The sequence below is a fragment of the Festucalex cinctus genome, chromosome 8 (genome assembly GCF_051991245.1).
Source record: "Festucalex cinctus isolate MCC-2025b chromosome 8, RoL_Fcin_1.0, whole genome shotgun sequence".
Taxonomy (NCBI): domain Eukaryota; kingdom Metazoa; phylum Chordata; class Actinopteri; order Syngnathiformes; family Syngnathidae; genus Festucalex; species Festucalex cinctus.
Window position 1 is genome coordinate 30365384 of NC_135418.1, and position 142556 is coordinate 30507939.

General features: G+C 42.1%; 7 protein-coding genes and 1 long non-coding RNA gene across 43 annotated transcripts in view; 4 read left to right on the top strand and 4 right to left on the bottom strand.

Annotated features, from left to right (window-relative positions):
- The first annotated feature begins 712 nt into the window (after window positions 1-712).
- Window positions 713-53111, top strand: grip2b (glutamate receptor interacting protein 2b). 25 transcript variants are annotated; one of them, XM_077528539.1, is made up of 26 exons: window positions 720-838; window positions 7836-7929; window positions 36366-36443; window positions 37730-37865; window positions 37932-38077; window positions 38918-39004; window positions 39168-39243; window positions 41090-41235; window positions 41921-42328; window positions 42594-42764; window positions 42831-42986; window positions 43566-43752; window positions 44599-44744; window positions 44820-44900; window positions 45697-45760; window positions 46163-46308; window positions 46893-47037; window positions 47102-47241; window positions 47306-47521; window positions 47902-48070; window positions 48145-48259; window positions 48375-48525; window positions 49319-49521; window positions 50445-50591; window positions 50734-50906; window positions 50990-53111. In XM_077528539.1, exons 4-26 carry the CDS (start codon window positions 37750-37752, stop codon window positions 50997-50999), a joined length of 3399 nt encoding a protein of 1132 aa, XP_077384665.1. In that variant the 5' UTR covers window positions 720-838; window positions 7836-7929; window positions 36366-36443; window positions 37730-37749; the 3' UTR covers window positions 51000-53111. The 25 variants fall into 25 exon arrangements, with proteins under 25 accessions (XP_077384655.1, XP_077384658.1, XP_077384665.1 ...); XM_077528542.1 differs by having other exon boundaries at window positions 7836-7908; XM_077528544.1 differs by lacking the exon at window positions 720-838 and adding an exon at window positions 1618-1846 and having other exon boundaries at window positions 37733-37865.
- Window positions 53112-55861: 2750 nt separating this feature from the next.
- Window positions 55862-73500, bottom strand: LOC144024556 (sodium- and chloride-dependent taurine transporter-like). Of its 2 annotated transcripts, none has more exons than XM_077530947.1 (15): window positions 73251-73500; window positions 68615-68874; window positions 68357-68491; window positions 65486-65574; window positions 64963-65108; window positions 64271-64403; window positions 64056-64190; window positions 63756-63859; window positions 63542-63666; window positions 63009-63121; window positions 62716-62853; window positions 61361-61463; window positions 60377-60477; window positions 59710-59880; window positions 55862-59398 (listed from the first exon to the last, which is right to left on the bottom strand). In XM_077530947.1, exons 2-15 carry the CDS (start codon window positions 68871-68873, stop codon window positions 59237-59239), a joined length of 1914 nt encoding a protein of 637 aa, XP_077387073.1. In that variant the 5' UTR covers window position 68874; window positions 73251-73500; the 3' UTR covers window positions 55862-59236. The 2 variants fall into 2 exon arrangements, with proteins under 2 accessions (XP_077387073.1, XP_077387074.1); XM_077530948.1 differs by having other exon boundaries at window positions 68645-68874; window positions 73251-73499.
- Window positions 73501-90257: 16757 nt separating this feature from the next.
- lsm3 (LSM3 homolog, U6 small nuclear RNA and mRNA degradation associated) lies at window positions 90258-91968 on the bottom strand. The gene is made up of 4 exons (XM_077530008.1): window positions 91865-91968; window positions 90881-90991; window positions 90665-90760; window positions 90258-90387 (listed from the first exon to the last, which is right to left on the bottom strand). Exons 1-4 carry the CDS (start codon window positions 91883-91885, stop codon window positions 90307-90309), a joined length of 309 nt encoding a protein of 102 aa, XP_077386134.1. The 5' UTR covers window positions 91886-91968; the 3' UTR covers window positions 90258-90306.
- A 395-nt stretch (window positions 91969-92363) lies between these two features.
- LOC144023768 (uncharacterized) lies at window positions 92364-93476 on the top strand. The gene is made up of 2 exons (XR_013284603.1): window positions 92364-92452; window positions 93374-93476. It is a non-coding gene; the product is annotated as an uncharacterized LOC144023768 (long non-coding RNA).
- A 2628-nt stretch (window positions 93477-96104) lies between these two features.
- Window positions 96105-100627, top strand: abraa (actin binding Rho activating protein a). Its single transcript, XM_077529592.1, has 2 exons — window positions 96105-96823; window positions 98750-100627. The coding sequence occupies exons 1-2, from the start codon at window positions 96251-96253 to the stop codon at window positions 99185-99187; spliced, it is 1011 nt and encodes a 336-aa protein (XP_077385718.1). The 5' UTR covers window positions 96105-96250; the 3' UTR covers window positions 99188-100627.
- A 576-nt stretch (window positions 100628-101203) lies between these two features.
- rims4 (regulating synaptic membrane exocytosis 4) lies at window positions 101204-117498 on the bottom strand. 4 transcript variants are annotated; one of them, XM_077529597.1, is made up of 8 exons: window positions 115532-115698; window positions 114051-114186; window positions 113017-113764; window positions 110338-110482; window positions 106696-106808; window positions 106001-106102; window positions 105356-105495; window positions 101204-104934 (listed from the first exon to the last, which is right to left on the bottom strand). In XM_077529597.1, the coding sequence occupies exons 3-8, from the start codon at window positions 113111-113113 to the stop codon at window positions 104725-104727; spliced, it is 807 nt and encodes a 268-aa protein (XP_077385723.1). In that variant the 5' UTR covers window positions 113114-113764; window positions 114051-114186; window positions 115532-115698; the 3' UTR covers window positions 101204-104724. The 4 variants fall into 4 exon arrangements, with proteins under 4 accessions (XP_077385723.1, XP_077385720.1, XP_077385721.1 ...); XM_077529594.1 differs by lacking the exons at window positions 113017-113764; window positions 115532-115698 and adding an exon at window positions 117192-117498; XM_077529595.1 differs by lacking the exon at window positions 113017-113764 and having other exon boundaries at window positions 115532-115716.
- A 269-nt stretch (window positions 117499-117767) lies between these two features.
- Window positions 117768-138078, bottom strand: LOC144023762 (copine-1-like). 3 transcript variants are annotated; one of them, XM_077529585.1, is made up of 15 exons: window positions 137906-138068; window positions 124588-124716; window positions 123654-123833; window positions 123522-123596; window positions 123391-123462; window positions 122483-122566; window positions 122217-122405; window positions 122044-122130; window positions 121254-121313; window positions 121042-121175; window positions 120821-120875; window positions 120690-120744; window positions 119914-120047; window positions 119599-119835; window positions 117768-119241 (listed from the first exon to the last, which is right to left on the bottom strand). In XM_077529585.1, the coding sequence occupies exons 2-15, from the start codon at window positions 124714-124716 to the stop codon at window positions 119131-119133; spliced, it is 1602 nt and encodes a 533-aa protein (XP_077385711.1). In that variant the 5' UTR covers window positions 137906-138068; the 3' UTR covers window positions 117768-119130. The 3 variants fall into 3 exon arrangements, with proteins under 3 accessions (XP_077385711.1, XP_077385710.1, XP_077385709.1); XM_077529584.1 differs by lacking the exon at window positions 137906-138068 and adding an exon at window positions 125390-125552; XM_077529583.1 differs by lacking the exons at window positions 117768-119241; window positions 119599-119835; window positions 119914-120047; ... (9 more) ...; window positions 123654-123833; window positions 124588-124716 and adding an exon at window positions 127630-132355 and having other exon boundaries at window positions 137906-138078.
- Window positions 138079-138250: 172 nt separating this feature from the next.
- hgh1 (HGH1 cochaperone) overlaps window positions 138251-142556 on the top strand; it is a 6266-nt gene continuing 1960 nt past the window's right edge. The window contains exons 1-9 of one of the 6 annotated variants that reach the window (XM_077529588.1): window positions 138262-138473; window positions 138675-138928; window positions 139195-139304; window positions 139388-139526; window positions 139842-139979; window positions 140441-140592; window positions 141136-141236; window positions 141307-141405; window positions 142332-142423. In XM_077529588.1, the coding sequence (XP_077385714.1) occupies window positions 139195-139304; window positions 139388-139526; window positions 139842-139979; window positions 140441-140592; window positions 141136-141236; window positions 141307-141405; window positions 142332-142423 (831 nt within the window). In that variant the 5' untranslated portion in view covers window positions 138262-138473; window positions 138675-138928. Of the gene's footprint in view, window positions 138474-138674; window positions 138929-139194; window positions 139305-139387; window positions 139527-139841; window positions 139980-140440; window positions 140593-141135; window positions 141237-141306; window positions 141406-142331; window positions 142424-142556 lie in introns of all 6 variants that reach the window. The other 5 variants (XM_077529589.1, XM_077529590.1, XM_077529591.1 and 2 more) reach the window with 5 other exon arrangements.

The following is a 142556-nucleotide window of genomic DNA, read 5'->3' on the forward strand; positions in this document are numbered from 1 at the left end:
TGTGAATTGCGACGTAATTGTGTCGATTGTAAAACAGCCTGTTGTGCTAGCAGACGTGAATTATAATTGTTCCTATTTCTTGCCATTCACAAAATCCTTGTGCGCTCTCCGCCATGTTGAAAGTTGAAAAGTTCTCTCAACTCGGAAAATTCGACACGAGGGGGCGTTCACGTGCAATTTTCTCCATATGTGCTATTTACCATCATTACGATACCACATGAAGGCAGCAGGAGGAGTCGGAGAAAAAAAAAAGAAAAAAAAAGTCCAATTGACCACATTTGTTGGTGACATGCTTGTTTGCCATTCTGCCGACGTGCCCTTGAGCAAGGCGCCGTCAAGTGTTTTGGGCAATCAGTGCACAATCACCCGAAGCGGATACGGCAAAAGCTAGCAAAAAAAAAAAGAAGTTACGAGTCGATCACCTGACCTGAATCCAATTGCGCCTGCACGTGCTAAAGTAATGTTTCCAATATTGATCGACCTGACATACTTGGAGAGAGAGAGAGTGAATGTGTGTGTGTGTGTGTGTGTGTGTGTGTGTGTGTGTCTGTGTGTGTCTGTGTGGGGGGGGTGCGAGGTGCCGCAGCCGTCCAGTGCGTCTCGACGGCGACCGTCGTCGCTTGTCCGTCCTCGTCATCCTGACACAACAGAGAGACAGAAAAATGGGGAGGGAGGGGGCGTGTGAGGTTGTGCGGGGGGTCGTTTGATTTGTCAACCTTTGCGGACAGGACCTCATCTTCCTCCTCCGCCATCATCATCATCATCATCATCATCATCATCATCATGCCGGCGTGGCGGAGGAACCTCATCTTCTGCCTGCAGCGGCTGCACGAGGACGGTAGGAAGCGGCTTGACTACGTTTTGCGTGCGCGTGCGTACACGCGACTTTTCCGCATGCCGCAAGTGTGCGCACGCACATGTTCGCCGAGCGCGTGCGTTTGGAGTGCGCGCGCAACCGTGCGTGCGCTCCTCCACGTTTGCCGTCACGCAACTTGCGCATGCGTGGGTTGTCGGCGGTCTGCTTCACACTTGGGAGGTTCTTGGTTTGAATCCCTTTCACGTGTGGAATTTGACGTTAGCTAGCTTCTTTCAAGAGAAATTTGTTGGTAGCTTTGAACGCGTTTTTGTCTCGAGCGGCTGAACAGCCCATTGTGCTTCAAAATGAAAATAAATGAATAAATACATGAAGTTGAAGTTTGTTGTGATTCAGTTCCGCTGTTGTCTTTCATATGCCCCCCACTGGCCAGGTATGGCTACTGCACTTTGAACTGTGTCCTCCTCGCAAGGGTCAAAGTTGAACAGTAAGATGGCCGCCTCATGTCACGATGTTGTCATTTGTTGTGTTTGGTTTTCGGATTCAAAGGACAGAAAATGGCGTCCGCTGCGCTCCCCTCAAAAGGTCGTTAGGAAAGTAAAAGTCAGTTTGTTCCAAAACTGGCCACATGAGGCTGTGGCGCATTCTTGTCTCAAACATACATTTAGTAGACTCGAGCAGGATAAAACGTGCGTCACGGTGGCAGCCATGTTGGTCGTGGCGAGTATGTTTCCATTAGAGGGATGGAAAGAAAGCATATTCGTTAGCATCGGCAGCTCAAAGGAGCATGTCGAATCTGCGGATTGATATCTTATGGCTTTTTTTTTTTTTTAATGAACTTGTCACACGGGTTACACGTCCCTAACCCTACACGTCTCTTCAGTGTGATATTTTTGGCACCGTACAGTTGTGTTTTGTTGTTTGTGTGGCATCTCATAATAGCAGAAGTGAAAGATTGCTAAGAATGCTAAGTTGTTTTTTTTTTTTTTTTTTGCTAACGTTGTTGTTAACCTCCCCGCAAGCACCAACAAGGTGAGTGTTTGATAAACTTGAACGTATTTGTGTTCAACAATAAGATATTTGCAAACATTTGCCTTTACTTTGAAAAACTTTTTGGATGATTTTCTGACATTTAATGGAACAAACCGGTAACTGAGTCAGAATCGATTTCTGTTGTTGTGCATTTCCCGCACTGTCAATTAGAAATAAGGTCATGATATTAAGGAATGAAAATAAGGAGAACTTTTTTTTTTTTTTTTTTTTTTTAAATCTAATCAATCAATTAATTGAAAAAATAATGGAAAATTTATTATTAAATTAATAGTTGTATCCCTAATTATCTTAGTGAATTGGTCAGTTGTTTTGTCAATTAATTGATAAATCAGACCAATAAAACAGTTTAATTTCCATCCTTTGATACAACATCCAGACCTTATTTCAAATTGATATTGCAGAAAAGGCATAAACACAAATGAATTATAATTCAGGTACTGGTTTGACAAACATTTTGATCATTGTTTTTCAAAGCAAATCTTCAATATTCATTCATTGCAAAGATAATCATTCCAATTTAATGAAGAACGACACAAAATTGGAGAATATTTACTACCGAGAAGCTGAAATTCTCTTAAATGAAGTAATTAGGTAAACAAACAAAAAATAATTATAGATTAATTCAATAAGCAGTTATTAATTGTTGCACCTCTATGAATTCTTTTCTTTGTTCTTTATATAATACAATATGAAGTGCTCTTATTAAAGAACACATTACAGACCTTTTCAATGTTTTTTTTTTGTGTGTGCATAAGATAAGTGTTGTTTGTTTGCTTGGACTGCCTCCATGTACAACATCGTAACACATTCGCCACTCAATTTTTATGCCCGTGATGAAATGAAGCGCTCGGAGCAGTTTGGAGCCCCTCGAAATCCAAAAGTCATATTTTGGTCTGCGGGATGCTGTTCAGCATATTATTATTTTTTTCTTCCCGTTCCCCAACACACAACATCAGCGTGCGCGTTTTGTTTTGGGGTTTTTTCTTCTTTTTTTTGTGCTCACTGGCCAGCCGTGCTGCCATCCGCTGATTACTGCCTTATGGCCGCCTGAATTGCCCATAAACTGGACCGAGCTGCTTTTTAATAGCTGACTGCCAGACACGATGAAAGAGAGAGAGAGAGAGAGAAAAAAAAAAAAACTCTGCAAGTCATTATCATGTTGATCATGAAAATGGCGACTCGCTTTAATGAAGTTCCCTTGGCTGCCCTTCAGCAAGGCAGCCATCGACCTCCCCCGCCCGCTTGCCAGTCGCCGCCGCTGTCGGAATCGGCGTGTGAAAAGCTTGTTTTGAGCTGGGATGCGCAATGTGGTCAAAGGAAGGAGAAAAAAGAAAAAAAAAATCAGTCACAAAATGAGGACTTTTTGGAAAAAGGAATGAAAGAAAAATAGCTTCAAAAAGTTGACTTAGTGAAATCACAGGTTATGATTATAAAAATAAGCAAAACTAACTAGAAATATGGCGAAACGCTAAAATCCAAAGTGTTCTGCTATTTAAGTGAGCAAATTTATTGGAATTTGTGGAGCCATTTAGGCCTTATCTCTAATTATTTCCCTGGTTGCGCTAGCTAACAGGTAAACGAGCACCAAGGGAGCTAGCTAGCTAGCTAGCTAGCTGTTTAGCTAGCCAGCTAGCACCAGGGGCTGAAGCCTTTATATATATGACTGGATAGCCGATAGCCCATACGAGCCAGTGCAAGCCGTTGAAGTCACAAGGCGGCCATCTTGTTACTCTCATCTTGCGAGCAAACTACTGTTGAAACTGTATAACTATTGTGCCGGGGTGCTCGCTATTTTTTAACAAGCAGTAAATACCAAAGCGCGTGACCTGGACGCCATTTGTGCATGTGTGCACTTGCACAAGCCATGTAAGCGTTTGATCCCAACATTTCATTGCCATGTGGCTCCGTTATGTGTGCGTGCGCGTCAGGAAGCGCGCGTGTCCCCGAGGCCTTCAATCAGCGCCGAGACGACGACGGCGGCGACAGCGGCAGCGGCGACGATGGGATAATTTCAGGGCGCTAACAATAATGTCGCTGGTGTGAAGTGCAAGGAGAGGAAAAAGCAGTGATGAGGAAACACGGCACAATTCCATTGTCGTCGTTTTCAGCAGTTGCACGAGGATGAGACCAAATCACGACAGGACATCTTGTAACCGTCACACGGATTTTTCGCAAGGATTAGCCCTCATCGCTAATTGTGCGCGCGCGCGTTCCACAAATGACTGTTGTGTTCAAGTGAACGGGAGCGGTACAGTGGAGGCCCTGTTTTTCAGAATTTTTTTTTTGGACAGAAAAAAATAGTAAAACAGAAAAAAAAAAAGTTAGATAAACAGAAAAATGAAAAAAAATTACAAAAACTGTCAGATAAACAGAAAAATGAAAAAAAAATTACAAAAATTGTCAGATAAACAGAAAAATGAAAAAAATTACCAAAAAAATCCCTAAAAAAATAGACAGAAAAATGGGATATTTTTTTTTCAAGAGAATGCAATACTTAACAAATTTTTGTTTTGTCCCAAACTTTTCTTGTATTTCTCAATGGCTTGCCTACTGGGAGTTGAGTAGCTCGACAAAATTTGGCACTCAGCATCAGTCGAGACTGACGTATATTTTGAGTGATTAACCCCCCCCCCGAAAATGTTTCATTTAAGATGCGACAAGAATTTCCAGATTTGAGGAGTGAACAATCTTCAATAAAAACGAAATGAAAAAAGAAAAAAAGAAAACCAAACCTGTCACGTGTTTCTGGAGCCGCAGCTAACCAAAGTGTGCTAGCTTCATGCTAGCATATAATGCCAAATGCTACAGACAGAAATGAGCATCCAGATTTGACGGCCATGTTAAAACTTGAATCAATTTTGTTTTTAAGATGCCACAACAATAAAGATTGTTGGGAAACTTTCACGCAAGCGGAGCAGCAACGCATATGCTGCATTCGAGGATTGTGAGTTGATGAAAATGAAAGGTGCAAAAGCTTTGCTGAGTGCATATTCAGAGTTTAATGTCTTTGCAGACCTCTAACCTGATTCAAATAGGGATTTTTTTTCTCTTTTTCTTTCTTTTCTCTTTCTTTTTTTGGGTACCTCTATAATAGTATGCTGTTATTAACGTGCCTTTTTGTTGTATAATTGTTATTGTATAAATTTGCACTCCTGTACTTTTACTTTGATTTGGATGTATATTACTGATTGTGCACGTTGTTCAATAAAGCAAAAAAAAAAAAAAAAAAAGCATTGGAGGATTGTGGGACTTTCCAGTTCAAACCAGGAAGTGTGTACGGGAACGCCCCCTTGAACTGGGAAATTCCACTTGCGATGCACAAGCGACTCCTTCGGGAACACAAACCGTGAGTGGCGAAACACAATTTACTCGAGTATAAAACAAGATAGCTTTCTTCATTCATAAATATTGGACAGAACTTGACGTAACGCAACGTACGTGACAGTACGCCGCCATCTCCCGCCATGAAATTATACGCTCAACTAACTGTATGGAATGATTATGAAATAAGATCAAAACAATAAATGAAGCAAAATTCGGAGAAGGTAAGTTTGCTGGAGGTCAAAATGAGTTTTCAGAACCAAAATAAAGAACAATTTATCACTATCCGCCATTTTGATTGTGTACTTTGGCCTCGAACGCTTTCAGATGCGACTTCCGGCCGACCTCCAATGCAGCAATACAAACAGGGCGTGCCGCAACTCGCGTAGGCGTGCGCGTGCGCGTGCGTGTGCATGATGCGTGACGAAGGCATGTAGCCGTGAGTTAGCGGTGGGAGAACGCAGCTTCACTCGTAATTGGATCTGACCAGGCGTCATGCGGCGGAAACAACAAACTCCTCTTTTTCATTTCACCGCACGCGCATGCGCACATCCGCGTGTGTGTGTGCGTGGGTATGGTGGTGTGTCAAAGTTGCCGTGGCGAGCTGATTGCTTTTCCCCGTTGAAGTTGGAGCGAGTGAGTGGGATGCCACTAAATCTCCTCCTCCTCCACTCAACGGGTTTTTGCGGCCCCCAACTCAGATTAGGCAGGCGGCAGATTTACGAGCGCCGGGATGAAATTTGGGTTGGGGCGTTTATTTCATGGGGCCAACGCGGCGGAAGGGCGCTTGACACTCGTGCAGAGGGGGGAGGGGGGGGGGGGGGGGTTATGGGTTCAAATCTGACCCAACAAAACACAAAAAATGGTTGCTTCAAATTAAGGGACTTGCAATTGGCTGGCATTGGCTCAATTTTGTTTTCCAAGCAAAAGTTTGTCCATCCATCCATTTTCTTAGCCGCTTATTCCTCACAAGGCTCACGGGGTGCTGGAGCCTATCCCAGCCGGCTTTGGGCAGTAGGTGGGGGACACCCTGAACTGGTTGCCAGCCAATCGCAGGGCACACAGAGACCAACAACATCCACAATCACAAGCACACCAAAGGGACAATTCAATTCAATTCAATTCAAGTGTCAGTGTTGTTGGTCTTCCAACGTCAGCACATTGATGATGCACACGTTGGCCTGGAGTTGCAAAATTATTGACGCTGGCTCCATGAACGCGACTGATTGCTGTGAAGGTTTCGTTGAGTTGCTCCACCTGACGCGATTTCCTACGGGACAACACAAAATGTTGTCAAATCCAAACAAGTCTCGTGCGTTCTTCGGCGTCTTCGCCGTTTGTGTTTGTTGACATGGACGCAGATGTGCGTGCGCGCATTCTGTGTGTTCCTTGCCATTTGTGTACTCATGCGAGAGCGCAATGGAATATTCCGCCGGCTGCTCCGACACGATTTGCACTCCGGCAGCCGCAGTAAATACAAACGCACGCACACGCACGCCTCTTCAGGCGTGATGAATGACTTGTAGCGCTCTCGTCAATGAGATGCTACACTCGCCGTCTGCACTCACTTGCGTATACGAAACCTCATCGGCAACAGAATCGGAGAGCAACGATTTAGAAATGGATTTAGGAAATGAAAGACTCGATGTTTTGCGTTATCTACTAAAAGCTGCTGTGACATCATTGGAGAGAATCGTACAGTTTCAAAATCGTAGCGCGTGAGAGCATCCAGTAGTGGGAGTATTTAAATGCAGGAATGTGCATGAGAGCATTTCATCAAGAGTGTTTCAGTAGAGACTGAGAGCCTCAATACTCATGTGAGAGCATTTCAATACCTTTGTGAGATCATTTCAGACATGAGTATGAGAGTGTTTAGTATTGTTGTGAAAACATTTTGTGAGATTGTTTCAATTGCATGTGAGAGTGCTTCGCTACTATGTATGAGAGCATTTTCATTCTAGTGTGAGAGTGTTTCAGTAGAGTGCCCGAGAATAATAATCCATGTTTGTTGTCGTGGTTGCGCCTGCGGTGCGACGCCGAGAAAGCCGCAATAATCCAATCAAAGTCCAATTGACACACTAATTAGCGGCAAACAAATGGAAGTAAAAGAGCGTGAAGGTGCGTTTGTGAGCGTGTGCGCATTTCCGCGCGTTACATCACGGACGGAGTCCCGCTGGGGGGGAGCAATTAGCATCATCATGAAACCGGAGCCGTTTGTTCCTCTTTAGCGCGACGCTGTCAACAGTTTCTTTCGCCATCGCTCGTTTCAATTCTGTGCGTGTGCGTGTGTGACTTTGCTCGTTAAAGTCAAGTGACTGACGGGCAGTTGTTGCAGAAATTTCATTCCAATCAAATTTGCAATCTGACCTTCTTAAAAATGTCACTCACCCAAGAGGAGAAAACACGGTTAAGCGAATCATCATTGGACTCAATTTTTTTTTTTAATTCTAATTGGAGTGAATCAAATATGTCAAAATCAATAATGTGGCTACGTTTCACGTTGTTTGTGTGATTTACTGCATTGTAAAACGTTATTGTTTTCATCCACGAGAGTGCGCTAACGCACCTTGGTAAATATTTAGCACCGCTATTGCTCAAGATTGTGTTTTACTAAGAATCTGCATATTTTTTTTGCTTTTGTTCTAAGGTATTTACAAAGGCGAAGATGAAATGTTTATCTACAATGTCAATTGTATTGAAAGAAGTCTGACAGCGAGCAGGTGAGCAGCAAACAAAGAAAGGTGAGAGCCGCTTGACTCGGGTATGTGTGAGTGACGTATGTAGAGTGAGTGATGACATAAATCTGCCGTTGACCAATTTCCCCATCAGAATTGCGAACACTTCTGATGTTGCGACATCATGTAAACGCTTCCTTCACGCGGTGAAAACAAACGATGTGTTGTTTTGCTTTTTCTTGTGACTACAGCGTACAAAGCAGGCAGATTTCATCACATTTTCAATTTTATAATCTTCACAAATCAAATGCTTTTTAATGAGCGGACAGCTTCCTTTCACATAGTAAGACGGCCATTTGGACTTGTGACGTAACACTTCTTCATTTTCATCGTTAAAAATGAGCACTAGTAATAATAATGCAACTGATCTGAACTTTTACTCTTAATATTATTGCACAAATATGACATCATGATGCAATGATATTTTCTAGAAAGACGAAGGCAGGAATGAGAAGACGTTTTGGTCTTTTTCTGTCAATGGATATTCACGTCATCGTCTGGAATTTTGTGTATGCGTGCGTGCGCGCGTCTGCGTGTGTTAGTGTGAACCAAGTAAAGCAGAACAAGATGGCGGCCAGTCGCTCTGCGTTAGCATCTGTACTGGCTTCGTGCCTCGAGCCAAACAACACGCGCACGCACAAAGCATTTATTTGGAAGGCCAAGATGTTCTAATCGATCATTTTCTTGCTTGCTGTTGGGGTTCGATTAGTAACGTCCTTTAGTGGCTTTGTGCAGATTTGTCAGCGTGTTCCTGCTACGCATGCAATTAAAAAAAATAAATGTAAAAAAAAATCCCCTCACTACTTTTTGCTTGGGACATATTTTTCTGCCTTGTCATTTTTTTGTGACTGTCGTGAAAGACATAAAAAAAGAAAAGAAAAAGAGGTTCCAGACGTCAAGTAGTACAAGGTGTCCCAAAAATATTTATAAATATTCATAACTAACTAACTAACTAACCTGTTTACCTGACTCAACTCGCTCTCTGAAAGTCTGACAAACATGAAAATAACAATGTGTGACTGATTAACCAACTAAGTAACTGACTGACTGACCGACAAACCAAACAGAAGAAGTCACAAACTTGTGAGTGAGTGAGTGAGTGAGTAAACGCTTACCTAACGATCTAACAAAGTGAGACTGACTAACTAAATGTGTAAGGTACTAACTGATAGACAGATTGATGAACTAACTGAGTGAATAACTGAACGTGTGAACAAACAACTAATTGAACTGACCAACTGCTTACCGATCAACCGACTAAGTTAGTTAGGTAGTTGGTGTGTTGGTCTGGTCACATGGTTGGTTAATACGTCAGACAGTTGGTTAGTTGGGTAGATAGATCGTTAATTGATTAGTTAGTCAGTTAATTGTGTTTTTGGTTGGTCATCAGTCAGTTAATTTAGTTAGAAAGCCATTCCGTGACTCAGTTAATTAGTGGGTCATTTGGTTGTTCAGACAATTGGTTAGTTGGTTAATTATTCCGTCAGTCACTTGGTTGGTTATCAGACAGTTTTGTTGGTTGGCTGCTTGCTTGGTTCTTGCTCAGTCAGTCATCAAGTTGACTTTTATCTTGTTTGCTTTAATGCTGGATTGTCTTGCACTCATCTACCTCCAACAACTCATCCATTCATTTAGTGGACTAACAAGTGAGTCTTCTTGTGCGGGTGAGTCATCTCGTGCGAGTTCACGCAAACGTCCACTAGAGGGCGCCGCAGGCTTAGCGCATGTCATCGCGCGCTTCACTTTCAATAAATCCTCTTGTTTGGGACGTGCAGCCTCCGAGCATCAGTAGCAAAAAACACAAAGAACAAAAGACAAACAAATGAGGAAGTCCCTCCTGTTAGCTGTCACAGCTGCTTTCCCCACTGCGAGGCGTCACACGATGGCTGTTGTGCAACAAACATTCTCCTCCGACACACCTTTGGCTCACTGTGTTGATGAACGAGCAGCATGTGGCTAATAGAAAGCCGCTCGCATGTCGGCAGCGTCCTCAGGCCACGTTACAAAGAGACACAAACGGCTATGCAAGCTCAAGAAAAAGCTAAATGTGTGTGCGTGTATGTGACCCATTTAACTTGTGCCGGTACGCCACCAACGCAGTCCGTCATTTGCTCTGTTACCATGGCAACACATGCTTCAAACATGCATATTGTGTGCGTGTGCGTGCCTGGGTCACATTTCGAAGGCGTTTGTGCTTGTGATAGACTGATACTATTTATTTATTTATTTTTTAAGGCCGATCCCAATCAAGGAGCCCGATATCCGATATTTCAAGCCAATATTCATTTACACTAAAAGAGAAAATAGTAGCGTCAAAATAAATTTTTTTTTTTTTAAACATATAACGAATTGACAGCTTTGTTTAAAAATTTGAACAAAAATTGCAGGGCGTTTCCAGTTTGGACCCTAACCCTAAGTAAGACGTTTTGTTGAAAATTTTCCATCAAAAAGAAATGGTTCAAAATCGATTCAGTCGCCTATTGAGGAATTGCGCGTTGTAATATCACTCCCACAGCGACTCGGCTCTTTCTACCGCAGATCCGCCACACCGCACTCACCTGCGAGATTACCAGCATTTGTTCTAACCTGCCTCTGCATAGAGATTGGTCACGTGCCGCCGAGGATTCCCGACAAATGTTTTTTCCCAGCAAACAATTGTATGTTTGTGATGGAAAGGTGACAGCGGCTGCCGTGTTTCGACATGCGCTTGTGTCCAAATCTTTGAGTAATCGGTCATCTCTGGAGCCCCAAGCAACAGAAACGTTTTCATGACAGCAACCAGTCACTTGAATGGAAGCTAAACTGAACAGTTGGAGGACACAAACAAAAGCTTTCTTTTTTTCTTTTTTCTTTTTTGTGTGTGCTTTCAACGGCAATGACGGCGTCCCGCCTCGCCTGTCCGTCATCCTGGCGTTCACTTTTGTTTTGCCGTCAAGTGAGCTCAAGCAGACGCGAGACTTGAAATAATGACGGGATCGACCACGCTGCAAATTTTCATCTTTGTTGCGTCATCCGCTTTGTCTTTGAAGGACAACTGAAAATAGTCCAACCATTATAATTTCAGACAAAATTGCTCACTTCCTGTATCTTGCCAGGTACGTCACACTTTTTTGGTGGCTCCACTCATGAAAGATATGTCTACCAAATGATAAGTGGTTTGTTTGAGTTCAAATCTTAAAATGGCCACTTCAAACCAAATGGCAGATCATTTCTTTGAAATCTTTTGTATACCAAATTTCGTGTTGTTAAGTGAATCTTTTTTTTAAAACTCATTAGCTCCCATTATTTATTTATTTATTTTTCCCTGTATAAATAATGGATTAGTGTGGTCCCTGTATCCACAACCAAAATGACACGGATAGCAAGTTTCTGTATGAGAATAATGTGGGTTTGGTGAGATTTCTTTGTGGGTCTCATGTCTACCAAATTCTATGTTGCTCCCGGAAACTGCCTTCAGGGGCTGAATTTTATGTCTTTATTTTTTTTTTTAAATGTGGTTCAGCTCACCAAGGCCAACTGAGCCAAAAATGGCCTCTTCGGACCAAAATGGCATACTTCCTGTTTGTGTTTAGTTTTTAAGGCGGGGCTTCTCAAAACATTTTTGTAGACGTACTAAAAGGGAGGCAAAACAAACAAATCAATCAATCTAGGAGTCGCCAGGAACTCCAGGAGACATTTTCCACATTTTGTCACCACTCCCATTTACAAGCACGCTCGAAACAACATGACTTGACTTTTTTTTTTTTTTTTTTTTTATGCGGGAATGCTGAGAGTTGAGGATGCGGGGGTGGAGGTACACGCACGCACAGATAGGGAGGAGGGGAAGAGATGTGAAGCATCTCCCATCATCAAACCCTCCAAAAAGCTCGAGTCTAAGCGTCTCTCCTCATTCCACTCGGCGAGCTCCCACGACGAGGAAGGAAGGAAGGAAGGAAGGAAGGAAGGAAGCCGGCTGGGAAGGCGGCGTGCTGACGAGGACGAGAAAGTTCCTCCTGGAAGATAACGAAAGGGGGGGAGGGAGGAGTGGAAGTTGCGGCGTGTTTTGGGCTGAGTCAGGATGGACAAAGTGGAGCGCGCCATGAAGATGGTGACGAGGAAGAAGAGGAGAGAGGGCGGGAAAACGGCGGCGGCGGCGGCGGCGGCGGCCGGCCAGATGCTGCGCAGCCCCGACACCTTCTGTGACGAACTCTGTCGCTTCGGCCTCTGCGTCCGTGGTGAGTTTGTACGACGACTACTTCCATGACCAATCGGCACGGAAAACTAATTCAGTCAAAGTTGAAATTTGGTAGACTTGTCCAACATAACAACAAACAAACAAACTAAATCTCAAGGACCCCTGACCTAAATTCAACAGGGAGTCTACGACAGCATATTAGGGCCATGTATAAATATATAGAGAGATTTTTTTTTTTTAGAGGGTGGGGGCAATATGCCAAGAAAAAAAGTTGCAAATTTGCCACTTTCTGATGTGGCAAATTACCCAAAAAAAAAAAAAAAAAAAAGTTTACAAAGTGGAAAATTTGCGACTTTCTAAAGTTGCAAATTTGCGAGTTTATAAAGTGGCAAATTTGCTATTTTCTTAAGTAGCAAATTTGCAAGTTTATAAAGTGGCAAATTTGCGAGTTTATGAAGTGGCAAATTAGTGAGAAAAAGAACTCGTAAATTTGTAAGTTTGAAAGTTTGAAGTTTGAGAGGGGCAAATTCGCCACTTTGCGAGTTTACAAAGTGGCAAATTTGCCACTAAAATTATGGTAAATTATCAAAAAAAAAAAAGCTTGCAAGTTAAGTTAAAAGAATAAACTTGCGAGTTTAGAAAGCGGCAAATTAGCAAGTTTATGAAGTGGCAAATTAGTGAGGGAAAAAAAGTTTGAAGTCTGAAAGTGGCAAATTCGCGACTTTCTAAACTCGCAAATTTGACACTTTCTAAAGTGGTAAATTATCGAGGAAAAAAAACTCAGTTTTTTTTCCTCGATAATTTGTCATTTTAGAAACGACTTTTTTTTCTCGGCATATTGATCCCATCCTCTTTAAAATATATATATATATATATATATATATATATATATATATATATACATAGCTCAAATACGCCGTTGTAGGAGTCAACCATTTTGGTTTAAATAGATTTTTTACACTCAGATGAGCAAAAAAACAGTCTCACCAATCATCATGAAATGATGAGCATCATGTTTAAAACGCACAAGACCCATGCAATAAATTTAACAGGAAGTCGGCCATTTTGATTCGAAGCAACTGTTTTAAACTTTGTTGGACCTCTTGCAAAGTTAAGAGAAAAAAAAAGAAAGAAAGAAAGACACCAGTTTCAGCGATTTAACATGAAATTGGGGTGGACATGTCAAACACAGCAAGACGCATTTAAAAAACAAAAAACAAAATAGTCCGAAGGAGAAGTCATTTTGCTTTGAAGCAGCCATTTCTCCTTCCAGGGAATTTGTCCAAATATGAATCCGGGATCCTCGACGGACGAATGGCGCGAAATTGCCTGAGATTGATGATCGTTTGTCAAAAGTTTGACAAACGATCATTTGAAGGATGCGCCGTGAAACGAAAGAATTTGCCTTTATCGCTTGCTCGCAGCTTTTTTTTTTTTCTTCTGTCGGCAACCTGGTTGAGGCCGCTGCTGTGTCGCATTCCTCGTCTTTGCATCTGTCATGTTGTTGTTGTTGTCATGATGCCGTTTGAAGTCCGCTTTGGTTTTGTGCTGACTTGCTGCACTTTTGTACACACGCGCGCACACGCGCACACACGCGCTGGGCGGGCGTCGCTGACCTCCTTTGTTTGGATCAAAGTGATTTAAATCAACGTCGTGCGATTGCTTTTGTCTTTGAAGAAGATGAGGAGTCGCCCATACGCAAACGCGGACTGCAGCGAGCTAATGAAGCGAACCAATTAATTGCAAAATCCACAGAACTGTTTGGGCGAAAATGGAGATTGGTTGGAGGTGAAAGCAAAATTGATCGGATCCGATGCGAGCGTTGCAATGCACCGCGCGCTTCACTGCTCAAAATCAGTCATCAATAACTTTCTTGGCGACACTCCATTTCAAGTCAAATGAGTGCGTCAGAACAGAAAACTGTCCAGATGTTGACCAGAAAATTGCTAGCCCGGAAAGCAAAGACTCGTCGTCGTGACCAGCGAGCGAGTCCGGACGCGGTCGTCATCGAGCGCGTTTCTGAGGCGGGGCAAACCAAATCAAACGGACAAGCGGAAAGAACCAATCAGCAAAAAGCAGAAGTTACGACTTAGCTTTTACGTTATCGTAAGAGAAAAATACTGTATGTCGTACAAAAACAAAAAGTGACGGCTAATGTCCGTTTGGATGTTTTTAAGTGACAAATTCCAGCCACATGCTGCAGCTGAAAAATCTGACAATCGGTTGGGAATGAGAAAAGGAAGGAAGCGAGAAGGGCGCAAGCGGTGCAGAGGTTGCAAGATGAGCGAGGGGGGCAAAAAGAAACCAGATTGAGGAGCTAAATTTAGAGTCTCACTTCCAAGCGTCAACCCTGACTGAAGCTTTTTCTGCTTTTTTTTTCTTATTGGCTTGTGCTAAGCCAGATAATAGACGAGAATTAGAATTGGATTTATTTTGATTGTGTTCTTATTGCTCAGCCTTATTATAGCGCCGCAGTCTCGTTTTGAAGTGACACTTTCCAACATCCGTTGCCTTTGAGTATTTCGTTGCGCGTCACGTCACGATCGTCGCGTTCGCTCGCCGGCGTGATTGCGACGATTCCGTCCAGTCGCCGCAAATTGTCAATTTCCTTTCTCGTCCTCGTGAAGAAGTGGAAGTGGGAAGGTGGGCGTCGCGTCAGTCAAGCTGCAGCCGCATCAAACGGTTGAGGGGAAAAGTGCACATTTCACCTACAATTCGCGTTACGTTCACATTCTGAATTCCAACTTTCAGGAATGAAAGATTTTCATACACTACGCAAATCACACAATGGTCGCCGGTCCGTTGGCCAAACATCACATCCATTATTTGAATTGCCCAAAAGTTAGGACGCATCAAAAATCAAATGCTTCAGAAGTCAAACACCTAAAAAAAAGATCCACTTGCTCAAAAGTCAAATGCACCAAATATCAAATTCCCCAAATTCAAACATCCCGAAAGTCAAACAGTCCAAAAGTCAAGCCTCAAAATTCAAACACGTCAAACGCTCTAAAGGCCAATTGCCACAAAAGTCAAATGGCTCCAAAATTCAAACACCACAAAAGCCAAAACCCCCAAAAGTCAATCGCCCCAAAAGTCAGACATCGCAAAAGTCAAAGTCAAATGACCTGAAAGTCAAATGTCGCAAATTTTCAACAGCTTAAAAATGTAAACACCTCAAAGTTCAAACACCCCAAAGGTCGTCAAATGCCTCCAAAGTCAAACGACCCCCCCAGAAAAAAAAATCGGATGCCTCAAAATTCCAACACCTCAAAAACTTAAACGCCTCAAAGTTGCAACACCTCCAAAGTCAAACAAGCCAAAAGTCAAACAAGACGTAAGCAAAGCCCACAGCGTGCTGCACCCGCGTTGCTGCGCCGTTCGGCCATGTTGGCGAATCTCAGCGGAGCTCTGATGATTTATGAACGTTCTCCTCTCATACTCGCCTCTCCCACTTTTACTTTTTGCTCACATTTATCGCGGCTTCATTCCCAACGGACTTTTTCTTTTTTTTTTCCCTCCAGTCGCCGCACTGCGAGTTTTTCATTTCATTGCTCGTGTAGCATCACCAGCTAGCCGCAAAAAACAAACACAAACCATCACCTCGTTTTCGCTCGATTGCAAAGAACTCGAGTGACGTTCACAACTTGGAAGAGGGAAGCTGTTGCTAGCAAAACAGTCAGCACCTATAGAGGAACGTAAACAGGCTCTCAGCTGAATTCCGACCTCGTGACCTTTTGCCTTGCATTTACTCGGTAAAATTTGTTCCCTTCTTTTACGTCGCCAGGCGCGGAAGTCGCCTTCATTTTGTCTGCTATTTTGAAATTTGGTCTCAGTTTTAGACCAGTTTCAGTTACGCTTGTTACTTTGGATCATATAATTAGTCAGCCTCATCCCATTTTTATTTGGTCCATTTTTTATTTTTTTTTACGTCGACCCCAGTCTTCTGACTTTTATCCATAATTGCTTTTTACATATGCAAAACATTTTTTTGCACTTGAAAGATTTATTTTTTGTAATTGAAGATAATATGCTTCTTTGTGTTTAGATCATGTTTTGTGTACGTAAATCAGGTTTCGTGTAGGTAGATCAGGTTTTTTTGTGTTTACGGGGTTTTGGCATGATTTTAACTCCGCTTTCAGGTCGGAAGTGTGAAAAACCAACTGGGATTTATCCGACTTCCGACCGTCCTCGAATGCAGCATATCAATAGCAGGCAGAAAGTTTGCTTGTTTGTCGGCGTTGTTGCCATGGTTACCACACGCTAGCGTAACTAACCCGGCCGCTCGTCGCTTGCTTCCCTGGGGGAGGTCACGCGTGACGACACGAAGAAGTCGAGGGTGTAGTTGGAGGTGAGGAGGCGGCGGCTTCATTTCACGCCGTTTCCACTCACGCCAGCCAGCGAGCGAGTGAGCGAGCGAGAGAGAGAAGGGAGTGATGGAGGGAGGAGGAAAGCGTTGGAAGGATGCTGGAATCTCCGCCGGGCTCCTTTTGGCCATGTGACTTCTCCGGTGAGCTGCTCGCAACATGTCGCGCTGAGGAAAGCAAAAGCGGTTTTGGCGGCGGCATGTTCTCCGTGTCACTCAAGTGCCGCTTGGGGGTCATCAGGCGCCAAATCAAGGGTACGTGCGTGCGCGTGCGCAGTCATTTTGTGCGTTTTGTGCGAAGCATCAGGTGTGCTTGATGCAAACTTTGCATCCTTGAATGCTCGCGTGCGTGCGTGACTTAGTTTGCGTTCGTTCGTGTTGTCCTGTCAACGCATCAGGTGTGTTTTCATGCACTTTGCATCTTCATTAAACCTGCCCGAGCCTTCAAGTGTGTGCGTGTTTTTGCACAGTGCTAGTATGTGTGTGCGTGGGTGTGCAGCTTGAGGCTTGATGTGCTGACCTCACGGGGTGTGTGCGTGCGTGCGTGCGTGCGTGCGTGTCTCACAATTCTGTAGTTGCTCTTCTGCTTTTTTATGTAGTCAACCGCCTCCACCTGCTCGTGTAGTCAAATTGTTTTGTGTCTTTCTCACACAGACAAAAAAAAGAGGAATATTTTGAAAATGAAATGATTTTCAGCAAAAAAAAGTTGCAAAAAGATACAAGTAGTCGACCGCTTTGTGCATTTTACCAACAATTGTATTCGTTGTTGTTGACAATTGATTGCACCGAGTTGATTTGGGGGCAAAAAAATGCAGCCCATATAGTCATTTGAATTGAACAAAATGACAGTAGGTAGACATGCCTATCATGACCCACAAAAATATATAATAATAAAAATCAATCATGCCTAAAAAAAACTTCCAGGAAGTCAGCCATTTTGGTTTGACCAAGGCAGATTTAAAGAAATAATAATAATAATAATAATAATAATAATAATACAGCCCCATTAGCCTGTTTATCTTCGACGCTTGAAATTTGGTAGACATGCCTATCACGAGAAGATCCCACCAAAAAAATTCTCAAGAAGCCACGCCCACAAAGAGACAGGAAGTCTTCCATTTTGATTAGAAATGTTCATTTCTGAGTGCACCCAGATTTTGCCCAATTGCAACGATTCAAAATTCATGTTCCAGCCAAATAAATCTCCTGTAATGGAATGCAGGCATAATTCATCAAACACTTTTTTTTCATTCTTATCTTTCATTCATGTTGATCTTTCTTGTTAAATGCACCAAACTTGATCACTTTTGAGCAAAGAAGCAATCAACAGCATTTAATATTCATGACAATTAAAAGTTGTTGTCATATTTTTTTCATGGCTAAGCGGCTTTAAATTATGGAGGGGCACATTTTCTTATTTATGTTTTTTGCAATCTACTGAGAAATGTTAACACGTTTTCATCAGTCCATAAATCGTTCATGTTGCTAATAAGTTTGGAAAGGATGCAAAATTGTCTCACCGTTAGCTTTCTGAAGCTAACATTCGCTAACCTGCAAACGTCTGTGAAATCGGGACATGTCCGATGAAAGATTTGGTGCAGCAAATAACTTAACTTAAGTTAACAACCACTACATGCTTATGTGAGAGCTTTCCAACTGGGGTTCTTGTGGGTTTTTTTTTTTTTCCCTCGCGTGTTCCTTCATTTTTCTTGTTCCGCCCAATTTGCACCGACTTCATGAAGCCGAAGAAATGACACGAGCCGGTCCGGAAGTCGCGCGTCTCGCATCAAGATCAATCCGGTGTCGCTGTCAGATGTGATCGGGGTCGCCTGCAGATGACGTCACGCCACAGGATTACAGTTGTTCAAAATAACAACATTTAGGGACTAAAATTGTACAAATGTAAATAAACCTAACAATATAAAAGCATGATACTTTAAGTGTGGGGAAAAAAAATGAGATTGAAGCGCCTGGCGGTGACGTCAGTACAACAGCGCTAACAAAGTTAGCTTCGATTTGGTGTCTTTTTTTAGCTGTTCACAAATCAATCAATTAATGATAATAAGAACACATTAACAATGGAAACTGACGATATTTGTCACATCTGAGACAATTATTTTGTGTATATCATTTATAGTCGTATATAGTCTTACTTTTATTTACGTTTTTACAATTTCAGTCCGTACATTTTGTTATTTAAATTCCATTTTTAATATTTTCCTTCCAATGTTTGACGTCAACCGGGTCATTTCCAGCCAATCCTGTCGCGGGACGTGTTCGTTGGGTGACCCCGATACGATCTTGCAACATCTTACACCGACACCGCTATATTTCAAAATAAAACCGTTTGCGGTCCGTGCGGAAGCCTTACGGAAAACCGTTCCGCAGTCCGTGTGAATCGGCCGTTCGCTGGACAAGACTTCATGTGGAAGTGCGACCGGATTCCAAAGTTTTGCTCATGAATTATTGCCAGCACGGAGCGCCATACATAATAATAACAATCCAAAACGTTGGAACAGCGGACTTGACTTGCCTCCTGCCCGCCGGCACTTGCGCACTCGTAGCTGACCTTTTCGCCGCACGGCTTGTAATTGACTTTGCGCCGCAGCATCCCGCATAAAAAGCGGCGACCGCTGTGAGGCCGGCGTGCCGTTCACGCTGACTTAATCGTTTTGAAATGACTTTGAGCGACCATACGAGCTCAAGTGCTCACACGCGCTCAATACTTGAAGTCGTCAAAGAAATGTCAAGAAAATATTGAACTGAAATAATATGTTGACAGCTGATTAATTGATGTAAGTCATTGTTACTTACGAGTTGTTTGGTTTCCAGTTGTTTGGTGGAGGTTGAGTAGCTTTTCTGAGTCGTCGGCAACTTTTGCCTACTAAAGTGCAGCGGCAGCATTAACGAGCTCCCAGGTGGTTTTCAGGTGGAAGCAGTCCTCGGGTCATCGGCGCGTCACTCACCTTAATGAGGCGACCATTCGTCGACTCCACACTCGCTCCACCGGCAATTAACGCCTGACGCGCGTGGACAGTCAGCGGGACGACTTTTACAAGCTGACAGCTGAAAATTTTGCAAAAAAAATAAATATATATATCACTTTCATCACAGCCACTTTTTTTTTTTTTTTACTGTCACTAATCTTTGTGAAGGCAGGCGAGTGACACGCATGGAAGGGTTGGCGTCGACTGGTGACCAGTCCATTTTTTTTTTGTCTGTGTATCCCTTGATTTTGACTGGCGTCCAGACCATTTTTTTTGCCAGATAAACCCTGACATAGGTTAGCTAGTAACCAATTCATTATTTGTCTAGTTGTGTGACCACTCAGTTGTTTAGCTAGCTGTACTCTGATATTGGCTAGAGTGACCAGTCTATATTATATGTGCTGTGACATTGGTTAGCGACCAGTCATTTGTTCAGACAGATCTAGCCTAGCATTGGCTAGCTTGCGGCCATTCCATTGTTTGTTTATGGGTCGTAACGTTGACTGGTGACCAGTCAGTTGTTTAGCTAGATGTACTCTGATATTAGCTAGCTAACAACTTGTCTATTGCTTGTTTACATGTGCTATGACATTGGTGAGCAACCAGTCAATTGCTTGGCTAGATATAACTTAGCATTGGCTAGCTTGCAGCCATTCCATTCTTTATGTGTCGTAACATTGGCTGGCGACCAATCTATTTTTTAGCTAGATGTAGTCTGGTATTAGCTAGCTAACAACTCGTCTATTGCTTGTTTACATGTGCTATGACATTGGCTATCAACCAGTTATTTGCTTAGCTAGATGTAGCCTAGCATTGGCTAGCTAGTGACCAGTCTGTTGTTTGTCTGACATTGGCTGGCGGCCAATCCATTGTGCATCTATCTATGCATCCGCTGTCATTATCTGGCAACCATTCCAGTGGATTGGCGCCATCTTGTGGTGACTTGCTCAGGAACACTGCTAAAGTGAGGGGAGGAGCTTATTTTGTCAGACCGTAGCCCTCTCGAATTGGGGAAAAGTGTTTTGCTGCCATCTTCTGGCACCTAAAGGCAATTGTAAACCTTTTTTTTAGATCTGTGGCATTAGCAGTCAATACAGGAAAAACCATAAATCAAATCAAAATAAGACTTAAAAAAAATAATCAAAACATTCTTGTCTAAACCACATGCTGCTTCACCAAGACATTATTATCTCTGTAAGCTCTGGTAAATTCCATTTTCACAAGTTTCCATTTGCAGGGAGGAAGTGAAATTTCTTCTCATCAGTTGAGCGTGTGCGTGTGCGCGTCTTTGATGAATGTTTTATCCCGTCAAGGCAGATTTGTGACACATTGGGAGCACACGGCGCTCGTTAGGGGCGCAAGGTGAGCCGCGCTTGACGAGACAGACACATTTTCATAATAAATGATGACAAAAAACACACAAACGAAGGAAGGAGGAGCAAAGACGACGACGACGACGAGTGCGCTTGCTTCAAGATTTGTATTTGTCGCTCCAAGTTGAAGTGAAAAACGGACTCCTAAAAGCAACATTGTACATTTGAAACGGCAAAAATGTTCATCATTTCCGCGATGCATCAAGTCCACTAGCTTAATGCTAACATAATGCCAAATGCAGGAGACAAGCTAACGGAAATTAGCATCGCTAATTCGAAATTTTCAAAGTGCCACTTTAACACACAGGAAGCAGCAACACATATGAAGCATACAACAAATAAGCAATATTCAAAGAGTTATGCATTTTCCAATTATAGGTGTGAAATAGATACAATTTAGATTATAGCACCCAAATAGTTAATTGATTGAAAAATATACTTCAATGAATTATTGTATTTGTTTTAAGATGTTATTTTTTGACGCAAGCGACTTTTGATGTCGACGTGCATTTAGCTGTAGAAGTGAACAGAAAATTGACAATTGTGACGATTATGTGTCATTTTCTGCTTTAAAGCCATCAGTGAATTCATATGAAATACATTTCCGAGACAATAATAATGTAATTCAAGTAATGACACCAACTGCTAATGTGATTCCATTTTTTTTTTTGTGCAGTAATAATAATATTATTCAACTCATGATTATGATGTTTCTATAATTAAAGATCTGTCTCCAGAATAATTATGCAAATTGTGAAATTTACGAGCACGGCGTGGGAGTCATTGAAGCTCCCCGTTAAAGACGAACGACAGGATTTTTTCTTTTTTTTGGGTCACGTGTTAAGCCGCCGACGCCGTCTTTTGTGCGCGGCGTCGATGGAAAACGACTTCAAAGGGAGCCGATTCGCCCGCGCGGTCGCTTCCGTCGGGAAAGCCGGCGCGCTTACCGCGCCCTCGCTAAGAGCCGCTTCGGCGTCGACGCGACCTCATTCACACGTCAAATCTCTTGACAAAGCCGCCGCCATGTGAAAAGCGCTCGGCGGAGCTTCGCAGGACTATTGTGATGGCTAAATGGCTAAAAAGTCAACAATGAAAGATGTGCTGCATGCATGTGCACGCACTTTTGTGTGTGTGTGTGTGTGTGTGGGGGGGGGGGGGGGGGGGGGGGTCGGGGGTCAGGTGCTTAAACCAAAGGGGGAAAAAAGAGAGAAAATTACAATAAAAAAACAAAACAATATGTATTTAAATAAACTCAGTGCAATTTGTGGTGAAATTGCGTGGGAATGCTGAAAGCTGAATGCTATCATTTGAATGCATGTGGAATGATTTTGAAGCACCAATTGCCGAGCAAGTTGAACAAACTTCGTGATTCTTCATTTGTGTATGTGTATTATATATATATATATATATATATATATATATATATATATATATATATATATATATATATATATATATATATATATATATATATATATATATATATATTATTTATTTATTTATTTCCACCAACTAGTTCTACCAATTTTTGTTATTTTTGATAATTTCCACAAATTCTTCAGGGTAAAAAAAACCCCCAACAACTTTTAGGTATTTTTAACGAACTTTCAACGATTGTCAGTAACACTTTGGTATTTGCACCCCAAAAATTGAACCGTTTTCACCAAGTTTGGAACATTATCTTCAAAAAATTGGAGACATTTTTTCACCAACTGTTGGGCAACTATTGGATCTTTCCACAAACTTTCTCACCAAACTTTTTTCTTTCTTTTTTTTTAAACCACCCGTTTTTTTTTTGTTGTTGTTTTTTTTTTAAGTCATTTCTGTTGGTACGTTTCCAGCAGCATTTTTTGCTGACTTTCCAGGCCAGTAAGTTTTTTTTTTCTTCCCGACGAGCCACGAAAGCAAGCGTGAGATGAAAAAGTTTGAGTGATGATCTGTGCGCCTGAGAGGAACGTCATCTGACACCAACATTTTCCTCCCCATCACACTGTGTCACATTTCCACTTCGGTCTCAGATGCATGCAAACATTTTTTTTCCCCATTTTTATTCCTGACTTGGAAACTTCTTCTTTCTGGGACTTTTTTTTTTTTTGGTGTCTGGCTTCAGATGTGGAAGGAGCGAAGAAGCCTGGTGACTGCACTTTTATTTTCACCTCCACGTCACCCGCACCACCACAAACAAACGCTTGCTTTTTTTTTTTTTGTAGTGCTTTAAAAGTGTCGCCCGCCCGCTTTGACAGCGTGGAGGAGGAAGAAGACGAGTTGGATTTTCTCATTCGCCGTCGTCCCCCTCGCCGCACTCCACCTAAAATTACATCTTGTGATGCTAGCAGGGATCACAGGAAACGTGTACATCGCTACAAGACACTAAACAAAGAAATCCGCCCGTGTTTGTGTTGTAGCTCATCGGGACATTTATTTTTTTAAACTCAACCCTCCACATGCTGTTTATAGATGAACCGATTGAATATGCCACATTCCAAGTAACACTAAACAATTGTATGTTTGTGATCACAAGGTGGCTCATGGTTTTGTATAACGGTTACAACTTTTAGTTGAAAGAACTGCAAACAATTGTATGTTTGTAAGAATGAGTAGCACAATTATCAAAGGTTATTTTCATATGCTCAGGATAACGGTGAACAATTGTATGTTTGTGATTATGAGGAGGCTCTGTGTTGTGTCAAAATGTTGTGGTTCTTGATTCAAGTGCCTGCAAACAATTGTATGTTTGTGACCACAAGATGGCTAAATGTTCAACACAAGCATTGTGGTTCATTACCTGAATGACAGCAAACAAATTGTATGTTTGTGATCATGAGTTTTGTAAACTGTACACAGTGTACGGGTTGGTTCGGCGCCATCATTCATAACGTTCTGAGTTCTGTTTTACATGAGTGTTATGGTGCATCTCCCAAAGCTATTCTCGTCTGCTGTGTCCCAATTAGCGGTAAACAATTGTATGTTTATGACCACAAGGCAGCTCTACGTTTGTAAGCATTAGCGACTCAGGAGCAGCGATTGGCGAGTATCGATCCAATCTAGTGTGACTACTCGTATTGGTATCGGTTTGAAAAAGTTGTATTGAACATCCCCAGTCACAACTTTTAGATTTGGTGGGCCCCAAATGTATCGCCAGCGCTGATTGCGCAATGCTACGGCCCAGGTTGCTACTTGTGCCGCATGCTAACCGGCAGCGGTCGGCTTTTGTGGAATAGCGAGTGACGAGCGAGCTGTGATTTTTTTTTTTTTTGCCAGTCCGGTCACTTCACCACAAAGAGACGTCACTCGCAGCGTGGGCCCGCTTTCATCTTTTGGCGCACTTTCATCACCTGCCGCTCCCCATGTGGGCCCAACCAGAAACGGGGAATCTGCCGCAAAAAAAGAAAAAAAAAAAAAACTGGGGCATCAAAAGTCCCGCAGGCTTTAAGCTGCAACTTTTTTTCTTTTTTTTTCTTTTTTTGTGCATAATCAGAAACGAGGAAGATGGTGCAATGACAAAGAAAAGTCGTCACGGAGACGGAGAACAAACCGGAATAATAAATGTGACTGTGCCGCCGATAAAATAATAATAAAATGAAGTTGATTGCGCAGCTGAGCAGTCAGCGTTTAAGGGGCGAGCGAGTGAGCGAGCGAGCGAGCGAGCGAGTGAGCGCAGACAGAAGTTGAGCTTCCCTCCTTCGCTCCACATTCGGCAAATCTGGTCTGGAAGCGGCGAGGCGAGGCGGCGACATGCTTTTTCTTCAGGCCATCTTGAAGAGACGGCTCCTCCTGCAGAAAGGTGAAACTCCTCACTTCATCCTCACCTCATCAAACTTTTTCTTTGCTTTTTGCTTTTTGGGTTTTGCATCCGTCCTCGGTGACGCACGTTTTCCCCAAGATCAAAACTTGAGACAAAATTCGTCATTTCTCCTCTCCGGAAGTGTTTTTTTTTTTTAAATTTTTTTTACATATTGAATTTCAGCTTCTGTTGAGTCTTTTGGAGGTTTTGACTGACCTGGGTTTCCATGGCGACGTGCCGTCACGTGTTTCTTCTTCTGAAAGGTTTTGTCTCCAACGTGACTTCTCATGTTTTATAAAAGCTGTTGTGCAATTTTCTTGTTATTTTTACATCATCAATTTCCTTTGTGGTCGTAACGGATCGCGCGACCCGTTGCGTCGGCGTTTGTCGTTTTGGTTTTTTTCTGGGGCTGCCGTCGGCCCCTTCTGATGATTTATTTATGGGTTTGGGGATCTCCGGCTTTGAAGTCGAGCTCGGAGACGGCGAGCAAAGGGAGCGAAACGGGGACAAAGCGCCGCCTTTTGAGACCGCTCGTCATTACCGCTCGTTGCTTCTGTCATTTGTATCGATCAGCTGATTGACGGCTGTCGGTTTGATACTCAAGATGGTGGCCTCATGCTAAACCAAAAAAAAAATATATATATCTCCAAAAACAAACCGATCGCATCTCATCAGAGGTTGCGATGGGACAAAATCTCTCGGTGGTCCGCTTCAAATCAAAATGGCCGACTTCTTGTGTCCTTTCAGCCATGGCGTCTTGAGACTTTTTTGTGGGTCTACTCATGATAAACCTGCTTACCAAATTTCATCTTTCTGAGTGAAACTGGCTGAATATTTTGTCAAATCCCATCAGGCACGGCTGAACCAAAATGACTACTTTTTTTTTTTTTCAAAGCCAAGTATGGCATAACTGAGCCAATTCAATTTAAAATGGCTGCTTCGGACCGCCTGAGTCATTTCAGCTGTGGCTTGTTGAAATTATTTTGTGGGTCTATTCATGATAGACACGTCTACCAAATTGCATATTGCTAACGGAAACTGGCTTGTGTGGACTAAATCCACTCGGCCGCTTGAACCAAAATGGCTGACTTGCTGTGTTTTTTCAGACGTGGCTTCTTGAGACTTTTTTTTGTGGGTTTACTCGCGTCTGACGTGTTTACCAACTTTCATGATGTTTCACCAAACTGAGTTTGGCGTGTGAATTTTTCCCACAATTCGGCTATTTATTTGTTGAGATGACTGATACATTTGCTTGACCAATTGTGTTTTTTTTTTTTTTTTTTTTTTTTTTGGGGGGGGGGAATAACTTTATATGTTTATCATGTTTGCTAGCTTTGAGATGTTTATTGGCTAATTTCAGATTTTTTGGGGGACAAATTTCACACTTATTTCTCATGATTGCAGGCTTATTTTTGGGCTAGCTTTTACTGTCAAAATTCTCAGTTTTGCTTATTTCCTTTCTAAATTTACATTTATTCATCATGCATGATGGTTAAGTTTTCCTTCCAAATGTAATATTTGCTGGCAGAGTTGATGTTTTTTGACTATTTTGTTCATTTCTGATGCTTACTGTATTATTTGTCGAGTTTTTTGACTACTTTAACATTTTGCTAAATTCACGTTTTCTTACTGATTTCACAATGACGATTCATCAAATTTGCTGTCTAAATGCACAAATTTTGGCACACTTTTTGTTGGCAAAATTCTCATGTTTTTTTTTTTTTTTTTGCTAACTTGACTGTTAACTCATTCAAACCCAAAAACGTATAAATGTGTTTTTTAATTCCTTTCCTTCATTCCCAAAAACTTATTTATACGTTGTTGTTGTTGTTGTTTTTTTTCTAATGTTTTTTTATATGCTAGAGTATGCACAGTAAGGGTCGCTTCCGTCAAAATGGCTGCTGGGAGTGAACGAGTTAACCAATTTTGCGTGTTTGCTGTCTTATTGCTCATGCTTATTGTCGAATGGCACGTTTGCTAGCTAATCCAAGAGTACATTTTTTATTTCACGTGAAAGCAAGAATGGTGTTGATTTGTAAATACTTGTGACGGATTCCGTTCCACTGATCCGACCTTTTGTTGTTTCCCGTCTCCTTCCTGAGCTTTCGCCGCCTTCCTCTCACTCATGCAGATGCACCTCCTTTGATTTTTTTGTCACCAGAGATTAATTAGCGCGTTAGGAGGGAGGCCTATTTATACCGGTGGCCACCAGAGGGAAACAAGATGGAGGCCGAGGCAGACAGCAGTTAAAAGAGAGATAAACAAAAAATGAAATATGCAGAATATCATTATTGAATGAATGACTCGTTAAGTAAAAAGACCACAAAGCTCGTTACGAGGTCACTTCTGCTCGTTGTCAACTTCTTTTGAAACAGAAAGCGATTTTGTTTTCTTGACCGACCTATCCCTGCTTCGCTACGTTTTATATTGTTGGCAAAATCACATTTAAAAGCCAAATAATGTCGCTATTGAAATATGTTTTCTGGCTCATGGAAGATTCTTGCTAGTTTTTCTGGCTCATTTCTTATGTTTGTTGTCTAAATCCACACTAAGCATATTTGCGGGCTAATTTGACGTGTTTACTGCCTCCTTGCTCATTTGCTAGTTTGTCATTTCTAATGTCCGCAGGCTAATTTGACGTGTTTGCTCGCTACTGTACTTTCAAATGTTTGCTGGCAATTTTTTACGTTTACTGCTAAAGTCACATGGTTGTTGTCTGGTGTCACGTTTTTGTTGGCTAATGTCAGCTTTGCTAGCGGATTATTTATTGGCTAATTTCACGTTTGTTTTTGCTGATTACACGTTTTCTGGTTAAAGTCAAGTTTGTTGTCTCGTGTCACATATTGACAATCTAATTTCTCATATTTTTCTGGCTTTGTTATCATGGTAGCTAAGTCATTTATCATATTAGCCAATTTTTTGTTCTTATTTGCTGTCTGCTTTGGTGGCGAGTAATGTGATGTTTGCTAGCTAATGTCAAAAGTTTGTTTTGCTAATTCCACGTTTGCTGGCTAACTTAATGTGTTCATCTTGCTAATTTGATGTTTGCTAGCTAAAGTTTAGTTTGTGTCACATTTGTTGGCAAAAGTATAACGTCCTCATCTTCATGTGCCCCCAACAGGAGGGGAGGGGAAGTTATTTTGTCATTTGCCACTTCAAAGTTCTTCGACGTAATCCTCCGAGTGCGGATTCATTTGCACTCGAATCCTTCAGAAGGAGGAAGACGGAGATAAGACCACCACCACCACCACCTCGGACCACCACGCGTGCGTGTGCGTACATGTGTGGTGTGCGTATGTGTGTGTTTGTGCGAGTGCGCTGACATGAGTCATTCTCAAGAGCGCTTCATTTTCACTCCGTCCTCCTCCGCTTCCCTCGAGGCTTTCATGCTTACACGCGCACATACGTACGGGAAGCAAATAATCCCACAAAGGACAAATTTGCCACTTTTTTTCTCGTCATATTGCCCCCGCCCTCTAAAAAAAATATATACTTCTATGTGGCCGTAGTACGGCGTCGTACGTACGCGCTACATGTATACAGAGGTGGTGGTCTTATCTCCTAATCGTGTTTATTATAATCAAGCTTTGCTAATTGCACATTTTTCTGACCAATTTCTCATGTTTGATGGCTAATGTCACATTTGTTGGCTAATTTGTCATTTCTGCTGGCAAATCGTGATTGCCTGCTAATTTCACATTTGGGTGTTATTGTCAGATGTTTGCTAGCTATTAGCGAATGCTACATGTTTTCTAGTTCAACTTTCGTTGGATAATTTGATGTTTTCTGGCTCATTTCTCAAGTTTATCTGACAATTATGTTACTTGACAAATTTCACGTGTTCCGGCTAATTTTTTTAAAAGTTTGCTGGGAAATTTCACATTTGTTGGCTAATTAATCCTGCTAATGGCTAAATCCAATGTTTTCTGACTGTTTGCTGGCTGATATCCGACATCTTGTTGGCTAACTTTTCAAGTTAGCTGGCTAACTTGACACATTTGCTGGCTTAATTATTTCACGTGTGATGGCTAATTTTGACATTTTTTGAAGGCTAATGTCGCATGTTTTGCTGGTTAATTTCATGTGTCTTGCTTGGCCGTTGCGGCACGTATGAAGGAAGCGGTGAAAAGCAGCTGCGGGCGCGTTTGTGTGAGTCAGACGGGATGCCGGCCAAGTGATGCTGATGCAAAGATGCAGAATGAACTTTTTATTTTTTATTTCATTTTTTTTTTATTTTTTTTTAGGAAGACAAAAAAGTAGGTCAGGCAGAGGCGGGCGAGTAAGCTCTAAAAACAACTGACCAAAACAGAGCGAGAGAGCGCGAGACAGAGCGTAAATAAGAAGCAGGCTGATTACTGACAACACGCACACGCATATCACTCACAGTGTTTGTACATGCTTTCAAATATGGCTGTTTACGTGTGTGCAGACTATATTGACGCTACTACTGGAAATAATTCAAGCTACAGTTGTCACTTCCCTTGCACACGAATGCTGAACGATGATCTCGCTCATCTGAAATGTCAAAAGTTAACTGAGGCCTGCGTCCTTGCTTCCTTCTCGTACATCCTCGAATCCGAATTCCGATATTCTCGCATCCTTGCATCCTTTCGTCCTTGCCTCTTTGCTTCCTCACATCCTCTTTCCATCCTTGCATTCTCACCTCCTTATATCTTTTCCATCCTTACCTCCTGGAATCCTTGAAGCCATCCTTGCACACGAGCACCTCAACTCCTTGAATCGTCCTCTTGCATCCTCGTGTACTAGCACCCTCTCATCTCCTCTTCCTCAATTCCTCTCATGCACCCTTGCATCCTCATGTCCTAGCTGGCAGACATCCTCAATTTGTTGCACCCAAGCATCCTCTCAACCTTGCATCTTGACCTCCTCACGTCCTTGTATCCTTACATTTTCACCTCCTTACATCCTTAGATACAAGAATCCTCTCATGCTTGCATCCTCACATTTTGACATCCTGGCATCCTTGCCTCAATGCTTTCCTCACGTACTTGTCTCCTCTTTCTGTGAAGTGCATGCATCCTTGCGCCCGTACATCCTAGTGTCATGTCCTTGTGTCACCATTTCCTGACATTCTTGCATCTTCGCATCCTCTCAACCTTGCATCCTGACTTCTTTCCATCCTCACCTCTTAGCCTCTTTACATCCTCGCATCCTTTTATCGTCACAAGTTCACAACCTTGCATCCTCGCATCCTGATATCCTGACATCTCTCTCTCTCGCACTCTCTCTCTGTCTCTCGGGGGTTTAGAGCGGTAGTAACGTAAGCGCCAGTCATCTTTGATCATCAGCACTTGGCTCCCCGAGCGCTCGACGGTCCACATCTCTCCCTCCCTCTCTCTCTCCCTCTCTCTCTCTCTCTCTCTCTCTCGCTCTCTCTCTGCGCTCTTCCTCTTGGCTCTCCCAGCAGTGCGCGAGTGCGTGTGTGCGGCTGCGGACACGGCAGTTGATCTCCTCCATGTCTGCGGTCATGTTTTGTGGTTTGCGGAGGGACGTCGGGGCCAGCGTTGGCGGTGAGTGCGATGACTGTTGAAGGAAGGAAGGAAGGAAGGAAGGAAGGAAGTGTAGTTTTTGTGGTGCTGGCTTAGCGAGCTGCAGGTGGCGCCATTGAGCTCAGGTTGCTACAATGTGAAAAGATGTCAGTGGTGAATTTATTTTCAGTACTCCCCGCCTGAAGGGGGCAGTCTAGCTTTGATGTCGTCGGGCTCGGACCAAACCATTGATGACAGGAAGGGTGCCAAAAAGTCAAGAACCACTAGAGGGAGATACTAATAAGCGATCGCGCCGTTTGTTTCAAGTTGCGCTATTTCGGACGTTTTCTGGCTAATTTCTGGTGTTTGTTGGCTAATTTCAAATATTTATGAGTTAAAGCTAAATGTGTGTTGGCTTCTTTGTCATGTTTTCCAGGCTAATGCCTGTTCTACTTTATCCTGACATGCTTTTTAGCTAATTCCACTAGGAAGCTAATTTCCCACGTTTGCTGAATCATTTCTCATGTTTTATTTGCACCACGTTTTCACATTTGCTGATTTCAAATTCAGACCGACTTATTTTTTCATGTTTGCAAACTTATATCTCATGTGTGCTGGCTAATTTGTCAGATTTTCTGGCTAATTCCACAGTTTTTGTATGAGTTCCTCTTTATGTTGGCTAACGTCATGTTTGCTGTCTAATTCCACATTTTATGACTATACTACTGCATATTTTAAAGTAAATGCTTACACGTATTTCAGGCAAAGGACACTTGCTGTCTGGCTCATTTTCTATTTGCTGTCTAATTTCTGCTCTCATTAACAACAACAGATTTAGCACTTTTCATGACACAAATGCACCACATGGTCTTTTTTTTTTATTTTTTATTTTTATTTCATCTAAGCAATCTCATTGAAACGGGAGCGACCGACGTGACTGGTCAAGTTTGCAACAGGTGTGACATGTGGCGCGAATATTACATTTCCGCTTTGTGTCGGTCAAACGTCTGTGCGACGCCTTGCGAGTGTTGAAAAACGGATGTTTGCTGCTTCTCTTGCCTTCACTGTGTCAAATGTCAGCAGTGAAGCTGAGTCAGTTTTTTTTTAATTTATTTTTTTATTCTTATTATTTGTGATTATTGTGAATATGCCAAACTGAAACTGCATGTGGACATAAATTGTGTTTGTGGGGAGCTAACTTGAGCATTGAAAGTGCTCCAAGTTGTCCTCTATGGACCAACTTCAATTTTGTCATCGTTGGGCCACATGCGGAAAAAAATAGTTCAACTCCAGTCAGCTCAATTTGATTTGGATAGCCGCAGCTGCAGACACAACAAATTCTGCATTCACGCCAACCTCCTTGACCAGACAAAAAAGCTGTTAAACTTGACAAAAGTAAACAACTGGAGTTGCATCATCTTCCCAAGCTCAAAGAGCCACGAGTGATGAAATAAATTAGAAAGAATACGCTAATGAAGCTATGGAACAAGCAAAACAGACTTACTGAACTGAATCTAACTTATTTTCACTTGTTCTTGTCTTGAAAAAAACTTTCAGTCTTGAGGCACCATAATGCTGCACATGTCCCGCAGAGTGAGAGAAGTGGCAAAGTTTTACATTTCAACACACTAGAATTATTCTTGAGCCATTTTCAAAATGTTTAACTTAATAGTGTAAATAACAGAAGAAAGTGCGGACATACAAATAGTATCAGTTTGTGGACAGAATATGAAATTGACCATATTTGGACAGGTGAGCTTTCCGCCCAACAGTGACGGTTTGATAAATCGCATGCAATCAGCCTGCACAGTGTGCTTGACAAGCTCAGCAATCTTTCGCAACGCCGACTTGTCACTTACAGCGCTTGCCAACTCGGTTTTGAACTACATTCTCCATTCAAAAGTAGCAATACTTTTTAGCTGTACGTAACTAGAAAGTGACACGATTTTAACTATTACACTATTATAACTTTTAACTATTACAGTGTGTCCGTACAAAATAAAACATTTCAACATGGAGTTTGCTGTGTTAAAATTACTAGCAAGAATTGTTGGCACAGAGGACAAAATATTCAGCTTCAACAAAACAGCAGTTATGCTAGCAATACTAAGCTAGCATTAACACTGTCAACAAGCCGACGTTAGCCACGGTTGTTAGCATGACTTGCTAGCATGACTTATTTGAAATAGAGTGTTACTATAACACTAAAGAAGAAAATATTCAGCTTGAACAAAACAGCATTGCTACGCTAGCAATACTAAGCTAGCATTAAAACCAACGTTAGCCACGGCTAAATAAGCATGACTTATTTGAAATAGTGTTACTATAACGCTAAACGTTATCAGTTTGACGTTTTATTTTTGAGGACGTACAATCAACGGAAATCAAAAAGAAGTGACGAACGTGCTTTGCGTACCGGACGATACGCAAGCAACAAACATTCCGTAGCGGCATCTATGTGCATCTTGAACCCCGTGTGCCTTTTTGTTGTACATTTTTTGTTGGTTTCTTGTTGAAAGAAGGGCAAGAGCGGCAGCGTGTAACATGGTCTCAACTCGTGCTCGTCCTTTAGCGCAATTCCCGTCCGACAACACGTTTGCCGTTCCGCTCTCTGGCGCGAAGCCTCCCGAGTAACGTCGTAGCTGAACATTTACCAACACGGCGCATATCAGCGTGAGCAGCTGCTCTCGGTGATGAATATTAAAACATCACAGATGATGAACACCTGCACGCCGTCCTGACTATCAAACCAAAGATGGCAAGTGTGCCATTATTTGACTGTTTGAACTGAAACGTCACATTATTCGTCATATTTACAGGCCGGATCCTTCCCAGCATGTTCATGTTTTGAATTTGTGTCTAAAATGTTTATTTTTTCATTTTTTTTCATTCAATTTTGTTGTATCTTTATGAAAAACATTTCTTTAGTCCGTTGAATAGATATATCCTGTGTGGGTGACCTGCTCTATATTTCATCATATTACAATGCAAATTGAGTTTCAAAGTTTCATGTATTATTAGATTTTTACAAAGGGAAAAAAAAACAAGCCTGACAGAATACATTTAAAAGTATAATACATATAATACATTTTTTTCTTCTACATTTCCAAACGGACGCATTTGACCCGAGATGTAACAGGAGGATGAAACAAATCTGAAAAATTCTTGACACAAATGCAAAAGAATGAACAGTGCAAAGAAACAAATTTGAGTTAGTTAGGAAGGTAGAAAATCAAAATGCACACACTAAAAAAAACAATACACATTTAATTTGGAAAAAGTTTCAAACGTAAATAAATGACGGCGACAATGTCAGCGAGTTGTTTTTGCTCGTATCTTCAAGTTAAGCTTGAATAAAAGGTTGTGTGAAATATTATTTCTTTGGTATGAAAATGGACTTACCCGAATTTCACAGGTAGTTAAATTGACCAGCTTCAAATATCCAAGTTTGTTGCCTCGATTTTATTTTATTTTTTTCAATGTATGTAGGCAGGTTGTTGTCGGGTCGGTACAGTAGGGAAGTTAGTCAGGTTTGGGGTTAGTCTTCAGTCACTTGGTAGGTAAGTAGGTGGGTAAATAGGTAGCTCATCAGGTGGGTATACTTGGGTACGTAAGTGGGTCGCTAGGTCAGGATTTAGGAAGGTAAGTAGGCGGGTAGTTAAGTGAGTATACTGAACTGTAGATATTTGGTAGGTACTGTAGTTAGTTGGTTTGTTCAATGGGTGGATTATAGTGATCAATTAGGTTGGTTGGCCTATTTTTAGGTGGCTACGAGTTCGGGAGGTAGGTGGGTGGGAAGCTCAGCTTCTTTGAATGTGTTTCGTTGGGCGCTGATGGAGCCGCGCCAGCGACTCGGACTGGAGTGAGCGTCAGCGAGGTTATTAACCAAACGAGCGCCATCCTATTTCGTGCACCGGCGAGCATAGCGGGAGCAAACGAGACAAACGGGCCGATGGCTCCTTTTGCTCGCACTTTGACGTCGCCACGCGCACACAAACGCTCGCTCGGCCTCGGGGGAAATCCGGCCCGATCGATTGGATAGCGCGCCGGCGGCCGCTAATGTGCTCGTTTGACGGCGTGACGCGTGCAGTCGTTTGGCCTCAAACTGAGCGGCAAAGTCGCGCTCGATGCGACGCGAGGAAAGTGTCGCCGATTGCTGCTGCCTTGCTTCCTAACATCCTCGCATCCTTCAAAACTTCCTTCCTGCTAGTATCCTTGCATCCTCATGTGCTTACCTCATTTCATCCTCATGTCTTTGCATCCTTACATTCTCAAATCCTTGCACCCTCACCTGATCACATCCTGGCATCCATGTCATTGTCACCTCCTCACTTTCTTCCATCCTTTCATCCTTCCATCCTTCCAAACTTACATCCGTCCTTCTATACTTGCATCCTCCTCACATACTTGACATCCTTCCATTGTTACATTTTCACATCCTCGTCTTCTCGCATCCTTCTGTCCTTTCCATCCTCCCATTCTCTCATCCGTTTTCACCCCATCCTTCCATCCTTCCATCTTTGCATCCTCAGCTCCTTCGGATGTGTTGATGTTTTTTCTTGAATGGCGTTGCTGTGCCGTGAAGTCTTTCAGATGTTTCTCCCTCGTCCCGGCAAGGAGAAGGAAAAAGAAAAAGTGGAGAAAGCGAGCGTGTCGACTGGTGCGTTTGTTTGTTTGTGGTGACGGTTGGCGAATCGAGCGACGCTTTGAAGCTTTTCTTTCTTCTTGCGAACTTTCAAGCTTGCGCGTGTTGACGCGCCGACGTCGTCGTTTCCGGATGTCGCGCGCGCACACTCAAATAACAACATGTGATCAGCATCGATGATGCCGCTTGCTACATCCCGAACTCAAAGACCCCCCCTCAATTGCCCAACCCCCATTCTGACACATCAGGCTGCAATTAAGCACAACACAAAAGCCATTAAGCTTCTTAATTACTGCTTGTTCTTTCCATTGGCCTGCTTACGTGGGCGGCGCACATCTGACAGGCGCGTGCGCGCGTGCGTGCGTGCGTCAGCACGAGTTAACCACGGTGCCGCTTTGTGTGGACGCTGGCTAATTACATGTCGCTTTCGCCACTTTCAGCAACATAATGACGGCAATCAGGCGCCTTCGCATTCAGGTAGCGCTTTTATCTGAAGCTCTTCAAGTGTCTTTTCAATCCTTTCACAAGTATTTCATGAAACTAAAGTACGTTTACTTCAAGCTTTTGTGTTATTTCCTTGCACATAAGATGGAGAATTCATTGTTAGGGCTTGAGGGCCAAAACTAATTTGACTTTGGGGATCGGGGAAGCATGCAAGGATTTTCAGATGTGAACTTATGAGGAGCTAAGGTGGCTATTATGTAAGGTTACGAGGAGACCTGGAGGGGAGGATTTGAGGAGGCAAATGCGAGGATGTTAAGATGCAAGGTTGTAAGGATGTGACGATGCCAGGTATGTTTCAAGAATGTGAGGAAGCTGGAATGTAAGCTTATAAGGATGGCGATGAGGATTTGATGGGGCGGTAGGGATGTTGATGAGGTTGCGAGGATGCATGGATTTGTTGGCGGTTAGAATACAAGGAAGCAAGGTTGCAAGGATGTAAAGATGTGATCATGCAAGTGTGCGAGAAGGTAACATTTCAAGCAAGAATGGCAAGTTGCAAGGATGCGAGGTTATGAGAATGCGAGGACGCAAGGTTGCAAGGATGCACGGAGGGTGAGAATTTTCCCTTAGAAGGATTCTAGGATGCGACGATGATGTGATAATGAAAGTCCAAGAATGGAAGTTTTGAAAGTGCAAAGGTCGTCAGGATGCAAGAATTTTCCGCCGGGTGATTTGAGGACACGAGAAAGGAGGATGTGAGGACGGCTTGTGTCTCGTTAGCATGCAAGTGCACTTAATGAAGTGGTCAGTGGCGGCCCAAATTCCAGTCGGAGATACATTTCATAACGATTTGAAGCCAGAACATTAGAGACAATTTGCGAGCTTTTGTGCTCCTTGCTGCCGTTAATCCTCTCACGTGATGACGTACGCGTAAGCCGCTTTGAATTTCAAGGCTTCCCGTGCTGAGAAGTGCTAAAAAAAAGATTGAAAAAAATGAAAAAGTCCAAGTCAAAAGAACCATTTGAGCGTTTGGCCTTTGCAAGCAGACCGCAGCTCACGCGATCACGTAGCGAGTAAACGAGGACACGGAACGTCATCGGCATGACGACGCATCATTGGGGCGATGGTGTAGTATGTAAGGAAGGAAGTAAAGCTGGTTCCACCTTGTTGTGTTTGTGTGCAGATGACGGACCGTACGGGAAGAGCAAGGACGTGTCTGGACCGGAACGCAACACCGCCTCAAGGAGACACAGTATACCAGGCAGGCAACTTGCGGCACTCCACTCAATGCAACGTCGCTCACGAAATTCTACGCAACACACTCGATGTCGTACATTCATACTCAAGAGAATATAACACTGTTTATTAGTTACATGAACATCTTGATGCACCATATCATAATTATCATAACACATTTTAATATAATCCACAGGATGGCACAACCACTTCTACTGTTTATAATGTCACATGATATGATACACATCGTGAAATACTACATTATATCATGACATGCTATATATATCATAGTACTCCATATTATTCAGTGTTCCCTGGTTTATCGCGCCTCGCTCTTTTTTTACAGCGTGCTTTTTGGTTTGTTTACTTCTTTATTTTTTGGGTATATTTCTCCAGCCCGACGTCCGACCGGGGACGGATTTGACCTTTCCAACGGTGTCTGTCCTGTCGCTCCATCAGATTGCATTACGGAGATAGAAAATATATGCTGTGCTGGATTACATGTACATGAAAGAAAAACATACTTCTAATGGGGACAAAATGACTGTAAATAAAAAAAAACACATAAATGATGAAGTATACTGTAATAAGTACATTTAAAAAAAATTTAAATGGAAAAAGAAAAAAAGAACATACAGTATATGATGAATGAAAAAGTATTTATAATAAAGTAAAAGTCATACCAAAACGAAAAAACATATATAATTAATGTCAAAATATATCTAATGAGTGGGAATTTGTTATTATTATTATTTTTTTATTAACGCAGATTACCATTATTGCGGGTAGTTTTTGGAATGTAACACTGAGGGAACACCGTATTTCATACTGGCATGTAGTACTGGCATATTATGTATAATGTCACACTATATTAAATATCATGGTCACGTTAACATCAGATGCAGTGCACAAGGCATGTAGCAAAACTATACTGTACTATCATGAATCGAATAGACACATTTGGCATACTAGATGAAATATCACATCATGACACGCTATAATACATGTGAATGTATTAATTACACTTGACGACACGCTGGGAGACGCACATGCATTGTGTGCGCGTGTGTAGGATGTGGAGAAGAATGATTAATCTGTGCACTCCAGTTTTATGCAAATATGACAGCCAGCGTGATTCATTCTTCTGCAGCGTGCATGTTTTTTTTTTGTTTTGATCCCGAGTGTCGCCTCGGTGATGGAAGCTCATCTTGCTAATCTATCGCGGCAACGCTCCATCTCACCTGTTGTCTTTTTAGCCGCATGCGGACGCGTATGTTCATGTCCGTGTGTGCGCGCGCGCGTTTTGCTTAGAAGCCCTGCGGGGGGTGACCATGGTGGAGCTGGTGAAGAAGGAAGGCAGCACGCTGGGCCTGACCATCTCGGGCGGGACCGACAAGGACGGCAAGCCGCGGGTGTCCAACCTGAGGCCCGGCGGGCTGGCCGCTCGGTACGTCCGCTCGCGCGTCCGTAGCGTCGGTAGCGGCGGGCTGACGTCCGCCGACGACTCTTGCAGGAGCGACCAGCTGAACGTGGGCGACTACATCAAGTCGGTCAACGGCATCAACTTGACCAAACTGCGGCACGAGGAGATCATCAGCCTGCTCAAGAACGTCGGCGAGCGAGTCCTGCTGGAGGTGGAGTACGAGCTGCCGCCTACAGGTGGTGCTACGCGCGCGTTTGGCCAACAGGCGGGCGGGGGCGGGGCATGACAATCCTTCGAGTCAAGAGAAAAAAAAGAAAGACAACTTTATTTCTAAAGCGCTTTAAGAACAGGCATCGCTGTATACAAAGTGCTGTACATAAACATAAATATCAGTTTTGCAGTAAGCAAGAACAAAGCAAACATGATGATATACTGCCATATTGATATATTGGTCAGGTCATAAATCCACGATCATCTACGATAAAACTAATCATAAAATAATAATATCAATAAGTAATAAATAAATAAGAAATAATCAGATTTCAAAAATAATTCATATAATAATAAAATAATATATCAACAATAAAACTGATCAGTAAATAATAAAAATAACAATAATAATAAATAAATAGAAAAAAAATAAATATATATATATAAAAAAAATCAATAATAAACAGTAGTCAGGGGAAAGAAATGCAAAAGTAAAATGAATCTGATTAGTTGATTAATCGATTGAATAATCACTAGATTAATCGATTCTAAAAAATATTGTATTCGATAGTGACAGCATTAATTCAATGCGCATCCACGAATCTAAAGTGAAGTAAAGTGAATATTGTGTTTGTGTAATATGAGTTGAGCAGCAAAATTCAGCCGTTTTGATCCATCTCATGTTTGTTTATCTTCCTATGTGAGCTCTTAACTGCTTGCAAGAAAGGACAAAAATGTAACAAAAGCGCGTCATAATGGACTCGTACTTATTGATTCTATGACAGTAACATTCCATTTTTATCAGTCGGCCTTTGATGGCCTGAAATGTGTTTTTATTTTGATTCTTTGAAATTCTATTTTCATAGCACCAGACAGCACGTCAGGCGTGATCTCCAAGACAATCGACATCTGCTTGCACAAAGAAGGGAGCAGTTTTGGCTTCGTGGTGAGAGGTAAAACCAACGACAGGCCCGACAAAGAAGGACGACCAATCGCACTTTCAGCACAGATAAAAAAAGAAAAACAAAATGATGCTAAGCTCGCAGCCAGCTACATGTCGTAAGCTACGTTAGCTTAGCATCTGGATTACTGGTTTGTGCTTTCTCTTCGAACCAGGCGGCATCCACGAGGACTGGCACAAGTCTCGCCCCCTGGTGGTCACGTACGTGCGGCCCGGAGGCCCCGCGGACAGGTAAGGAACGGTCGCATACAAACGCCAATGAACCAACGTGATGTCATTGGTAAGAAGAAGACGAATGCACGAGTATCGCCACCATCTTCGTGTTCTTCTCCGGATTGCGACAGGATGACACTGCGAGCTATTTTTACTCTGCCGTGCCTTTGAAAGAAAAGCTTAAGTGGGACAGCAGTCGCAAAAAAACAAAAAACAAGATGAAAATAGGATTCTTTAAAATGTGAATCAGTGCTTCTTATTTTCATGTGTTCGTGGATAAAAACGTCTTCTTCTTTTTTTTCCCATGTTCTTCATGTGTCTTTGATGTTTAATTATCTGTTGTTGGCATTTCCATGTGTGTCTTTGATTCTTTGTTCTTCGTGTCTTTGATGTTCATTTTTTGTCAGTCATTGCTCATTTTCTGTCTTTGATGTCACTCTTTGATGCGTCTTGTACATGTTTGCTCTTCTTTGATATTTATTTCCCTGCTGTTGACACTATTCATGTGTGTCTTTGACGCTTTGTCTTCATGTGTCTTTGATGTTCATTTTCTGACGTCTAGTACGTTTGTCTTTGCTGCCCGCTTTTATTTGTGTCTTTGATGTGTGTCCTCGATCCTTGTCTTTAAATGGTCTTTTTTTTTTATATAATTTTTTTTCCATGTGTCCTTTGATGCCTGTTTCATGTTTCTTTCATGTTTTCACATTTCTTTGGGTTTTCTCGTGTAGTTGACACGTTTTACATCATTTTTTTTCCATGTGTCTTATTTCCCTTGTGAGTTTGATGTCAGTCTGTTTTGTGTGTCGTTAATGACCGTTTACCCGCCTTTATATATATTTTTTTCACAACGCCTTTGATATCTGTTTTCTGTTTCTGTTCAGCTTTGCCTGTTGTCTGTGCGTGTTTTTGAACACCTCATTGTGGTCCTCGCCAAAGCGCAGGTTGTGTTTTTGTAAACATCAAAGACAATGGCATCCTTAACAACGCCGACATCCATCTTTTTTTTTTAAATACACATTGAAGACGGTTTACAAAGGCAAGCGTCCTCAACGGAGCGTTTCCGTCCACCTTTCCTTCAAGAAAGACCCGAGCATCAAAGACACGGCTTTGGCCACGGCCTCGTCAGAGTCGTCGGCGCAGCCCGAGGCTCAGTTAAGCAAGGAAAATTGCCTGGGAAAAATGTGGGTCAGCCTGGAGGAAATGAGGCGTTCACGCTGCTTTCCATCCCATTTATGTGCCAGTCGCAGGCAAGTTAATCCCCACTTTCACACAGCGCAGCCTTTAAGAGTTCTTCCGGCGTTGATGAGAAAAAGGCTTAAAAATCCGGAGCGAGGGAACAAGTCAAATATTTTGCCAGCAGCAAGTCAAGTGGGAGCGCTCGTCACCTTCATCTGCTGACTGCACCGAGGATGCCAATTGTCACAAACTTGTTTTTTTTTTTAAATCAGCCCCCTGAAGCCGGTTTGACTCAGCAACATCGAATTTGGTAGGCGTGTCTATCTTGAGTAGACCCAACAAAAAAAAAACAAGAAATCTGCCATTTTGTTTGGAAGCTGCTATTTGAGAGTCACGTTAGCCGTGACCAGGAATCTTTGATAATTCACAGCCGGAAACCAGTTTGACTCTGCATCATGAAATTTGGGAGACTTGTTTAACCAAGAGCAGACCCACAAAAAAGGCTGAAAAGCCACATGACGACTTCCTTGGCGTTTTTGTTGCAGTCATCCTTCAGTCTGCTTTCTGCTCCTTTTCATTCAACAAGGAAGAACATCGTTGCTGTTTTTCTTTTGCAAGTGAATGAAATAAACGAAAGACTGAACTGTGCAAAATGTTGCGCGTGTTTTGTTTGTTTTGTTTTGTCCAGGGAGGGCACGCTGCGTCCCGGCGACCGCCTCCTGACGGTGGACGGCGTGCCGCTGCACAACGCCAGCCACGGCGACGCCCTCAGCGTGTTGGCTCAGTGCGGACAGGAAGCTCTCGTCCACATCGAGTATGATGTCACCATCGTGGGTGCGTCACAGGCTTATTATATTGTACAGTTTGGGAATTCTTCATTTTAGTTGGTTTTGATTTCGTTTTGTTTGTAATTTAGTTTTAATTACTTTTCAGGGTGGTTCTGTTAGTTTTTTATTAGTTTTGGTTATTTGATAAATGTGTATTACTTGTGCGCAGTATTTAAAAAAATAACAAAAAAAAACGGCATGGGAGCGACGCCATCTTTTGGTGCTCTTCTATTGGCTGTTGCAAGATGACGTTCTGTGTGACACACTTTTCAAACGTCCTTATTCCGGTTCATATCAAATGAAATCGACCGTACTTAAAATCACATTTCAAATCAGCCCCGATGGTTCATGCGTTAAATTAATTACCAAAGACTAAAATGAAGGACATTTTTGCTCTAATTAGTTTTAGTTTTGTAAACATAAAACGTAGTTTCAGTTATCATTTTTTTTAAAAACATTTTTGTTTTGATTTTATTTTGTTAACGAAATAGTTTTTTGAATTTTAGTTTGAGTTTTTTTGTAGTTTTCATTGGTGCGTGCGCACACACCATCAAAGACAAATGTTGTCATATTGCCCAAAACAAATTCTGGAGGCACATCTTCCTCTCACTGCGTGGAAAGTGAAGCGCGGCTGCCGGCACCCGCCACGATTTCAGCATTCTGAAATATCGGATTGTTTCCCCATCAATCAGACACGCTGACCAACGCGTCCGGTCCGCTCCTGGTGGAGATTGCCAAACCGCCGGGGGCCACGCTGGGCATCTCGCTGACGTCGGCCGGCCATGGCAACAAGCGGGTCATCGTCATCCAGCGGGTCAAGCCCGGAAGTGTGGTGGACAGGTACGGAAACCCCCGCCCACAAACAAGCGACAAACCCGGTTTGGTTTGGTTTTGGTTTGTTTGTTTTCATCTGCCGGCCGGCGTCAGATGCGGAGCGCTGCACGCCGGCGACCGCCTGCTGTCCATCGACGGGACGTCGACGGAGCACTGCAGCGTCCTGGAGGCCACGCAGCTGCTGGCCAGCACCAGCGAGCTGGTCCGGCTGGAGATGATCCCCGCCCACCAGACCAGGATGGCGGGAAACAAGCAGCATGACACTGGTGACTGACTTGCAGTCCAATAAGTTTTCAGTTCCTCAACAACAACAAAAATCATTTCGTCAACAAAGAAACATGAAAAAACAAAAACAGAACGTGTTTCTACGTTTTTTGGGAGCAAATCTGTTAATATCGTGACATGACGACAGTTTTAATATCACAATATTGCTGTTATCGTTCCCTTTCCTACCTGCTCACTAGAGATGTTGGTTCCGATAAAAAATGGCGTGGCAGTTAGCAAAACATTTTGCGTTTGTGTGCGCTCCAGTGAAGGTTCAGAAGTCGGACCACCCTCACCCTCATGCGTGGGACCCCTGCGTCAACTTGTGTCCGCCGTCGGCCAACTCCGCCCACTGTAACGCCAGCTCCACCCTGCACAAGTCGTGGACCGCCTCCAACAACAACGCCGTCAACAACAACAACCTGGACTACTGCAAATGTGAGCGGCGGCGTCGTCGTCTACGTCCATTTGTGTCCTTTTGTCAATATTTAGGTTTGTCCGCAGCGTTGGTGTCGGCCAATTTCTCTCCGGGCTCCAGCGCCACGTCGGGCCCCGGCGGCCAGTCGGGTTCCAACACGCTCCCCAGGCCCTCGGCCCCCGTCAGCCCCCGCAACTCGCTGCTCAAACGCCGACAGCGGAAGAAAGACCACAAAAGCTCCCGTGAGATTCACGCTGCGTTCGCTCTCCCGCGTCGTTCCTTTCATCTTGCTTCTTCTCAAGGCCTTCGTTCGACGCTTGCGCTGGAACACGGCGGAGGAGACGGACGGCTGTGGAAAATGTCACTTTGCATGCCTCAAATGTGTTATTTCATTTTACTGGTTGGGCTAATTCGGGGAAAGGTTTGGATTGGTGTTAGTACTTGCTGGGTTACGATTGCGAGAGTTAAGGGAACATTTGGATTAGGCTTGCACGATATTGAAATATGCAAATATAGTTGCTGAACATAGCGATATTGATATTATTGCGATATTTAACATGTGCCCAAGGAAATGACATTTTGTGATCTAATGAAATATTTTTTGGTGTTTGTTTAATTTAAATTATTTGTATTTTATATTTTATTATTTATTTATTTCTTTCATTTTTATATTTTTATTTTATTTTATATTAGTTTTATTGTAGTTTATTTTTATATTTATTTTATTTGTGCCGATTAGGATTTGATTTGTATTATTTAGTGCACCTCCTGAAGACATTGTTGTTTTTCCAGAAGTGATTTGTTTGTTTGCTTGCGTTCAGTGTCGCTGTCGTCCAGTTCTGTGGGTCCGGGCGGTCAGGTGGTCCACGTGGAGACCAGCGAGGTGGTCCTGACGGGGGACCCCCTCAACGGCTTTGGCGTCCAGCTGCAAGGGGGAATCTTCGCCACCGAAACGCTTTCGGCGCCGCCGCTCATTCGATTCATCGAGCCCGACAGCTCGGCCGAGAGGTGAGAGTCCCACGTGCGTCCACGTGGGTCCACGTCGCGTCACATGACTTCCAACTTTCACCTTCCTAAGTCAGTGCAACGAGTCGGCTGTGCTTTGCGAGCGTGATCTCAATTCATCAATTTTGGTCGGTTGTTTCATCAGTTGCTTGGTTAATTGTTCTTTGGCTGCTTTCTTAGCTAGTCAGTTGGTATGTCAGTTAATTGGTCAAGATCTTAATTGGTCAGTCAAGGAGGTCGTTTTTGTTTTTCGGTTGGATATTTAGTCAATCCATCATTTGATGGATTAGTTTGCCAAATTGCTAAGATGCTTGGGTCATTCAATCAGAGTCTGTCGTTTGCTTGATCTGCTGATAGCTCGGTTAGTTGGTTAGTTATCTAGTAATATGGCTGGTCAGTTAGTTGGTTGCTTGGCTAGTTGGCTCATCATTTAAATAGCTGACTAGTTGTTGACCAGTTGCTTAGTTGTTTTCGGTTTGGTTGTTTCTCTAGTTATTTCGTTTGCGAGTCAATTGGTTAGTCGCTTTTTTTTCTTTTTTTTTTGAATCAGTTGGTTGGTTTTGTCATCTTGGTGGGTCGGTGGTTGGTTTGTCAGTTACTGAATCAGCCAGTCTATCAGTTGGTTCATCTGTCCATCAATTGGTTAGTCAATAAGTTGAGTCTGTTAGTTGCTCAGTTCCCCATCAGTCTTTTTGTCTGGGTGCTGCTTTTATGACGCAGTTCGCTGGTTGTTGTGGTGGTGAGTGAGTTGGTCAGTTGCTCCTCATTTGGTGCCGGCCGGCGCGTCATGGAAAAGGAAAGCAAGTGGGCATGCGAGCGCAGTCAAGGCGTCTCTCCTCACCTGGGCAGGTGCGGCCTCCTGCAGGTGGGCGACCGCCTGCTGTCCATCAACGGCATCGCCACGGAGGACGGCACCCTGGAGGAAGCCAACCAGCTGCTCCGCGACGCCGCGCTCACCAACAAGGTGGTCCTGGAGATCGAGTTTGACGTGGCCGGTGCGTCAGCCGCCAGCAACTGCGTTCAAACTCCGACAGGAAAACAAGTTGAACTCTTTGTTTTTCCCTCTGCAGAATCTGTGGTTCCAAGTAGCGGAACGTTTCATGTCAAACTCCCCAAGAAAAGAGGCGTCGAGCTTGGACTCACCATCAGTGGTAAGATGAACAACATTTTCCTGCTCCTCAAAACATTTTTTTGTTTCAAAAGGTATCAGCGCTCACGTGTCACGTAGTTGCTCAGTTGGACATTTTCTGGTTCAGTCGGTCGGACAGTCACGAAGTTCGTCACTCACTCGATTGTTTCGGAATTGCAGTCATTGAGTTAGTCGGGCAGTCACATACTTGATCAATTACTTGTCAGTAACTTCATCTCTCATTAGTTAGTTGATCAGTTCGTGCAGTAAGATCAATTTCTGCTTCTCATCACATTCATTTCTCTTGTCTGTCACTCAAATCAAAAGACAAAAAACATCCCAAACTTACGGAAGCATATTGCATTCACTTGAGAAAAAAAATTCAAAATAGATGAAATATGAAGATTTTTTTTCTCCTGTTTTTCTGAGCAGTTTTTCCTCCTAATATTCAGTAAAACAGAAACAAATGTAAAAAAAAATATACTCAAAAAAATAAAGCTCCCTTAAAATAATTTTCAGAAAAACAGGATTTTTTTTATTTTTTTAAATTTTATTAAGCCCCGCCCAAGTGAATGCAATACGCTTCCGTACGAACTGAAGTCTTTGGAGATGTGATGTTTTCAAGTCCACAATTGATTCAATTTGATTTTTGAAGGCCCTCGTTTTTTTTGTCCCACGTTCACAACACACAGATAATGCAATGGCGCCCACTTGTGGAGAAATAGAGCAGCTGCTTAGGAAGCTTGTAGATGTTTGTTTTGTTTTTTCAAATCATGTGGTTTATTCATTTAAGAATTTTTTTCTTTCTTCATCTGCAGCCAATAAAAAGGCAGGAGAGCCTCTCATCATCTCCGACATCAAGAAGGGCAGCGTGGCACACAGGTCGGTCGTCCATCATCATCGTCATCATCAAAAATCATTTGACTGAATCGTAAATGCCACGGGAATTAAAAGTCGCCCGTTTTTGAGAAAATGAGTTTTCATGTGACAACAAATTGATATTTTTTAAAGAGGAAAAAAAAAATTCCATCATGAGAAATTTTTTTCCCAAGAAAAAAAAAGTACAAACTCATGTTTACAAGATAGTAAAATTGATGTCTTGTTACGATTTTTTTCGGCAAAAAGTTTGAATTTATAAAAATATATAATATCCGTTTTCCCCCTTTAAAATGTTTGTAATATTTACAAGAAGATTTTGTCAGGGTAAAAAGTCCTAATCTTGTGATATCAAATACTTGTGATATTGAAATGTAGTTGTGAATGGACCTTTGTTGTTCCTTTGAGGACGGGAACTCTGGAGCCAGGTGACAAACTCTTGTCCATCGACAACGTGCGTCTGGAGGCGTGCTCGCGGGAGGAGGCGGAGCAAATCCTGCAGCAGTGCCAGGAGCTGGTCAAGCTGAAAATCCGCAAGGACGAGGACAACTCGGGTGAGGCCTCCCAACCGGGACGCCGTCTCGTCACATTACATTTACAAAAAATGTTCAATTTCCACGCACGTTATTGGAAGGCTGCAATCACATAGTCGACCACACGGTGGTGCTGTTGGCCACAAGTCAGCTTGTGAAGCCGTTTAGTCAAGAGAAAGAAAAATGGACGAATAATTGAACTATGAACAAATATGACTGCGTCTGTGGAAATGACATCATGAATATTTCACATGTTTTAATATGTCAAATGTTTTAACAGTCAAGCAAAAAAAAAAAAAAAAAAGGCATGACAGAACATTAAGAGGACAGCTTGATGTATTGAACACATAATCGAGCCGAACGATGACGAAGGAAACACTTTTAACTCATCGTCACCGTTATTATACTTTTGGAATGTTTCATTTTCGTTAATTTTAGTTTGAGTATTTTTGTGACTTTTCCTTTTTTTAAAAGCATTTTCATTTTTATTTTATTTCAACTAATGAAATGATTTTTTTGGGTTCATTTTGGTCGACTAAAATAAGGTTGCTGATCACTATTGTACATGAAAGCACACGTGCGTGCGTGCGTGCGTATGTTACCAGACGAGCAGGAGACGTCCGGCAGCATCATCTACACGGTGGAGCTGAAGCGCTACGGCGGCCCGCTGGGCATCACCATCTCGGGCACGGAGGAACCCTTTGACCCCATCACCATCTCCGGACTCACCAAGCGAGGCTTGGCCGAGAGGTGCGTGTGCGTGCGCGCGCGGATGGATGGAAAATGATTTGATTTGATTTTTTTGCGCGATGAGGACGGGCGCGATCCACGTGGGCGACCGCATCCTGGCCATCAACAGCGTGAGCCTGAAGGGCAAACCGCTGAGCGAGGCCATTCACCTCCTGCAGATGGCCGGCGAGACCGTCACGCTCAAGATCAAGAAGATGATCGACAGTAAGCCACCGGCGACGTCCGTCCGTCCGTTTGCTTTTTCTCCTTCTCGTTTTTCTTTCTGCCGGCTCAGACGCGGACGAGAGGAAAGCGAGCGAGGCGGCGGACGACGTCACGGAGAACGAGCTGAGCGACGGCGACGGCGACGACGACTTGACCGACCTGACGGACGGCCAGCAGAACAACAAACTGGCGGAACTTTACGCCACCGCCGTCCCCAGCGTCGACTCGGCCGTCGACTCCTGGGACGGATCCGGACTCGATGCCGGATACTGGAGCCAGGGTACTCGCTTTCCAGAAAAACTTGTTTTGTTTGAATAGTTCAAAAACAAGGCGTCACATTTTGACGGAAAATGTTGCAAATTTTCAGGAAGAAAGAAAAAAAAAAAAAAAAAAAAAAAGTCAGATTTTTTAAAAGTCTGTATATTTAAAAAAAAAAAGTAATACATAAAATATAAAAGTACATCCATGAAGAATTTTACACTTTCAAGAAAAGCTCAAATATATTTGAAAATCAGCTCCTTATAAAATCTAAAAAAGTCTTAAGTATTTTTTTCCAGAAAAAAAATGTTTGAATTCTGAATTAAAACCCAAAACAAAACCCATCACAAAATATTTCAAAGTGTTGTAATCATTTTTTCCGCTGTACGTTTGATGACGCAGGCACGTACAGCCACCAGGCCTCCACCGGGTTGGCGCTTCACCCTCACGAGTGGCGCAGCGCCAAGCAGCAGCAGCAGCAGCGCACCACCACGCCCCCTCCTGGCTGCCGGAAGAACTACCCCTTCAGCGACGGCGGCTTCAGCGAAGACGAGTGGGAAAAACCGTTGGGGTGAGACTGCAAAAATGTCAACTTCGTTTTGGAAAAACAAAACAAAACAAAGAACATAACCCCGCCCCCATCAGTTTCCTTGGCCAATCGGCGGACGGAATTCTGCTGGACTCCGACGACAGTTTCTGGTGTCAGGCCCTGGAAGACCTGGAGACCTGCGGCCAGTCGGAACTGCTCAGAGAGATCGAGGTTTGCGAGCATTTAGCGCAAAACTTGGAACATGTCATGTAAAAAGCTAACAGAAATGAGCAATCGTCATCCAATAATCGAAGTTGTGTATCGATCACGAGTTTGTCTCCCGCAGGCGTCCATCATGACGGGCACGGCCATCAGTTTGGGCGTGGAAGGCGTCAACAAGCCGGCCAGCGATTCCATCCGGATGAGTTCGTTGCAGCGCCCGCGTCTCCACCAGGGGGCGCACCTGCACCAGGAGCTGCACCTGCATGACGATGAAGGTGAGCGGGTGCAAACCGCCGCTTCCGATTAACAAGCTTTCACAGCCAAAAAAAAACACAAACAAATATATCGGCTCTATAGTCTTGTCTCAAATTACAAAAAAAAATAAAAATAAATCACAAGAAAGTCAGATTTGTATGAGAAAAGTCAAATTTGCCGTCAGATTAATTGTCTAATATAATAACGTAACAATAATTTTCGTTCTTTTTTTTTTTGCATTTCTTGAACGTTGTAAATTTACGAGAAGCAAGTCTGAATTTTATGAGAAAAAATATTCAAAATTTATTCGGAAAAATCATTGACTTTATGATTTATAGGGACAAATCTGAATTTTATAAGAGAAAAAACACCGAATTTATCAATGTAAAAGTTAATTTTAAGATGTAAGATTCAGAATTTCGAAGAGAAAAAGTCCTCATTTTACAACGTAAATGTCCAATTTTTACATTGAGAACATTTTACAAAGCAAAAATGTCAAGTCAGTATTTGACAAGGAAAATGTGGTAAAGTGAAATTTTATAAGAAAAAAAAAATTGCATTTTATTGGACACTGTAAAGTTGATTTGACAGCGGTAAGTGGACATTTTGCAGTGGAAATATTATCATCAGCACAGAACTACAGAAGTGAAAAAATTGTAACTTTATGAGGAAATTTTACATAATTTTATGGGAAAGAAGTCGGAACTGCACAATGAGAATTTTGAGCCGAAATTGAAGCAAGAAAGATTTTTGTCTCCTAATTCCGTAACGCTTGCGAATGTGTTTTTGTTTGTTTTTTTGCCCACCTGTCAGACGGCCACCTGGAGGCGCACTTGCACCTGGACGAGCTCGTCCACGCGGGGACGCGCCTGCACCAGGACAGCACGTCGCCGCCGGCGCACCACGAGCTCAAGTCCAAGAACTCGTTGAGGGTTTCCGAAAGGACGTGGGAGTCGCGGCGCATCAAGGAGGAGATGCAAGGCCTGCTGTCGCCAACGCCGCTCGAGCTGCACAAAGTACGGACGCTCGATTACGACACTTTCATTTCACTTGAAATTTGATCACTTTTCGCTTTTCATTCGTTTTACTTTCAAAAAGTATTTGATTTGTTTTTCATGTGTATTATGTACTACTATATTGCTTAGGTAATAAATCCACGATAATCTACAATAAAACTAACCATAAAATAATAATAATAACAATATCAATAATGAATAAAAATTCAATAAATAATCAATAAATAATTCATACACAAATAATAATAATAAATACATAATAAAATAAAATTCATATTATAATAATACTAAAAATAATACATATATATATATATATTAGGGGTGTCAGGCGATTAAAATTTTTCATCGTAATTAATCACATCACTTCAATAATTAACTCACGATTAATCGCAACTTTTATTTCTGTTCTAAATGAACAAGAAAACATTTTTTAAGTTATTATACTCAATAAAATTTTTAAAAAAACTAATAAGAATATGGCTGCATCTTTTAGCCATTGATACATCAATTTCATTCATTCATAAAATTGAGTTAATATTAAAAAGATGTACTGAAAAAAAAAAAAAAAAGTGTGATATTGATTTGTGTTGGTCATTTTCTGCCACTAGATTGCATAATTGCATTTTTTAAGATAATGACAGTTCAGTGAATTTTTCTTTTCATAATAAGAGCATTCTAATCTTTAACATTAGTAATTTATGAAATTCTGCCCATTTTTTACAACTCCACAAATACATGCATTATTAATTAATAAATGCATTAGTGCAAAATTTTGACTGGATATGTTTGCTGCGTTGCAAGTGGAATTGTTACTTTCCAAGTAAAAAAAAAAAAAAAAAAAGGAAAGAAAGTGCTTTTTGAAAAAAGTGTTTTTTGCCTCCAAAAATTTTGCTGACGTGCATTTTTGCTTTGGCGTCCGGCAGGTGACGGTGATGAAAGATCCCGAAAGCGACGACTTTGGCTTCAGCGTGTCGGACGGCTTCCTGGAAAAGGGCGTCTACGTCAACATGGTGCGAGCGGACGGGCCGGCCCACCGCTCGGGCCTGCGACCCTACGACAGGATCCTGCAGGTACCGACCGACCGACCGACCGACCGACCGACCGACCGGCCGACCGACCGACCGACCGACCGGCCGGCCGACCGACCGGCCGGCCGACCGACCGGCCGACCGCTGGAGTCACGTGACTTGAGTGGGGTCGTCCCCGTTTCAGGTGAACCACGTGAGGACTCGGGACTTCGACTGCTGCCTGGCGGTGCCGCTGATCACGGAAGCCGGCGACCGCTTGGAGCTGGTCATCAGCCGCAACCCGCTGGACGCCGTCCAAGACGACGACGATGACGACGACGACGACGACGACGCGCTGGACCGCCACCCGCTCGATCTGTAGCGCCACAAACGGTTCTGAAAAATTCCACTTTTGTTGTCAACAGGGGTCGTCAATCTCTTTGCTTTTCCTTTTTTTGCAGCACTTGGTGAAAAGTGGTCCAGGATTCGCCTGCCGGTTCTTCACTTGAGCCACCAGACCGCCAACGTGAGGACGGATGACGTCATCGTGGAGACGTTCGCAATCGCTGCTAAAAGAAATACAAACAAAAAACAAAAAACGCCGCAATTCCACCGGAGAACTTTTGTTACGTGCGCTGCAGCGCAACAAGAGCACGCCACCGAATTATGATGTCATCACAACTTTCACTTTATTTTTTATTTTTTTAATGTGCAGTCGGTCAGTTTTTCCCGCTTCCTGTTGGTGTCCCAATACTTTTGTCCAACAACATTTTGACCTCCATGTTGTGTCCCAATCGTTATGTTCAGATTCATATTTATATATATTTTTTTTTATTTTTCCCTGTGGCTGTCCCAATACTTTTGCTCCAAATCCACACGGTTACCATGGCAACATGGCTTCTTGTGCGACTGAAGTGCTTCCCGCCTTTCCAGGCTTTGCTTGCCGGAGTGGAAATTTCTGGAATCATGAGGTCGCCCTCGAGTGGTTCAAACCACGCCCCCTCTTGCCCCCTCTTGTCCCGCCCCCCCACCATATTTTTGGTCCCACACATTCCATGCTGAAGTTTTCCATCGTGGTCACCTGCTGCAGTTTTCTTGCTCTCGGAGCGGAGGCAATTATTTGTGGATTAGCGGCGCTAAGAGGAACCCGCACGCCCGTCACATGAATTCGCCCACCCGAGAACACCCACCGAGGAGAGGAGCGCACCCCCCCCCCCACCTCACCTCGCAAAGTCAACCGGAACATTCTCAGCTTCCACTCGTTCTCAATTTGACACACTTTGTCTCTCGTCAATTCATCACAGATCGCCTTGGCGCACCCCCTTAGATTAACACCTTCTTTTTTTTTTATTGATAACACGTCAAGGCCAGAATAAAATGAAATATCAGCTTTTTGCAAACTTTTTAAGCCATGCATCCCTTTCAATATGCAAAGACAGTTGGCGCACTCCCGCTTCCTTCAACACGCATTAGGATCAAAACAAATCTATGAATCTCTTGTAGTCTTTTCTAAACATTTCAAATGAAGTGAACCCATCAACATCGTGACATATTTGGTGCACCTCCTCTCTCCCACAAACAGCTGCATAAAATGGGAACCAATCAAACTGACAAATAGCCAAATTTCCTGCAGTCTTTCCCAAAGCCTTTGAAGCCGTGCGCACCATTTAACCTTTGCTCAAAGTTGGCGCACCCCCTTTCCTGCGCACACACCCGGAAACAACACGTCCAAACGTTTTATTAATTGTCCCAAAAACAAATGTGATTTTTTGTTGTCAAACTTTTCTAAGCAGCGTACGTACCCTCTAATAACATCCGCACACAATTGGCGCCCGCCTGCACGCATCTGCAATTGAGTTCAACAAAACGTGATCAGAATCTTGTTGGTTTACATGTAAATAATGACAAACGTGTCCCAAATGACGGCTGTGCGTGTGTCGAAAAGGAATTTTAAAAAAAAAAGCACAAATGAACGTGTCGTGTAAATATTGTTGTGACTTTTTACATTTTGTAAAAGAACAAAAACCTTCCAAAGTGTTGTGTTGAATTTCATGTATTCATAACGCGTGCGTGTGCGCGCGTCTTCCTATGCATCGCAATAATTTTGAAGTTGTGTTTGAAGCCCAATCTGGAAGCAAAAAAAAAAAAGACCAAAAAGATGATGATTGGAAAAGCTTTTTATCTGATGAGTTTTTCTTTCAAATGAATAATGAAATACAGTCTGCATATTTGGATTTCAGCATTTGCAAAACAAAAATAGCAACGGTTGACCCCCGCTGGAAGACAAGATATATTTCGATATTTATTTGGATTTATTTCTCTCAACTTGCGTATGTTGGATGGAATGTGGCTCCGTTCTGTTTTTGTTTTTCAACGGAGTCTTAAAAGCACGAAAATGTCAGCAAAACTTCTTCCTCGTTCCAGATTGGGCTTTTCATCAAAGTCTCATTTTGTCCTTGGAAAGATCTCAGTGTAATATAATATTTTTGTACCAGCAACTTTCTCTTCACAAAATTGGGGAGCAAATGAAAATAAATGAATAAATAAAAAAAATGTCATGTGCAAAATAAAAGGTCAAACTTTGTTGTTGTCATTTGCTTTAAAAACAAACAAACACGTGATCATTTTTTTGTCGTTTTTTTTTTTTTATGTAATTTTTTGTTTTTATAAATGTCTTACAATACATGGTCATTAAAAAAAAAAAAAGCCTTTTTTTTTAATGCCTTACTATAAATGGTCGTTTTAAAAAAATCTACCCATAAAAAAAATGCCTTAGTATACATGGTCGTTTAAAAAAAAAACAAAAAAAAAAAAACGCCTTAGTATACATGCAATTTTTTGTTTTTATAAATGTCTTACAATACATGGTCATTAAAAAAAAAAGAAAAAAAAAGCCTTGCCATAGTCATTTTTTTTTAATGCCTTACTATAAATGGTCGTTTTAAAAAAATTACCCATAATAAAAAACGCCTTAGTATACATGGTCGTTTAAAATAAAAAAACAAAAAACAAAAAAAGACGCCTTAGTATACATGGTCGTTAAAAAAAAAAAAAAAAACGCCTCAGTATACATGGTCGTTAAAAAAAACAAAAAAACAAAAACACCTTAGTATACATGGTCGTTACAAAAAAATAAAGCCTTGCCATAGTCATTTTTTTTTTTAATGCCTTACTATAAATGGTCGTTTTAAAAAAAATCTACCCATAAAAAAAACGCCTTAGTATACATGCAATTTTTTGTTTTTATAAATGTCTTACAATACATGGTCATTAAAAAAAAAAGAAAAAAAAAGCCTTGCCATAGTCATTTTTTTTTTAATGCCTTACTATAAATGGTCGTTTTAAAAAAATCTACCCATAATAAAAAACGCCTTAGTATACATGGTCGTTTAAAAATAAAAAAACAAAAAACAAAAACAAAAAAAGACGCCTTCGTATACATGGTCGTTTAAAAAAAAAAAAAAAAAAGCCTTAGTATACATGGTCGTTAAAAAAAAAAAAAAAAAAAAAACGCCTTAGTATACATGGTCGTTAAAAAAAACAAAAAAACAAAAACACCTTAGTATACATGGTCGTTACAAAAAAATAAAGCCTTGCCATAGTCATTTTTTTAATGCCTTACTATAAATGGTCGTTTTAAAAAAAAATCTACCCATAAAAAAAAAAGGCCTTAGTATACATGGTTGTTAAAAAATTTTTTTTTTTAAAAACACCTTAATATACATGTCATTTTGTTTTTTTTTTAAAAATGCCTTACAATACATGGTCAATTGGTCATTAAAAAAAAAAAAAAAAAGACGCCTTACAATACATGGTCATCTTTTTTAAAATGCTTTACTATACATAATCATTTTAAAACAAAAAGCCTTGCCATAGTCATTTTTTTGTTTGTTTTTTTAAATACCTTACTGTATATGGTCATTTTAAAAAAAACGCCTTACAATACCTGTTTTTTTATTTTTATTTACTTTATTTTTTTAATGCCTTACTATAAATGGTCGTTTTAAAAAACCCAACAATAATAAAAATAATAATAATACAATAAAATAAAAAGCCTTACTACGGTCGTTACAAAAAAACAAAAAACACACCTTACTATATTGGCTTCTGTCCAAATATATTGGGACACTTTTGTGGCCCAATATTTTTGTTCAAAATAAAATCCACCCCAAATTTGTGTCACATGACATGAAGAAATAAATAAAACACAAGCTGCGATTTTTTTTTTTTACGTTTTTATTTTTATTTTTTATCAAGAGACAACAAAAAACAACTTTTACACATTTGAAACCTGATCAACACTTTTTTTTTTTTTCAAGCTTACAGATGACTTGGAAGGAAACACAAAAGAAAAGCGTGTTGTCATTTTCTCATGGCGGCCGTCGCCATGGAAACCGTGAGTGGGATGACGATGATGACGATGAAGAGCAGCATAAATGTGCTTTCCCCGTGACGGTTGGAATCGGACCAATCGATCGAGCGATTGAAGGGAAAAAATGGAAAAACGTCAGCTCGATTGGGGCTCACTTGTTCCCTGACGTCTGCCCGCTAGGGGGCAGCACCGAGTCAATCAAGCGACTCATCCAACAACATTCGAGCCAAACAAACACTTTGGAAAAAACAACATCGTTATTGCACGCGACTGACGTCACGTGAGTGACAGGATTGTGAAAAAAAAAAAAAAAAGAATTCATGAACATGTGAGCGGCACCAAAATGGCCGAAAATGGTTTCAATCCGTGACGTTTGCTCGTTAGCATCACTCGTTAGCAGCAGTCGCTAGTTAATTCCCTCGTTAGCGGCGGCTAATGTGGCGTTCGGGGACGCCTGCGAGAATGGGGAACTTTCAGCACTTTGTACAAAATTGATGCGTCCGGGATTTCATTTCATTTCATTTAAAAAAAAAAATGCTATCATTGTAGAGAATGACTTTTTAGTTGAGGAAAAAGATGAAATTATATCAGCTACTGTATTAGAGGAGAAAACAATAAGCAGGGAAAAATGGTCATATAAAGTATTTGAAGGAAAAATGTAATTGATTAGCGAGCGGTATTTATTTGAGGAAAATATGAACGTGATATTAGCTATAGCATGATTTATTTGAGGAGAGAATCATCACTAACCACTTGATTTATAATATATTTATTTGGAGGAGGGATTTATTTGAATTGAAAAAGTGATTTATGTGATTTAAATATTTAAACAAATGATGTGTTGTATTAGAGAGGAAAGTGTTATATAAGCAAATCTTTTATTTGATGTGCTATGGTGAAAATGATATGAAAATGTGAACAAGTTATTTGAGGTGATATGAAGCAAATGTTTGAGTCAAAATATCTATGAATAATTTATTTGTGGGGAGAAAAAAAAGTGATGGGCTGTTTATTTGGACAAAACATGTCATGATGTTAAATATTGGAGAAAAATGAACTATTTATTGAAGGAAATAAATAGGAAGTGTTTCCTGAAAGGAAAGAGTTGATTTACTTGAGGTGAATTTGAGTAGCGAGCATCACAACGTCAACGATTGATTGAAGGAAATGACGACTTTCATCAAAAATGTTTACCGATGCTAGCATGTTGTTGTTAGCATGATATTAGCTTGACGTTAGCATGTGTGTGCGTGGAGGATGGGATGGATTTTTTTTTCAAGATGGCGCAGTTAAAAAAGAAAAAAAAAAGAAAAAAAAAGTCAACTTTGTGGACAAAAGTATTGGGACACGCCCCTTGAGGGGATTTTCCGTTTGGGGCAAGTTGGTCAGTGCGTTATTATATTTAATACAGAGCGGCGGTTCAATTGCATGTCTGTCAAGTACAAATATGACTTGTTCCAAATAAAAATCACATTTTTTTGAGTTGATGTTTTTGATTTGCTGTCCAGCAGCAGCTAATACTGAACATGTATAATTAATACAGAGCAGTGATTCAATACAAATATGAATGGACATTCATTATTATGCCCCCATATAAAAACACGGCAAATACACACATTTTTTTTCTAAATTACTAATGACCATTTTTTTCCATATATTTGTCATTTTATATATTTGTCCAAAGTCCTCACCAAAATTCCATTTTTTTTCTCTCAATACTTAGTGAAGGTCAAAATTCTCACAATACATAATACAAATTGCCACATTTTCACAAACTTTTTTGTCCTAAGACTTATGTAAAAATTCCCACATTTACTTCATTTTTTTTGGTTTAAATATTGATGTGAATATTCCCACATTTTCCTTTTATTTGTCCAAATATTTCCCTCCAAATTTGGAAATTTTCCCACTTTTTACCCCAATATTTATCTGTTGAACCTCCGATGTTTTTTTTCTTTTTTCTTTGTCTAATTATGTTCAAATTCCGACATATCCACTATTTCCGTTTTAATACTCATGTCTAAACATCCACATTTTTTTTCTATTTTAACCAATTAATTTTGTCCAAATTACCACCTTTTTACACATTTTGTCAAAATAGTAAATACAAAATTCCCATTTTTGCATTTTTTGTCTCCCTATCTGTCCCAATACTTTTGTCCTATATATATATAATTTTATTGATTGTTTTGTTTTACCTTTTTGTCCCAATATGTTTGTTGAATTATTATTATTATTTTTTTTTTTGGGGTCTGACCTAATAATAATAATAATTTCTTCCGTCGTCTTTATCTTTTTTGTCCCAATACTCAAATGATTTTCTCTTCCAGGTGATGTTTTGCACGTTGCCATGGAAACATCACACTGACACAACTGTGTGAAATCTGCCTAGCGACAGCGTCCCAATACTTTTGTCCATCCCATTTGTATAGCGGCGGGGTTTTTGTTTTTCTTGTTCTATACGTGAAACTACTCATTCACAGTGAATACAAGAACACGACAGCCCGAAGAGAACATTGACGGAGGAGGACTCATCATCATCATCATCATCATCATCATCATCATCATCATCATTATAATGATGATGATGATGGTTGAAAGTGAAGTTTCCGGGCACGGGGGTAATCAAACCATTTGAGTCCGGTCAGAGGCTGGATGGGGTCCACAAGAGCTCGATAAAGACACACATCGTCGGATAGCACAAAAGACGACAATCGTTAACGTTGGGGTTCGTCCCGTCCAATCGGCGTTTATGACCAATCCAAGCACTGACCTACAAAAACAAATGGATAGCCGATAGAGCCAAACTTTTTGGAGGTGGCGAGGCCTCCATATTGCTCCTCCCAACAACGTTTCAGGCACAACTCTGTCGAAACAAAATGATTTATGGTGGTTGAAATTTGTAAAACGTAAACCGGATGATCTTTTGCAACTTGCCTTAAATCATGTCGAAATGAGATGCGTCATTATGTTTAGTACAGGAGGAAATTTGCGTCATTTTTTTAAATTAAGGAATTATGACTAATTCAGCAAAAGATGAATAATCAATTCCATCAATAAAATGTACAAACTGAAATTGTAAAAACGTAAATAAAACGAAGAATATAAACGCAAAACATATTGCATAAATAATTAAATAGATTGACTAAATGATAAATACACAAAATAATTGCCTCAGATGTGACAAATAGTCAGTTTAGATTGTTAATGTGTTCCTATTATCATTTTTTTTGTTTTTGTGATTGATTTGTGAACAACAACTTGCTGTACTGACGTCACCGGCAAGCACGAAGGCGCTTTTATCTAGTTTTTTTTTTGGTCACTCTTAAAGTATCATGCGTTTATGTTTTTAGGTTTATTTACGTTTTTACAATTTGATTCTATGACTTTTGTCATTTTGAACAAATGTAAAGAGCCAATTTCAGTGACGTCATCAGTGTGGCAGCCCGATCGCATCTGACGCCCAAAGCGGAAGTCCCGCCTCTTGCGTACGCCATATTGGGGTCGAAGGAAATGAGCAATAAAAGAAAAAGGGGGTCTTCAAAGCAGCGCATAGACTTGTCACTTGTTATCGATTTTTGGAACTTGTGAAAAAATAGTGAGCAGCCCGGCACAAAACACCGACTCCGCCTCCGGCCGTATACGAGCTGCCGACCAGCTTTGAATGTCTCGTCCGTAAAGTTGATACTGCTCGCGAGATGGGAGGAGCAAGATGGCCGCCCTGTGACTTCAACGGCGTGTCTCGACTATCCAGTCATATATACAGGTCAGTGGCGTGAAGGTGCGTTTCACAACCAACATTCTGCTTTGGACTTTTCCCACTTACACATTCAGTGGATTCTTTGCTAAAGTACGTTTTTGTTGTTTTTGTTTTTTGGCTTGTCACAGCTTTGATTTGTCATGTATAAAAATGGTCGCAGCAAAACAGACTGAGGGGACTGACACTTAAAAACAAACAAAACAAAAACAGTGTGCCATAAACATTCTGGCCATAATCGGCTTTTCTTTTTGGGATTCGGTCCAACTTTGAACTTTGGATTGCAGGAGACTACAAAGTCACCTTCTTATCCAGAACAAGAAGAAGAAGAAGAAGAAGAAGAAGAAACTTCCGTCATGAAGTAATCCTAAAAACATTTCAAACTACTTTTTTTTTTTTTTTTTTTTTTCCTCATTCCACCAGCCAGAGAAACGGACGGACGGACGGACGGACAGCGAAACAGAAGGCGGCTAGTTAGCGTTAGCTTAAGAGAAGCATTTGGGAGGCTGGCGGGAGAGGAGAGCGATCTCATGGAGAGCTTCCCACCCCGCGTTGGTTTCTTTGTTTTGTTTTGTTTTTTTACATCATGGTTTCTACGATGGTGTGTGAGGGGCCCTTCATCAGCAGTCCCTTGTTCCCGTTGGGGTCCACTCCTGGGTAGGCCAGGTCCCGGGGGCTGCGGTGGTCCGCCGGGCGGGAACTGGCGCCGCCGCGAACCGGGGCCGCCACCGCCTTGATCCTCTGCACAGAGACCGTTCATTGTTTTTTTTTTAGTTTCAGTTTCATACTTCAGTATTAGCTACAATTACATACAACAATCATTTAACTACAATTTACTACTTAAGAATTACTAGTAAGACTATGACTACTACTAGTAGTGAATTTCTTTGTAATTTTCCCATACTTCATCTTTCTTGGCATTCAGCTATGAGCATTCCGCTTTCAGCATTGCCGCGCAATTTCGCCACTAATTGCACTTAGTCTGATTTGCTTTTCGCGACGTTGCCGTTCGCGTGGTCGTTGAAGGCAGCCAAGTATTTCCTTTTGCTCACCTCGATGAGCGGCCCGTCGGAGCGGATGATCTTGATGACCACCACCATTGGGATGCAGATCATGGAGGCCAAGGCCAAAGTCCAGCCCACTCCGATGGCCCCGTCGGGATACTCGTACACTTTGTTGTACGTCAGCGGCTTGTATTTGACCAGAGAGAAAATGAAGCAGCTCTGCAAGACAACACAAAGCGAAACGTCATCCTTGTGTCAAGCTGTCAAATTCATCTCAAGCAATTATGCACTTTTTTATTCTTGAGATGAAAACTAAGTTTTATTATTATCGGTTCAACATGTTTCACTGAAACATGTAATAAAGACATCGTTGCATTAAATGTACAGTTACAAATAGGTGTGTCATCATTTTCTGTCAAAAAGTCCTAACTTTAGGAAAATATCGACTAAACTGTCAATTTCGTCAACTAAAATTGCTCTTTATTTTCGTTGACTAAAACTAAAATACAATCAGGTGACTCAAACTTTAATTTTAGTCAAAAGACGATAACTAAAAGTAGATGAAAATGTCTTGTCAAAATGAAGAATGTTTACGCAACAGTCAGCGGTAAACGTTTTAACGGGTTTTATTAAACGGGTTTTATTAAACGCGTTTTAACGGGTTTTAACGGGCACGTGCTGCAGCCGATGGAGTCGAGTTCAAAATGTGTCTTACCACGCACAAGCAGGGAGTGATGACAGACCAGCTCCACTTCATCCAAGCGTTCGGTCTGTAGCCGATCATGTCCTCCACAGCATCGTAGAAGTTATCAACGCCTGCAATAAAAAAAAAATTAAAAAAAAACGCCAATCAGCTTTCAAGAAACTTTTCCAAAAGGCGCATTTTCACATTCGAATCGTGAGCATTCTCTAATCAGAACCTTTTCAAATATTAGCATTTGAACATGTTCGCACTATAGTTTTTTTTTTTCTAATGTTGATATTTGAAAGTGTTTGCATGTTAGCATTTTGAAATGCTTGCATAACATTTTCAAAAATTGGCATTTTAAAAAGTTTGCCTTTCTAAATATTGGAATTTTTAGCATATTTCTAAACATTAGCATTCCAAAAATGTTTTTCATTAAAAATATATCTTCATTGTTTTTTATTTTATTTTATTTTATTTTTTACAATGTTAGCATTTGCAAATAATGACCTTTTAAAATGTTTGCATTGGGAAACTGTTATCATTTTCAAATCTTGGCATTTTAAAAAGTTTGCGTTTTTGAAAAGGCAGCAACCCAAAATATGTTTATATAAATGTTAATATTTTCAATTTTTAGTATTTTTAAAAGCTACCTTTGGGAAACTAAGCATTTCGAAATATTGTTGTTGTTTTTTTTATTTATTTTGTTGTTATTTTTAGCATTTTCTAAATATGTCGTTTGCTTTTCTTTTTTTTACAATGTTAGCATTTGCAAATAATGACCTTTCAAAATGTTTGCTTCTTGTTATGTTAGCACTCCAAAATATCTGTTTCATTAAAAGTGTTTGAGATGTTTTCATCATTAAATTTAAAGCAAATTTCAAAAGTTAGTATTTTCAAACGATAAATGTTCCAATTTTCAAAGAATGTTTTTGAAATGTTCCAAAATGTTTTTTTCTTTTTTCTTTTTTTTAAACGTTAGCAACCCTTTTTCCTGATTTGAGAAGTTCTCACCATAAACCCAGGCAACAGCGACACATTCAAAGAATGCCACCCACAGAAGGCAAACGCCGCTCGCTGCATAGTAGTCAAACAGCTGGAACACGTACATGCCACCCTACGGACACACAAAACGCAAACACGCCGGCACTTTTAGCACTCCAACAACAAAGCAGGAAAATGCACATCTTCAAAATACGTCATCTCATTTTCTTTTGAAAGTATTCAATAGAATTGCGGGCTGCAGTCAGAGTCTCTTGCTTGTAAAATGTTGTAATCTCCAGTCAACAAAAATAATTTGGTCAACGCACATTTTTCACCCGACTAAAACTAGACAAAAAATGGACTAAATCAAAACGGGTTGAGGTTGATTAACTGTGATAAAAACTAACAAGCGTGACTGAAGTTGGACTAAAACTGAGACTGAATTTAAAAATGGCCGACAAAATGAACACTATTTTCCAGGAGAGGAACATTTTGAAATTTCAAATGTTAAAGGCAGACAAAAATTTCCACTAGGGCACATGAACATTTTTCAAATGTTGACATGAGCGTGTGGAGGATTTGCGATCTGTTAAGAGCTACATGAACATTTCTGTCTATTTGAAGGTCCTAATCTTATAGCAAAACAAAAAAAAAAAATACATTCCAAATGCGCTCGCACGTCACTGCGGCCATTAAAACCGATAACGCGGATAACGTTCAAGGTGACATCAGCAGTCGGATGGACGGACTCCTTCAAGGAAATGATGTTTGGATGAAGTGGGCGGGGCTGCGGAATGCAAAAACGTCTCCCGTGACTTTGTACTGGCCCAAGAAATTCATTTGGCTGCGCAGGCGGAAAGCCGAGTGAGGCGGTGACCTTACGAAATGTCCCAAGTTCGTCGGTGTCTCTCCTTTCTGCCATCTTTTTATATGATGGCTAGCTTCGTTTCCATGGTAACTGCTTTTCTTTTGGCCGGAGCGGCATCCAGAGAAGACGCCGCTTTCTTCTTCTTTGCGGCCATGATGTGGGAAAAAAGAGGGCGGAAAAAGCCAAAGACACTCCCACGAGTGCACAAGCGCTAGCGCCAGCTAATGGCTAAATCGCGGACGAGGGGAAAACACGGTGGGCAAAATGGTGGACCAGGCGTAGTAACCATTGTAAAGTGGAAACGCCTTCGGTCGAGTGCGTCTTAACTCGAACAGTCCCACAGTAACAGTTTCATAGTAACTAGTTGCAAAATGCCGTTGGACCTTCGCCGTAGCGCCATGTTTGCATCGGAACGAGTAATCAACATAAGACGAGCTATTGATTTGAGTTCATGACTCTCGATTGAAGCCGTTAAATATGATTCAATATGGAGTGCAGCTGCATGTGCGTGTGTTACCTTGGTAACCATGGTGAGTCCCAGCAGGTAGCTGATGCAGCATATGATCGCGATGAAGACCTCTCTGCGGTAACCCTTCCGTAGGAAGGACGGATACAGATCCACCAGTGATGTGATCTGCCCTTCCACCTCCACAAACTGCACACACGCAAAAATACATTTGAGACTGACCGCACAAATAATGAACAGCGCATCCCAAAAGTCTTCTCGGAGAGCTTTGGTACGAGCGGCGACTTGACGGAATTCTGATGTTGGGATGTGTGACGCGATCGTGTCGGTTCCAAACGGCTCACCTGACTGTCGAGGCCAAGCAGCAGGAGCATGATGAAGAAGAGGATGGCCCAGAGTGTGGGGAAAGGCATCATGGTTACGGCTTTGGGGTAGGCGATGAAGGCCAAGCCGGGACCTGAACGGATTCCGGCACACAGGATAGAACCGGTCAAAAGTCGTTCTCATTGCAGTCCAGTCTACGACTGATCTTCATGACGATCTTCAGTGACCAAAACATTTGGAGCAGCAGATACACATTTGGAACAACGTTTTGAGTCGAGTCGAGGCAAATGAGGACGCAGTCAAGAAGAGCAAAGCAGCCCCAAATGTGATTTAACAAGCCGTCCGACCAAAACACAGCGTGTACGTCCACCCTGCGCAGTTAGCTAGCAAGCTAAGAGTACAACCCGAAAAGACGTCTTCCTTGAATGCATGCACATCAAGCAAAGAAATCATTTCGACTGGATCTTTTAAAAGTAGCTTCCATTTTAATTTTAACAGGTCGTAACAGATGTACAGTATCCAAGAGCTCCTTTTTTTTTGGGAAGCATCGTACCTGACTCTGCCACATCCGCAATGTCCACCCCTTGCTCTTGCGCCATAAAGCCCAGGACGGAAAATATTGCGAAGCCAGACACAAAACTGGTACCACTGTTGAGCGCTCCCAGCAGCAAACAGTCCCTGTGGCACACGTGGCATCAATCAATCAATCAATTGCTCAATTCATCTCATCAATACACGCAAAAAAACCTCTAGTGCCCCCTACTGACCTGTAGCAGTTGTATTTGTACTTGTTGTAACTGCCGAGGGACGTCATGGCGCCCAAACAGATCGCGTAGGAGAAGAAGATCTGCGTGCCGGCGTCGATCCACACCTGACCGCAGAGCACGTGGACAGACAGACGGACGGACGGACGGACAGACGGACAGACAAGCGAGACATCGACTTGACTGATGTTCATTCATTAGAACTGGTAACATAAGACCACGCTTGAGTAACTAGTAACATGGTAACTCGTAGCGTCCCAGTAAGATGGTAGAATAGTGGCATGCTAACATGCTAGCACGTACCTCGGGGTCCTTGAGGCGGGTGAGGTCGGGGTACAGGTAGAACTTGATGCCCTCGGTGGCACCGGGCAAGGTGACGCCACGAATCAACAGGACGATGAGCATGACGAAGGGGAAGGTGGCCGTGATGTACACCACCTGAAGGCAAGGCCACGCCCACAATCACGTCAACTCCACCTGATGTTGCCGCCTGATGCTGTCGGAGGGCAAATGGCGACCTTGCCAGTGGACTTGACGCCCTTCCAGATGCAGAAGAAGCAGATGACCCAGACCAGCAGGAGACACAGAGCCAAGTCCCACTTGATGGGGCCCAAGTCCTCAATGCCACCGCTGATGCCCAAAACTTTGTGTCTGCACCGTCAAGGAGCAAAGTGATTAACAGGTGGAACACAACAGCGTTAATTGGTTGAACCGAAGCGCAACCAGAAACCCAAACTTGAATCCCAACTCCTAAGACACGAAATCGAATACATACACAAGTCTGAATCGAATATCTATCTCGAACTCAAACGCAAACCTGAATGGTAAGCCGCAATCCCCAGCCAAAACTCTAACCCAAACCCACCAAAGCCAACAATATATCCTCAAACCCAAATGTGGAGTTTGCCTTCTGACCTTCGCCTCGAAACACGATCCTCAAACCTTGACTGAAATTGGATCCACAAACCAAGAAACCCAAACCCCAACGCAAAGACTATGTTGAACCAAATGACCGAAACCCGACCTTAATAACTGAACCCGGTTGCCAAAGCCCGAACTGTAACACCAAACTCTCAACAGAAATCCACAAACCTAAACCCTTTGAATCCGAGCTCACACATCCGAGCCCGAATTCAAACCTTCACCCCCAAATCCCGAAAAGCGACCCCGTCACTCCCTTCGGCGCCATCGTGTTTGGTTGCGTACGTACTCCCAGAACTCGGTGACAGGGGAGGTGAAGTTGGAGAAGTTGGAAGGCAGCCAGAGGCTTTTGTTCTTGCGGTACGTGTCCTCGATGCAGCGGTCCGTGTTCCAGGGCTGGTTACATTTGGCCCACGGCAGTTCGGGCTGGAAACACTTGAAGGGCAAAAACAGAGGCAGAAGCTTTCAAATGTGCTTAAGAAGTGGATGACTTTGTCAAATTACACACAATTAAGCTGTCAAGTCGCTGTGGAAGGATTTCCATAATCCTGGAGATTTGAAAAACTGCTGGGTCGCCATCACCGTTTATGGACGGCCAAATCAACCCAAATGTCCAAACTCCAAATTTGGTCAGTTTCATTTTCCCACAAATCTAAACATTCCTTTGTTATTTTGACAAGTTATTGGTCAAGCTGAAGTCTTGTGACGAAGGAATTGAAGTGGATCATAAAAACAAAACGAAACGAAAGGTAGTTTTCATGCCGCCTGACGCCAGTAAAATGTTCCTTTCTCTAGTCGTGTCTCTGCGTTACCTGGAACAGGTAGTAGAGCCCCCAGGCCAAGATGACGATGTAGTAGATGTTGAGCAGGGACACGATGACGATGGAGGCGTATCCGATTCCTGCAATCGCACAAGGAAAGCAGCGTTTGGAAACGGCATCCGTGCAAGTTGCCACATCACATTTCGCCGCGCTCAAAACGATTACGAATCCATCGACACGCCGCAACAGAAAAACCGCAACGCTGTATCAGGTTTTGCAGACCCCACATCCAATACACTGTTTGGCTGTTTGTTTGAATTGGACCACATCTGCATGGTGCGACTGTCGAGGAAGAACCAGAAGGAGAAGAAACGGGCAAAAATCGTTTCTTTTGAGAGCTTGCCAATGATCGAGGATCTCATTCACTGACTGCACCTGTGAATTTTGGCAACACGGATTCTTTGCTTTGCTTTCTAGCCTACGTCGTTGGATGAAATTAGACGCTTGGAACCTCAAAACAGTTTTTGAGTGCGTACATTCATCTATTCCTGAAATGGAGTTGCCAAAGCCCTCACAGTGCGACCGTTCCGTCTGTTTCAGCCACGGAGTTCGGTGTGTGGCGGCCTTATATTAGTCATTGCGTCACCTTGACCCGCATCCAAGACCTCGACGGTCCCTCCGCCGCATGGCGTCGTTGCAAGAGCTTTGTTATTGTTGATGGTCTTAAATGTAGAATCACGGCGACGGATGACACAAGGCAGTTTCTGGTTCCCGTTGCTCCAGGCCTGAGATGAGAAACGGCGTACCTGTTTGGCGAGCGATGAGACTCGGCAAACTCGGAGAGGCCAAGATGGCCCCCAACGCCACCGTGACAAGTCGCGCAACGACTGCTGCCAGCCGGACTCCGTTTGACGGTCCCGCCGTCGCCAATTTACCTGGCCGACATGTCGTCTGTGCCAAGCAAAAAGCGGGCAACTTGCTCAGCCGTTTTCAAGACCCGGACGGCAGGTGGCACGCGTTTGCTCTGTCGGCCACAAGACTCGACCGTGCTCGGATGGAGACTAAACGTCGTCGGTGCGCAGGCGCTATTTTTGTTTCCCACCAACCTTGAACGGCGTGTTATTAAATGTCACCCTTTTACCTATCAGCTGTTTTTCTGCTGACGGCTCCAGCTTGCCGACATCATACGCAGATATCAACGATCCCGCCCGGCCGCTGGGATTATTGCAGCCTGAAATTTCAAACGGCCTTTTCATCTATCCTTGCCGTTTTGAACGCCGCACCAAAAGGAATCAAATTGGAGACCTTCGTTACGAGCAGCAGAAAGTCTCCTGACTTGTCCCTTGCAAAACTACATTTTGTGTACAAGTGTGAACACGTGTCCATCGGTCTCCTCCTCATTTACGTGCAGAAGAACATGTGAAGAAACTGGCAGACGTCATCAATGGTGATCCAAAGAGCCACAGACAAAACACTTTTTAAATCACAGGAACTCAATCAATACTTTGACTCGTATCAACTTTAAATGTTCTAACCAAACGTCTTTGAAGTCAGGAAACACAACAGACTGCAAGTGGGCCAGATTGATCTATTCAATCTGTCAAAGGGGTTTAACGGGGTTAACAAGCGCGACCCTCAACAAATTTGACATGTTGTGAGAACGGTCTGCTCTGCAGGAACCTGATAACGATCCTCATGATATGATACAGCTGTGTTTGAGGAGAGAAACCTCTAAAACATGCAGGACTGCGGCCCTCGAGGACTCGAGTTTGAGAGCTGTGTCCTAAACGCTAATCCAAACAAAACACAACCAAATCCTGCCCCAGTCCCAGATTGTAACCCAAAACAAGCCCTACAAGACTTGATCTCGAGGACCAGGATTCGGGAAGCCTGATTTCAACTCAAAGCACACCAATGGAAACCCAAAACCAAACCTTCAACCCACCAACCTCGACGCCGACTCAATCGAACCAAAAGCCGAACATGGATGAGGAGAGAAATCAAGACAAATGCGAATCTTTTTGCTCCTCTCTCTCCCGTTCCATAATTCCAGCCGCTCCGTCGCAGCGATGCGTTGCCGTGCTGTTGCCTTGGCAACCTGTGATCCAGGACAATCTGTGCATCGTGTCGGGCGTTGGCGTGTAACGCGTGCGTGCGGCCTGAAATCAAGCGACGGAACATCGTCCCGCGTGAATATTGTAAAGAGCAATTACGGGCTTCATGAATATTAACGAGGGAGAGCCGAGCAGACGTGGGCGACGAATATATTAACCCCGTTTTGGAAGGTGGGAGGAAGACGAGGAGACAGACGCGACCAGGCGAGGATCAAACGGCCGTTGTGAGAAATCCAGGCCACGGCGTTGCCTGGCAACAGCAGCGGCGGCCGTCTGATTGGACGAGAGGACCGTAAAGGTGGAAGATGCAGGAAGCGCAACGTTAGCATTAGCGGGGTCGCGGGAGGACGCCGCAAGTCAAACAGTAACTCGCAACGATAACAAAGCGATTGGTCGCAGCGCTTGACTGCTTGACCTTTGACGTCAACAATCGTAGTCCCTCCCGGATGACCGATTCCCGGCCGATCTCGAAGGGACGACCCCGGCCGGACACCCTGCGGAGGAAACTCATTTGGGCCGCTTGTATTCGGGATTTCGGTCTTTCGGGACCGAAAGCTTGACCTGACTAAATCTTCAATCTTCAATCCCACGTCCAAGCGCAACCTTTAAACCGTAACCCTTACTGAAACGTTACTCCACAATATCTTCACCCCAGAACTCAAACATGATGCAAGTCACCTTTCAGTCCACCTAATATGTTTTTTTTTCTTGCACTTGCATAAGATGTATTTTGTCCAAAGAATCCGAATTGCAGTCAGTCAACAGTTTTTTTTCCTTGGCCTTGGAAGCAACGTGGCTGGAGACTTACCGGTGAAGATGGGACACAGCTTCCCCCAGCAGGTGATGCCACCTTCGGACGTGAACTGGCCTAGCGCCACCTCCAGGAAGAAGACCGGCAGGCCTCCGCCGAACAGGAAGATGAAGTAGGGGATGAGGAAAGCACCTGAAAGAAAGGCAGCAAAAGGAAGGGGAGGAGCTTGAGAGAAGCGTGCCAAGACGTTTTGGGCCGACGGCTGGCATCCACTTCTGCTCGATTCCACAGCCGATATTCAGATGCAGGACTTGCCGAGCGATTTATCGCGTCGCCTTACTGTACCTCCGCCGTTCTTGTAGCAGAGGTAAGGGAAGCGCCAGACGTTCCCTAAACCGACAAATCCTCCGGCCACCGACAAAACAAAGTCCAGTTTGCTGGCCCACTTCTCCCGCTGGGGGTGTTTGCCCTCAGCCTCGTCTTCGGGTCGGGTTCCGGGACTCTTGCCGGGGGACGGCTTCAGCGTGTCCTTGTGGAAGTCCTTCAGGCACTGGAGCTTTTCCTTCTGAGCCATTCTGAAGATTTGCAAGGAACGCAACATCAAAACATGTTGTGAGTCGTTACCCGAAATATGGAAGGCAAATCGTTCAAATTCAGAAATCAACGCCAATAATCGTACACCGTAAAACTGGACACCAAATGTGACATCTACGAAAAACCGAATACACAAAAGGAAACGACGGGAGTAAAACCAAAAAACAGAACAAAGAACAGAAAAAAAAAAAATCAGCCATGACTCGCACTACTCCGATCAATCGGCCACCAATCGTGTTTAACCGATTTCTGTCGAAAAGTACGTGATTGGCATAAAAACTGATCACCTGCAGCTCCTACTTGACGAGAGTGGAGTCTGCAAAATCATATTAAATCCTTTTTTTTTTATATTGTGACAGCAAAATGGGACATGATGCAAAATGTTTACCGATCCGCTCGTCCGACGTCTTTCTTGTGAATATCAAAAAAAACCAACAACTATTTTTAGTTGACTTTTCTTTTGACTTTGGGCTCCTGAAATAGATGAAAACAAATGAAATGAATCAAAATATTTCAAAGCATTTTGCTTTTTGCTCTCAGCTTTTTTTTTTGAAAGCAGTCGGATGTCTTTACGACGTCACTTGCTGTTGACAGAAAGCTGCTGCTGCTGCACGTTACTCTCAAATGTCGACACACCTTTTTGCAAACGTCATCTACAACCCGGACTGAACTGAGTGAAGTTCAGCTGATCTGGTAGGCTTTTCCTGGCGTGTTGGGATGCGGCTGACGCGTCGCAAGCGTTGAACAAGGCAAGTGAATGAAACACGAGAAGCATAACCCGCTTCTTCATTTCCAACCAAAAGCGTGCGTCAACAATGGAGGCGGCCATTATTGTCCGCTGCCGGTGGCGATGGCGGTGGGAACCGTGACAAGCCGTGACCGGGACACGTGCACGTCAAGAGCAATTTCAAAAGGGCTTTCACCTTCAAGGAAATACATATTGCAACAATTTCAGCAATTTTGCAAAAAAATTGTAATATTGTGAGGTGTATTTTTTTTTTTTTCTTCAAGGAATTCAAACACAATATTCCAAGATTAATGAAATGCTGCAGAGTCACTTTTCAATTATAAAAAAAATATCAAAATTATAATTCAAAAATAGTATTTAAATGAAGGACAAACAAAAATTTTAAAATAATAAAATTTGTCTTTTTTTTCAAAAGAAATGGGAATATGATGACATTCAATGTGAGGTTTTATTGATGAGGTTAAAAAAAAATTGTCATATATATATATATATATATATATATATATATATATATATATATATATTGTGTGTTGTGAAAAAATGAGATTAAAGTTATTTTTAGTTATTATTTTTTTTTTAGATTAAGTTATTTTTTCTGGCAATAAATATGTTAGTTTTTTAAGGCAGTCCCAGCATCATTTTTTGTTTTAAAAAAAAAAACATCATACGATCACAAGATTAAGTCATGTTTTTTTTTTTTAATTCTGCGATTAAATAAGATTAAAATGATTTTGGTTTTTTTCAAGAAAGAAAATCCTAAAATGACGAATTGTAATATTAAGACAACATTGAGATTAAATGTGTGTTTTTATTACATAATAAGATCCTATTTTTTTAAAGACAAAAAATCTTGTAACATGTGCAATTGCATGATTATTCTTTTATGTTGATGTTAATATTCATTTCTAATTGTTGCAATAAACGACCCCCACACATCTGTGAGAACCGCAGGATGTGTGTGCGTGCATGTGCCACACGCACACACACTAAGCTCTTACGTAACCTCCTCCACTATTTTAAGCATCTTTAGTTCCACTGGGCTGAACGACTACATGACCACCATCATCATCATCATCATCATCATCATCATCGTCATCATCATCATCATCATCATCATCATCATTTTCCTCCTCCTTCTGCTTGCTTCCACTTTGTTTTGTTTTTTGATTCCGACACGCATGAGGCGTTAAAAGTGAGTGAGCAGATCGTTGATGTGAATTAAGAAGTCCTAACGACCACCAGCAATTAGGATGGACAATATCGTGTTCCCTTCATGACTTGGAAGCATCTGTTATTTCTGTTCATCACGTTAATTAATATTCAACAACTTCTGCAAGTTTGAAATCAGGGAAACAAATAAAAAATATTCCTTCATCTGACCGTTAGAGTGGATTTGAAACATAGAAGGGTCAAAACATCCCTTATGAAAATTAAACTGCATTTAAAACTAGCCACCAGAGGGTGCTACAACTGCACAAATGCAAATCAATCCAATTTTATTTCTTTTGAAACAGATGTGCTGCTTTTAATATCGCGACGTGACGACAACGATGAACTTTTGTTTGTTACGTGCGACGAGCGGCCGGTGGAAATCACGTTAGTTCCGTGTGCTTTGTTGCGTGTTTTGCTTGCTCAGGTATCGCAGCTGCCACACGCGCACGCGCGAGCGCACACGCACGCACGACACGGTTATGCAAGCATGTCCGCATTTCATAATGCAAGTCGGCAGACGTCAAAAGCAATCCAGCAAAGATGGAAGAAAAGAAAAGAAAAGAAAAGAAAAGAAAAGAAAAGAAAAGAAAAGAAAAGAAAAGAAAAGAAAAGAAAGGAAAGGATGATGGAGAGAGAGAGATACAGAAAGAAATCTTTTTTTTTTTTTTTTGCATTCCATGATTACAGTAAATAAATGTTTCTTTTTTTTTTTTTTATTTTGAGATACAAACGTATTTTTCCAAGACAAAAAAAGTTGGAAAATTACAATATTAAACCAAAGTGTGTTTTTTTTTGTACGAGAGTAAAGTTGAATTTATTTTGGAAAAGATAAATCCTGATATTATAAATGACATTTGTTACATTTTCTTAAATGTGTAAAATTATAAGGTAATATGTGTACGTTTTTAAAAAACAATATTCATTATGTTATAAGATTAGAATCATACTTTCTCCAAGTCTTTGCTGAACTTTTACGCACATGAACAACTTTGTACTTAAATTTTTTTTTTAAAAATCGCAATATGTAATGCTCATCCATTTCTTTTCGTTTCTTGTCGCTTTGTTGTCAACGGCAACAGATGGGGGGGCGGAGTCAAAAAGTCTTTAGCGGCGATAAGTCGACGTCAAGCTTGAAACGTCGATGTGGACTCATAAAGTTGATGAATCGGTTCAACTGCCATCGTGACTCCTTGTGACTCGTGCACGAGCGAGTCAAGCCCCTCCATGACTGAGAAGATTCATAAATGAGAAACAAACAAACAAACGACTTTCACAGCAACTTTCAGGACATTTCGCCACTATTTTGGGCAGACGATTCCAAAATAATACGACTTCAGTTTTGTTCCACATCGCTTAAGCGTGTGCTGACGCTATTCGTTCGCGGCGTGCGTCATCATTAGCGTTAAGCTAACACCTAGCATACATCCGCAGTGAGGAAATATTCTCTTGCTTTTAGGCTTCATTTCCGGAAAAGAGAGACAGATTGAATGAAAATGGCAAATGAGAAGGAAGGAAGAGAAAAAGAGGTATAGAGAGACAACGTCAAACTAAGTCAAATATAAGAAAAACAGAGCGAGCAAGAGAGAGAGAAAGCGAGATTGAATGAAAACGGCAAACGGACTATATGAAATTGAAGTAAAATAAAAAAAGAGGTATAGAGACGATGTCAAACTAAGTCAAATAAAAGAGAGAGAGAGAGAGAAAGCGCCCCACCGCGCATGCTCACAACATGTCGGCTTTGTGACTGCGCGTGTGTCTCCATTTAACAACGCACGCAGTCAACAATAATCATCATCGGCGTCATAAACATCATAAACATGTCCATTTGTCAAAACAGTAAAGGAGCCATGAATGAGGTGCTTTTGTCCCCCCAACCTGCACGTGAAAGACGTCTGCCATGGAGTGGGGGTGGGGGCCAAAATGGGGAAAAAAAAAAAAGAAAAAAAGTGATGACAAAGAAAACAGACAATATAAGAATCAGCATCGAAGCATCAAAAGAGACATTTGCGTGTGAAATATGAAATGACATCTCTCGATTGAACGAAGGAAAGAAGCGCGTCGTGTTGCATTCAAAGCCGCCCTCCACAAAAAGACACAAGACACTCAAACGAAGACAACCGGCGCGCGCGTTGCGTTCAATGTCACCCACCGCCAAAAAAAAAAAAGAAGAAGAAAGAACCGCCAATGTCAAATGAATGGAGCAACAAAAACTGCGTTGCGTTCAATGTCACGCCAGCAAAAACTACCGACACAAGAACATCATCAAGCGAAAACCGGCGCGTGCTACATTCAATGTCACCTCGCAAAAACAACACCGATAAAAAGAAGCGGCGTGTGCCCCCCAAAAAAGGATATTTGGTCAATAAAAGGAGAAATGAGGAAGGTGGGAGCGCTTACCTGCTGCCTCTGTGCGATTTCCAAATGTTTTGCGTTTTGCTCTTCTTTTCTGGATTTTTCAAATTGAACAAAAGCCAAAGGAAAAAAAAAAAAAGTCTCTCTTTTGTCCTCTGATGGCGAGACTGAATGAACGTCTCTCCCCCCAAAAAAACCAAAAAAAAACCGCGTCCTCCTTATAAGCTCGTCTCCGTGAACTTTGTCTCCTCCGGTTTGGGGGGGCCGGAGTGACACCATCGCGAGTGAGTGGAAAATCACCGGGCCTCCCTCCCCCTCCTCATGCCCCCGCCCCCCTCCTCCATGCACCTTCCTCCCTCCATCCTCCTCCTCACCGAGCAACAGGAGAGCGGCGACGCGTTCGCGGCTTCGCGGAATCCCGGCCGTGCGCGCCGCACGCCGTCGTGGTTTGGATGGTGGGGAGAGCTTGTGATTTCCGAGGTGCACCTGAACGCCCCATTGAGACGCGCGATGCTGCCGGCTCGCATCGCAAGTCGCCGTGGCAGGTGCACGGAGGCAATTGAAGGACAAAATATGCTCGAAAGACGACACAAAATGGGGAAAACAAATGTACAAAAGTGAAGAAAATGTGTATGTTGACATGACTCCATTTGATTTTCATCGATATAAAATGGATGTGCGTCAAGATGATCTTTACAAGAGCAACTGGATTCAAATCCATTTTTAAAGGGATCGTTGGGATTTTTTTAACATGAATCTCAATTTGATCCTCACCTCCCGTGGGTGCGATCAGCACTGACGTTCGGTGACACCAGTTCTGGTCCGGCGTTGCACGAGAGGAAAATAGTCCAGCAAGCTGGCTGGGGTCTCGGAAATCAAGCGTTTTTCTTCTAAAAACTATTTGTTTTCAAAAGCGTGATACATTTCCATCGCAATACTCTTTCCTGAATAAAGTCAGACGCCATTACCGCCAGCCACTACTTTTCTGTTCGTTCGTTCGTATCACTGCACATATTTGTGAGTATGTTCGAACATACTCACCAGCCAAAAATGTTAACTTTCTTGGGAAAACAAAAAAACAAAAAAAAAGTGCAAAATGACTCTTGTACTATGTGGTTCACTGTTTTTAGAAAAGTCTAAATGTATGTTGTAGATATCCATCCATAATATCCCATGAATTTTGTCTTCATTTGCATATTTGCTATTGGAGTAATCCAAAAGTACAAGTAATCAATACGCATGACTTTATAATATTACGCTAATGACATTTGAAGATTTTGAATAAAGCAACACTCCTGACCCTGTTAACACCTCAAATATGTACAAAAGTAGCCGGACGTTATTCGATTGGCTAATATGTACTCTACAAATATTATCCGAGGGGAACAGTAATCGATGGTTTTTAGAGGTGTGCAAAATTTCCGATTCTTAGATTATTCACGATTCGGCCGTGGAACAATCGAGAACGATTCACAAACGTCCAAATTCCGATTATATAAATATGCCAAGGGAAGCGAAACGAGCGAAAAGTACGCGGAACTGAAACGCAGTAGCGCGCGCGGTCTTCGGGACGCTTTTGGGACGGACCGAGAGTACACATCCACAACTCACGCCTCGAGATTCAAAACAACAACAAGCATGGCTGAGCTGACCAACCCACCTCTTCGTGACATCAGACCTGCTCCGAAAAGGCAAACAACTTGAGGCGGAAGTATCAGCTAGCTGGCTGCAGTGCGTCGGTTAGCGTTCTACAGGGCGCCGCGCAGTGATACAAACGAACGAACAGAAAAGTAGTGGCTGGCGGTAATGGCGTCTGACTTTATTCAGAAAAGAGTATTGCGATGGAAATGTATCACGCTTTTGAAAACAAATAGTTTTTAGAAGAAAAACGCTTTATTTCCGAGACCCCAGCCAGCTTGCTGGACTATTTTCTTTTTTATTTTCTTCTCGTCCAACGTCGAACCAGAACGCGTGTCACCGAACGCTGTCAGAAAGAAGTCAGTGCTGATCGCACACACGGGAGGTGAGGATCAAATTGAGATTCATGTTAAAAAAGCCGAACGATCCCATTAATGTTTACACGTTCATGTTTACACAAGTTAAAAAGCAGAAAAGCACTTGAGGTTTTTTTTTTTCTTTGTACCTCTGAGAAACTTTAATGTTTACATGTTCATCTTTACACAACTTAAAAAGCAGGAGCGCACTTTTTTTTTTTTAGGCATTTGTATTGAAGTAGTAGTTCACATTGTCTTTCATTTATACCTCAATGCACTTTTGAGTGGATAAAAATAATATATTTTTGCTCAATGCTATGTTTTATTCTGTTGAAGACTGAATATACTTAAAAGCTGTTGTTACAGAATGAGGACTTGAGTATTTTATTTACTGTTTTGAACTGTTAACTTGATACTGAAATAGTAGTTTATGTAGGCTTGAGAGGACTTTTGTACTATTTTTGTAACTAATGTACGAAACATTAAAAGCACCAAAATACATTGTTTTTTTTCTGCTGCTTGGGGGGGAAATCAATAATCGTTTTATAATCGAATCGTAGCCTCTGAATCGTAATCGCAATCGAATCGTGAGGTGCCCCAAGATTCCCACCTCTACTAATGACATTTGAAGATTTTGAATAAAGCAACACTCCTGACCCTGTTAACACCTCAAATATGTACAAAAGTAGCCGGACGTTATTCAATTGGCTAATATGTACTCTACAAATATTATCCGAGGGGAAACAGTAATCGATGGTTTTGCATGAATTTTGGAGGATTTCAACAAAACACACAACAAACAAGCTGGAGAAACGCGTCATCTTACAAACTAATTTGATCGCGACCATTCGACAATTTTGGGGTGCGATCAAGACATATAGGGCTGCTTTTTTTTTTTTTTTTTTTTTTTGGTAGTTTGTTGTGGTTTGGTGGTACTTTCTGCTCCAAAAATTGCATAGCAAGTCAGTGGGTAAACGCAATCTAATAGGAGAAAAGGACTTCAAATAGAAACATATTCCAACCCTACCTTGGGAATGGTACCGCTACTCTTTTGATCAATAATAATAATAATAATAATGCAGGTACAAGTCTGTGTATGGGTGATGTGCAGCCACATTAGGGATGTAACGATATCCAAATGTCACGATACAATATCAAGATATGAATGAAGCTCATGATATAATTATCACGATATTTTGGGGAGGTTGGTGATATTTAAAAAAAGTCACATTATTGTGACAAAAAAAAAAAAGAGCTCATACTAAAAAGCACAATATTGTGCTTTTGTACATAACATCACTGTTATGTTGTTATTATGTTTTTTATGAGGTTATGTTGTTAATGCAGACACACATTGAGTTCCTCCGCAAATGGATCGTCGATTTGAAACATAGAAGGGCCAAAACATCCCTAATGAAAATTCATTACAAAGTGTGATTAATCAGACTAAAAATGTTGCGTAATCGTTTGACGGCACTACTTTCAAGACAGATACCTCAAAATGGAGCTTTTGTTTGCTGAAAAGCAATCTTATATCCACGGCCTATTCCATGAGGCAACTTTTGTCTGTACGCACGCACGCACGCACGCACGCGGGCGCTTTGAGTGGTAGAAGGTAAGAAAGTTTTCACATATCCCGGCAAAAGTAAGATAAGACTTGACTCAACTCGACTGACTGGACTGTGGCGGACAACGCGCTGCGCTTGTAAGCAAAAGCACGGCTGGGAGGGGTCCAGGTGGCTCAAACCATTCTCAATCAAATCGGGGGGTACTGTATTGTTGTTGTCTAGGTATAACTTTTCAACTCTATGGTTTTTACATAAATATATTAGCTATGAGTTTCTATCTTGTTAAAAAAGCACACACAGTAAAAATGGATCTACATACATACTGCAAAATTTTCGAGGTGCTGAATCTGCGAGCGTATTGTAGGCAAGAGAAGGTGCAATAAGCCAAAGGGCCTTCATTTCACTAATAGGTTCATTCAATATTAAACAAATCAAGAGAAGTATCAAAAGCAAACGAATATCACGGAAATATTGAAACAAACAAGCTTCGTCATACTTTGTCATCTGAAAACACAAACAGGACACGCAAGGTGGATTTTTTCCAGTTATCATCGTTGGCTAACGGAGCCTTTTTTGTTTTGTTTTGTTTTGTTAGTGGACAACATTAGCAAAGCTTTTGTACAACGCTGTTTTCAGAGCATGACTGTCATTTTTTTGGTTTTGTTTATTGTTCCTTTCTGGAAGAAGACAAACGGCAAAAGTTTCCTATCAGTAAAGTTTCTACTGCTGTCTGCTCACACGGTGGGAGGAGCAAGATGGCCGCCCTGTGGCTTCAACGGCTTTTCCAGTCATATATTTAGAACAGTACGAACGCAGTTCAGAAATTAGCTAGATGGCGAACTTTGCCTACACCTGAAAAATACATTCAAAAAATTCATCATTAATAATAAATATACATACATGAACATTTGTTTCTTTTATGAGAAACTTTACGCAGAGTAGGTGTGCCACCATTTGAAATCCCAGCATGCATTGCGCGAGTCCTGCCCGAGATTAGCGCCCGTCATCTGCCTGCCCGACCGGGATTAGATTAGCGGCCAGATTATGTCCTTCTTCCTGCTCAGCAGCAGATGCTGAGTGGCAACACGGCACACGTTTACATCATCATCATCATCATCATCATCATGTTGGTTGTCGTGGAAACAGTGTCTGGCTGTGTCGCCATGCAGTGCATTGTGGGAGGGAGGGATCGCCGTTTGTCTCGGTGGATCATTCCGGCAAACACTTCTACTTCTTTTCCATAAAAAGGAAAATGTTCACTTTGACAAGAATGATAATAATAATGAGCTTACTATTAAATATTTTAACTCACTTTCAAATTAAAATAGAAAAATAAAAAAAAATAGCTAGTAATAGATACAAAAGTATTCAGTTCATTTGCACAGTAACCTGCATTAATGAAGGTCAAAAATCTCACATAAAAAGAACACAATTAAATGAATTGAAAAAAAGAACAAAAAATACTAATATTTCTAAATTCGAAAAATTTCAAAATAAAATGAAAAATAAATGCAGAAAAATGTCAATGAAAAAAAACAAGATATTAATTAAATATATAAACAAAATACAACCTTAATACTAATTTAAAAAGAATAACTGTCAATATAAACCAGTGACCAATAAAGAACAGACCCTTTTTTTTTTCCACGTGTGTGTGTGTGGGGGGGGGGGGGGGGGGGGGGGTTGTTTTTCTCGCTTTTTTCATTGTTTTTACCCAAAGCACTGGTTTCTCACCCAAAAATGTGAAAAATGATCTTTTTTTGAAAACAAACATGTCAAGCAGAACAGTGACTTTGGCGCAAATATGTTTTGCTGTTCCGACACTTTAAACTATAAAACAACAAAGCAAGGCTGCGAAAGGCCTTGTGATGGTAAAAAGTAATCCATTCACAGAAATCCAACTAAGAGACATACCACAGAGCCTGAATTCAACCTTTTTTTTTTTTTTTTTTTGGTTTTTGCATGTTCACCATTCACTCTATGAGCTGCCACATCTTTTCTTACAATCACAGCACACACTTTTTTACTACCCACCGCGGCATAAACAGTTTACACAATACTATGTTGGAGTGCCTGGTGCCTAAAAGTCGTCCATCTTCCTCGTAATGGACGTAGCGACTCGAGAGTCAGCGCCCAATCTTTGCTTCTACTCAAAAGCTGATCTCAAATACAAAGCGATGCAACATCGCCAACTACAGGCATCTGTTAGTCATTACAGTGGTTTACAAAGCTGAAATTCACTGAGCGACGCACGTGACGAGTATATTCGTCGGTGGCAGTCAACGTTTGACCAATGTAAACATCCACGGCAGTGACAGAGTTAAATGTCGCCGTCATTGGAGGAGCGCGAACTATGGACCGAGAAACCACGGGGAATCACGGTAAACTTTTTAAAAATGTAGTTTAAAAAAAAAAAAAAGTGGGTGAAATCTATTTGAAGTGACTTTGAGCAAGTGCTGCTTTCCAGGAGTGGCAACATAAGAACGGAGCCATGCTGGAGGAGGAGGAGGAGCAGCGTGGGCCAACAAAAGCTTCCATTGTGGTCTGTGAGACGGGGTGGGGGGTCGGTCAGGGGGTCTTGCGGATTGAGCCGTCGGGCCAATCAGCGTCTCCTTCAAGCAAGCTGCAATGAGCCGCCGCTTCCACTATCCGGACGGCAAAACCTCCAATAAATAAGTCACCTCTCGCTCTCTGCTTTGTTTTTTACGTCTAAGCTGCTCAAAGGATCAACACATTCTCCAAGAAGGAATGCAATATTTGATAGAAGCAAGCACACCCTGAGACAAAAGTATTGGGACAACCAATCAGAACAATCTTCTTGCCTTCAGTCTTAGGTCCTTTCACATTCTCAAAAAAAGGTATTTACCTTATATGGTCATCTGTAAAAGCTGACTCTTGATCCCTAACCCCAACCAAAAGTTACCCTACTCAACAACCCGAATACACTAACTCTAACCCTAACTCAACAAACAAAGCAGACTCACGGAACCTGAAACTCAATCAACCCTTCAACTTGTCACTAAGGCAAATTTTTGACCCTCTGGCTCTAATCCACTACTCAACCTAGACCCTAAATGAGTTCCTAATCCAGATCCTGCCCATTTACACTGGCCTCTCCCTAAAGCCCTACAGCTAGCACCTAAACCTAACCACTGACCTAAATAAAGGACTGGATGCTAGATGGGCCAAGAATCTTGCTCCTCCCAGGAAACCTTTCTCAGACTAGGTGTTGCGTACGGAAATGCCGACGTCTGCAGCGGTACAATGCGGAAATCGCCATTAGCGAGGCCGCGGGCAAACATTTGAATTTACGCTCGCTTCTTCTTGTGACCCGAAACGGAATCCTTTTGACTTCAAAAACTACAACCTATTGGCAGCATTCTGACTTTCAATTCAGAATTCCCCCCCCCCCCCCCCCCCCCCCCCCCGCCCCACAATTCAGAGCTCTTCGTCACAAAGTCAGTATTCTCACTTTCAAGTCAGAATTCTAAGTGAGAATTCAGACTTGAAAGTGAAAATGTATGTGATTAAAGTGAAAATCCTGCCAAGCCTTTTTTCCCCCCTCTTCACTGGTCCTAATCCTCTCCCGTAATTCGGACCATCCAACCCTGCATTTCTGAGGTGATTTTGTTGTCAACTTGCTGACAGTACATGCTTGGCTTCTCAAAGGCCATTTCCTTTTTTTTTTTCTTTTTTTTTAAATCTGGGTTCACACCTCATATTTTCCTTCTCCATTTTGCGTTCAAATTAGTTTTTTTGTTCAAATATTTGTTCACCCTCAGGCTCATTATTGCTTAGTTAAAACAGTTCCGCTAATAAGCAAACTTTCTTTTTCCAGTCTATCCTGTACCAATGCTACATTTTGCACATCCTTCATTAACGCTTACATTCCAATCATTTTGTTAGATGTTGTCCATGTCGAGATGATGTCCTCCAACTTCATGTTGAGCACCGATGTGTGTTCTGACTGTCAAATAAAATCGATCGTGGTCAAGAATGAATGTTGACGTTGGAGTTGTTCCAATGAGTAGATAATGTCATGAAATGGGTCACAAACACATGATTAAAAAAATAATATTAATAATCTGTTTCCTAATGAACGCATCATTTGAAATGGATGACACGTCGTGAAATTATACAGAGTCAAAAATTCATGTTGAATTTTGAGAAACAACTACGTTCGCTAAGGTGTCCTTTAGCGGATCTGTAGCAGGAAGATGGTGGTGAAATATGGCAGCCTAAATTCTTTTTTGGATTTAACACACATATTTTTCAACGTATTATGGAATATGTGTAAATACATAAGTCGCTATCAAAGACTTGAAATGATGCTTAACCAAATTTCGGAGGTCTTGCATTCATTATCTTTGTAGTCCAGAACATGAAACAAGTTCATTCATACTGGAAAAACTCCAGATGAGGCTATACCTGCGCAGCAACAAAAACGTGACATACAATACTGCATCATTTTGATGCAAAAAGCTACATTTGCTTTTGCTGTGATTGATGGAAAAATGAATTGTGCTGTTGACCAGAAGATCCTGAAGGAGAACATCCAGCCACCATCAGTTTGTGCTCAAACTCAAGCGCTCTTGGATCATGCAGTAGGACAACGATCCGAAAACACACCAGCCGAGTCCACCTCAGAATGGATCAAAAAGTAAAAATTCTGATTTTGGAGTGGCCAAGTCAAAGTCCGGATTTAAATCCAATTGAGTGACCTTAAATGGGCAGTCCATGCAAGAATACCCTCCAAAATGGCAGAGTTGAAACAATTCTGCAAAGTGTGATCGTGCATGCTTCTCATTTACCCCAAATAACGTCATCACACATTTGGACTCAAAATGGAAGAAAATAATAACTAATAATAATCAAAAGCACCGCATGGGCCCAAAAGACGCCAGCCCACCGGGCATCTGCCCTGTATGCCAAATGGAAAGTCCAGCCTGACTCCAAACTACGAGTACCACCACATGGTCCCACAAAAGCAAACCACTGACCGTAACCCAAATCTGAACACCGACACCAGCCCTTACAACAAACTACCCAAATCCGAAACAATTAACATGGAAAACATACAAACCACAAAACTAACAAGCTAACACACAACATGACCTTCAAGTCGAACCCGAAAACTAGTCTCCAGCCGGAACCATCATTTACCGAAACAGGAAACAAATGCCATCATGGAACTAAAATCCTAAGCCATTCATTTGATGCTGCTCAGTGATGTCATTTCACTCCCGTTCTTCGTCTTCACGTCTTTGTGGGGCAAAACAAGCGATTACAGCTCGATTTGCTAATTGAAAGCGGCAGGCCGAGCTTGGCGTCACGAGGCAGCAGAAAGCCCACCTAACACGGTTTTCTCTCTCTCTCCACTACATGCACATCAGGTGGCGACTTTGTTCCATGACATGTGAATGATGCCCATTTGCTTGTCGAATAAATATCAAGCGAATAATAACACTTTGGCGTGGACATGATGTACCGTTTTGCCCTCCAGTTGTTCTACGGCTGGCGGACGTGTGCGTAGATATGACAAAAGGACATTTTCTCTTTGCGCTTCATACGTCCTGTAATCACGGTCAGATTAGAAGCGCTGCGCTCTTGTCTGTACTTCCATGATTACATTGCACGCTAAGTCCCGTCCGGCTGACACAACTTATGTCATCGCACACAAGCGCTCCCACTCTTTGTCTCTCTTACCAACTCTTGCTCAGTCGAAAGGGAGAAGGGTCCGTCAGTCAGTCAGTTAGTCCGTCTGTCCACTCATTAGTAGGTACACAGACAGCTTCGTCAGACAGTCACTTGTTGAGTCATTTGGTTGGTTGGTTGATTCGTCTAGCGGTTAGTCGGGCAGTCAGCCTCCTGTCAATTAGTTAGGTACATGGTTGATGAGTCGATGGGTCAGTCAGCCAGCCAGTTAGGGGGACATTTAAGTTGGTTTGTCAGTCAGTAAGTTGGACAGTCAATGACTTGGTTGGGTGGTTAGTTAGTCATTCAGTACTTGGTTGGTTGGTTGGTTGCTCAGTCGGTCACTAGTAGAGGTGGGAATCTTGGGGCACCTCACGATTCGATTGCGATTACGATTCAGAGGCTACGATTCGATTATAAAACGATTATTGATTTCCCCCCCAGGCAGCAGAAAAAAAACAATGTATTTTGGTGCTTTTAATGTTTCGTACATTAGTTACAAAAATAGTACAAAAGTCCTCTCAGGCCTAAACAAACTACTATTTCAGTATCAAGTTAACAGTTCAAAACAGTAAATAAAATACTCAAGTCCTCATTCTGTAACAACAGCTTTTAAGTATATTCAGTCTTCAACAGAATAAAACATAGCATTGAGCAAAAATATATTATTTTTATCCACTCAAAAGTGCATTGAGGTATAAATGAAAGACAATGAGAACTACTACTTCAATACAAATGCCTAAAAAAAAAAAAAGTGCTTTCCTGCTTTTTAAGTTGTGTAAAGATGAACATGTAAACATTAAAGTTTCTCAGAGGTACAAAAAAAAAAAAAACCCTCAAGTGCTTTTCTGCTTTTTAACTTGTGTAAACATGAACGTGTAAACATTAATGGGATCGTTCGGCTTTTTTAACATGAATCTCAATTTGATCCTCACCTCCCGTGTGTGCGATCAGCACTGACTTCTTTCTGACAGCGTTCGGTGACACGCGTTCTGGTTCGACGTTGGACGAGAAGAAAATAAAAAAGAAAATAGTCCAGCAAGCTGGCTGGGGTCTCGGAAATAAAGCGTTTTTCTTCGAAAAAAAACTATTTGTTTTCAAAAGCGTGATACATTTCCACCACAATACTCTTTTCTGAATAAAGTCAGACGCCATTACCGCCAGCCACTACTTTTCTGTTCGTTCGTTCGTATCACTGCGCGGCGCCCTGTAGAACGCTAACCGACGCACTGCAGCCAGCTAGCTGATACTTCCGCCTGAAGTTGTTTGCCTTTTCGGAGCAGGTCTGATGTCACGAAGAGGTGGGTTGGTCAGCTCAGCCATGCTTGTTGTTGTTTTGAATGTCGAGGCGTGAGTTGTGGATGTGTACTCTCGGTCCGTCCCAAAAAGCGTCCCGAAGACCGCGCGCGCTACTGCGTTTCAGTTCCGCGTACTTTTCGCTCGTTTCGCTTCCCTTGGCATATTTATATAATCGGAATTTGGACGTTTGTGAATCGTTCTCGATTGTTCCACGGCCGAATCGTGAATAATCTAAGAATCGGAAATTTTGCACACCTCTAGTCACTAGATCGATCCGAGTTGATTACGTCAGCTGGTTAATAGGTCACTCATTTCTGCTTAACTGGTTGGTTATTCAGATCGTCGGTAGTTAATTTGTTGATTGGTCAGTCGGTCGGTAGATCGATCACATAGTTGCTTACTTGTCTGTATGTAGGTCAGTTATTTACCCAAGTCCCTCAGGTATTGAGTTGGTTCGTCGGCCAGGCGGTCAGTGGGTCAGTCAGTTACCGGGTTGTCTAGTCGACTGTAGATTAGTTGGCTTGTTGTGACACGCTATTGTTGACAAAATACCTGATACATAACTTGATATGGTGTCTTGTATTTTGGCCTACATGTTTTTATGACGACAAAACAAACACGTTTGAAGTGACGGAAGAGTGGATTTGTACGCTGTTAGGGAAGTCACAGCAATTGTTGAGCGACTCGAAAATCACTGGAGCACAAAATGACTTTCCAGCAACTTTACGATCCGAGATAAACGCAAGGGAACGCCTGATAGCTGACTGCTATGTCAACACTTGGAGTGCAAACGTGCCCGACAACATAAAAACAGGACGACGCTCTACAATCGTCATGGCAGCAAACGATAACATTTTCAACACTTTCCGTTTGGCCTCATTATTATTATTATTTTTTTATTGCCACAAAAGCAGGTCAACGTGATAACGCGAAGGAACTGCTAACTTCAGTCAAGGACATTCTTATTAGTGTGTTCGCCTCTGTGTGGCGCCCAATGGCGGAGCCAGAGGGGGGGCCGGGGGGGCACGTGCCCCTGCTGAAATGTGATTGGACCCAGCAGACGCCAAATGATTGTACTTAAATATATTTGAACATCGATAGAGACTCCGATTGAAATTAATTTTCATGAAAACAAATTTGGCATCATCTTTGGATGAAGTATCCTTGGCCCCCCTATTTATAAAAGTCTGGCTCCGCCACTGGTGGCGCCCCCTCCATTGTTGTGCTTGTTAGTCAGTCAACACCAGTTGGTCGGTCGGTCGGTCACTTGCTTTGTCAGTAAGTTGGTCAGATTTTTTAAATTTAAATTTTTTTGGTCGGTCAGATTGGTAAGTACTTTAGGCCAGTCAGTCCGATAATTGGTCAGTCAATCAGTTGCTCAGGTGGTTAGTTAATTGGCTGGCGGGTTGATCCATCAGTCATTTAGTTATTTTTTCCCCCCAGTTAATTAGTTAGCTACAGGGCGACATGGTGGATGACTGGTTAGCACGTCCGCCTCCCAGTACTGAGGACTCGGGTTCGAGTCCAGGCTCCGGCCTTCCTGGGTGTAGTTTGCATTTTTTTTTAAATCATCACTGAAGAATAGAAAGGACGGCTAAGGAAGGATGAAGCAGTTGATTGTAGTTATGATAATATATCATGCATCCATTGAAAGCTGTGTGTGTGTGCGCGTGTCTCACCGTTAGCCGACACATTCCAAACACTGAGGACCCCAATGACCTCGTAAGGTCGTGACTCCTTGTTGTGCCAGTCTGCCCGGCAACAAGCACGGCGGGACATCAAAACTCCCGGCGACACGCTCAGGACAAAAGAGGCGTGTTAATGAGTTGACGGGTTATTTAATCGAGTTGAGCCCGACAGCGAGACGTTCAAACGTTTACGAAGAGCAAGCAGCTACTCAGCGTCCATCTACGCATCAAGCAACAGCAACACAAAAAAAAACTCTTGATTTGGATGCAACAACTACACAACTCATTTCCATCACAAGTCGATTTGCTGCTTCGTCTGCAGCACTTTTTGTCACGCTCACGTTCAGAAATCCATACACAAACACGCTTGAAATTCACAATGTCGCTTCTTTGACAGCAAGGCCAAACATTTTTGCGCAATCTTTATCTGATTGTCTTCAAATTTGGTAGATATGTAGCAGATGTCAGTTTTTTTTTGTTTTTTTTGTGGTGATTGTGTTTTACCTTTAGGAGATTCCCCAAGGTCAGAATTGACCAATATCAAGGTCAATCATTGCATTGGAATGCATTAAGTCCTTGTTGCTCAACCAGAAAATAAATTAAAACAAAAATCCTAATGTAGAGAACCACCGTGAGTTTTCAATATCTGGAATGATTGTGGTCAATATGACATCATATGATGATGTAAATTAGGGCTGCACGATATTGGAAAAACATGCGATATAGTTACTGAGATATTGCGATAGTTATTGCAATATTTCCAACTTTGTTTTGCATTTGCATTATTAGTGTTGGAACACCCATGGTAAGTAAGGGCGTGGAAAGCAAATAAAAAGAGAGGGGGGGGGGGGATTTTGTCAGAGAGTGCAGTCGTGAATTGTATCAGTCATTTCCACTCCTCGAACTGAGTGTCTTCTCTCCTTTTTTGTCATGTTTAATAAATGCCAAACAAGTCAACCTGACAGTCTGACTGGTCAAATTCAGATCAAAGCATAAAATTCCATATCGAACTTATTGCATGTCTTTGCGATATGCATGTAGGCCAACATCGCAATATCGATATCTTTTCGATATATTGTGCAGCCCTAATGTAAATGTCAACAAACGTGCAACTCATTTTGCTTTTCCATAGTCAGGCCGTGCCGGCATCTGTCATTCGAGAGCAAAGCATGCTGGGAAAAGTGATCCGGCATGAATATCAGAAAAGGGAGGAGAAAGTGGAGGAGGCCCACTCGGGTTACGCCTGCATCGGCCGTCAATCCGCGGACGTCTCGCAACATTCCTGCCTTGCGCACCCCCGCCGAGCACGCCATATTGCATGTTATTGACTTAAAACGCCACAGGGGGGTTACGACCTCAAAGATTCCAGCGGGGAAGCCACGTCCAGCTGCGTGCCTAAACATACGCGTTAGACTGCGCCGGATTGGAAGAAGAAGTCACTTTTCAGCAATAAATGACTGGCCTCTTAGATATCAATTGCTTTGATTTGGATTTTTCGTGTTGTTTTTGCAATAGATATGATAAATGATTCTGAAATTCAAGCTGTAGTACACACGACTTTTTCTATTTTACTCACAAACCAAACTTAACATTTCAGTGTCATTTTATAGTTGTGTGAAAATTACGGATTTTTGTATTTATTTTTACTTGTAGTTATTTATGGATAGTTATATTTTGTTGTTTTTATTTCCATTTATATTTTTTGTATTCAATTTTTGAATTAGATTTTTTATGTGCGTTTTTATTTCCACTTTCATTTTGGCAATTTTGATCCTCCATACACCCTTGCTACTAGGGATGTGACGATAACGGCAATAATGTGATATCGTGATATCAAAACTGCCACAATATTGTCGTCGTCATGTTCACGATATTTAACAGGAACACATCTGTTAAAAGAGGTCAGGTTGATTTCCATTTGTGCAGTTCTAGCACCCTCTAGTTTTTTTTTTTTTTTTTTTTTTTTTTAGTGCAATTTAATTGTATTAGGGATGTTTTGGCCCTTCTATGTTTTAAAATCTACGCTAATTGTCAGATGAAGGGGAACAGAATATGCCTGTGAAGCGAGTCAATATGTGGAGGAACTTGTGCGTGCATCAACAAGTAAGCGCCTCAATATTATTGGAGATTGTTTATATGTATTGCTGTTATGTATACAAAAGCACAATGTTGCGACTTGTTTTTTGGTATGAGCTTTTTTTTTTTTTCACAATATTGTGACCTTTTTCTTAAAATATCACCAACCTCCCCCCAATATCGTGATAATTATGGTATCGTGAGCTTCATATAGTTATAATATTGTATCGTGATGTTTGGATATCGTGACATCCCTACTTGCTACCAACTTACCTATCCAGTTACCTTCGCCAACAACCTAGCTAAGAACCCACCAGATTCCCAAAACGACACGCACTAAAGCATTCAGTGCTAAAATCCCGTTAAGACGGTTACATTTTAATGCTGGATGTTACAATGCTGGTTAATACATCACAGCGCATCGCAATAATAGAACAACGGCTAACCAAAACAGCAGCACACTTTGTTTTTTTTTCGACTTTTGACACTGAGTCACACAAAGAAAACGTAAATGTTGTGACACGATCAACAATAACAGCAACGCGCCGCTGATCTATCTGCATGGTGCCGAGTGAGGAATTTTGCCTCATTAGTGTGAGTGAGGACAAAGCATTAGCGTTAGCATTAGCTTGGGGGCTTAAAGCTTAGCAGCCAAAGGGGCTTGGGGTTAATAGGCCAACTGCTGTTCTTTTATGTGCAGGGCACTTCAAAAGGACAAGCTGCTAACTGCTTCAAGATGAGCTTACAATTACATAGTTGAAAGCAAGTCAATAAATATTGGGACACAAGCTAAACAATGACCCGTAGCCTACTTTGAAAGCAACCGCAGTTTTTAAGGCAAACAAGTGGGCAATTCTCATTGTGTCCATGTCCCAACTCGCCATACTTAAACTACTTTCCTATCTGCCAATAACAGAATCATTTTGTCAGCGATGTCGCTCAAACAATCAAAGTTGTTCCTCGAAAGAAATCAAGTTCATGTGTGCAGTGACAGCTGACTCACAATGTGAATGTAGAAATGTTCGACGGACAAGTACGGTGCGCACACACGCACGTGTTTACGAGCTCTCATTCAAGGACACATTGCTGCCTTCATTTTTGCTTTATTCCACGCCCAGTCGACTCGTTGTCGCCTGGTCGCATTTGTGGCAACTGGTGCTACCGACGCCTATTTTCAGACAACCATGCCAGCCCATCACACTTGCAATAGATTTTTTTTGCATTGCCATAACAACACAGCTACTGTAGCTGTCTACCTACCTAACAACCTCTTCACGACTTTCCAATTTACCTTCAGCTAATTGGAGATACCAAACGACTTACTGTTCAGTCTACTTACATTTTTAAATGGGATTTTCTTTTGGCAAAAGCCTTCTACTAGGCCCTCCCTTTCTTTTTTTAAAAAACTTTTATTTTTTTTTATTTTTACATTTTTAGTACTTTGATATTGCTGAAATATAAAGTGCATTCCAAATGTGTGTGTGTGTGTATGTATGTATATATATATATATATATATATATATATATATATACATACAAATCACTACTAATTTCCTGGCTATGAATTATTTTAAGAGGGAATGTAGCACCCCCTAGTGGTCCAAGCATAACACTACATAACACTACATTGTACTGCATTGACAAGCATGTCTGGTAGGGATGTAACGATATCCAAACATCACCACACGATATTATCACGATATGAAGGTCACGATATGATAATTAGCAAGATATTGTGGGGAGGTTGGCGATACAATAAAAGGTCACAATATGGTAAAAAAAAAAATAATAATAATAATAATAATACAAAAAAAAATGCTTTTGTTTGTACATTACAGCAATGCTTATAAACAACCTACAATCTCTAACTACACTTAATATTGAGGTACTTACTAATATAAGCACACAATGAGTTTCTCCACATATCGACTTGGTTTATATACATAGAAGGGCCAAAACATGCCTTGTGAAAATTTAACTGTACTAAAAAAAAATAGCCACCAGAGGGTGCTATAACTGCACAAATGGAAATCAACCTGACTTTTTGAACAGATGTGCTGCTTTTAATACCGTGACATGACAATGATATATTTTGCCACTTTTAACATCACGACATCACAATATTGCCGTTATCGTTACATCCCTAATGCCTGGCTCACCAAAGTTAAATGCGATACTTGACTCATTGAACAATTTTCAGCAGTGAAAAGTTAATATTTTGTCCAGAACGAATTTGATAACTTCTTTATTTTCCCATGTACAATTAATACCTTTAAAACGTAATTTTTCTACTTACTGTCGACTGATGATGACATCACCTGTGCAGAGGAAGTAGGTAACAGCCAATCGTGGCTCACCTGTTTTCTGGGTTTGGTCAGTAAACTGAGCCATGATTGGTTGTTACCTACTTCCTCAACACAGGTGATGTCAGTAGACAGCAAGTAGAAAAATTACTTTTTAAAAGATATTAATTGCACATTAAAAGTAATTACGTCACCTCATTAATTACTTTTTACTGCTGAAAAGTATCCCTTTAATACTTATATTATGGTTTTCATATTTATGTGAACACAAGTCATTTTTTGCAATCAAAAGTCATATTTATTTGATCAGAGACTTGTAACAACTGAAAACGGCGATTGTTATTTTATGTTTGGTGATAAAAAGATGACCAAAAAAAAAAAAAAATCTACACAATAACGGAACGTTCAAATCGCCCAGTCAAAAAAAAAAAAAAAAAAAAAAAAAAAAAAAAAGTTGTTCTGTTAAAGGCCACCTGTGCTCAGCCTACACGCAGGGGCGGTGCTACGAGGACGACGCCGTCGCCTCTGACGAAAAGCATGGGAATGTTCCTCTTGGTCGACTGTCAAAAACAACAACAAATGCATCGGATCGCTTTATAAATGCACTTTCAACCACTATAATAATAAATGTACAATTAGGACGACAAAAAAAAATAATAAAAAAAAATACTGGAGCTCATGCCTACTAACCTTCCTACCTACAGTACAAGCATGCAAAACTACTTTACTGTACTTGCTACTCACTTATCAAACAACCTTCCTAACTAGTTAAATAAATCTAGCTATCCATTCATACATATTTCCCAGTGATATTAACAGTATGATTGATGTGTAGACCTTGTAGAGTTCTTCATACGTCTCTTCGTCAATCTCCACCGTGGTCACCGTCTCCTCCACATCTCCCAGAATCATGTTCAGGTGCTGATCGTATGCCTGATTGTGCATACAGCAAAATAACACAATCCACAAACAAGTCGATGTTTGTGTGCATGTTTGGCGAGTGTATACATTTCTGTATCTACGGGCGCATTATTTTGGATTTGTGTTTTTTACATGCAGCCGTCCGCGCAGCTCTCGGTCGTTCCTCATCTTGACGTAGATCCTCTCGTCCAGACTGAGTCGGATCAGGTCAAGAGGCTCTTCTACTGTGTTTGTGCTCGGTTGCTAAATAGCAGAAAGGATAATACATTATGAATATCATTATCATCAATAGTACATCATGGTGCTGGGCTGACAGAGATGTGATACATACTGCCAGGGACACACTTAAATTTTGATCGTTGTTGCACTTGCTTTAAAGCATATGTTACTACTTTGTTTTTTATTGTTGCTGCTATTATAATTTCTTAAATATTCATTTGAAATAATATATATCTGTATGTATTATTCTTACATGCTCAAACTGAAGTCAACTCGGGTCATTTTCTATTTTCTTATTTTAAACGTCCTTAAATATTTGAACAAAAGCTAAGTACTGCTAATGTTATTAAACTTGTGGCATGCTCGAAATAAAGTTAACTGACGTTGTATGACTAATGTTACACTTTTTCTTTTTTCTTTTTTTTTACATGTTCCAAATAAAGCTAACTTTACATCTTATGTAATTGCTCAAAATAAATTGACTTGCAAGTCGACTGTTGGGCACCTTTTGCTTAAATGTTTGCAAAATGTACTAATTTCGGTTTGTTAGATGAATTATAAAAAAACAACAAATGAGTCGGATTTTTCTTGCCTAATAGACTATTAGTTAAGTTAAAACGACAAACTTATTTCATTGCCACCACGTTGCTGAAAATTGTGAAAGAAATAGATTCAAAATGTCATTCTTGTGGCCGCAGTTTGACATGTTAACGTCAAGCTAACGCGGCTAAGTTAGCATGTTCGCTGGGCCGCCGCCGGATTAAACTTGCACAAAACGAACACGTAAACAGCACAAAGACGCGCAAACGAAGCAACGGTAGTGGCGTTTAGAAGCCCTGCTTGTGGCGAGGCTTCGTGAAGGCACAAAACAAGAATAACGCCAATGAACCCACAAACCTGCTCCACTTCGTCCGCCATGATTTTTGAGTCGTGGTACGTCAGTGTGACGTCACCAAGGTTGCCAGCACTCTCGATCAAATCACGCGCAAAATAAATTGCCCAAAAACTTTATGGGGGGGAATAAAAATAACGCACATTTAAACCAAGTTAAATAATGTTGTTGTTTTTTTTGTGTGGAGTAAATCAAAATACGGGCAATGTATTTTTGTTTAACTTAAGTGTCTGAAGTACGCACACTTTGTACTTAAAGTGTGTTATTTTCATTTTCATTTCTTGTCTCTTTGAATGCAAAATGATTTTGTTCAGTTTCGTTCTGATCGGGGCATACCGGTAATATCCGTCAACATAGGCTTTTGAAATCCTTTGCAGCTCTTGTAAGGGAAGAAAATGTACTGAACTTGTTTTTGTTTTCCTTATAAAAAGTTTTAAAAAAAAAGAAAGAAAAAAAAGGCACAGAACCTAATCGGCAACAATGCGCATGCGTATCCGCCAATCTGGCAACCCGCTTCCTTTTCTTTTTTCTTTGTTCTTGTGGAGTCTCGAGCATTCTACGTCCATGACGACTTTCGTTGGCTCTCCCTGCCGGTAAGTCGCTTCCCAAATCCAATGTGATGATTTTTCTGCCTTCTGGGATCACTTGATGATTTGTTTCATGAACGTTGAGGGCGTTGTGCCACGGTCACAGAAAAGGGACGAGCATGAGCTTTCATTTAAATGTCATGTCATCAATATTCCAAGCCACGCGTTTTATTTTGTAAGACGGGCATAGTGATCGATACATCGAGCGTTAGGAGTGATCGATTGTGTGACAGTGTTGCTTCGAAAACAACTTGAAGCAGACAGATGAGTCCAAGTGGAGAGCACGTGGCATGCTGCTGACTTCATTTCGTGCAGTGTGCGCCTGCGCGGCGTTGGGAGGGAGATTTAAAGATATTACGTAGCCAAAATAAACTCATGTCATTCAGGATTGTTACTATAAATCAGCTTAAAACTCGATTAAATTGTAATGTCATTTTGAATCCTTCCCCCAAAAAATCCACCCAGTGGAAATAAGTCTACACACCCCTTGTTCAAATGCAGAGTTTTGTGAAGTACAAACCAAAATGAAGAGTTTTATTTCCATTAATGTGTGCTGGCATTCCAACAGGGACGTGTAGAATTTCAGATTTTCTTGTTACGAGAGCCTCCCCTCCAGTCCGGTCCGGTTTGCCATACTGGTTCTGGTTCTGGTTCAATGGTGCAGGAGGCAGAGCAGACTAGCAGTGGTGTTACCCATTCCACACTCAGCCCACCCACATTGGCTTTGTGCTGGAAGAGAACCCTGCCACAAAACAAAAAAAACGAGCAGAAAAGCCATCAAAGCTGTCAAGAAGTTAACCTGATAAAAAAAATCAATAAAATAAGTGGGAAAAAAGTTAAACAGTTTTGTTTAGCGAAGGTCAAAAATCATAAATGATGATAAAACATGCATGCTCATGGTAATAATGTCTGTGTCACACTTTGCAGGAGCTGTCATAGCTGACCTTGGCCACAGGATGGCGCCACAGCAGCAGAAAACCCGAGTCCATGTTTTCATGTTTTTGTAAATAATAAAGCTCTTCATTCGAAATCTGTTTTCATCACTTGTTTACTCAACCGTAAGTCGCTGTATGAGATTATTGAGAGTGGATGCACATTTGAGAATTGGACCTGAAATACATATTGAACCCTCCACAATATTGGGAAAATGTGAATTACATTTGGCCAAAATGCAGGTAACATGTACGTGTGTGTATTTCGTGGACGTGCAGCATATGTGAAAAAGAGGCACAGAGAGAGAAATCAAGTCTGATCAACGGGTTCAACCAAAGTGGAAAAAAAAAAGCACCGCGTGTGATAAGTAGCAGTGGTCTGAAAAAGAAAAAAAAGAGTATACAGGACTGTCTGAGAAGATGAGAATATTGTCATAAAGTCCATTATTTTCTGTAAGGCAATGACATAAGCAAAAATGCCGTCCATTCTGGATTCACAAATCAACTGAAATATTGCAAGCCTTTTATTGTTTTAATATTGCTGATTATGGCATTTTGTTTTGACTTGGTCTAAGGAAATATTCAAATATTTTGAGGTAAGATATTTGAGTTTTCTTAAACTGTCAGCCATAATCGGCAATATTAAAATAAAAGGCTTGCAATATTTTGATTGATTTGTAATGAATCCAGAATGGATGACATTTTTGCTTATTTAATTGCAATACAGAAAATAATGGACTTTATCACAATATTCTCATTTTCTGAGACAGTCCTGTAGTGTGACTAAAAAAAATAAAAAATAAAAAGATGTGCAGTGATGATTGACAACAAGCTATACAAAAGCCTAAAAGGAAAAAAAAAAGACAAACAAGGTGTAACAGGAGTTATCATACTTGACGTCAGGGCTGGACTGGCACAAAAAACAAAAAAAATCAGACTTGGCCTTTTGCCTGAGGCCCACTGCTAATGTTTAAATGATGATGTTTCTATTTGCTATCTATATTGGAACTGGATTTAAGCGGCTGGTCTCTGAATTGTGGGCCAGCCTCAAACGTAAGAAAATAATCAGGGATAAAAAGCACTGCGTCGGCCTCAAAAGAGTTTGTTCCACTGGGCAGATCCTGCTTAAGTCCACATGAAGATACAAAAACAAGAGCACACACTGTATACACGCACACGCACACACTTGTTGTGGGTGTCTATTCTGGGGTACACGGTGAGAGGTGCATGAGCAAAAACTATTTCTGGCATCAGACAGGCAAGGAGCATACGGATGGAAAGCGGATCTGGCTCGGACCCAGTTGGACGTTGCACAAATGAAGAGGAAGCGACACTTCCACTTCCAAGCCAAAACGCACACACCAGCACAAGCAACAACAACAGGACAAGTCCCAATCTTAGCAGAATATCTTGCTTTTGTCATGGAAAAACAATTCATTCATCAAGGGAAAAAAAATTATATATTACATTTGCAGATATTATGAGATTAGTTTGCATTTTGTTAATTTTGTACATTTAGAAGATTAGAGTTTACAAAGTACACTTTGCAATATTGTACCATAGGGATGGAACGATATCCAAACATCACGATACGATATTATGACGATATGAAGCTCACGATATGGATCATTATCACAATATTCAATATTGCAGGGAAGTTAGCGAAACTTTGAAAAGGTCACAATATTGTAAAAAAAAAAAAAAAAGCACTATATTGCGCTTTTGTACATAACAGCAATGCATATAAACCACCTACAATCTCTAATATGATATGTATATATATATATATATTAAATATATGATATCCATATAAGCCAAGTTGCGCATGAAGTCTGCGCATGCGCGAGGGAACAAACGAGGCTACCCGATCGATTTGAATGGCGGCGATGAGAGTGGTGACAATGTTTCCTTAAGTGTCCACTTGAAAGCTTGCAAGTCAACTTCCCGATGTCAGCAAAGCACATGCGATGCATCTTCCTAAAAAAACAGCAACTTCGCAGCCGTTGAAACGTTTCTATCAGAGCCGATTCATTTTCATGACCGTTTGGTAGTTTGGCCGACCCACAATGCACCACGCCGCTACCCATAATGCACCTTGAATTCGAGATGCGCGCTTCACTTATCCTCATACAGCCAAATCAAAACTGTTATATCGTCAACATGCATTCATAGTTTCACAGACGGCACACACATTCTCTCTCAAAAACACACACACACACATTTTGTGTATTGGCGTGTGAGGTCATCTAAAAATGACTCCCACCTGTCAACTGGATCCCGCTGAGACAAATTCTACCACTGAGCCATGCTTGTGTGTGTGCGTGTGTTCTTTTTTTTGTTTTGTTCCATGCTGGGGCCAATATTTTGGGATTTCACAGAGTTGTGGGGCCCAGCCGCCGTCCTGGTGGGGACATTTTGGTGGTCCCCACAAGTTTAGACCTCGTTTTAAGGGTCAAGACTTGGGTTGAGCTTTCAATGAAGTTACGGTGGAGGTTGGGCGAAGGAATGAGGGTAGGCAGCCATTTTGGACGGTTGAGGTTAGGGAAAGGCAACGATGCCAATGAGATGGCCCCGCAAAGATAGAACAGTGAGGATGTGTGTGTTTGTGTGTGTACAGAGAGCAGATTTCACATCTCATCTTCCCGCTGTGATGAGCCCCCACCCACACCACCCACACCACCCACACCCCCGCCCATCGCCGAGTTCTATTTCAAGGGCGAGCGAGCGAGCGAGCGAGCGACAATTCCGAAGGCTCGCAGACGCTCCCGAGAAGATCCGCAAGCTGACCCCAAAGGATCATCAGGCCTTAGCGGCGGATATTTTGCCACATCCTCCCGACCGAGTGGGCTCGGGCGGCGTCCCTCCTGGAACCATGACGGAGCCCCCCGCGCTCAAGCGCGCCGTGCGCAAAATCCGATGCGCCGCCACGGTGGCCGGCCTGGCCAAGAGTTGGCAGGGTTGGGCCAAAGATCACGCCGACCAGCAGGACGCCGCGCCCGCCGGATGGGTGCCCGGCGACTCCGCGGACCACAGAGACGCCGCCGAGCGCCGCCGTGCGGTCAAAGTTGCGAAACCCAAGGAAACGGCCTCGAGTGACGCCGGCGCCATCCGGAGCGTTTCCATCTCCAAAAGCGTTCAACCCAAACTCAGCGAGTGCGGCGCTGATCTGGTCAACGCCATCCGCGGGAAGATGGAGTCGGGTCCCGAGGAAAGCGAGCCCTTCCTGGGCAACGAGTCGCCCACGCGCCGGCGCCACATGAGGGGAGGCGGTGGCATCATCCGCCACAAGAAGTTGATGCTGCAGGAGAGGAAAATGAGCTCCCGGAGCAGCAGCCTGGACACGGAGGACAGCGGCTTGGGGGACGAGGTGGCGGCCGGAGACGGCGCCGACGCCAAGGCGGAGACGGCGGACGTTCAGTGGCAAGAAGTCAGAGGCAGGCCCAAGGTAGCGCTAAAATAACACAAATTCTTTTCAAATGGGATGTTATGGCCGCCGAATGTCGTAGCACGTTGTGGCATTCCATTCTAGCGTTACGTCGGAACGTTACATGACGTTACAATGTTATGTTGTTGGCTTTCGTTGTAGCGTGACATCATAATGCGGCCATATACATGACGGAAATGTGAACCTAACTTAACAGCCTCGTTGTCCGACGTCACACCGCGTCATCGTCTTCTGATTGGTTACGATTCCAAACAATGATCGCACGTGTTTCCAGCTATATTCAGCACGAGCACAACATTGATTTGTTGGGTTTCTTGTGAAGGGTGTAAACATTTCTGCACCAAACGCCACAGTCGCTCTGACGTCTCTTGGAGAAATCCAACCCCGAGCATGCAGGCGAGGCGTCTTGTCCTATAAAAGGCAAACCGAGCTGCCTGCCCGCTGGCCCCTTCACAGTCTCCAACAGCTGTAAAAAAAAAAAGAAAAAGAAAAACACACGAACTGGAACAGCAAAATGTAAATAAAGCTGGAGGACGACGTGTTCTCCAGCTTGACCTTCAGTTGCAGCAGGAGGTCAAATCCGCCTGAAGGTTTGAGTGACTGCTGACAGCTGATTGAAAGAAGACCGTCAGAAAGACGACACAAGCAAAAAACGTAAACTTTCAATCACTAACGGCAAAAACAGACAACCTCAAGCTCCTTTTCATACAGAACAAACTCATGAGAGTCAATGTTGGGGATACGAGGTCACAATTATCCCCGTTTGACATTCCGTTCTGTGGACGAACCACCCAACACCCAAAGTATCATTTTGGAGACTTTCCAAAGCAAGAGAAGGACGCAGTTGCTAGCAATGGAAAGTTCCCCAAGTCACGAAGGCACAGATTGTACTGTGAGAAAGCTTACCCCTAAAAATGTTCAATTTATCCCCATGTGAGGTTCCGTTCAAGATTTCCAACAGCAAACATCTGTGGACGGCAGAAACGTCGCAATCCTGGAATGTCGTAGAAAAATGCTGTTTTGCTACCTAATTATGCCAAAGTATATCTTGACTTCTTCTATGTATGTCTGACCTTACATTTGACAGTGAAGCGCAGAAACGGCCTCAATCCCAAATCGGACACTTTCCAACGTGCAGGTAGTACTAATGGAAAGGTCACTCCGATGTATGAGTGCTTCGAAGTCAAATCCATCCCTGCAAGTCCTTCAAGTTCAAGAGTCACTGGTCATGATTTGCAGACAACAAACTGTTGCTTCTACACTTCCCGTTTTCATAAGAGAACACGGGTGGTACTATTAAGAAGCTCACCGTCACCGAGGTTGGGAAAGGAAGATAGATCCTGGCATTCAACAGTTTGTGGCTTGCAGAAACAGCTAAAATCTCCGTTTGCATAATTGCTGATGCCGTTAGAGAGCAAGGGTGGCACCGTTGAAGAATTCACCCCTACAAATGTTGGGATAGAAAGATAGATCCTTGCATTTAAGACTCGATGGCAGGGCCAGAGTCCTGCAGGTTTCATATGGTTCAGGAGGAGGATCAAGGATCAGGACTGGGCAAGCCTGATCTATCTGTGAGTTACAGAAAGAGCCAAAATCCACAGTCGGACACTTGCCAAAGTTGGAGAAAGAGCCGAGTGGCACTGTTGGAACGTTCACCTTTAAGAATGCGGATTTAGACGGTAAATTCATCCCTCGTATCACCTTCCGTTCAAGACTTTTCTTTTGTAGAACGCAGACTTTTGAAGTTGCTGGAATCTCAGTTTGGATCATTCGCGATGTTGTTAAGAGAATATGCGATATTGTTGAAAAGCTCACGACGACAATTGTTGGGCTCAAAGTATAAGCTGGTCCGCCAGACAACCAATTTGGATATTTCGCTACGCTCGCTGTCTGATGATCATCACGATGATATTATCTCCCCTTCAGATTAAGATGGCCACCATGGGTGACATAAAGAGTCGCTGGCAGCAGTGGTCCGAGGAGCACACGGAAGGCCAGAGACTCAACCCCTTCAGCGAGGACTTTGACTACGACTACGCCATGAGCCTGCGCCTGCGCAAGGGCGACAGCGGCTACGGACGCCCCAAAGAGGGCTCCAAGACCGCCGAGCGGGGCGACCGCGCTCACAGGCACATCCGCAGGGAGATGGAGGAGATGGTGTGGATCATCCGAGACATGGGCTTCCAGGACCGCCGGGGACGGAGCGCCGTCACCTTCGGCCGCCTCTTCGACCGCTACGTGAAGATCTCGGACAAGGTGGTCGGCATCCTGCTGCGCTGCCGCAAGCACAACATGCTCCACTTCGAGGGCGAAATGTTGTGGAAAGGACAAGACGACCACGTGGTCATCACCGTGACCGACTGACGGGAACGCCTCGGAGCAGACGGGGAGCGACGCGACGCGACGCGGCGCTGGGGCTGTGGACGCCATGACACTTGGACCAGTTGGAAAACTCACACTTGTCAATGTTGGTGTCGAGCAGGGTTCCCCAATTGACCTCACCGTGGCAGAACCCTCCCAAATGCACCGGTCGAGGTGAGCTCAAGTGCATTCACAGTCATGGAAAAGTTGTCAAACCTTCCTTGTGATTTCTCAGTGAGATATTTTCACGACACCAATATTTATCTTCGAAGCAAACAAAGGGGGCAGTACATTTTTTAGTGAATGCAATTTTGCCTGCCCCAAAACAAAAGCAAATACACATCACTGTCTGCTGCAGCAGAAGTCAAGAAAAGACAGTCGCCTCACTCACTTCCACTGATTGTTGGCAAAACGCAACTTTTTGGACATTATTCCCGTCAAGCAGGGTAAGAATCAATCCATATTACCTCATAGTTTCAATGTTTTGTTGGCATTTATAGTAAATAGTAAGTCAACAAACGCGTGGACGGTTAGCTACCCGCAGCTATCGTTAGCCTTTGGCTAAAAACAACAATGGAGAACATGACTTTAGTGGAGACGTAGTAGTTTCTGCTCATTTTGCAGATGGTCGTGTGTGCAAAGTTTGTCCTGTTGGCATTTAGAGTAAATTAGTAAGTCAACAAACGCGTGGACGGTTAGCTACCCGCAGCTATCGTTAGCCTTTGGCTAAAAACAACAATGGAGAACATTACCTTAGTGCAGATGAAGTAGTTTGTAGTCATTTTGGAGGGATTCGACTCTTCATCACACACTTGATCTTGATCCAGCGCAGACATTTTTCGTAGTTGTTTGAGGGTTTAGGGAAGGGAATAGGCCTAAACCGGACAGTGTCTGTCTTAAACAAGCCGTGACTACCACAGGACGCCGGTTAATGGCTATCACTCTTCCACAAGCCGTGACTACAGCGTTTAAACATTTTGATGGATTGTTTTTATCGGCTTTGGATAAGCACGCAATACACCACCGGGAGCTCGAGTGCTTTTGTTTGTCCGCAGCGAAACGCACGTGCCGTCGCAGCACACATGACGTCGTGCGTCTTGATTGGTTTGCTAGGTCATGCGGGAGTGCGTTACTCTAAGGTCAATTCCGGTCGTCGGGGCCCCGAATTGGGTTATTTCACCTACCGACACACCTGATACTAAAGATCAGGCTCGTTACCGGGCATCCCGATGAGCTGATTTTATGAATCAGGTGTGCTAGTGGGCGGAAACATCAAAAACCTGCAAGACTCGGGTCCCTGAGGAGCCGAATTGGGAACTCTGAGTTTTACGAAACGTAATCCGTTACAACACCACAATTCCTAGTTTGGACATTTATGGAACTCAGAGAGGGTTTTGGTTTGTACACTTGGAAATATAATTTGAATAAAAACATTTTTCTTGATATGTTTTTTTCCCCATTGTACTTTATTTAATCCAAGTCACAAAATGTGGTCATGTGCATCCAAACAATCATAAACAAGTTGAAAGGAAATGACTTTTGTTAGGAATCATATTCAATAAATTTGATGCTTATGATCTTTTTTTTTTTTTTTTTTACATTTTCATTGATGTTAGTCCTCAGGGCAACATGTCCGCCGTGCGTGTAAGGCCTCCGCTTAACGTATTAGCGCTAAAATCAAGCATAGCAGAGCAGACCTCCGCCAAGGCCTCGACTTTGACATTCGCGTGAACTTTTTAAGGTTTTGCCCTTTTGGGAAAAAGGAAAAAGAAGAGGACATCATCAAAACAGGAAGTTGACGTGCTCCACGATGCTTGGCGGAGGTAACAATCACCATCAGTGCCATCAAATGTTCTTCTTGTTATGACTTCAAAACACAGTTGTTTTTCTGTTGTCGCTACGCTAGCCGCTAACAGCTAAACATCGGGTGACTTTGGAGTAATAATAATTACAAAGTATATTAAATTGTCTGTAAACGGGTTCTCTCAAAATGTTTTGGCACAAAAAAAAACACAAAAATTCCTTAGACCTTTTATTAAATATATTAAATATTTATACAATAACATCTACATCTTTTGTATTTATTTCTTTTAATATTTTTTGCATTGTTAAAAAAAAAGCAGTGATTCCATATGCTAATAGGATGATGATAATCCAGGCTATAGGCTAGCATGTTAGCATGGGGCGGATGTTAAATTTCTTCCAAAAACTGCCCTGATGACGGCAGCTTTGGGATTTTATTGCTTCGCACAATGTAGCTTATGATTTGTTGTGTACAAATAATATAATAATAATAATAATAATAATAATAATAATAATTTCCCTGCAGTGCTGCTACTGGCAAACCTGAGGCCAAAACTTAATTTGAACAAAATCCTGAAATCAAATCCTTTTGGGGCAATTACAAACTTCTGCTTGTTTGACTCATAAAAAGTCAAACATAAAAACAATAAATAATAATAATTACAAACAAATATGCTACATCGTGCTTTGTCCCTTAGCTTAGCCTCGCCGTGCTAACTGCGCATTTGACCGCATGCCGATGCTAGTGGCTAACGCTACGAGCTAGCATTCCCGTGTCCCACGGCTAAATCCTTTGGCTAACAATCGTAAATATTTACACCATGTGAAGAATCCTAAAGTGCCAAAAATGAAATACCCCCGGCTTCCTCTCATCACAAACTAATGTGAAGCTAGCGTGAAGCTAACGGCTAACTGAGGAAATGCAACGGAAGTTGCAGCGGCTGTTACGTGATGCTACCTTGCGATGAAGTGAAGGAAGACACTTGCTGGTCAAAGTTGGCACGTTTAGCGACGGTTAGCGGTTGACCTAAATAAATCAAAACAAAGTAGAAGTGGAAGACGACGTGTACAATTATGCTACAAGACTTTCTGACAAGCTGAGAAAGAAACAAAAGACGCGCGTGGAAGGAATATTCTGGGACACATTTCACGCCATCGATGTCACGAGCGCACCGAACGTTAGCTAATGATTTGTCAGTTTCATTTTTTTGTAAACATTCATTTTTATTTCTGTAAGTTTACTTCATACTTTTGGAAATCATTTTTTCAATTTTTACTTTTGTCAAATTTATTTCATTTGTTTTACTTTTTTTTTTTTTCGGTCATTTTCCTTTGACTTAAATAAACTTGATTAATTGGTTTTTAATTTAGTTTTGACCTTTGTAAACATTTATTTACTTTTGTTTTGTTTTGTTTTTCATTTTGTAAATATGAATTTAGTTAGTTTTGTAAATTGATTTTTCTTTGCAAGGTAAATTACTTTTGATAATGATTACTTTTTTTTTTTACTTTTATCTTGCTTTGGTACATTTTTATTTTATGTCCGTATTGTAAACATATATTTTTTTTAAATATACATTCATTTTTACATTTAAGTTTGCTGTACAATTTTCCATGAGTTTTAATATTTTAGACGTACTTTTGTGCACTTGTTTTTACTCTCATTCATTTGCTTTTCAATTTGTAAATTTTCAAATTAATTCAATTTGTTTTGTGTTTTTAACATTCTAATTTATTACTTCTGAAAATATAATTAGTTTTTTTCTTTATTTTGTTTTTTAAAAGTGTTTTTCTTTTGTTATTTTCTGTTTTTATTTTAATTTTTTTTTTTTTGCTTTTGTAAATTATTTTGTATAGTTTGGTAAATGCTTTTTCTTACATAATATAAAATGTGTATATTTTTTGCTTCAAGTTACATCTCGTCTTCACGTGTAATATTCCTTTCACTATTCCTGTCAATGGTGGTCCAATACAAACGTTACATTCAAATATTTCCCGGTCACAATTACGACTGGTCAAAAAAGAAAAAAGAAAAAAGAAAAAAGAAATTCAATTGTGGAGAACAAGCAGCTCACATGAACACATTCCTAAAAAGCTAACAAGGTTCTCAAAGTGGGATTTGTTCAATTTTCACAACTTTGGGACAGTTGAAAGTGCAAACATGACGACATATCTTCACGTACTAAACGGATACTTGACTCATTGAGCCATTTTTAGCAGTAAAACGTCCAGATTTTGTCTCTAATTAATGCGGTAACTTCATTATTTTCCATGTACAATGAATAACCTTCAAAAAGTCATTTGTTCTACTCGCTATTACACAGAATTACTTGGTGTAAAAATGTATTAATTGTACATGAACAGTAATGAAGTTATCAAATTCATCCTGGACAGAATATGAACTTTTCACTGATGAAAATTGTTCAATGAGTCGCGGATCCCTTTCAGGTTAAAATTCCCGATAGCGTTTCGCAGTTTTAGATATGCATTTTTTGCTACTGAAATGTGTAACTTACTTAAATAACAATTGTTTTGTTTGTTTACGTTTGTTGTTATGGCCCACGATATTTTGTGATTGTTAAATTGTGGAGCCCCCACAATTTAATGGCCACAAAAATACAACCAAAAAAAAAAAAAGTGTAAATTGGGTTTCTTGAGTTTTATGACTTTTGTGAATTAGAGTTTTGCTTTTGTGAATTATAAATTGTTTTTGTATGGAGCCACAACAATGACAATAAGATTTGGTATTGGGAAAAAAATGGTCATTGTGGAAAAAGTTGCATTGACATTGAAACAAGTTTTGGGATTGTAAATTGAAAAATAAAATACAGACATTAAACAAACCCCGCCCCCGCATAAAAACACTACCCAGAAGTTGAAAGTGAAAAAAACAAAAAGAGAAAAGTGAAACTGAAAAAAGTGAGTATAAAAAAAAAAATCTGCAGATTGGCATCATAATACCAAAAAATATGCTTAAAGGGATACTTCACTTATTTAGCCCATTATAGCAATACAAAGTTCACATTAGTCTGATTTTTCACATACAATTAATAGTTAAAAAAAAAAAAATTGCCACTTGTTGTCGACTGAAAATGACATCACGTGCGCTCAGGTAACCACCAATCACAGCTCACCTGTTTTCTAGGTTTGGTCATGTGACATTCACAAGCTGTGTTGTGATTGGCTACCTGAGAACATGGTGATGTCATTTCCAGTTGACTGCAAGTTGAAAAAGTGATTTTAAAGGTACAAATTGTACATGAAAACTATTGAAAATATTACATTTATTATAGACAAAATATTAACGTTTGACTGCCAAAAATGGCTAAATAAGTAAAGTAGAGTTTTTTTAATGTCTGTATTTTGTTTTTCAATACAAGCTTTCACAATCGTTGTTTTAATGTCAATGCAGCTTTTTCCACAATGACAATTTTTTTTTGGAGGATTTTTTTCTGTTAGGATGTGGGACCCTTGGAAAAAAATATCCCACTGGACCCTCTGGAAAATGTTTGAGAAGCCGGAAAGAAAAACCAAAACCAAAAAAAAAAAGAGGTGGACGAGAGCGTTTTGACGTCTGCTGAGCCTGCAGCGTCGAGTTGGTCCGGACCGGAGGGCAGCAGCATCCTCCACAAAGTGGTCCCAAAAAACAAAGAAAAAGAAAAACGGGAGGACAGGAAGTGTCCAAGAGTCCAAAAGTGGGCGGCACGGGAGCGGAGCGAGGGTTCCCATCCCGAGCGTCAGGCGGGCCCCACGGCGCTCTCCAGCGACATCTGCGAGGAGTGTCGCAGGAGGGGGCCGCCGCCGGTGGGCTCCACCGTGGACGAGGTCGGGAAGAGCTTGTACCAGCCGATCACCATGCGGCTCAGGTCCAGCTCCTCCAACAGGATGCGGGCCACCCCCATGAAGCACTTGCGCCCCATTCGACCGTAGTTGCCCCAAACGATCAGCTGCGGCGGCGGCGGCGGCAAAAAAAGAAACGAAAGCAGCCACAACAGTTACATTCCTCCATCAAAACAGACATCAACATCTGTTTTGCGTTGAGCGCAAATAACGTCTCAAGCTGACAACAATCCATCCACGCTACTCACAAGCTCTTTGAAATTAGAGAGCGATTCATCATTAATATGAATCATTCATTTTGGTACTGAGCTGAAAAGATGAAAGTCACTTGCTGAGTTTGTTGAAAAGCAAAAGTTCAAGATTGACTGAAATCAGACACGAGCTCGTACAATTGCAGAAATGTCAGTGCTGTATTTTGAAATATTGCGCACAACTAATGCACAAAATAATCATCGTCATCATAATAATAAAGAATCATCCCTAAGGCTAAGCGGCAAATGTGATGAAATGAGGCAATGAATCTGGTACCTGGACCACCTTCCCCTGGGGGCTCTCAGAGAAGACCAGCACTTGGTTGTAAAGCGGGTCCAGAGACTTTCGGGCCGACTTGGTTTTCTTCTTGGCCACGCACGTTCCGTTCTCCAGCAGGTACACTTTGATGTAGGCCGCTAATAGAAAAGAAAATCATACAAATACAAACACGCATGTCCAAAAAAGTACGAGAACGCACACAAATAATCTCGGGGGGAAAAAAATAATAAGAAATGGCAATTTACAAATTATCACAATTACAATATTGATTATTTCAATTCAATTAATTATTTATTTATTGAATTAAGTACAATGATATATGTAACTGAAAATAATTCATTGTAATTTTAAATTTTTTTGCATTTTATTAATGTTTATTAATTAATCAGTTACATTTAAATTTAATTTAATTACTTTAATTGCTTTAATCATGGAACAAAATGACAATTTCCAAAATATGACGACAGAGATTCTGCAGGAAAGTGAAAGTTGCTCTTTTGTCTTTTTCATTTTTTTGGTGCCATTTATCCTTTTTGGCCCGGTCCTGTTTTTGTTCTTATGCAACATTCCACATTACGCAACGGCAGCGATGTCATCGTTTGCGGTTACACAATTCAACCTGTGTTGCGTCCGGGGAATTACCGGGTGGCCCCTTGGAGCCCATTTTCATGGTGAGCCCTCGAGCCTGGACCACGTCCACCTCCAGACCGCCGTTCCTCTCCATCAGGCCGATCTCCACGTCACCTGAACACGCCGCAGAGAAGAATGTCAACAATCGCACTCAATTTGGATGATTGCCCCAAAAAATATGTTGAGAAAAGGAGGCTTCAAAAATGATGACGAATCAAACCGTTGAAAACTCGACCTGCTCAAACGTCAAATCTTCTTACCAGGAGCTCGCAAATAATCTGGAACGCCAGCTGGAATCCCACCCGGCTTTTTGCACGCTGTGACAACGAGGCACTCGAAAGTGGTGATTGGCTGTCAAGGCTTTTGTTCGTCATTCATAATTCCTCAATGTCGATTTGAACTGAAGTGAATCAAAAGCAAAAAATCCAAATTGAATCCAACTGAAATCTCTTGTCAGTGGAAATGGAATCGACTGAGGACATTTGAATCGATATGCAGCCCGATAAATGAGACCGTCGCCAGGCTGCCTATTCTGGGCCGTGTGGCGGTTACATCATACCGGACCGGACTGGAGCCGGTTCTGTCGCTGCTGCTCAGCCAAGGACGGCGAGCGTCCGCCAGGGAAGCAAAGCGACCCACTTACGAGCGTCCCGACGACTCCCGCGTTGCCGGTCACACGCTAACAACACGCTAAGTGCGAAACTCACCCATGGACGTCATGGCCAGCGTCTGCCGGCCCACAAACTGGGCCGGTCCCATCCCGTCCAGGAAGTCGCTGAACTGCGCGTCAGAGGCCAGACACATGCCGCTGTAGTTGAGGCTACGGAAACCAAACACAAAAAACACAAAGTCAGACATTTGCGGACGTTTAGCCGGCAAATGTTTGCCATGGACGAGAGAAAGCAAAGGAAGAAGCAGCATTTGGACCGGCGCTTTAATTAAGTGCAGAGCGTCTTGGCAGTCGTTAGTGAATAATTTACTGTCTCGGTGCAACAAAATCACTTAGCCAAGATGAGTCGTTTATGCGATGCTTTTAATATTTTACGTTTGTCAAGTGTGCTCGTTTAGGAGCAAAACGCAAGCCAGCTGGAATCGGAGCGTACAGTAACAAGACGGCAAAAGCAAAATGAGGCATTTCCTGCGTCTTGTCAGGCATGACATCTTGACACCTTTTTTGTGGGTCTCCTCATGCCGCAAATATCTCCCGTTGCTGAAGTCAAACTGCATCCAGGGGAAGAATGTTCAAGAAAACAAACAATGAACGAGATCGCACATCATCCACTTCCAACCAAAATGGCTGACTTCCTGTGTCTTTTTTGGGAGACTTTTTTGTGGGTCTTCTCATCACAGATTTGTCCACCAAATATCAAGTTGCCAAGTCAAACTACATCCAGCGGCTGAATTTTCAAAGATCATTAATGACCTCTGGAAAACAACAAAAATGTCCTCTTCAAACCAAAATGGCTGACTTCCTGTGTTATTTGGGCTTCTTGAGACTTTTTTTTCTTTCTTTTTTTTAACTCATTGTGTAGCAGCCATTTTGACCGAAGCAAGCCCCTTTGCTGTTTTACTGGATTTTGACTGATTTTGCAAGGGCCACAAAATATTCTGTTCTATTGCTTAAAAAAAAAAAAGCATGGACCTACCAAAAGAAAGATTTGAGTCTCTTCTTTAATCAGAAAAAAAAAAGTATATTTGTATGTGTTTCCGTTCTGCATGAGAATATAGCAAAGTTTCATCATTATTTTCCATTCCAGGTGAAAACAATGGCAGAGAAAACTTGTTGCAACATGGCCCTGGTTGACCTCTTATACTCTGCTGCCACCTGCTGGCCGTTTTTTGTAATAACTACCATTCTCTTCATGTCAGAAACCGTATCAAAGCCTTCTATATGCTCAAACTCTAGCATAAAAAAATGATTTTTGGGAGTGAAGGACAAAGTATTAAAAAAAAAAAAAGAGTATTGATATGTTTTGAGGTTTTTAATAGTCTACTCATGACAGAGATGTCAACCAAATTTCATGTTGCTAAGTGAAGCTGCATTTTCATAATTGATCCATTTTGTGTACGGCTGTGAAATTTGGTTAAAAGCGTTAGGACGAGTTCCCCTTTGAAAGATCTGTCAAAAATCAACAAAATGAATATAAAATTTATCATTTCAAAATAAACTGCCTGTTCCTGCATCACTTTTTTTTTTTTTTTTTTTTCTGTACTCATGATGAACACGCCTGCCAAATTTATAGGCTGCAAAAAGTGCAAAGTGAATATTTGAAAGAGGATTCGACGCACATTTGAAGAGTTCACATTTGTCAAGAGCAGCCAGCTTGAATGAGGTCAGACCATATTATAGTTCTATATGTGTATTAATAATGCAATAAGTCCATCAAGATGAGCGAGTGAGAGGATATTACAGCTTGAGATGGCAACGGCGCCGCTTGCGGGGATTACGCTGGGAAAATATCACGCACATCCAAGCTCATACTTGATCCACTTTTCACGATTATTGTTATTTGTTGTAAATATGAGGTTATGTGACATATCCAGTTATCTTGTAAAATGTCTGAAGTCCTCTTGTTTATGTTTCATAAATCAATCAATGCTGTTTCTCCTAAGTACGATCTCCATTTTTGGATACTGTCAAATGTTATTGGATGGGATGGTGAGAAACATTTCTGCCGAAAGACGAGCGGCAGGCGGGAAACAAACAAACAAACAAACAAACAAACAAACAAACAAACATCACAGGACGCTTCCAAGATGACAAAAACGTTTGACGTCGATCGTCAAGAAAAGTTTGCCAAGTGCTGACCGAAGTGCTGGAAAACGCCGGCGGAGGCCAAGCGCCGTTTTTCCCGTCTGCGCACGAGACGAGAAACATTTTGCGCAGCAGCAATCAGTAAAATTGCGCTCTGACATCAAAAGGCACAAGATGTCAATCTCGGCAGAATAGCGTCGACTCTCACTGATAGCAGCAAAAGCAATAAAATAAAAATATTCACAATTAACCACATTCACATTGTTATTGAAGAAGAAGAGAGAAAAAAAAAGGAAATATTCAGATTTTATTTGGGGGTTTTCTTTGAAGGAATATTATTATTATTTTTTTATACTATTGAATACTTGTTTCTGTGAGGGGAGGCAAGAAATATTTTTATGGAATTTTTTTTTTTTTGGGGAAAAGAGTATTTGGTTATTTATTTATTTATTTAAGTTTGAACATCACATTTTTTTCCCAAGAAAAAAAGATGTTTCTTTGAGGAAATATTTGCATATTTTCAGAAAAAAAGGCACCTTTTCATAAGGGAAAAGTTCATATTTTGTATAAAAAAATAAAATAAAATAAAAAGTCATAACGTCACAAGTTTATAATCTGTATTTAAAAAAAAAATAAAAATCACAACATCATAAGAACAATGTTTTTTTGGGTTTTTTTTACAGCGGAAGAAATACATATTTATTTGAAGAAATGTTCTTAAAAAATAAAATCCTTATTACCATACAATACAAACAAGGGAATGTTTTTAGGTTTTTTTTGGGTGGTCAATTTTTTGGTTAAAAAATCAAAATCCTAAACCCACAAGAGAATTTTTTTCCAAGACAAAAATATGTTTCTTTGAGGGAAAAACAGAAAAAAAGAAAAAAGGTTTGACTGTTCGGATCCCAATTTGAAATCGGCTTGTCTGGCCTGCCAAATGTTTCCTGCATTCCAATGCCATTGGCTCCTGGCATCTCTCATTAGCCAATCAGCCGCCGGCCATCCCTTGGGTGCCGCCCACCCGCGTCTCTTGTGGCCCTTTGATGTTTTTTTGCTGCACTTTTGGAGCCAAAAGCGCCTTATAGTCCTAAATAGAAACCCAACGAGCGCGTGTGTGCGCGTGTGTGCGTGCGATGCAATCATCCTCTGCTGATTTTGCAAACGTTACATAACTGCACAATTTCATTGCCAGGTTGGCAACAACTCGCGTGTGCGTGTTTGTGTGTCGTACTCGCCTGATGATGTCATAAGCCTCCCGTCAACGCTACCTCGACACAGATTGGGATGAGGAGGAGGGATTATTATTATTATCATTATTATTATTAGAGCTATAACATGAGGTGGGATGCCACCTGCTTAAAACCTTTTGGAAAAAAATAAAAAATAATTGACAAATCTAAATATAAAACATATTATTAAATATATATGTATTTTTATATTTATTATAATTCTATATATTATAATGAATATATAGATAAATATCGACTATATTTATCGAAATAGTTATGTATCTAATTCTAAATATATATATTCTAAGAATTGCAATGATATGCATCTGTATTTTGACGGTGTTCTTTTTGTGCGCGTGACTCACTTTCCCTCGGAGCCGTAACTGTTGATGCTGTCGTCGATGGACTCGTGGCTGGCCTGCCGCGGCGGCCGACTGGGCATCTCCACCGCCAGGCCCGTCTCCGTGCTCCTCTGGATGGCGCCCTTCAGCTTGCGCCCGTCCGTGTCCACTACAAGAGACAACAAAACATTGCAAATCCAATGCTTGGAAAGGCGTGAAAATGAGAACATTTTCAATGGATTTCTTTGGGAAGGAAGATGGCCGACCGGCGGTAGAAGTGACGTCATCTGGTGGCAGCCAATCAAAAAGCTGAATGGCTTCCCCACTCCGCCCGGAAGGCGACGCGAGGTTCGAGTGTGAATATCGTCAGACATTTTGAAATTTGGTCTCACTTTTAGTCCAGTTTCAATCATGCTTGTTAGTTTGGATCAGACTTGGTCAACCACCAAACATTTTTAGTTGCTCAACTTTCACTCGACTATAAATCGAGTCGATGTTTAGTTCAAGAAAAACATCATTTTTTCGTCTGGTTTTAGTCTCCGAAAACTCAAATTAAATGTATTTCACACAACATCGTTACACTACATCAACAAGTGGCTATTGTGACGCTCATGCTAAGCTAGTCAGTTAGCCAGCAATCAACACTACGAGGTACAACTCTCCTTTATTGATTCAACAAAAATGTGATATAAAATAAAAAAATATATCTGAAAAAAACTCAAATAAAAAGTACTCTGAATGAAAACAACCCTGACACGCTCGTATACGCACACACATCGGATATTAGAGTGTTTTAAAATCTTGTTTGACTGGCTGACCTTGAAAAACATTTTTTATGCCGCCGTAAATCATTTTTCCAGTCCAAGCTGACACAAAACGGATGAAAAATCAAAACAGACGATAACACAGCAACACTTCATCTTGTTGCTGCTACATGAGGAAACTGGACAAATACAAACGCGCACGCGCACGCGCAGGCGCACGCGCACGCGCAGGACACCTTGCTTGCTGTCGTCGCGTGCGCGCGCGTGCGCGTGCGTGTTTGTCGTCTGGCTCGTCATGAAGTGAAGATGCGTGTGCGTCATGTGACCTTGTTTTTAGGACGCCCAAGTCTCCTTCTCATGGCTCACGCATACACAAAGTCACACCAACTCGCTTGTTGTAAATAATGGATGGAGTTCCGTGTGCGGATTGGTCGCCACATACGGCACAAAAGAAAAGAAAAGAAAAGAAAAGAAAAGAACATTCCGTCCATTTTTTGTACGAGACAAAACAAAAATGTTTTTTGTGACGATGACGAGGACAGGAGGGGGGGGGGGGGGGGGGGGCGTTATTCGACCCAAAACAGTCAGGAGTTAAAAAATGGAGGAGGAAAAGAGGAAAGGAGGTCTGCTCCACTGGGAGGAGGAGGAGGAAGAAGAGGAGGAAGAGGAAGAGGCGGGCATGATGAAGCACGTGATCTCCAGCAGGTGCAAAAAAAGGACATTTGGGAAACAAGATGGCCGCCCGCCGCTAAACCTCATCACAGGAAATGAACGTTTCCAACGACAAGCATTTCAGCGACAGTTTGACAATCCCGCCGCAACGCTGCTGCTAACAAAAACAGCAGCACCCGTCGAGGCAACATGCGCATTGACGAGCTGGGGGGGAAAAATAAATCAATCATTCAACGACCTCCAACGACGGCAGCCAAACACGTGACATCGTCGCGCGTGTGATCAAGCGGACGACGCAAAAAGCTCGCGTCAAATTCACGAGTCCAAATTTGTCGGCTGCATGACGTCACTTCCGACACGCACACACTTACATATATATTTATTTGATATTTGGCTTTTTTAAAAAGTGGTCAATTTGCGAGTTTACGCGCCAATTTTGCGACTTTATAAAGTGGCAAATTTGTGAGTTTTTTTTTCCTCACAAATTTTGCAACTTCATAAAGTGCTAAATTTGTGATTTTTTTTCCTGGCAAATAAGTTGGGAGTTTTTTTTTTCTTGGAATATTACCCCCCCCCCTCAAAAAAAATTTTTTATACGTGGCCCTTAAATTGTCTTCTGCAACTTTATAAACTGGCAAATTTACGAGTTTTTTTTTTCTCATAAATTTTGCGACTATAACGTTTTTTTCTGGCAAATACGTGGCAAATTTGCCACTTTATAAAGGGGTAAATTTGAGAGTTTTTTGTTAAATACTACCCCCTCTGAAAAAAATCGTCTTTTGCAATTATATAAATTGGCAAATTTGCGAGTTCTTTTTCTGGCAAATTTGCCACTTTATAAAGTGGCAAATTTGCAAGTATTTTTTTTTAAATATTACACCCCTCTGAAAAAAAAATATGTGGCCCTTATACGGCGTGGTCTTTTGAGACTTTATAAATTGGCAAAATTTCGACTTTTTTTCTGGCAAATAAGTGGCAAATTTGCGAGTTTTGTTTTTTTTCTCGCAAATTTTAAACGTGACACTTATACACCGTTGTCTTTCGAGAGTTTATAAATTGGCAAATATGTGATTTTTTTTTTTCTCGGAATACTACACCCCACTGAAATTTTTTTTTTTTTAGACGTGGCCCTTATCCGCCGCCGTATGGCCGAATTCTAACAAAGTGTCTTTAGGGTTATGAACGGAATGAGCGCATCTGCAAAGGAGCCGACTCGCTCACGCTCACGCTCGCACGCTCACGCTCACGCACGCGCTCGCTCACGCACCTCCGTCGTCCTCGTCGAAGGAGTTCATGCAGGGGAAGTAGACGGCGAGCGCCTCGAAGGACGCCGACAGGCTGATGCGGCTCTGCGAGCGCTCCATGTAGAGGCCGGCGCCGCCGCCGCCGGCGCCGGCGCCGCCCCCGCCCGCCGCCGGGCCCGGGTGGGCCGGCTTGGCCAAGCGCGGCTGCTGGGCATTCTTCACGCGGAGTACGGCGCGCGGCGTCTTGCACGGCGGTCGTCGGCTGCCCCCGGCGGCGGCAGACCCCCCAAGCCAGCCGGGAAAGGCGAGTCACACGCCGGGAAGATGCTGGCGGCGCGACGACGACGACCAGACGGAGGACGAAGAAGAAGAAGACGAGGAGGAGGAGGAGGAGGAGGAGGAGGAGGAGGAGGCTTTTGTTCCGTGCTCCCGGGTCCCAAAAGTGGGATTTGATTTGACGCCGTCTTAGGAGCGCTTGTGGAGCTGCGCGGATGGCGCTCCGCTAAGCATCGTCACTGGCGGTGGCGGGGGCGGGGAAACCAGAAACTTATTTGCGCCGGAAGAGACGATGGCGGCGGCGGCGGCGATGTCGCCTCCTGCAGGGCTCGGATGCTCGTCCGCTATCTGTCAGCTCACTTGAGAGGAGGAAGAGGAGGAGGAGGAGGAGGCGAGTCTGGCAGGAATGAAGGAGAGCAGGGCAGGGAAGAGAGGAGAGGAAAGGAGAGGAGCCAGCCAATCACAGGCAGGGAAAGGGGAAGGGGGCGTGGCTGGCTAGAGGAGAAACCATCAGGCACAATCATGGGGGGGAAGCAAATGGAATAAACGCTTTTTGTTTTATGCTTACATTTTTTTTTAAATATTTTGTTTTTTTTAGGAAATCAAAATGAGGACAAAAAACAATTCATAAAATTAAATGAAATTAATTTAAAACATTTATAATCTTATGTGAAAATTCGATTTTGAGGGATTAAAAAAAATAGCGGTAGCTTTTCAAGATAAAATGATGAATTATTTAAGGGAAAGTCAAGTCAAAACTTGTCAACCAATCGCGGCTTACCTGTTTTCTGGGTGTGGTCATGTGACCTTTGCGAGCTGAAAGCGCCGGGCACTTGTGATGTCATTTTCAGTCGACAGCCAGATGCAAAATGGCCGTCCCCCTGAGAAGGATCAGATTCGGTTGCTTCATTCATATTCTGTAAACACAAAATTACTCAGAATGTTATTTTTAGAAGATATGATTGTAAGAACCTTTTGATTTAAAAAGTTCATACTACTCCAAATATGATGTTGCTTTTGCTCCACACACAAAAAGTCCTTCTGTTAACGTTGCTAATGAGCAAACATCAACAGATGACGAGCCAAAGAAAAGAAGGCGTGGCCAAGGTCACCACGGCAACGTGTCACAATCAGCTGCCGACGGGACGGAAGCAGATGCTCATTTTTCTATTTCAAGCATCTGCGGCCGTTTTTCGACTTCACCAAAACGGCACCGGCGACCAATAAGCATGTCCAACGTTAAGCTCCTCCTACCTCATAAAAAAATGATAATCATCATTAGTTTCCATGATTTGCTGACGTCTCTGCAAGACATCCGACACGCCGTGTGAACGTCTGATGAAGAATCTCACAAGTTCAGCTCATTTTGCAGATCAAAAATGTTATGTAACAATATGGCCGTCATGATGGATGACCAGGTAGCTGTGGAGCGTGCGTGCGTGCGTGCGTGCGTGCGTGCGTGTTCCAACTGAGGCAACCTTCCAGCTTCAAAGATGACCACAAAATGAGCTAACCACTTCATTATTATTAGACAGTCACAATTAGCTAAACTAGCCAAGCTAGGAACTGCTCAAGGATTGTTTGCTAAATGCCGCTTGACCGATAACCATAACAATATATTCATTTTAGTATATCCAATCAAATGCTGACGGGGCTTTCTTGTGTTTTTTTATTTATTGTTTTTCTCTGGAGGAGTTTTGGTGTGCTCCTTCAAGGTTTTTTTTTTTCCTGAAATAAAATTTCCACAAATATGGAGGCCACTTGTCACATTCCTACTAAAAGTAGTTAGTTAGCCAACAAGGGAGATAAGCAGCAAATTGGTCAATGAGTTTAAGATGCCAACCAGCTACATAGTTAAGCATCTGACCAGCGAAAGAGATCACGCGCCAATTAGCTAACAAGCCAATTATCCACTCAGTGAAGCAGTCTTACTGTCTTAAAAAAAAAAAAAAAAAAAAAGTAACCTGACCTGCAAACGAACTACGCAGCTAACTAGCTGACAAAATAATCAGTTGGCTAACCAACCAATCGGCTAACAAGCAAACCAGTCGACTTCTCAACTGGACTCAAAAGAAACAGCTAACAAGATGTCAGCTAACTAGCCAACAAGCCAAAATGTCAATAATTTAAAAAAAGAAAAGAAATGGGTCGCTTCTTTTTGGGACACTTCAGCCTAGTTTTTTTTTTTTTTTTTTTTTGTGAAAGTGGGCCGAGGCGAGGCCTCAGACTTCAATTTGTTCTGAAAGTAGAGCGGCCACTCACAATTATCTGATCTTCATCACGTTCTGCCGCCACCTTCGTCTTCCTCTTCGGCCTTTTCAACAATCCATTCAGAACAACCGCAGGCGCGCTTAGCTTAGCTTAGCTTAGCTTAGCTTAGTTTAGCATATTTCCGCTTACTGTTCTAACTTCCTTACTGACAGGATTAGCGCCACAATTTAGCTTTTTAGTCCCTCAATCAGTCAGTTAGTTAATTAGACAATTACTGTTTACTCAATGAGTCAATCAGTCAGAAGGGTAACCAGTTGGTTAGCTGGTGACTCAGTCGGGTTATTCGTCATTTCAACTGTAAGTTGGTTAGTTATTTGGTCATTAGGTCTATTATCTGTCTATCAGTCTGTCAATCCCAGTTAGTTAGTTAGTAGAGACTTCCTTACTGACAGGATTAGTGCCACCATATATATATATATATATATTTATTTTTTTTATTTTTTTGCAGGGGTTTGCTATTGCCAGCAAAGAAGTGTTTTATTGGCGTTTTCTACTTGTCATGATTTCCTATGGGATCAACAATTATTGAAGAATTGAGGTTTCCACCCTTGATTGATTATCGACTGCCTTTTGTCAAGCGCCTCTTTGGAGTTGAAAATAAATCAACTATCGATCGGTTGGTTAGTGCATACTGTTAACTGACGCACTTCCCCTTGCTATGAACTAAGAGGAAGTGCGTCAGCATTTGGATAAATACGAAACATGGCGGAAAAAATAATGGTTTCTTGTTATGACATCATCAGGAGTTGGTTAGTCTGTTTCTCGCGTGGTCAGTTAGTCTCTGGTAAGACCGGTAGGTCTTTCCATCAGTTAGTCCTTCGCCGCGTAGATTGGAAATTGATTAGTCAGCGAGTCGTCAGTTCATAATTGGAAATTGTGGTCAGTTGGGGAGACGGTCAGAAAGTTAGCCAGTCATTTATTTAGTCAGTCAGTGAGTATCTCAGTTAGTAAGTAAGTCGGTTATCTAGTGGCTCAATTGGTAAGTTGTAAGTTGGTTAATTATTTGGTCATTAGCTCAATTGTCTGTCTATCAGTCTGTCAATCCCAGTTAGTTAGTTAGTTAGTTAGTTATCTAGTGGGTCAGTTGGTGAGTTTGTTAGTCCCTAAGTCATTCAGTTAATTAGACAATTACTGTTCACTCAATGAGTCAGTCAGAAAGGTAGCCAGTTAGTTAGCTGGTGAGTCAATTAGTCGGCTTATTAATCATTTAGACTGTAAGTTGGTTAGTTATTTGGTTATTAGGTCAATTGTCTATTAGTCGTCAATCCCAGTTAGTTAGTTAGTCAGGAAGCCACTCCATCATTTAAGCCAATCAATGAGTTAATCAGTGGGTTAGTCGATTAGTGAGTCAGTCCGTGATTTGAGTAGTCAGTCAGAACGTCAACATTTTATTGGTCAGTCAGTCAGTTAGTCAGTTTTTCGGTGAGTTTTAGTCTTAGAAAAGCTCAATTTTTGTGTTTGTCTTGTTTTTCTGTTTTGCGTGAAAGGTCGAATTGCAGTGTATCATAAAAAAAAATATATATATAAAATGAAATGTCTATGTTAACGTGAAACAAGAGGCCGCGTGTCGACTACGATGTCCGTCTGTCGTCCTCAGCAGTCAGTCGGTTTGTTGCAAGCGCAAAAGAACAACTGGATTGATTTTCGTCACCTGTGAGTGATGACGCGTCACAACAGGTCGATGACAAACGCCGGCGGAAGGCGGAAGACGGAAGAAGGAAGATGGAAGACGGAAGACGGAAGACGCAAGACGACTTCCCGTGTTCGTCATCCAGCGACACGTCAGCAAGAGCGACCCTCACTTCGATTGGATGCTTGTGGAGTTGGATGTCGGGTCAAGTTCAAAGGGTCCACAATGACCGCCAAACTTGCTTCTTAACCGGGAACCAAGTCACAAATCCAAGTCGAGTTGCACCTCAAATTGGAGGTCTTGTTGACAGCTTTCCATATCTACTTTTACTTTGGCGAGATGTTGTCAAATGATTGCCTGTTATTACCCCCCCCCCCCCCCCAAAAAAAAAAAGGTCTGAGGAAGAGCTTGACCGGAAAATGGCAGCCACGGTCTTTACTGACACCTGGTGGCCGACAAAGTAAATATACATTTGTTTTTTGTTTTTTCTTGGAATATTAACCTCTAAAATATATATATATTGAAACGTGGCCGTAATACGGCGTCGCAAACTTTTTGGGGCTCTTTTGTCCCAAAAATGAAAAGTCCAAACATCCATTTTGTTTTTTTCCCTCCAGCATAACTGCTTTATTGTGTTGATTGTTGAAACATTAATAACAGTACGGCGCCATCTTAACTGATGTAAAGTGAGCTGTACAGAAAAGCATTATGGGAAATGCAGTTCTTCACTAACATGACTCAAGTTGGGATCAAACATCTTTTGGATTCTATTGGCATCAAGCAGCAGCATTTTTTTTTTTTTTTTTTTTAATAATGGCTTTTCTGACTTCAGCACTTTGGCAAAGGCACTTCTTTGACATTTTTACCATCAATTTCTCATTCATTTTACGATTTTTTTTTTCTGTGTGCAGAAAAAAAAAAACATTTGCACCATGGTTACTATTAAAAGCTACTAAACCTATGAAGGCATTTGGCATAAGGCAACGCAAGTTCTAACGCTACGATAACATTTTACATATATATATTTTTTTTAGTAACAACAATTCCAGCATTGACACAGAAAATCAAGTGCAAAATAATCGAATCTTGGTCAATAAAAATGATTGGAAAGACAAGAGCTGGGTGAAAAGTGGTCACCATGGTTACGCAGTAAACATCTGAGCCTGCACTCCTCCTAATAGCCACTAGGTCCTGCTCTAATCAAATATTAGTCAAATCCCATGTTGCCATGGAAACGAGATGCCGCAAAAAAAGTGCGTGAATGTGAGAAGGAAAATGATTCAAGAAGGACAAAAAGTTGCTCCTGGCCTTGTGATTGGCTGCCAGTAGAGCACAGTGATGCGATTGGTCCTTTCCAGATGCACAAAATGGGGCGTGGCCGGAGAGTAGCGAATGAAATCACGTTTTGTTTTTTTGTCTACATTTTGAAATACCTTGTATACTTATTTGGAAATGTTTAAGCATAAAACAATGTGAGCCATATTTTTTTTCTATTTAGAAATTTAAGCTATTTTCGATGAAAATTAAGTTTTTTAAACTACAAGACATTTTTCCAAGCAAAAAGTGAATGAAAAATATTGCAATGTTATATTAAATTTCTGAGAATGTCATATTTGTTTACAAATAGCTGTATTCATTTGAGACATGGGTCAAAATAAATTCCCTTTTTTTTGGAAGCTTTAAAATATTATTATTTTTAACGAAAGTGTATTTACCCGACTGTGACCTTTTCTTTCATGGTGGTTTATTAGTAAGCATCAATTATATGTATTTTTTTTTAGTGTAGCCCTAATCCTGTTTTGTATCTAAAAGCAATCATTTCTTTCAATATAAAAAAAAAAGAAAAAAAAGCATGTGGTCCAAAAAAGGTCATGTTGCTCCTGGCCTTGTGATTGGCCGCCAGCCAGTTAAGTGCAGCCGATTGGTCCATTTGGTGTGGAATGCGACACGTTTTTGGCATTCAGGCTTTGGCGGGCGCCTTGCCGGGCTGCAGGCCTCTCATTTTGAAGTAGGACACCACCTGGGTGGGCACCTCCGCCAGCACTGACTGAGCCAAAGCCGCCAAGGGGGCCTGGGGGACACAAAAAAAAAAAAAAAAGTATAAAACTGTCAAACTGAGTCAAAAGTAGTAAAAAAGTTGTTTTTTTTTGTTTTGCTATCAATCATGTATTTGCCTCCATCTTGTATTTCATTTGTCTACAACAGTGACATCGAAAAAGCTCATCGGAAAGTAGTAGTAGGGCTGCACAATATTGGAAAATCGTGTGATATTTTCTACTTGCCGTCGGCTGATGATGACATCACCTGTTGCTGAGGAAGTCGGTCACGACCTGTTTTCTGGCTTTGGTCAGTAACTGAGCCGTGATTGGTCTTGAGCGACTTCCTCAGCACATTTTTGCCGCCATCTCGCGGCAGCGCGCTCACTCACGTCTTTGAACTTGCGGAAGGGGACAAACTGGACGATGTCCCTGGCCACGGCCTCCCCCAGCGTGGACCTCAGCACGCCGTCGTCCCCGTCCAGCAGCTCCATGGCCTTGAAGTCGGCCGGCCCCACCCCCACGATGATGACGGACAGCGGCAGGCGGGACGCGCGCACGACGGCGTCCCGCGTCCGCTCCAGGTCCGTGATCTCGCCGTCCGTCAGGATCAGCAGGATCGAGTAGTGCTAAAGGACAAGACGTGCGCCGCGTCAGTCCCGACCGCTGGACGGGCGGGCGGGCGCGTGCGCGCTTTTTGTCCTCACGGAGGCGCTGTTGCTCTGGCCGGCGCCGGAGGCGATGGAGGCCACGTGGTTGATGATGGGCGAGAAGTTGGTCGGGCCGGAGAGTCGAAGCTGAGGGAGAACCATCCTGTACGCCTCCACGATGCCCTGGATGCCTGACGCCATCATCATCATCATCATCATCATCATCATCATCATTTAAACATATGCATATTTTTCAGGAGGAAAAGACATTTGGGAAGGGGGGGGGGACCGGGACCAATTCTCATACGTCAATTCAAACCCAAGTATGAAGAAATACGTTTAAGTTCTGACATGAAGAGGCTGCTTAAAGCAACGGCAGTTATTGGGGAAAATGGCCATCAGGTGGCAGCAGAGTATCGGAGATCCGCCTGGGCTACGTTGCAACAAGCTCCTTTTGCCAGGTTTGTGAATAATGACGAAACTTAGCTACATTCGAATGCTAATTGCTACAAAACACAAACAGAAAGAAATACTTTTTTTTTTCCTTGATGAAAGAAGAGACTCGAATCTTTCTTTTGGTAGGTCCCATGTTTGCATGGCAATCGAACACAATATTGTGTGGGCCTTGCAAAATCAGTCCGAATCCAGTAAAACAACGAAGGGGCTTGCTTCAGTCAAAATGGCTGCCAGTCAAATCAGTTAACTTTGGATTGAAAAATATTTTTGAGAAGCTTGCTTATAATCTATATAGTTTTCAGGCATACTGAAAGTTTGGCGACGGTGTTGAGCGACGGCATTTCTCGTACACGAATGAAGACGGCGCGCGTACGTACCTTGACAGTTGGGGTTGTTGGGGTTGAAGTTGAGGGCAAACTGGTGATGGGCGGCCTGTGAGGTCCACAACACAAAACGTCAATATGCGCCATGATTGATTGATTGATTGTGGAGTCCATCTCGTAAGCACCTCGTAGCCAGGAGGAAGTTTGGCTCCAAAACCAAACGCAGGGAAGAGTTTATCACTGAAAACAACAACAACAACAAGAAAAAAAGCAATTAGTCAAGACGCAGGTGACGTTTCATCGTTATTTATACACAGTTGTAGTTGTTTTGTTTAATATGCCTGGCCCATCTGCAGTTTAGTAAATACAGTCAACAACCCATATAATGTATGAAAGTTGTACTGACGTGTCGTAGTCTTGAACGACCTGGCCCACGGACCACAATGCCGACAGGTACTGGTTCAGCCCGTCCGGACTCAAATAGTGGAGAGAATTGGGCGAGCGAGGGTCCCCATTGGAGCCCGTGAAGTCGATGCCCACCTAAGCAACACGCAAACACAAAAATGATGTCAGTCCATATATGGGAAGGAAGAAAACAAAACAAAAAAGGAGCCTCACAGTGAAGTTGATCTGGCAGCCGCCCATCACGTAGTCCAGGAAGCTGTGCTGCGTTGCTAACTGGAGCATCACAAAACAGGAAGTCAGTATGCGCATCGTTCAAATCCTGATTGCAGTAAACATCGTGCGGAATCGGAATTCAAGTGAAATGCAACAATTGGATTGCATCCAACTGTAAATTGGATTGAATCGTATGTGACTCAACTTTGAGTAAATCGGATTTTATTGTCGTTAGAGTGAATTGTACCTGAACGTAATCGGACTGACTCATAATTTGGAGTGACTCGTATTGCATCAGAATGACTGCGAATCATTTGATGGTAAAAAGGAGTGAATCGTAATGAAGGGAATCGCTTTGCAATTGGAGAGAATCGCATCATTTGAGTCAAAAAAAAAAAAAAAAAAGGGCAGTTGGATTGAGTCACATGGCAACTGCGACGTATCTGATTTCCATCCAAGTGAATTTCATAAAAGTGTGAAAGGAGTGAATCATATAATCGCATTTGGAATGTATTGCATTGCATCAAAACTGAAATGAATCGAATCTTGCATCGTATCGTAATTGGAGTGAATGCTTTAGTTATAAGTGACTCGTACCATAAACTCCATTTACTATTAGAATCACTGATCAAATCATCAATGGACTTGCTCCATGAACAGAGTAAAACATCCGAAATGGAGTCAATTGTACGATGACCAGAATGAAACGGAATCGGAGCCCAATCGGAGTGAATCGGATCTTAAGTGAGGCGAACTGCATCACGTCATCAGTCAAGTCAGTCGGCAGTACCTTGCAGCTCTTCACCGAGACCACCCCGGAGTTTTTGTAGCTCTTCTTCTTCTTCTGCTTGTCCGGATTGATGCAATCGAACGCCACCTGTAGGACGAAGCAGGAACAACATACAGTACAACAAATTAGAAGAAGCAGCAGGAAAAGCGTTGAGGCGAAATCGGCGCGCTGACCGGCGAACCCGAGGCGGCTTTCTGCAGCTCCGACACTTTGGTGGCGAAGGAGCCGATGAGGTCGTGCGAGCCGTCGCTGTCGTGGTCCGAACAATCCACCCTGAGGGGTCTTTCCAGGTCGCTGCCGCAAAACGTCTGCAGGGGCACCGAGAACTTCTTCCAGCTGGGACTCAGGTTGTTCTTCACCACCTGACAGACGACAAAACACAAACGTCTGCCGACGACAGCGCCGGCAAATTTGGAGCCTTTGCGGAACGTTCCGGAACCTCCGTCCTGTGGACCAGCTGCCATTTGCCGTCGTCTCCTTTTTTGAAGAACTCCAGGAAGGGGTCCGACTTGCCAAAGGTGTCCTGAACAAATTCCATTCAAATGTCCTCAATCCATTCACAAGAGTTCCCTTCAATTCCATCGTCATATTCATTATGGAACATCAATTCTTGTTAACTCATTTGCTCCCAAAAACGTATAAATACATTTACGTATGTATACGTTGTTGTATGTTTTTTTTTCATGCTGGAGCATGCAGACAACAGCTTTTATGCAGCCTCAACTGCACAGAAAAGATGTAAAAAAAAAAGGTAGTAATTACAAAAACGGCCAGCAGGTGGCAGCAGAGTATCAGAGATCAACCAGGGCCATGATGAAAACAAGCCGTTTCCCCACAATCCTAAACAGATGTGTGAATAATTCATGATGAAACTTAGCTATATTCTAATGCCAATTGCTGCAAAATGGAAACGAGAGAAATTGATTTGCTAGATAGAGCATGCAGAAGGCTTTGATACACTTTTTGACATGAAGAGAATAGTAGTTATATTACAACAAACAAAAAAAAAACGGCCAGCACAGCAGGTTTTTCCGAGAAACGTATACAAAACGGAGTCAGTTGTCGGACAGATAAATAAAATAAAATGTCTTATCCGAGTCAAAGCGCGCTGATGATTCTTGTTCGCCTGAAGACTCGCGTCCATTTCCCCGCCACTCTTACAAGGTGCTCCCCCTAGCGGCGCGCCAAGGAATTGCTAGTGGCTGTATATTAACTACAAATATCGCAATACTTGCGTAGGTGTCTGGATCATCTATTGGGAGACGTATCGTGATTGATCCGATAATATACACAAAAAACAAACAGGAAGGTGGCAAATACTTTTGGAATGAGACTGTGCAAGTTTACCTTCTTGTCCAGATTTTTGGCCTCCAGCTCCAACTGGATGGCTCTGTTGTCCTTTATCTCCTCAGCGGTGACCTAATTATTATGAAGGTGAAATCAAACGAAACGGCATTATTGCAAACGACGCGACGTACCGTAATGCTTCCTTTGCCAGCAGGTTTGCCTTTCTTCAGCTGCAGCGGTCTGGTCAGAGTTTTACTGGAAACGATCTGAAACATACACGCAGATGACGGCCACTGAAAACACGGCGTCCGCCGCGTTCTTACCTGTCCCAAGGTGAGCTCCACGCCTCCCAGGTAGTCGTCGTCGGCCAGGTCGCGGGACGCGTTGTCGATGTCGTAGACGGCCAGCTTGAGGTTCTGCACCGTCTCAAAGTGGTAGTCCAGACGCAGACGCTGACTGAAGGACGGGTTGGCGCTGTTCTCCACACGCTCCGTGCGGACCAGCTTCACCGCAAACAAACGCAAACGGGAGATGAGGCAACAGCGCACAATCACTTTTGCTTTTTGGAAATTAAAGGCTTTGATCAAAATATGCCTGCCATTGCTAACTCCAACAGATTTGTCACTGATGCCTTTGCCATGCCCAAGCGGGTAGCCCTGTTCTAAAAATAGCAAATCTGTGATGTCACACTATGATGGACAAAACGAGAGTTCAAATACATGAAATATGTTCAGGTTTCTCTTTAACAACGTGCATTTTTTGTTTTTTTGTTTTTTTAAATATGGTCTGACTGATTACATCGGCCAATTGGGCCAAATGGCCGCTTATTTTCTCATTAAAACGCTATCGAAGAACACCAAACTTTCCGGCACTGTGAAAGTACCCTGAACGCAACATTTTGCTTGCTTAGCATTAGCAACTAGCAAGTATGTAGCGAATGTTATTCTGGTTACGCTCATAGGACACTGAAGAACACTTATTATTGGCATTATTTGTAATCCATCCATCCATTTTCTGAACCGCTTACTCCTCACAAGGGTCGTGGGGGTGCCGGAGCCTATCCCAGGTCCCTATTTTTTAATGGACCAAATACGCAAAATTTTGGACAAAGATAAATGTTCAATGGAAAGAAGATGTTGCCTAGCCCAACATTAAAACTCGTTTTGTCTCCGCAGTTTTGCGTTACATTTGATCATGAAGCTAGTAGATGAATTTTTGGTTCAATATGTCCGACTGGATCCAAGCAACTCCGTTGACCTCAGTCCAGCCGTCTTTTCCCGAGCGCTGCAACAGCACACACAGAGGATCCGACTTTGATCCGACATCTTTGTCCAGCAGGTTCGAACAGGAGACGGTCAGCTCCACCTTAGACACGCAGTCCGCCATCTGTGTAAAAAAATAAACATTAAAAACACAAAAGTTATGCATTTGATTAAACTTAGATTTGTTGTTCTCTCTCTTGATTTAGCTTTGACAACATACAATATTCTATGAGTCAGTGACAAAAGTATTTCCGATGTGATATGATGACGTAATACACCTGTCTGGTCTTTATTAAAAAAAAAAAAAAAAAAATGTTGTAGTCACTTCTTTTTTCAAAGCTCGTGTTGAATTTTAGGTGCTGCGGGATGAAAGGCTGACTATTACAAGAATAAAATTGTCGTTCACGCCATAAAAGTTAATATTACAAGTGTAAGGCTTTCAGTGAAAACAGATTTGTCATGAGGAAAGGAAAAAATGAAACGTACGTGGGAAAATAGCTGAAAATTGCAAACAGACACGCCCATTTATATTTCACAAGCAAGCGAACTAACATTTTCGACGGTTTTTTTTTTTTTAAGACACCACATGAAATTTATACAATAACACAATAGCGGCACAAAGGTGAACTAAGCATATGACAACAATTCTGTCTTAAACTGGTAAAAAAAAATAAAAATAAGCAAATTGTTGATCTACATCGAGTCCAAGAACAAGGGCGTAGTGGCGCATATACCCGGAAAATAAAATCAAATACTCTCCGTCAACATGTCTGTACGCGGAGCAAACACGTTGTTACCTGGTTCAACTTCGACATCAGTCTGGATGTATTATTTTATTCAAAGGAATTCCACAATTTTGCCCAGAGGGGACGAAGCCGCAACCACTAGCCAGGAAAAAGGAAAACCGACGAGACTCACACAGGAAGCGACAGTCCTCCAAGCCACAAAGTCCTTGCTTTGATTGGACGTCACAGCCAAAGAAGCGGCCTCTTGATTGGACAGAAAAGACTGTCAATCACCTCCACCCCTCCCAGCTCGGGAAAATCTTTTCCGGCTTGAGCCAGTCAAAATAAAAGCATTGCCACTTTCGGGTTAGAAAAATGATGCAAGTCGCGTTAGGTTGACAAAAAGGACCACTAGAATCATGTAAAAAATATTCAAGTCGCGTTCTCCGTCTCACGTCGTCAACGTAATCTCTCTTTTTTTTTTTTTTTAAACATCCATTACATTTGTACACGATTTGAAGTGCTGCCTCACCAGAATCATGAGAATTCAACAACGCCGTCTTTTTACTTTGTATTAAAATAACAAAATACAGTTAGCAAAAAAAGGATCTAACAAATCTAGACACCCCCCACCCCCTACCCCCCCCCCCCCCCCAAAAAAAAAAAAAAAACGAATGTCACGTGTTCTAAGTCATTACATTGAAGGACAAATCTCTTGAGCCGGATACAGCGTGCAGAGCCAACTTCCGCACATCGCCGCTTGCTTTTGTTCATTTCTTTACGTCATCGCCGTGACGTCAAGTTTTTTTTTTTTTTTTTTAGGGGTAGAAGATAGGAAAAAATAAAAAATAAATATATCGCTATTTTATCTCTCAATCAGCATGACAAGAAGCATCCACTTCATCCTGTGCATTAATACAGCTGGACACATTTCATTTTTTATTTGTCTCATGGAGACGTTGGGAAAAAAAGTCATAATACTTACATGTCCCACTGTAATTCATGTAAGGTTTCAATTCAGATCTCCAAAGCAATTGAGACTGTTCTCATTGAGACCTTGTGGTGTTTCTCTAATGCATGCCAAATAACTTCACGGAAACAACATCATTGTCAATAATCAGAAGATACGTCGAGGGTGGGCAAATGTGAAAATTATGCATCAAGAGTGAAAGCAACATCTCAAAGTTAATAAAGCCACTCAACCATGTGGTCACTTGTTTTCAAATGTTTCATGACATTTATCAAGCCTGTTGACAATTAATCGCTCAGTCAAGCAAAGATTTCCTTAAGTTGTGTCTTAATGGGGCCACAACAAAGGGAGCGGGCACATGGGAACTAATTACGAGAATAATGTCGCAATATTACAAAAATGGAGTCACATTTTTTCCCCAAACAAAAGGAGTAATATTACTATCATTAAATGTTAAATTATACATTGAGTGAAATTATCACAACAGGGCTCCTAACTTTTTTTTTTAGTATGAGCGCAGTGGCCCCTAAAAACACTCAAACTCATTTTCACTATAATGCTGATAAATGGGCTGAAGAGTAGAGAAAATTGGCAGGGGGAAAAAAAATCAACACATTATCTGGTCGCATACAGGAACGAGCAGATGAGAAATGGTAAGTCCACATATTTTTGGATCAAAATGCTACCATGAAGGGGCAGTCTGGAGCCCTGCACAAAAATAAAGTTGTAGTTTTGCGTCAAATAAAAGAATAAATTAAAGGCTTCAGTTACATGGGGGAAAAAAATGCATATTACTAATTATTTTACAGGAAAAACTATAGTGAAACAGAGTCCTATACATGTATTATTATTTTTAATGACAATGTTTACAACGTGATTCTCAAAGTTGGCAGAGTTTAGTACTTGGTGATTGGAGTTTGAACATTATTACAAGATAATTTGATAATTTTGTACAATGGAAAAAAAGGCAAATTTTACTAGAACAGTCCAACTTAAAACAAAATTTTCTGTGAAGTCACATAAAGTCAAATTTCAGTCCTATAAATTTGTAATATAAAACGCGAAAGCTATATTTGACAAAAATGGTCATATTCAGAGAAAATGTAGTTTGAGGAAAAACGTCTGAAATGTGCATTTTGAAAAACTCTTTTGGTGAAAAGGTCTATTTTATTCCAAATGATATTTTCTCAATGTTTGACTCCCGGTTGTTGACAGCTTCAACAAGGAATTCCAAAAAGAAAAAATCTTTTCCAGTTTGAACAACCTGGCAGCAAAAGTCACTCAATCATGTTAAGACAATGAGAAGGAGACAAAAGAGTGGCCGGCTGGCAGGCAAGAAGAGTGTCGTCCTGTACGTACATCCTTTTTATTCATCCAAAACAACACGAGTATGTGCAGAGCATGTTGTGTTGCGTCATACAAACACGTGGAAATACGGAGACAACAAAAATGCTACCCAACTAAAAACATGACAGACACTACAGTCCGCACGCCTACTTTGTATGTGTGTCAACAACACGGGCATCCAAACACAGCAACATAATCATAAAAACAAAAGAGACAAAATAACTCGGCCACCAATAATCAGACATGACTGACATATAGAAAGAGGAGACAGTAAATTGTCCATCCCACTTCACTGCAACACGATGACCTTCGTATGTGGATCAAAATGTCCGTACAACCACAACAACAAAAAGCATGTGACAGGTAGGGTTGCAAAATTCCAACAAGTCTTCCCATTTGTTTTCAAAATGGGAAACTTTCCATGGGAATTAAAAGGAATATCCACAAAATTAGTATGTTTCGACCTTATTCCGTTCTTTAGTAATCATCATTTCAATCAGGTCATTTGAGTGACATTGAGCAAAAATTGAAAAGATAAGGAGAACACAAGCTTTTTGTCAAAAGATAACATTTTCTGCACAATAGTGACACTAATATGTATGTGTATATATATATATATATATATATATATATATATATATACACACACACATATATATAGTTCAGTGACGCTCTGTGAATTGAATTAGGTTTAATGTGACAAAGGCTTTGATCTCATTCACAGCAAGATACACTATGCTGCCCTCTGCTGGCCATATAGTGGGTGTTTTTGATTCCAAAACCCATTGACCAGGCAGCACTGCACTTAAGACGTACTTCCCATTGATTTAAAAAAAAAAAAAAAAAAAACGTAGTTGGCATCAATTAACGTTTATAGCGGGATACATCATGATTTTACTAATCATTAGTAGTTTTTGGCGGTCAAACAGTTAACTTCCCATGGAAATTTACCAGAAACTTGATGAAAAATTTCCATCTCTTTGCATCTCTAGTGACAGACAATACATGGATGCGTTCTATCATCATCATCATCATCATCATCATCATCATCGCGACACAGGAAGAAAAGAACAGACGTTTCATGTGGAAGAAGCACAACAGCAAAGAGTTCATTGAGTTTGACAGCAAGGGAACAAACGATAACGCATTTTACCACAACAACAACAACAACATGTAAAGATATTAGCATAGCAACACAGCATGTAGCGGCATTAGCATGGCAACCGCGAATGTGAAACAACCTCAGCTCGGGTAAATGATTTTACACATGGATGCAGCAACATGAGCGTTACCATTGCAACGGAACACAATTCCGCATTTTTCCCAGGCAAAGTTGTCATCATGACCATCAAGTTAGTGACTTCAAAATGGAACATCCAAGACTTCTAGAGGTTGCGCTATGCTTTCCAAAAAAAAAAAAAAAAAGGTTGTGTAGGGGACGAAAGATAACATTTATTTACAGTAACCCCCCTTCACACTGAGATGGTATGAGCTGGTTTGGAAATGGTGGCAAAGATTTGGACCAGATCTTTGGAGTTTTGGTTATTTTAACCGGAAAATCACTTGGAGCTTGAAAAAAAAAAAAGGGGGCGGGGAGCTTCAGGCTTGTAGCATCATTCATTGGCAGAAAGTCGAGGCCTTTTTCCCAACTGTTGGAGCGTTTCTCTTGCTGCGTATTGAATTTCTTGCCTAACCAGCGTTCAGCCTCTATGTGTTGTCCATATGATAAAAGTTGTGTGCTGATAAATTGCATTTTTGTCATCACATCACAATGACAGAAACCATCAATACCAAGTAGCAAACGCACAAGTCGCCATTGGTAACCAGTCAACAAGAAGCCAGCAAACTCTCGCCACCAGTACCCAACCGGCACCAGCTCAACCTGAAAGGGGTACATTTAGAGTCCCTTTGCTGCCGTTGGGGGTCTTGGGGGGGAAGGGGGTTCCTAACCCAGACTAATTTTGACTTTGCGTGCGCCAATGGGGCGGTCATTTAGATCCATGACAGCGGCGGCGGCTTCATCCGGGTTCTGGAAGGCCACCATGGCTTCACCGGTGGGCAGGCCTTTGTCGTTGAACTGAAAGCAGATGGATCCGGGAAGCACCTCGTAGCCATAGAAGAAGTCCATGAGCTCGTCAGCGGTGACGGTGAACGGCATGTTCTGGAGCTTGACTATTGTTGGGGCGGCAGCAGAGGGGGCAGAATTGCGCTGACTGTTGGAGTTGTTGGGTGGCCCGGGGGTGGCCAAGAGACCCTCTGTGCCTGGGGTGAAACCAGGAGGTCCACCAGGAGGTGGTCCTCCTTGACGCCCTTGGTTGTTGTTGCTAGCCAGAGGGCCGCCTCGGTTCTGCACACCTCCTCCTCCTCCTCCTCCACTTGGTTTCCTGTTGCTGTTGTCAAAGGGCACCAAGCCTCTCAGCCCCTCCTGACTGAACGTTGGCCCCCCAGCTGCGCCGGGTCGAAAGCCCGGTGGCTCCAGAAGCGGAGCTCCGGGAAGACCCGGAATGAGTGGCGGCGCAACGGAAAGATTGACTTCGCCAAGTCCTACTGCCAATGGGGGGATGGGAGGCGGACCCGCTACGCCGTTTCCAGGAGGAGAGAATGGAGTGACAAATGTGGAGCTGTTGAGGTTTCCCATAGTGCCTCTTAGAAAGTTAAACTCCTCACCGCCAATGCCTGTAAAGGGATTCATCTGAGGCTGCTGGGGAACCGCCTGTGATTGAAGGTGCTGGCTCTGCTTCTGGTTATGCTGGTTCTGGTGCTGATTTCTTTGGCCTCTCTTGTTTTGGGGCGGGGGGTTCCTCTCAATTTCCTTCATCTGCTCAAAGGTCACCAGGTGAACAAATGCATCACGGCCGTTGAGCTTCTGGCGGTGAAGTCTTTCCGTTTTACGGGCGTCTTCCTCAGTCTGAAGCTGGAAGACCGCCTGGCCTAAGCCATTGCCGTGGTTATCGGTCAGAACCTTCACTGTGTCTTCGTAAAGCCCGATGCCCTCAAGGAAGGCCCGGACATCCTTCTTGGAGATATTGTAAGGGATGTTGGTGATATGTGCGCAGTTCCTTGGTGTTTTGAGGCCATCCTGGTTCTTGCCGTCGTTTGTTGCGTCACGCTTACGAATGGCGTCAATCTTTTCCAGCATTCCCTTGTGGCTGATGGGGTGTACTTGGATGAAGCGAGAGCCCATGTACTGCATGTGAGAACCCAATGCAGTCTTGTAATCCTGCTCCGTTTTAAATTCCAGAAAGCCTTCTCCTGTGGCTCGCCCATTGGGGCCGTAGGCGATGAACATAGTCTCTTCCACCACAGACAGATTCTTGAAGAACTCCTTGATCTGTTTTTTGTCAGCCTCGTAAGGGAGGCCCTTCAGGTAAACGCACAACTCTTGACGATGTGGAGATCTTGACCTCCCTCGCTGATCCCGACCAACGTCGCCAGCTTGACTATGCCGTTGGTGCTGGTCTTGTGAGAAACTGTTTGGTTTTGCACTATTTTGAGAAGTCAGGCCCATCGTGCTGTTACTGATGCTGGCCCACTGCCTCTCCGAGCCTGGGGTGACCTCAATAAACCTCTGACCCATCATGCCACCACCCCGCTTCACAGCTTCAAAGCACTCCTGGGGCAAGAAGAATTTGACCATGGCTCTGCCGGTCGGAACGCCTTGCCCGTCTCTCAACAAGCGCACTCCGTCCACCCCCAGACCCCGGAAAAAAACCCTGATCTCCATTTCTGAACAGGTGAATGAGAGGTTCTGCAAGAGGACATACAACTCATCTGGGCTGGACACACCGATTGGAGGGGCTGTGGCTGCTGCAGCAGCCTTCATGTGAGCCTGGAGGCCCAGAGACGCAAGAGGGGTGAGGGGGTTGAACAGCATCGGGTTAGGGGTACTGAGAGGGAGGCCAGTGGAAAGTCCTCCGGGTGGGGGCATGGTGGGGTTGAAAGGCGGCAGGGAGGACATGTGTGATAGGTGGGACATTGGCGGTACAGGGGGTACATGGGAAAGCTGGCTGACAGTCGGGAGAGGGGGTAAGGACGACACGGGAGGAGGAACTGTGGCCAATGTGGGCATTGTTGGCATGTTGGGCATGGAGGTCATGTTGGGCATGGAGGTCATGTTGGGCATGGGTGCGATGAGTGGAGGGCCTGCATTGAGTGATGTCAGGGCTGTAGTCATGACGGTGGCGGCGTTGTAGCCATGGGGAAAATTGGGCACCATACTCGCCAGGCTGGCCGCGGCCTTGTGAATCGGTGTAGCCTGCGAAGAGCTTGCAGTCACCACCACAGGTGTATTCGTGAAAGTGGGGTTTCCATGGCTACCACTTCTTCCCACTGAGGCAGACTGTATCGTGGGTATGGCTGCCACAGGCGTTTGGCGATGAGCCACCGTGGGTGCGGCGGTCTCAGCCGCACCTGTGCCGCCCTCAAACCTCCGCCTGCTCAACTCAATCATGTTCTGCATTTCCGTCTTGCTGCTGAGCAACAACGACACTTTGGAGCCCTTAATGGACCCACCTGTGCGCATCATCCCCAGCCGAGCGTCCTCGTCGGTGGCAAAGACAATGAAGGCCTCGCCATGCTCGCCACCCACGATGTGCACGCCCCCATCAGGGATGGTGAGGCCAGAGAAGAAGTGTCTGATGTCCATGGTGCCGGCCACTATGGGCAGACCTTGCAGTCTGATGACTACCGCCATACTGACAGCTAATCAACAGGCCTACAACCTGGGGAGAGAGCAACACTGCCGTCAGATCAGAAGCAAAGAAGACCAGACCCGTGGTTTCCAGATGTACAGCAAACATATGGCATGACAATTTTATTCCAAAAATATGGAACGTTTTGGGATCCTAACCAAACATTTGGAAACCACTGGTTCTGTAGCGAGGAATTAGGGGTGATGGTGCAAAACATTTGCAGAAGAAAACTCCAAGCCCGTCTTTAACAACTTGAATTCGACTACTACTTGGAGAGTAATGAGCTCAAGCTTCCAAAAACACAATTAGGATCAGGCAGTGCAGTTTAAATTTGTACACAGAATATCATATCATATCATAGAGAATAATTGTAGTAGGGCATAATCAACAGAGCATAGAGACAGTAAAGACCTACAGGGGACAAGATCTCCTCAAAACACTGACCCAACATATCTTATGACATAATTTAGCCAATTCAAAATGTATAGACTTCGTTTCAGCCTCCGAATATAGCCTTCATCAGTACGCATTTTCCCTTGTAATACCTGAACCATACTGGCCCACTATCGAGCAACCTTCGCAGTAGTAAAGCAGGTTTGGCCGCGCAGGAGAGAACTTGATGAAATCCTATCATTTGATCGGCCAACAGATGGAATGTAAAAGTGGAAGAGAAAAAAACAAAACAAAGAGGCACCATTTCAAAAGCAATACTGTGGAGTCATGCTTATCTTAAAATTTAACTTAAGGTTCAAAATAAGCCGTTTCACATCACAGATTGCAGTCAAAATTAGCATTTTGCATAAAATATTCAACAGAAAATTGCAGATTTTTTTCTGATAACGGAACAGTAGAAACTAGGGGTGTTAAAAAAAATCGATTCGGCGATATATCGCGATACTACATCGCGCGATTCTCGAATCGATTCAATAAAAAAAATTTAAAAAAAACGATATTTTTTTTTTTTTTTTTTTTTTAGCTCAAAATTGTTCATTCGGTAGTCTTACCGATTCAACGTCTTATCATCATTGCCTTTTTTTTTTTTTGTGTGTGTGTGTGAATCGATTTTTAAACTTCCATTTTTAATGGAAAAATATTCAACAAAACGTCTGACTTCGGGTTAGGATTCACACCTTGAGCATGGAAGAATGTTATATGAACGGAACATTAAGCCATAATATTTTATTTTAATGCTGTTCAAACATGAAACAGATTACAACCTCTATAAGACTGAAATTTCAGATAAATAAATAATCCATTTTCATATAAATCTTACACTCTACAAGCTTACTGATTAGTATTTTCTAAATTTGAATGAAAAAAAAAATCGCAACAATCGACTTATAAATTCGTATCGGGATTAATCGGTATCGAATCGAATCGTGACCTGTGAATCGTGATACGAATCGAATCGTCAGGTACTAGGCAATTCACACCCCTAGTAGAAACAGTCCCAAAAAAGCCTCGAGTAAGTCATTTCAACTTTATTGACATGTTTCAAGGGATACTTGACTCCATTTAGCTATTTTTCTGCAATAAAAAGTTACCATTTTGTCTCAAATCAATTTAATAACTTCATTATTTTTCATGTACAGTTAATACATGTAAAAATGTGCTTTTAAATGTATTAACTGTATACGAAAAATAAAAATATCAAATTGATTTGAGACAAAATATTAACTTCTTACTGCCGAAAATGGCTAAATGAGTCAAGTACCCCTTGAACCATTTCTGGGGCAATTTTGTCTTTTTACTGAATAAGAACAAAATTCTCATTTTCATACACACTGGGAGGCAGGAGCACAAACACACTCGTTTTGTTTGAATGGAATATTCTAAATATAATGTGAGGAGGAGAGGCAACTGCTAAGATAATAAGCTGACATGCTAAAATGTGCCTTGTATATATTCTTGGCTAATGGCTAGTTCGAAGAAGAGAAGCTAAAATGACAATTCATTACTATACAATGAAGAACGCCTAAATCCCATCCCAAGCAAAGACGTATGAGCACAGGAAAAAAAGGGGCCCACTTGGGCGGGTAACATTTTGAGTAGGCCTGGGTACTTCAGATTTTATTTCCGAACAACTACTTTGCAAAACCAGGACAAAGAGACTGACTGCAGGAAATAAGGCAACTGCCACCTGTCTTGGTATTGTCGGTTTCTGTAAAATGTTAAAAATAATAATAATAATCACTCGACAAACAATACCTCATTTGTCAAAGAGAAGTATTGAGTTTCCTTAAAAACAGATCAACCACTCAAACAAACCATTTGTCAGATTGTAAAAGGAGAAAAACTGCTATGCTACTCAACTGGCCACGTAGTCTCCGGGTGAAACGGGCGCTCTGACGGACAGTTGTACAACATTTGAAAGACAAAACCTAAGAAAGCTCTCCCCTCAAGAACTACAGATGTGTGCCTAACCCTAACATTCTCTTAACCTTAACGGGTAGCAACGTTGCAGACCCCAGAGTAACAGTGATTATTATTAATATTTTTTTTTAAACACAATCGAGCACATCATGGAACAAAGCGACACATTAGCGTTATTATATCATTAGCATGAGCAAACAACCAGTCAGCAAAATACCAGCAGCTCAATGGAAAATCTCAAAGCACACAGCAGCGCTATTAAAGCATGTTGAAGAAAATTCTCATACAAAACACAGCTCAAGAGCGCCACCTACCTGACGGAGCAACTTGTTACACTCTCGAACATTTTGAAATTACAGCCAAAGTCACTGTCATGACAAATCACACCACGGCAACAATAATCCCGACTACTCGCGAGGGATCGGAACCTTGCAAGTGTTATCAACCACTAATAGTGAAGAAAAGACTATTTTGTCTTCAAAATGTTTCCAATTGCCTGCGATTGGCTGGCAACCAGTCCAGGGTGTAATAACCCCGCCTGCTGCCCAGAGCCAGCTGAGATAGGCTCCAGCACCCCCCGCGATCCTCGTGAGGAAATAGTGGTCGGGAAAATGGATGGTTGGATGTTTCTAATTGCATACATTAAAACAGTGGTACCTTGACTTACCAGTAAACCTGGTCAAAAATATTGATTAATAATCAATGCATCACAATACTTCCCCCATTCCATCTCGATTCAGCAAATCCTCTGAATCAATTCATCTCCTGGCCAGCAGGGGGTGCTTTACATGTGATTTGAACTGTATGAAATATGGGCTGCACAATATATCGAAAAAATATCGGTATCGCAATATTGGCCTATGCGATATGCGTAGCGCAAAGACATGCCATAAGTTTGATATGAAATGTTATGCCTTTATCTAAATTTGACCGCTAACTCAAATGTGCACCGCCATCCAAAACATTGAGATATTAACTAAGAATATATTGAGTTTCATTATTTTGTGGCACGAAAAATGTGATTCTTTCATTAGAACATAAAAACGTCATTTCCTTAATAATGCAAATGCAAAACACAGCTGGAACAGAGTGTACTTAACGAAAATGTGCACTGCCATCCAGTAATTGAACATTATCGAGAGGTCATTATAATTAAGAATACATAGAGTTTGATTATTTTGTCGCATGAAAAAAAAATGTAATTCTTCATCATTACATAATAAAATAAGTCTTTTCTTTAGGCACGTTAAATATCGCAATAATATCGATATCACTATATTCAGCAATGACAGCGCATGTTTTTTCCAACATCGTGCAGCCCTAGTATGAAGGCAACAAAAAAGAAAAAGGCCACCGCTCGCTCACACACAGACTTACCGTCGGCCAATCCAACTGACGTGGCTCACTAAGCCACGCCCCTTTAAAGCACACATCCAACACACAAATCCTACAGTAATTACACTGACTTTATACAAAGTTTATTTTGTATAGATTTTTTTTTATTTTCAAACAATGCTGTACTATTTTGATTGATAACAAAACCATTTAAATGGTGTTTTGGACAAATGGAACAAATTGTCATTTCTGTTCATTTCTACGGGGGAAATACGAAACATTATGAAGCTTCTAAGTCAGGTTAACACTGAAATTGTTGTTGCTGTTTGTTTTATTGTTTTTTAATTATGCCTGGAATGCGTGTAGACTTCCATGCTCCTAACATTCACTAACAACAAGAGCAAACTTGGCTCCGCCCTTGACAAAAAGCTCATCTCCCAGTCAGGATCTATCACATCCTTGAAAACAATGCCTATTTTGCTCGGTTTGTTATTTCTGAGTCTTGCAGAAAAAAAGAGCACAAAAATCGGTGAGCTTTTCCATTCAATAACAGAGGACAGTCACCAGAAGACCAATTTGTGAATCACAACTTCACAGGCACCTTGCACCAAGCAAAGCTCCATTTACAAACAAGTGGAAAGTAATCCATACCACATCTCGGTCTCTGCATTCTTCCATTGGGGTAGCAAGAGCAGCGAGGGTACCGAAAAGCAAGGATGGTGCAACTCCACCTGGAACTAAACACATCAACATGAACAAAAACAACGTGTGCCCCTTTGCTATCAGCTCAACCAGCTAAGTAACTTTTTTCTGGTCCCAGCTGGTTACCACCAGTGGAAAAATTATAAGCAAGTCGAGCTCAGCCAAGCTTAGCTGTCATATGACTAGTTTCTACTCAGTCCACACCGCCAACCTAAATCATTAGTTACCTTTGTGTGCTAAAGTAACCGGGACTTCTTGGTGGTAATGTGGCTTAAAATTGAACAATCTTCAGTAAAACCGCTTCAGGAACAAACCAAAAACATCCTTTGAGTGGGCACCAGACCAAAATACATCAACCAACAGCACTTCCAGTCTTTAAAAAAAAAAAGACAAGGGGAAACAACCAGTACAATCAACAGAAAAGCTTCCATTGTAAATTGCACAGAAATCAGCAGACAGAAGAAAGACATTGTCCTTTTAAATGTCCAGGAAAAAAAAGCACATTCACAAGACACAGCAGACCATTGGGAGCACAACCAGCAGCTAAATTGATGAGCTCAGCCTCAAAATGCAGCAAAGATGGACAATTTTTGTGCGTAAACAGACACACTCAAACTCGTTCCAAACCATACACATATTACATCCACTAAAATAGCAACCGAATATGGAAAGTCTTTCGATCATGAGGGTCAACTTCTCACAACCTTCTTTTCATGGCGGATGTGACGTCACCAGTCCTGTGCTATGACAGAAGCTTAAAAAAACTCCTTCACACAAACTATTCAAGTCACAAGTTTACACAAAACGACACATTAACACCAGCTATTTAAACAATATCATGAACAAAAAAATAATGTATTAGGTATTGATTTGTACTCATTGACTAGTAAGATACCATCCCGAACTGATTTTTTTAAAACTAAGAATAATTTTAGACCGCAAGACACCATTTTGACTATATAATACATATAAAATATTATGTGCTAGTTCACAGAGAAGCGCATCAACGTAAACTAGCAGGCTACGCCCCACTAGCCACTTAGCCGTTTGCCAAACCTGCTTTGTGTGTGTGTGTGTGCGCGCATGAGGACCAGAGTCGCCATTTTTCGGCGGCTCGTGTTATAAAGCTTTTAGCATTTTAAGCAGGTCGTCTCTTCTGTGAATTCTTACCGAGGAATCTGTCAACTAACACACTCGGGTTTGATTCATGCACGGACGTCTTGGTTGCTCACTTCCGTCTCTGCAAAAAAAAAAAAAATGGTTTTGAAAAAGCAAGCAGGCAGAGACCGCGGTGGCTGCACGCGAAATGTCGGCGTAAACAACGCGATATCATGAACTTATCGCGATAAGGTAACGTGGGCGCAATGTTGCCATCTACTGGGGAATTATTTCGTAAGCAAAAAATAAAAATACAGGCAGGATATTGTGTGAATATGGAATTGACTATCACAGTTTGTGGCCGGACGGAATGTTTCGAACAATGTGGTTTAATTCCCCTAAAAGTGATTAACAATATTACCCTTTGACACGAAAATAAAAATCACGTCTTTGTAATTTGTCCAAGTGGGTACACCGTAGAAGCTTCCGGGGCGGCTTTGGCTGCCGGATGCGTTTTGAAGTCTACACTATCCTCGGCACGTTCCACACGTGAGGTTTTGAAAAATATATTACATTTCGCGTTTTTAATTAACGAGTGAAGTGCGGAATGAGACCAGCGGCTGTATGTATGTAAGTAAAGGTATGTCGGTGTTGTGAAACTACACCTAGCAGAAATAACATTACTTGTAAGTTCCTACGAGTTATGCTAGTATGTTCTCGTAACTTTCACGAACATTTACGATATCACGTCATACATAATGTTTTATCTTACAAGAACCATTAAGAGTCCAATTCAATTCGGAAGTAAATCTTTAATTAGCTGCCTTTTTCTGGAAAATAGACTGTTACGTCACAAGAGGGCCAATTAACGTAACCACGCCCACACCGAGTTTCTCAGCCACTGACATGATGCTGTCTGAAGTTAGGGAGTGGATAAAGCTATTTGACGGTCGCTGAAGCACTATCGTGCCATCGTGAAAAGGTAAGCAAAGCTGCAGAGTTGTTGAGTGCTGCGAGCACTCGCTGAATCTAACAAAAACCGGGCTCATCAATGGCTGATGAGGGCTGGCACACCACGAGACACAAAGAAATACGGTATGTGTAATTCTTCATTCTCGGAGTGTTTTGGTGAAAGAATGCCACAAACATTTTGATAAGACACCTGAGAACTGCTTTTGTTTCTATAGTCAGAGCACTCCTGCAGTCCACGACAGCAACTTAACATGCCCTTCGTATTTCCCCTGCAAAATACATAAGTTTGAAAGTTTAAGATTGTCAGTGCCAAATGTTTTCCAAGTAATTATTATCTGTCCACTGAAAATCAAGAATGCAAAATTTTATTTTGCGTTTTTGTTTTAAAGATGTTGAATGATTCCGAGGCCGCCGAGCTGCTCTCCTTCCTGACGCCTGCGACGCGGCCTGACATCAAAGGTCACGCAACCAGCTACATCCTGGGCTTGTCGGCAAACAGGTGGGCGATGATGATGATGATGATGATGATGATGATGACTCACAACAATCAGTGATTTGTTTTTGTTTGTTTTGTTTTGACAGAGATGGCTGCCGTTTCCTCCGCACCAAACCCGACTTCATAGCGGCTCTTTTCGCACTGACGTCCGACCCGTCCATCGCCATCGCAAAGGACTGCTACCACATCCTCATCAACCTGTCGGCCGAGGAGACTCTGCACCAGGTAACGAGCGGCAATCCACGCTGTTGCGTGCGTGCTGCAAATATCAAGTTGGGTTCATAAATATCGGCGATACAATTCTCATCTTTTTGGCTCCTAACAGCACCACAGTGGGTTTGAAATGAAACAAACTGCCGTTTCAATTTGTGCTTCCCACATTGTAAGGGGACAAATTTATGACACTATATATTTTGTCTTTACATTCTCGTTTATTATGTTTTTTCTAAATGTTTCATAGAAAATTGGCATTGTGTTTAATGCTATTTTTCTTCAATAAAAGCACATAGAAAAAGTAAAGTGTTGCATGTTTGTGGTCAGGTGCTGTTGACAGACATTGGTGTGGTCCCCACACTGCTCAAAAACCTCAAGGATCCGCAGTACCCGTTTTCAGACCAGATCTGCACCATCCTGTCCAACCTGACCCGCCACGAGAAGACATGCAAGACCCTCTTCAAGGTACGCCGGGACGGGACGGGACTGGAAGCTTCAGTTTTGGATGACGTTGCAGTTATATTTGCAATGACAGATTTACATTACAGATGATCATCATTATCATTACAGATTCCAAACTGTCGCAGATCACAACAAAACCTGTTCTCCAGACTTTAGACTAAGCCAGACTAACTTTGGACTTGACCACACTTTAAAGTACAGGCCAGATATCAGACCAGACCACTCTTTATTTCAGACCGGACTTTAGACTAAAACATAGCAGAGCAGACTTAAGACTGTACATCAACCCAGACCCTGACTGTCTCACCAGACTTTAGGCCAGACTTTACATTTCAGACCACACCAGACTTGATATTAGACTTTAGGATAGACCAGACAAGATTTTAGACAAAACCTGACATTAGGTGAGATTAAACCAGACCAGTCTGGGGCAGATTTGAGATCAGACCACATTTGTTTTGCAGCTGCTGCAGGAGGAGATTGGCCTGGCTCATCTAGTGGACATGCTCTGTACGGAGGGTTACAACCCCCACGCCAAGCTGCACTACCTGGCTCCTCTGCTGTCCAATCTGACGCAGATGCCCGACGCCAGACGCTTCCTGATGGACAGGGACAGGTCTGTTGTGTTGTCTTGGCAACGCGCTCAACAGCTTTTATGCGTGGCTGGCAAAAAAAAAAAAAAAAAAAAAAGCACATACATTCAGTAGAAGATTCAAATCTTTGACTAATGTGTAAAAAAATAAAAAAACAAAACAAAAAAAAACCATTCTATTTTGACCCGACTCCTAGCCGCCCCGGCTACATTATAGCTTTGCCATTGATGTTGATTGCTTCAGTTTGTTGTCTATATTTTCAATGGATTAATGGGCTCTTCGTTCTAAATTGTGGGCTGGTCTCTTGTGGAAAAATGGAGGACAACTATAATAAATTAGCATCACTGAGACCCCAAAAGATGCCAGCCCACCGGGCATCTGCCCTCTATGCCAAAATGGCCAGTCCAGGCCTGGTCCCAGTTATTGTTTATTAATGAGGCTTTTAGTCTCGTCTAGTCTAGTCGAGTTTTAGTCTGGTGAAAAATGTGTGTTGACCAAATGATTTTTGTTGATGAAAAAAAAATTACCATGAGTGGGGTGGAATTGATTTGATTTGTGTGTTGCAGGTGTGTGCTCCAACGCTTGTTGCCCTTCACACAATCTCAGGCGTCGGCGGTGCGGCGCGGCGGAGTCATCGGCGTCCTGCGCAACTGCTGCTTTGACTACGGTGAGCTTTTATAAAAAGCTGTTGTGAAACTTCATTTTGTCACTTGTCATCACATGACCACCTCCTACAGCCAATCACGAGTGGCTCCTCGGCAACCAAGTGGACATCCTTCCCTTTCTGCTGCTTCCACTGGCCGGTCCGGAAGAACTGAGCGAGGAGGAATATGAAGGTTTGAGCTTTGACGTTGTAGCGATAGACCGATGATCGGCCGGGCTGATTATCGGTGGCCGATATTTAGCATTTCTGACAAATAGCGGCATCAGCCTTTTTGCAAATCTGAAGGCCGATAGAGCTCGTATCTCACTGAGCGGGAAATGCTAGCGAACGTAGCAAATTTAGGGTTTTCATCGCCATTTGTAAGACATTTTTGACTTGTCACAAAGACATTTCGAACATAAGCAGACAATTTTTCACTGTCCGCAAAGGTTGTGAAATCTTTTACAAAACCTGACGTGCATTGTCGCTCAGTGAGATACAGGGAACTTTTCATTCACGGATTTATTTAAATTTCCACTTCATAAAACATGATTCTGACACTGGAACTCCCTACACATTCATTAATAAATAAATAAATAAATAAATAAATAAAATTAAGAAATGATGTTGGAATTTTGGAAAACTTTGACAGACAGGAAGCTGCCATCAGACAGACAGGAAGCTGCCATCAGACAGACAGGAAGCCGCTATCGGCCAGACAGGAAGTCGCCGTCAGACAGACAGGAAGCCGCTATCGGCCAGACAGGAAGTCGCCGTCAGACAGACAGGAAGTCCCCAGCAGACAGACAGGAAGCCGTTATCGGCCAGACAGGAAGCCGCCGTCGGCCAGACAGGAAGTCGCCGTCAGACAGACAGGAAGTCGGCACAAGAAGTCGCCCTCAAAGGCAGGGAACTATTTACTTAATTTTTTATTTAGCTTAACACATATCCCTGCAAGTTTTGTTAGAATTTTTAAATGAAGCTGTCTATTCTTTGATGTTAAAAAAAGAAAAAGTATTTTATGTTTTTTTTGGGGTTTTTTTTGTCTACCACTACTGACGTCGCATGTATGATGATGATGATGATGATGTCATGTCATGTCATGTCATGGTGATGAAGGCCTGCCCGTGGACCTCCAGTACCTGCCGGAGGACAAGAAGAGAGAAGAGGACCCCGACATCAGGAAGATGCTCCTGGAGACGCTCATGCTGGTAACAAGCAAAGACAGAAAATGCTGGCGAAAATACTCCCACGTTATAAACATAAGTGGCTCAAAGAAAACTGCTAAAAGTACCGATTCTGACTCCTTTTACTGAAGTAAAAATGTTCTTGGCATGTTCCGCT

Bases quoted from the DNA above. Each gene is read 5' to 3' on its own strand.
- abraa (XM_077529592.1), top strand. From the start codon at position 96,251: ATGACGGAGCCCCCCGCGCTCAAGCGCGCCGTGCGCAAAATCCGATGC. The intron at 96,824-98,749 runs GTAGCGCTAAAA...TCTCCCCTTCAG, and splicing joins AAGTCAGAGGCAGGCCCAAG to ATTAAGATGGCCACCATGGG.
- LOC144024556 (XM_077530947.1), bottom strand. From the start codon at position 68,873: ATGGCTCAGAAGGAAAAGCTCCAGTGCCTGAAGGACTTCCACAAGGAC. The intron at 68,492-68,614 runs GCAAGTCCTGCA...CCTTTCTTTCAG, and splicing joins GCGACGCGATAAATCGCTCG to GTGCTTTCCTCATCCCCTAC. The intron at 64,191-64,270 runs GTCGCCATTTGC...CCTTGCCTTCAG, and splicing joins GCGTCAAGTCCACTGGCAAG to GTGGTGTACATCACGGCCAC.
- rims4 (XM_077529594.1), bottom strand. From the start codon at position 117,311: ATGACGAACACGGGAAGTCGTCTTGCGTCTTCCGTCTTCCGTCTTCCA. The intron at 110,483-114,050 runs GTAAGCCGCGAT...TGTCTCTTGTAG, and splicing joins TGACCACACCCAGAAAACAG to TGGACACGGACGGGCGCAAG. The intron at 106,809-110,337 runs GTGAGTCACGCG...TGGTTTCCGTAG, and splicing joins AGTTACGGCTCCGAGGGAAA to CCTCAACTACAGCGGCATGT.
- grip2b (XM_077528522.1), top strand. From the start codon at position 11,981: ATGGACAAAGTGGAGCGCGCCATGAAGATGGTGACGAGGAAGAAGAGG. The intron at 38,078-38,917 runs GTGGTGCTACGC...CTATTTTCATAG, and splicing joins GTACGAGCTGCCGCCTACAG to CACCAGACAGCACGTCAGGC. The intron at 39,244-41,089 runs GTAAGGAACGGT...TGTTTTGTCCAG, and splicing joins CCCGGAGGCCCCGCGGACAG to GGAGGGCACGCTGCGTCCCG.
- LOC144023762 (XM_077529583.1), bottom strand. From the start codon at position 132,327: ATGGCGGTAGTCATCAGACTGCAAGGTCTGCCCATAGTGGCCGGCACC.
- lsm3 (XM_077530008.1), bottom strand. From the start codon at position 91,885: ATGGCGGACGAAGTGGAGCAG. The intron at 90,761-90,880 runs GTAAAAAACACA...ATGCACAATCAG, and splicing joins AGCTGCGCGGACGGCTGCAT to GCATACGATCAGCACCTGAA. The intron at 90,388-90,664 runs GTCTACACATCA...TGTTTTTGACAG, and splicing joins CGTATGAAGAACTCTACAAG to TCGACCAAGAGGAACATTCC.